The 144,179-nt window shown below is 36.0% G+C and overlaps 7 protein-coding genes across 7 annotated transcripts in view; 2 read left to right on the top strand and 5 right to left on the bottom strand.

Annotated features, from left to right (window-relative positions):
• The first annotated feature begins 16,153 nt into the window (after positions 1 to 16,153).
• On the top strand, positions 16,154 to 27,925 carry LOC123547352 (spermatogenesis-associated protein 24-like). Its single transcript, XM_045334377.2, has 6 exons — positions 16,154 to 16,289; positions 18,007 to 18,084; positions 22,348 to 22,410; positions 25,565 to 25,695; positions 26,707 to 26,777; positions 27,573 to 27,925. Exons 1-6 carry the CDS (start codon positions 16,167 to 16,169, stop codon positions 27,806 to 27,808), a joined length of 702 nt encoding a protein of 233 aa, XP_045190312.2. The 5' UTR covers positions 16,154 to 16,166; the 3' UTR covers positions 27,809 to 27,925.
• Positions 27,926 to 28,694: 769 nt separating this feature from the next.
• LOC123547351 (chitinase-3-like protein 1) lies at positions 28,695 to 39,748 on the bottom strand. The gene is made up of 10 exons (XM_045334376.2): positions 39,629 to 39,748; positions 38,303 to 38,390; positions 37,232 to 37,400; positions 35,688 to 35,943; positions 34,251 to 34,363; positions 33,693 to 33,816; positions 33,077 to 33,262; positions 32,349 to 32,465; positions 31,407 to 31,611; positions 28,695 to 29,345 (listed from the first exon to the last, which is right to left on the bottom strand). Exons 2-10 carry the CDS (start codon positions 38,358 to 38,360, stop codon positions 28,972 to 28,974), a joined length of 1,602 nt encoding a protein of 533 aa, XP_045190311.2. The 5' UTR covers positions 38,361 to 38,390; positions 39,629 to 39,748; the 3' UTR covers positions 28,695 to 28,971.
• A 21,704-nt stretch (positions 39,749 to 61,452) lies between these two features.
• Positions 61,453 to 113,037, top strand: LOC123547348 (ATP-dependent RNA helicase SUV3 homolog, mitochondrial-like). The gene is made up of 15 exons (XM_045334373.2): positions 61,453 to 61,960; positions 75,493 to 75,570; positions 78,803 to 78,910; positions 85,145 to 85,259; positions 87,532 to 87,700; positions 88,209 to 88,320; positions 88,816 to 88,985; positions 89,733 to 89,784; positions 92,351 to 92,479; positions 93,127 to 93,220; positions 95,640 to 95,859; positions 99,244 to 99,324; positions 100,326 to 100,502; positions 107,780 to 107,928; positions 109,546 to 113,037. The coding sequence occupies exons 1-15, from the start codon at positions 61,621 to 61,623 to the stop codon at positions 111,101 to 111,103; spliced, it is 3,552 nt and encodes a 1,183-aa protein (XP_045190308.2). The 5' UTR covers positions 61,453 to 61,620; the 3' UTR covers positions 111,104 to 113,037.
• Positions 113,038 to 113,231: 194 nt separating this feature from the next.
• On the bottom strand, positions 113,232 to 117,432 carry LOC123547347 (uncharacterized). The gene is made up of 2 exons (XM_045334372.2): positions 116,846 to 117,432; positions 113,232 to 114,761 (listed from the first exon to the last, which is right to left on the bottom strand). The coding sequence occupies exons 1-2, from the start codon at positions 117,189 to 117,191 to the stop codon at positions 113,728 to 113,730; spliced, it is 1,380 nt and encodes a 459-aa protein (XP_045190307.2). The 5' UTR covers positions 117,192 to 117,432; the 3' UTR covers positions 113,232 to 113,727.
• Positions 117,433 to 121,529: 4,097 nt separating this feature from the next.
• Positions 121,530 to 123,638, bottom strand: LOC123548082 (vitamin D 25-hydroxylase-like). The gene is made up of 3 exons (XM_045335317.2): positions 123,553 to 123,638; positions 122,691 to 122,900; positions 121,530 to 122,479 (listed from the first exon to the last, which is right to left on the bottom strand). Exons 1-3 carry the CDS (start codon positions 123,602 to 123,604, stop codon positions 122,403 to 122,405), a joined length of 339 nt encoding a protein of 112 aa, XP_045191252.2. The 5' UTR covers positions 123,605 to 123,638; the 3' UTR covers positions 121,530 to 122,402.
• An 8,781-nt stretch (positions 123,639 to 132,419) lies between these two features.
• LOC123547346 (microtubule-associated tumor suppressor 1 homolog) lies at positions 132,420 to 136,127 on the bottom strand. The gene is made up of 2 exons (XM_045334371.2): positions 135,370 to 136,127; positions 132,420 to 134,326 (listed from the first exon to the last, which is right to left on the bottom strand). Exons 1-2 carry the CDS (start codon positions 135,713 to 135,715, stop codon positions 133,239 to 133,241), a joined length of 1,434 nt encoding a protein of 477 aa, XP_045190306.1. The 5' UTR covers positions 135,716 to 136,127; the 3' UTR covers positions 132,420 to 133,238.
• A 3,396-nt stretch (positions 136,128 to 139,523) lies between these two features.
• Positions 139,524 to 144,179, bottom strand: part of LOC123547345 (cytochrome P450 2B1-like) — a 15,701-nt gene continuing 11,045 nt past the window's right edge. The window contains exons 8-11 of the mRNA XM_045334368.2: positions 143,595 to 143,731; positions 142,652 to 142,748; positions 142,100 to 142,309; positions 139,524 to 141,887 (exon numbers count right to left, since the gene is read on the bottom strand). Of these exons, the coding sequence (XP_045190303.1) occupies positions 141,700 to 141,887; positions 142,100 to 142,309; positions 142,652 to 142,748; positions 143,595 to 143,731 (632 nt within the window). The 3' untranslated portion in view covers positions 139,524 to 141,699. The remainder of the gene's footprint in view (positions 141,888 to 142,099; positions 142,310 to 142,651; positions 142,749 to 143,594; positions 143,732 to 144,179) is intronic.

Here is a 144,179-nt window from a genome sequence, read left to right as displayed (position 1 = left end):
GGTGCAACTATTTTTACAAACAAAAAATTGTGAAGTATACTTTCAAAAACAATTTTAAACCAACTGCCAAAAATTTGATTTTGCCGGGAGGAGCTAATGGGTTCATGAACCCAGGAGAGATAAAGAATGTAAACAGTTCCCACGTGGTAATGTTTATAAACAATCCTGAAACAGGAGAGAGGGTCATTTATCAATGAAATCAACACCAGTTAACTTTGCTGTGATTTATTTTTGAAGAAAAGTAATTAGTATTTAACTGATAAAATATAATAGATCATTATATTTTATTTCTCAGTGTATTTACATTAAATGTTTATTTGACAAAGTTTTAAATCCAGATATAAGTCTTAAAAGTATAATTATACTGTTTTACTGTCATACAGTGGTTCACCAATAATGTCCCATGTAAGGTACTCCTTTTGGATTTGGATACAGTGTCCGGACCAGGTTTAATACACAATCTGGCATCAACTCCCTTTGTGTCAGTTCAACATGAGCTTCTGTCATAGCACTATTTTTTCTTTCCAAATAAACAGTATTACTCCATAAACCTCTCCGATCTAACATTGTTCAAAACTTTCTGTACAATCTTTTCCTGATGATATTATTCCCGGGACGAGCTGCTAGACCATTCCCGAGCCATGACCGTGGACTTGCAGTCACACATGGAAAATTCAAGCAAAATACACATGGAATGTCATCCCTGGGTTGATCACTTTGGCTATCCTCTTGGTTAGATTTATCTTGATTTGCTGGTTGGCAAACGTTTGATTCTTGTTGCAAAACACAGTTACCGTCATTTTCTGTCGAAGTTGTGCATACATTTACAGACATCTGTTCTGGATCTGCATTATTAGGTTCATCAACATGCTGGCTTCTAACGGCACTAGGAGAGTATGTATCATCATGTTCTATAAGTATGTCCCATCCATTAAAATTAAAAAATCCTTCTGTGAATTCAATTTGTTCATTTGTCATGACCATTGTATATCTTTTTTTCTCACTTGCAACAGGATTAGAATCCATCCTTTCCTCACAAACATGCACACTTGCAGTGTTTACTTTTATCAAACTCTGATAATTTTGGCCACAGCAACATTTGTTAACGGGTGCTTATTGTTCTACATTCCAGACTTTAATAGTTTATTATTTCTACATCGATTGATACATTATCTCAATTAATGGACCAGTGTCATCAGTGTCAGAAAGGTCAAATGAGTATGCTGGATTTTAGGTTTCACTCATTTTCATCTAATAAGTTGTGAGGAATGCTGGTGCAATTTTTCTAGTTTTGTCATAACTGATATAAAATGAATGTACAAAATATGGATATTAACAATGAGCAGCCACCATTAAAAAGACTACGAGATGACCTCAGAAAAGAACGACAGGACTTTCCATCCCATTCAAAAGAAGCCAGAAAAGAATCTAACAGAAAGCAGAAATTAGCCAAAAACAGACTTCGAGGAAGACTAGAGTATTACTACAAGGAGGAAAATGACAAAATTGAATTACTGAACAAAATGGATAAACTGAAAATATTTCTTGGTGAAGGAAAATTAAATGTTGTGTCTACATTTGAATTATTACACAGAGTGTTTGATTATTTCATAAACCAAAACATTCAGAGTGAAAGAGATAGAAATCAAAATCCTACAGATGTTGAGGGTTCTATGTACATGTACCAAGAAATACAGAAAGAAGACGCCAAAAACTGATCAGCTGTATGTTGGAAGTACGACTTCTTTACGGACACTAATCTCCCAAGTTGAGTCACACTCGTCAAGGTGTCCTCAAAGTTTACGAGTTAGAGGGACTACAATGCTTCGGCATGTCATGTCAATGGATATGGAATCTGATGAATCTCAGCATTCATTTTCATGGACATCATCACCACACATGAAAAATGGCAAATTCCTAGTGAATGCCAGAATTGCTCATGGATACTTTTCATCTGGTATATTACCAAATCAATTTGGCAAATTTTGCGAGGCATCAAATATTGGAGACATGGGAGAAAAGTACCTGAAAGAATTTCAAAAATCTTATGAAGAAGTTGTTTCACAAGAAACCAAAAAATCTAAGGAAAACGCATTACAACAAGAAATTGCATCAACAGCTGCTATGTTGCCAGATGACGAAAATATTACTGGAATAAATATACTTACTGACGCACGCCATTGTTGGCGTAAAAATGCTGCATTTAGTGATATAGTGTGCCTAGGACAGGCAACAAGCAAAGTTTTGGACATACAAACTGTGTCAAAAAAGGATGATGACCCATGCTCTCAAAGACACGAGCTTATTGGAGTTAAAAGAATTTATCAAAATTTGGATGAACAATCTTGCCCTGTCAGTATTCACGCACATGATAACAATAATCAAATAAATAAGTACATTCAAGAGGAAAGGAGCCCAACTATAAAATGCCCTTGATTCATGGCACATGACAAAGTCAATTGCAAAAGCTGCCAAAAAAATAATATCCGGTCAAAAAGCAACCCACGGAAAAATTTGGCATGAAGAACTCTCGGATAAAGCTGCTTCTATTAGAGCTCATGTGTATCATTCAATGAAAAATTGTCAAAATAATGCGGATATTTTAAGAAAAATTCTTTTGAATTTGATAGATACTATAAGGGCGATCACGAAAACTGTCTTCTTACATCGAGGTGTAAGACTGACCAAAATTATGAATGTTCCAAATATTTGATCAAAAGTGAAACAGCTGAAAAAATCCTGACAGACTTCTTAAAAGGACTGCAAGTCTATAAAAATGCTGAAAAATACAAATTTTGCATGGATACACATTACGTGGAATCATTCAATAATGCACTGTTACAATATGTGGACAAAAGGATATCATTTGGATCAAGTACATATAAAATGAGGATTAATTTGGCATTGCTAGACTGGAATGAGAATGTGAACAGAGGTTCTACTTCTGAAAAGGTTGTCAGTTACAAAAGAAATCCAGAAAGAATATACAGTGTACCAATTAAAAAAAGAAAAACAAATAATTTCAAAGAAGAAATCTGGGTAATGTGGATTAATAGAACATATGACCTTTAAATGTAAGTTCATATTTTGATTTCGTCTGCTACAGCATGGCAATTGTTTACAAGGTGAGCTTTTGTGATCACCCTTCGTCCGTCGTCCGTCGTGTGTCCGTCCGTGCGTCCGTCCGTCAACAATTTCTTGTCTGCACGATAGTGGTTTCATTTATGATTTTATTTTAACCAAACATGCACACAACTTGTATCACCATAAGATCACGGTTCCTTTCTTGAACTGGCCAGATCCCGTTATGGGTTCCAGAGTTATGGCCCCTGAAAGGGCCAAAATTAGCTATTTTGACCTTGTCTGCACAATAGCAGCTTTATTTATGATTTGATTTTTACCAAACTTGCACACAACTTGTATCACCATAAAATCACGGTTCCTTTCTTGAACTGGCGAGATTCCATTATGGGTTCCAGAGTTACGGCCCCTGAAAGGGCCAAAATTAGCTATTTTGACCTTGTCTGCACAATAGCAGCTTTATTTATGATTTGATTTTTACCAAACTGGCACACAACTTGTATCACCATAAGATCTTAGTTCCTTTCTTGAACTGGCCAGATTCCATTATGGGTTCCAGAGTTATGGCCCCTGAAAGGGCCAAAATTAGCTATTTTGACCTTGTCTGCACAATAGCAGCTTCATTTATGATTTTATTTTAACCAAACTTGCACACAACTTGTATCACCATAAGATCTCGGTTCCTTTCTTGAACTGGCGAGATTCCATTATGGGTTCCAGAGTGATGGCCCCTGAAAGGGCCAGAATTAGCTATTTTGACCTTGTCTGCACAATAGCAGCTTCATTTATGATTTGAATTTAAGCAAATTTAATCAAACTTGCACAAAACTTGTGTCACCATAAGATCTCGGTTCCTTTCTTGAACTGGCCAGATCCCGTAATGGGTTCCAGAGTTATGGCCCCTGAAAGGGCCAAAATTAGCTATTTTGACCTTGTCTGCACAATAGCAGCTTCATTTATGATTTGATTTTAACCAAACTTGCACACAACTTGTATCACCACAAGATCTTGCTTCCTTTCTTCAACTGGCCAGATTCCTTCATGGGTTCCAGAGTTATGGCCCCTTGAAGGTCCAAAATTGGCTATTTTGGCTTTTGCAGCCATTTAGAGACTTCATTTATGGTTTTATTTGATACAAACTTCCAAAATACCTTCAACAACAAGAAATCTTGGATTCCATGACAAATCCGATCCAATCATAGGTTCCAGAGTTATTTTATATCTGATTACCTCCCCTGATTGTAATCAAAATGGATTTTTATCAGTAAGTACTTACAGGACTTTTTTGAAATTTCATTATTGTTATTAGTTGGACTGAGACAATCAGGGTAGATAACTATGGACTGATTTTATGTCAAATTACCTCCCTTTATTTCAAATTAAAATTGTTATATCTCCATAACTAATGAAGATACTGATCTGAAATTTCATTTATGTCAACAGAATTTTAGTAACTTTTTTTATTAATGGCCGTAGGGAAAACACGAGACCAGTTTTCTGTGGTACAACATGGATGGTACCTCCAATTTTTAGGTGTATTTTAACACATCTATACCTTGTAAGATTGTTTTTCTTTTTTGGTTAAATTTCTTCCCTTTGTTGTTCCTGTCCTTTGGACTTAGATATTTTTTCTGCGGACCTTCTTGCCCTCAAGTGCAGTGATAACAGGTGAGCGATATAGGGCCATCATGGCCCTCTTGTTAGTTAATTGACATCCCAGTGTAGTGTTGCTATTTGATAGGCTCCTCCTACAAAATTTACTACCAGGGCAGTAAAAGTTGGGGCTTTAAATCCGCTTATTAAGAAATCTGCCGTTTGATAATTTGATATATCTCTAAGTCATTTGCTCAAACACTGAATGAGTATTTCGTACCAATCTGAGTTGTATAAATGCCCGCCACACCCCACCTCGTTTTAATTTGATTTAAGCGAAATCTAATACGGTGACCTATCAATTTTCTTTTTGTTTTAGATTAAGTAGACATAACCAAAGGTATGTGCAGAGTTTGATTAAATTCTATTATATGAAGCTCGATAAAATAGCAGAAGTACCAACTTAAAATTGACAAAAATAGCCCTTGGGTCTGCTGAACAAGTATTCCTTTCTTTACAAAATCATTTTCTTTTGATTTTTCTCAGCATGTTTCAAATAGATATATTGTTTTCCGTTATAAAAATGCTTAGATATCATATTTATGCTGATTATTATACTTTACTGAAATATATTTTAGGATTATAGAAATTTTGAAAAATGTTAAAAATAGCACCATATCTAGGGGCAAATTAAATTGAAACAAAGCTGGTGACCTAGTATTTTTATTTCATTTTTCAATACGTCATAACATGATCTTTTAATACAAAATATTTCATCAAAATCTATTATTGAGAAAAAAATTACGAAACTGTAGCGAGCGTCCTAAAAGTCTTTCTTTGCTAACTGATTCTCTTTGTATTTTCCCCCTTGCAAGTGCTTTTCGTTTTTGGTGCATGTCATATCCCACTTTTAATTCTTCTGTGACTGTATGATCTGCCTTTGCTGATTCATATCTGTTGCAAAAATTACAATATTGGTCTTCTTTAGCTCACCTGAGCCAGAGGCTCACGGCGAGCTTTTGTGACCGCTTGATGTCCGTCGTGCGTCGTCAGCCGTCCGTCGTGCGTCCGTCAAGAATTTCTAAAAAAATCTTCTTGAAAACAACTGGGCAGATTTATACCAAACTCCACAATAGTGATCCTTGTGTGGCATCCTTTCAAACATTTTCAAGAATTGAATTCCATACAGAGATCTGGTTGCCATGGCAACCGAAATGAAAAACTTAAAAAATCTTCTTGTCCAAAACCGCAAAGCATAGAACCTCGATATTTGGCATGTGACATCATCTAATGGTCCTCTTTTCAAATTATGCCCCTGGGATGAAAAATTCCACAGTTTGGTAGCTAATAAACTATATATACTTTCCGCAGCCTTAACGTACTAAAACGTATTAGCGTCTGATGGCCCTTTCACGCTTCCGTAGAAACAACATTTATTACACGAAACTTATTTTGAAAATATTTCTGAAATGTCTAGGTCTGCAGCTCTCAAATACGGTTATATCTTGCATATGAGGCATATACTGACACTCTCAGACAACATCAAAAATGACATTTTGAGCGATTTGATGAAGTTTCAAAATTATCAATGTACCCTTGGTCCGTTACGGACCACTGTGGGATTTCTGTTTATCCAGAGCTCAAATGTTTTTCATAGATTAAAAGCTGACATGCTGTACTAAAGCCCAGGTAATTTCAATTCGTAATAAAGTGCTGAAAATTGGCTCCCCAATAGCAAAAAAAAAAAAAGAAGTCCACGCGCATACATTTAGACGGGGTGACCCCTGCGCGTGACCCCTGACTATCTACGAATCGAAATGCGGCTTTCGTTTTCAAGTTTAGCATTTCAACTTTCATTTTAATTTACTTCCGGAAATAGCTGAAGGTCGAGTGACGTCATTTTTTGTGTTGTCAAAAACATACATATGCCTGGCGAGATTGCATAAATATGTGCTGGCCGTCCTAAGGATATAAAGAAAAGGCACCTTGCAACATACGTTATATGTACCAGATTTGACTATACTGTTTATAGTGTAATAGTGTATGTGCATGTTTTTCTGTTATATTTACGAATAATTTCTATTTTTTCTTTCGGTGAAACAAACCCGATTGTATATAACTATTCTGTTAGTTAAACAAACACTATTCTATCGTATTAACCAACGTTATTGTGTTAGTTAAAGCTACATGTATAAAGTTATTCTTTTTAGTTAAAGAAACACTATTGAATATAACATATCTATTCTGTTAGTTAAGCAAACACTATACTTGTATAAAACATTTGTTCCATAACCATAGTGTATAGAACATTGTTCTGATAGTTAAAGAAACACTGTTGTATATTACTTTAATAATAATGTTAATTAAACAAAAAACTATTGTAATAGATATTTTTCTACTTTCCAATAATATTAATTAGACATCTTGTTTGTTTGTTTGTTTTGGGTTTAATGCCGTTTTTCAACAGTATTTCAGTCATGTAACGGCGGGCAGTTAACCTAACCAGTGTTCCTGGATTCTGTACCAGTACAAACCTGTTCTCCGCAAGTAACTGCCAATTTCCCCCACATGATTCAGATGTGGAGGACTAATGATTTCAGACACAATGTCGTTTATCAAATAGTCACGGAGAACATACGCCCCGCCCGAGGATCGAACTTGCGACCCCAAGATCCGTAGACCAATGCTCTTACCTACTGAGCTAAGCGGGCGGGCAATTAGACATCTTGGTAAATTTTTTCAAGATATCTTTATCACTTTTGAATTTATTTTTTATTTTCAGGTATTTCCGTTTGTTTGTTTTTTAAATTCAAAATAGTCTGACTTTTTATTTTAGAGGAATATATATTAAAGTTTCAAGAAATCTTCTTTGGCGTAAAAGCAAATTTTCCCTGTAAAAGTTTTATATTTTGAATACACACAATGTAGGTGATTTACAACATTCTTCTTATGTCAGTTTTTAAATATGGAAAATCAGTTTTGCGATAGTATTGCTAGATAAGATATCTTTGAAATACACATTGAAAGGTCTGTACTGCAAGATAAAGGGGGAAATTCAAGTACATCCCTGCTACTGAAAATGTGGAACGGAATAATTATCAACTCATAAACTGTACGAAAACGTATATGTTTAAGAACTATTGTATTGCATTCTTATTTCATATATGAGAAAAGTCTTTTACTTTAATGAATAGGCTTTACATTCAGTTTACTGTAAATTATGCTGTGTTTCATTTTTAAACTTTCAAAATAATTCCAAATCCATATATAATCCATTAATTTCATTTTCAGATATTTCCCTATATAACGTTAGCTTTTACATTTGAGCATTGTGGTTAATGTTTTACACCTTACCTATTTCAAGCCTTTTGATATGTCAGTTCATTTTCAACAGTTCAGTTCCTGACCCTTCTAACAGTATATTCTTCAAGTTCACATAGGACAATGTTCATTTTTGCCTTATATGGCCTACAAAACTAATTTTTTTCAAACTGTTAAGACTGAACAGTACCTTGTTTATATCAATGTTTATAATCTGTATTGAATTTAGTTTTTATTTTGTTCAAAACGTATCGTTGGGTATTGCTGAAATATCAGATTTTAAAGAAAATGGGCTTTTACTATATTTAGGCAACATAGGAATAATTAAATCGTGAGTACAGGCAAGGACCACAGAAAATTTTGACCAAAGACAGAGATTTTTCACAGGTTCTATGGTCAATTTTTGGTTGTTTTCGACGGCTTTTACTGTATTGAAAATTTCAGATTTGTTCAAACATTTGAATAAACACTAACTGAAGGTTTCCCATACCGGTAATGTTAAAAGAGTTTCCATTTACGTCAAGCATGTTCTTCGATAATGAATAAATAATGAAATACCGCATGCAGGTTAATAAAACAATACTTGTACATGAATTAAAACTCGGAATACTATCCATTTAGATACTTTACGTTTTAGGTCATTTTGGGACAAAAGTCAACCTTTAGCTGTTGAGCCGCGCCATGAGAAAACTATCAAAGTGCATTTACGACCAACATACATCCAGCCTGTGCATCCGGGCAGTCTGGTCAGGATGCATGCTGTTCGCTTTCAAAGCCTATTGCAAATAGAGAAACTGTTAGCGGACAGCATGGATCCTGACCAGACTGCGCGGATGTGCAGGCTGGTCTGGATCCATGCTGTTCGCAAACGCACTATGTTGGTTTTCTCATGGTGCGGCTCCTATATCTAATGAAAACAAAATAATACTGACGAAGAAAAATTAGAGACTGAAGTGTTGAAAAAAAGTTTTTTCCGACTCATACGCTTTATTTTTCCTTTTACATATTTTTGTTGTTTTATTTTCTATTTTGTTTTATTAGGTATTTCTATGTATATTTTTGAAAATTTTTGTCCAAGTGTATGTAAAATCCATGTGTTTTATGTAAGCATGTCTATAAAATATGAGAAACTTCGTTTAGTAATGATTTAAAGGCCTTCACTTTTTCGTCAACTATTTTACCTTTGTAACATTTGAATGAAAGTTTATATTGTTCTTCATATATACTTGTACATTCTATAATGTTTCTGTATGTGAATGAAAACAAATCTGTATATTAAATCTAAAAAAAAATGATGTACATTTACTTTTCACTCAGATCGTTTTGTGTTCCAACGTCCAAGGAGTACGTAACAATCCACGAAAATGTCTGAGACTACGAGTCAAAGTACTCTCACAAATTTGTTCCAACGGTTCAGCTTAACCCTTTTTCGGGGCCGTTAAAGCTAACAAGAGTAGAAGAAAAACACACATTTACACTACTTATTCTTATGAACCTCTTAATGGATCTTCATCAAACCTGGTCTATAGCATCATTGCAAGGTCCTTCCCCAATATTTTCAAATGGAAGCATTCGGCGCCTTTATAAGTGCCGCTTGTGCTAAAAACTAATATTTTAAACGACTTTCTCATGAACCACTTGATGGATTTTCATCAAATGTAGGTCGGTAGCATCATTAGGTCCGCTCCACTAGGGCTAAAAAGCTGAAAAATATTATAACAGTTTCTTCCAGTGAAGCAAATCAGGCCTGTTCCATTAATGTAAGGTCCTCTCTTGATTTTATACGCCCGTTTTGAAAACACGGGACGTATTATGTGATGGTGCGTGCCTCCGTCTGTCCTCAATAATTCGTGTCTGGAGCATAACTTTATAACAACAAGAGCTCGTAGAACACGAAATGCTCCCCCCCCCACCCCACCACCATTTGGTCACTGTAAACACAAAAGTTCTACTGTTCTGGGTCAATGTGACCTTGACTTTTGACCTATTGACTTCAAAATTCAAAATCAATAGGGTCATCTGCTGGTAATGATCAACCTCCCTTTTAAGTTTAATGATCCTAGGCCCAAGCGTTCTCAAGTTATTGTCAGGAAACGGTTTAACTGTTCCGGGTCAATGTGACCTTGACCTTTGGCCTACTGACCTCAAAATCAATAGGGGTCCTCTGCTAGTCATGACCAAGTTTGAAGACCAACCTCCCTATCAATTTTCATGATCCTAGACCCAAGAGTTCTTGAGTTATCTTTTGGAAACCGTTTAACTGTTCCGGGTCACTGTGACCTTGACCTTCAACCTACCGATCTCAAAATCAATAGTGGTCATCCTCTGGTTATGATCAACCTCCCTATCAACTTTCATGACTTGACCTTTGAACTACTGACCGCAAAATCAATAGGAATCATTTGAAGATCATGATCAACCTCCCTATCAAGTTTCGTGATCCTAGGTCCAAGCGTTCTCAAGTTACCATCCGGAAACGGTTTAACTGTTATCGGTCATTTTCACCTCGACTTTCGCCCTACTAATCTCAAAATCAATAGGGTCATCTGCTGGTAATGATCAATCTCCCTTTTAAGTTTAATGATCCTAGGCCCAAGCGTTCTCAAGTTATTGACAGGAAACGGTTTAACTGTTCCGGGTCAATGTGGCCTTGACCTTTGGCCTACTGACCTCAGAATCAATAGGGGTCATCTGCTAGTCATGACCAAGTTTGAAGACCAACCTCCCTATCAATTTTCATGATCCAAGTCCCAAGAGTTCTTGAGTTATCTTTTGGAAACCGTTTAACTGTTCCGGGTCACTGTGACCTTGACCTTCGACCTACTGATCTCAAAATCAATAGTGGTCATCCTCTGGTTATGATCAACCTCCCTATCAACTTTCATGACTTGACCTTTGAACTACTGACCGCAAAATCAATAGGAATCATTTGAAGATCATGATCAACCTCCCTATCAAGTTTCGTGATCCTAGGTCCAAGCGTTCTCAAGTTACCGTCCGGAAACGGTTTAACTGTTATCGGTCACTGTGACCTCGACTTTCGCCCTACTAATCTCAAAATCAATAGTGGTCATCCTCCGGTTATGATCAACCTCCCTATCAACTTTCATGATCCTAGGCCAAAGCATTCTTGAGTTATCATCCAGGAACCGTTTAACTGTTCCGGGTCTTTATGACCTTGATCTTTCACCTACTGACCTCACAATCAATAGGGGTCATCTGCTGATCATGTCCAACCATCCTAATAAATTTCATGATCCTAGGCCCAAGAGTTCTTGAGTTATCATCCTGAAAGCGTTGAACTGTTCCGGTTCACTGTGACCTTGACCTTTGACCTACTGATCTCAAAATTAATAAGGGTCATCTGCTGGTTATGACCAACTTCCCTATCAACTTTCATGATCCTAGGCCCAAGCATTCTTGAGTTATCTTCTGGAAACGGATTGGTCTACATACAGACCGACCGGCCGCCATCTGCAAAACAATATACCCTCTTTCTTCGAAAGGGGGTGCAGGGGGGCGGGTGCATATTTAAAGATATTGACTTTAAACTTGGCATATAGGTAGATGGCAATAAGACGATATGCAGAACACTTGAACCGGCTCTGTGGGTCAAAGGTCAAGGTTACAAATTGAGCTAAAAATCAAAATTGGTCATAATATATCGTGTCCAGAGCAAAACTAAATAGCCATGCAAGGCATTGACCAAAAACTTAACTTGGCTTGTAGGAAGGTGTCGACGAAACGATGTACAGAGCACATGAACTGAGTCTGAAGGACAAAAGTCAAGGTCACAAATTCAGCCCAAAGTTCTATTTCGTGTCCGGAGCATAATTTATAAACCATTCAAATATTGACTTCAAACTTGGAATGTTGGTAGATGGTGATGAGACGAAGTGCAGAGTGCATGAACCAGGGTGGTAGGTCAAAGGTCAAAATTATAGCAAGGTAAAATATGTCCATCACATTTCATGTCCAAAGCATAACTTAAACGCTATTAAAGATACTGACTTAAAACTTGGAGTATAGGCAGTTGTTGAGGCAGACTGCAAATATCTCCAGCCCCATGCCCCGCCCTCCCCCCCCCCCCCCCACCACCCGCCCACACACACTAAATTGTTTTGTTTTTTTAGCTTCTTGACCTTTAGTATTCTGTTACCCTCTCCCCCACTCTCCAATTTATATTGTAACCTGCCCCACCCCCCCACCATTCTTTTTCATTTAGCTTCTGGCCCTTTCTTATTCTGCCCCCCCCCCCCCCCCCCAACTCACACACACACCGATCTCCCGCGCATTAAATTTCTTGTTCATTAGTATCATGTCCTTTGTCAACAGCACCGCACACACACACACCCTTCTTCCACCCCCTCACATGCCCCAACAACAGAAAATCTTTAAATATGCTTTTTCTTTAAAATTCTGCCTTCCTCCTCCTCTGAAATAAGCCGTCGGGCGTATATTGCCCCGACTGGCGGAGCTCTTGTGTTCAAATGCGGTCAATGGTCCATTTTCAGGTCCGCTGGAGCTAAAATATGAAAAAAAAAATTAAAACGATTTCTTCTCCTGAACTGTTTGATGGATCTCTCAAATCTGTTCAAATAGGAACACTTTGCCCATTTTGAGATCGCAGGAGTTGAATACAGACGAGAGAGTCATATGGCCGTAGATCGCTCACCTGAGCTTAAGCTCAAAGCTTAAACAGGCTAGAGTGTGCAAGTTTGGACGAGGACTATATTACGGTAGAAGTTTGACAGATAAAGAGTTCCAACATAATATGCTTCTCAGGTCTTAAAACTGGGTACATGTAGAAAAAATACACACAGGCATAACGTTTAACTGCATCCAGCGGTGCAATGATATTACAGACCACGTTTTGCTGAAGATCATGAGAAAAAGTAGTTTTCAGATATTTCCTTTTTTAGCTCTAGAGTCCCCCAAAAGTGGCCAGTTGCCATTTAAAACAAAATATAATGATGCTACAGACCAAGTTATTGATGATCATCACTTAAAGAGCAGTTTCTATTTTAAGCTCTACGTCCCCACCCTTCCTCCTTCCCCCACCCCATTGCAATAAAAATAGGAGAATACCTTATTTTGTTGAAGATCCAGCTTATGAAAAATGTCGTTTAATGGCATTTCTAATTTCCGCTCTGGCGGTCCTAAAAGGGGTCTGGTGTCCCATTTAAACAAATTCGAGAGCGGATTTGTTAATGATGCAACAGATCAATTTTGATCAAGATCCATCAAACAGGTAAGGAGAAAGAATCGTTTAAAGCTGTATTTTTAGCACTAGCGACCCCTGAGAGGGTGTAAGCGCCCCCCCCCCCCCCCACCCCCCATTTTAACAAAATTGGGAGAGGACTGTACTATAATACTACAGACCAAGTTTGGTGAAAATCAATCAAGCGGTTAATGAGAAGAAGTCAGTTAATGGTAACGTCATTTTTAGCTCTAATAAATCTAACAAATTTGGGATGACCTTATAGTGATGCCACAAATCAAGTTTGATGAAGATCTATCAAACAGTTCATGAGAAGAAGTTGTTCAAAAGTATCTATTTTTTACTCCAGCGGCCCCTAAAATGGTCCAAGCGGCCAATTTGAAAACATTTGAAGGTAACCTAGTTATGATGCTAAAGACAAAAATTGATGATCCACCAAGCATTTGATGAGAAGAATGCGTTTAAATGTTATTAGCTCACCTGACGACGGAGCTATTGTAATCGCTCACCGTCCGTCGTCCGTCAACACCTATCTTCAGATATCATCTCCTCTGAAATTACTGGTTAGAATTATACCAAATTTGGTAAGTGGCATCGTGGCATAAACCTCTATCATTTTTTTCCTTCAAATATTTCACCTTTGCCCCCTTAGTGGCTGCCAGAGCTAAAAGGAGAGAAACAGTTAATGCTTTCTTTTTATGAACCGCTAATGGATCTTCATCAGACTTGGTCCAGAGCATCATTATCGAGTCCTCTTTCAAGACTGTTCAAATGGGGACACCTGGTCCATTTTAGGGGGCATAAGAGCTAAAACAAATAAAAATACCTATTTACGTTTACGACTTTTTCTCAACAGCTGCTTGACAGATCTTCATCAAACATGGACTATAGTATCATTTTAGGGTCTACTCCCAAGATTGTTCAAATAGAGGAGATTGGCTCCTTTTAGTGTCCAATAAAGCTAACAATAGAAGTACTTTTTAACGACCTCTTCTCATGGCCCACGGGATCTTCCTCAGACTTAATATTTAGCTTCATTGTAAAGTCCAATCCCATATTTCAAATGGGGGCAGTTAGCCCATTTTAGGTGTCACTTGCGCTAAAAGCAGAATGACTTCTACTTAAAAACTAGTTATAGATCTTCATCAAACTTCGTCTGCAACATCATTATACGTTCCTCTCCCAAGTTTGTTTAAATGGGGGACCTTGTTTTTTTCGTGGCCACTAGAGTTGAAAAAAAATAGAAACATATTTAAAGAACTACAATTGAACTGCTTGAAGGGTCGTTATCAAACTTGGTCTCCTAAACTTGGGAATGCTTATCCCATGCAGGTGACCACCAGAGTTAAGAAAAGAAATAACTTTAAATTACTTCTTCTCATGATTCGCTGTATGGATCTTTATCAAACTTGGTCTGTAGCTTCAAGGTAATGTTATCTCCCAAATGTGTTCAAATGGGGGCGCTTGGCCCCTTTTAGGGGTCAATAATATCAAAAAAAGAAATCCCTTTAAAGTAACTTCTCATGAACTAATTGATGGATGAACTATATATATATGTGTATGTCTTACAGTTCTGTATTTGTTGTTTGTCAAAAATCAAACAAACATGAAATCCACATTTCTATATTACCGGAAGGTCAAATCCACTACTTTCGGTGACGTTTGGAACACATCTACTCCCACCGTATTGTACTGGGCGTATTTTGGCCAGACTTTTACAATGGAAGTATTTTGTCAATATTTTGCAGGAATACTTTCTACTGTATAAGGACGTAGTTTTATAATGCTACCGAGTATGTAATTCATTTTCGATTTTTTTCTCAAGTAAAACGTGTTGTTCTCAACGATGTATGCGCAACGTTTGTTTCTTCTTTCTTCTTTTTAATACTCACCTGAACATAAAGTGCTCGGGGCGAGCCACTGTTATCACTCACTGTCCGTCGTCCGTCCGTCTGCAATTTTCTTCAAACGACATCTCCTCTAGAACCATTCGGTGGAAGTTAATTAGGATTGGTCTGTATGTTCCTTGGACGTTCCTCTTCAAGTCAAAGACCGCCAGAGCTTAAAATAGAAAAACTCCTAAATCCACTCGTCCGATTTTGAAATAATTTTACGCATATGTTCCTCGAGTGATCTTTTAACAAGTCTGCTCAAGTTATTCCGATTTGTAAAAGACATGGCCGCAATGGAGCGTGGTTACTTTTTCCCATCATGTATATGGCGGAAACTTTAAATCTCTTCCTGTCAGAAACTGTTTGCCCGATTAAGGAAAAAAATGCTCAATATCCCTGGGTTGACACTTTACGGAGTTTGTTTAAATCAGTCTGATTTATGAAAAAACATGGCCACAGTATGTGGTCACTTTTTCCTCTATAAATAATGTTGAACATTAAACACTCTTCTTTTCAGAAACTGCTGGTTTGATTCCAAAATAGTTTTCACTTGATGATCATTTATGAAGCTGATTATTCATTCTTTTCTGATTCTTTATAAACAAGGCAAACACAGTAATTATATGATTATAGTGGAAACTTGAAAAATCTTCTCGCCAGAAACTGCTTGTCTGGATTTAGAATATTGTATATATTAGTTGAAATTGTTTTTCTTGGGTGACCCTTTACTAAGTTTGCTGCAACTTTCATCACAGTCAGGAATAATGTATCTATTTATGTCCCTGTCACAGTCGAGTTAAAACGACTATTACGTTACATAATTTGTCTTTGCTACTCCACTCACTACTACTTGTGGTAGGCCCCTATTTTTAACTGATTTAACAGTGTGCTTGTATGAATGAAAATATCATTCTTCCTTCAAACATAACCAACATGTTCTTTCACTTTTTTATCAGCAAAAAAAGTGAAAGACAATTTCCGTACTAGTTATGACACGGCACGTAACGGAGAATAACGGTAAGTTTTGTCAAAGTTACTTCCCTTGGTAGTAAACAAATATGGCGGATTCCGAAGACGATTCTACAGAATATGAACAAATTCCATCTCATATTATTGTTCAGAAACAACTTCAAGACTTGATTGCAATTCAGAAGGCCCGAGTTGCAAGACTGGAACAAGATGTAATTAATTCACAATAATACGGCGTTCAAAAATAAGTATTTCAGCAGAATTGCTTGTCAAAACTTGCATAGCCGCCTGTTAACAAACACGATATACCTCTTTCTCACTCTTTCTCATAATTCCTAGCGTTCTGATTGATTCGAACCTTTGGAAAATATGCTCTTGCATCGATTTGCTCTTTCCAAGTTGTAAAGCAAGACACTGTAGAAGGGCAAGACCCCCCCTCCCACCCCAAACCCCTAGTCAAAATAATTGGATGTTCAGATTGTTTTATATTTGTGACTGGCAATCTAAACGTCAAAACTTTGAAGGACCAAAATAATGGAAGATAAATCACAATACACAGTCATTTAAAGTTATTGGTTTTATATGGCGTGTAAACACATGGTAAACATTGGTTGGCACAATGTGTACAGTACATACAAAGGTTTAAATCTCCAGAAAATTCGTAATTTTGGATATTATTTGATAATTTTTACATAGATTAATGTGAAATTGAATCCCATTCAATACATGTAAGTTTTATTTGAATTTTTATCCGATTCTTGAAATAATTGGCATTTAAAACCTATAGCATGTAAAGCGACGGCAGCGATGAAAATTTAAATTCATCGGAAATTGCTTCAACTATTTTGGTCTTTCGAGTGTTTGACGCGAGTGGGGATATTGTCCATATGAAAAAATTATCTCAATATTTCCTAGGATCGTGTCAAATTAGTTGGACTTTAGGAGAAAAATATGATCACTGTTGCAAAAGCAGCTCTTATTTTGAAGTTTTTTTATGAAAATAAAATCAGGCAAAGGCACCAGACCCCACCCACATTAAGACAACTAAAACATTAATTGATTAAAGAAATGTAGCGTTTTAACATAATTTAATTGTCCTAGGAATACAAGAATATATATCCCAGCTTGGTTGGGTGTGGCACAGTCAAATTACCAACAGAGCCAGGAACCAGATGATATCATAATATATGGGTATAAGAAAATACCCTGACACATTTGAAGCAGACTAACTTCCTGGACGGTTGAGAAGTCTAAGGTGCTGGTTTGAAATGCTACACTTTTTTGATAGGGCCACAAGTTCGCTCTCCACTGTGGGCAATTATTTTTCAAACTGGGGGTTATAGATCATTAAAAACAATAGGAACATGTTATGTTAAAAATACTATATTTGAAAATAAGGAGAAGAAAAAGACGACAGTAAACTCAGTTCTTTGATTATTACCAATATGGCATCCTGCACCAAGTCAAGAATTGGGAAAAAGAGTTTTATGCTGGTAAAGCAGAAAGCACTTCACATTGCTATATATCCACTGAGAAAAAACAGTGCAAAGTGAAAGAAGACATTGTGCTTCCAGCAATACACAGTTCTTGGTAATTAAAGCTTTTGGAAATACTCGAAACTACAGTACTTACAACTTCCTGCAGTTTGTGAACACTGCACTTAACTCACAAGGAGAGGAGTAATAAAACTCCTTGAAATTTGTGAATATATACTCTTTACTTTAACCCTATGAGTAATTAGTAAAATCTTCCTACCAGCTCAGCATTTGGATACATAGTTACAAAAGTCTTGATATAACAGTTTTTGAATTGTTAATTCAGGATCTTAACAACAGGTGTAAGCATTTCTTGAGAAGTACATTTTCTATATACATTTGTATTGAACAAGTGTTATTCCCCTTTGAAAGATAAAAATTCTGTTCTTTTCAGGTATCAGTGAACAATGAAACAATAAGAGATAACTATGTGCCTAAAGACCAATATGAAACAGAGCTGAGTTCACTGCAGGTAAATCTAGTTTGCTCTTTCCTTTTATCAGAATGATAAGGTATTATTATCACACATTATGATAAACTTGTAAAATCTTTGTTTAAGCATTTCTGTCATTTGATTGGGCCTGTACAAGTAAAAGTTACTGATTTTTGTACCCCCCGACAACAAAGTTTTAAGGGGGGTATACTGGTTTCAGGTTGTCTGTCTGTCTGTCTGTCCTTCTGTCTGTCCGTAGACACAATCTTGTGCTCACCATCTCTCCTCATCCCCTTGACACAATTTAATGAAACTTCACACAAGTGATCAGTAACAACAGTAGTTGTGCAAGGGGCATGTTAGGTTCTTTCAGAAAAAAAATTGCAGAGTTACGGGACTTTGTTTTTAGCTCACCTGTCACATAGTGACAAGGTGAGCTTTTGTGATCACCCTTCGTCCGTCGTCAGTCCGTCCGTCCGTCTCGTGCGTCAACAATTTCTTGTCTGCACGATAGTGGTTTCATTTATGATTTTATTTTAACCAAACTTGCACACAACTTGTATCACCATAAGATCTCGGTTGCTTTCTTGAACTGGCCAGATCCCATTACAGGTTCCAGAGTTACGGCCCCTGAAAGGGCCAAAATTAGCTATTTTGACCTTGTCTGCACAATAGCAGCTTTATTTATAATTTGATTTTTACCAAACTGGCACATAACTTGTATCACCATAAGATCTCGGTTCCTTTCTTGAACTGGTCAGATTCCGTCATGGGTTCCAGAGTTACGGCCCCTGAAAGGGCCAGAATTAGCTATTTTGACCTTGTCTGCACAATAGCAGCTTCATTTATGAATTTATTTTAGCCAAACTTGCACACAACTTGTGTCACCATAAGATCTCGATTCCTTTCTTGAACCGGCCAGATCCCCTAATGGATTCCAGAGTTTTGGCCCCTGAAAGGGCCAGAATTAGCTATTTTGACCTTGTCTGCGCAATAGCAGCTTCATTTATGATTTGAATTTTATCAAACTTGCACAAAACTTGTGTCACCATAAGATCTCGGTTCCTTTCTTGAACCGGCCAGATCACCTAATGGATTCCAGAGTTATGGCCCCTGAAAAGGCCAGAATTAGCTATTTTGACCTTGTCTGCACAATAACAGCTTCATTTATGATTTGATTTTAACCAAACTTGCACAAAACTTGTATCACCACAAGATCTTGGTTCCTTTCTTGAACTGGCCAGATTCCTTCATGGGTTCCAGAGTTATGGCCCCTTAAAGGTCCAAAATTGGCTATTTTGGTTTTTGCAGCCATATAGAGACTTCATTTATGGTTTTATTTGATACAAACTTCCAAAATACCTTCAACAACAATAAATCTTGGATTCCATGACAAATCAGATCCATTTGTAGGTTCCAGAGTTATTTTATATCTGATTACCTCCCCTGATTGTAATCAAAATGGATTTATATCAGTAAGTACTTATAGGCTAGGACTTATTTGAAATTTCATTATTGTGATTAGTTGGACTGAGCCAATGAGGGTAGATAACTATGGACTGATTTTATGTCAAATTACCTCCCTTTATTTCAAATTAAAATGGGTATATCTCCGTAACTAATGAAGATACTGATCTGAAATTTCATTTATGTTAACAGATTTATTTGGTAGATCCTTCTTTCGTTAACTTACAGTCATTTTTTTTAATTACTTCCCTTTTACATTACTATAAATAGCTTATTTTTAGTAACTTTTTTATTATTGGCCGTAGGGAAAAACCGAGACCACTTTTCTGTGGTACAACATGGATGGTACCACCAAGTTTAAGGTGTATTTTGACATAAATGTACCTTGTAAGAATTTTATTTTTTTGGTTTAATTTCTTCCCTTTGTTGTTCCTGTCCTTTGGATATTTTTTCTGAGGACCTTCTTGTCCTCAAGTGCAATGATAACAGGTGAGCGATATAGGGCCATCATGGCCCGCTTGTTTGTTACTATACTATATACATAGACACAATTTTGTTCGCACCATCTCTCCTCATCCCCTTGACACAATTTAATGAAACTTCACACAAGTGATCAGTAACAACAGCAGTTGTGCATGGGGCTTGTTAGGTTCTTTCAGAAAAAAAAATTGCAGTTACGGGACTTTGTTTTTTGTTACTATACTATATACATAGACACAATCTTGTGCGCACCATCTCTCCTCATCCCCTTGACACAATTTAATGAAACTTTACACAAGTGATCAGTAACAACAGTAGTTGTGCATTCTGACATGTTAGGTTCTTTCAACAACAAAAATTGCAGAGTTATGGGACTTTGTTTCTTGTTAACATACTATGTACATACAGTCTGCATATGCAATCTTGCGCGCACCTAATCTTCCGAACCCTTGCACAGAATTTAATGAAACTTCACACAAGTGATCAGTACCAACCCTAGTTGTGCATGGTGCATGTTACGTTCTTTTAGATAAATATTCTGCGTAGTTATGGGACTTTGTTTTTTGTTACTATACTTTATACATACAGTCTACATACATACAGTCCACATAATTATGCAATCTTGTGTGCGTCAAATTGCAATGTACTGTGTCAGTGCATGCGGGGGATACATTCATCACCTTTAGTGATAGCTCTAGTCTTTTGAGTTATTTTGATAGACTGTGCATGGGGGAAGTTTGACCTGCTTACACTATTTAAAGATAGAAACTTGTTTTAGAATAAGCAGTCTTTTACATACAGCCATTGGTGTTTGTTTTTTTTCCATATTGAAGCAGAACTTCTGTATGCTAGTAATTACACATGAGCAAGTATTAGGCAGTATTTATTAGAGGAAAACAATTGCATCATCTGATAAATGTGAGGCTGTAAATCCTACTTTTTCAAACAATCACATGCCAAATATTTTCACATATTTTCAAATTTTTCCAATTTTTACACATGTAGAGTATAAAACATGTATATATATATATATATATATATATATATATATATATATATATATATATATATATATATATATATATATCAATGTATCCTCGAGATCCAGTTAACTTTCAGAGAGAGAAAATATAGCTTCTCTGGTCCCAATCAGTTAAAAAGACTAAAATGTCATTACTGATTTGTGAGACATGAAAACAGAGATTTGAGTATATATATGCAAATATTGAACCAGTACGAATGTGTAGTACAATTCGGGCTCGTATATAAAGCTGCACCGAAACTAATCTTATTGGGTTAGTGCACTTGCTGTGGCATGTGCGAGTTCGTTTGTACTGCTAGGCGCTTTGTCGTAATTGGTCTGGTATATTGTGGTGGTGATTTAGTTCGTATAAATTCTCTCTACTATATATATATATATATATCAGCTTCATCACCTGGCATGAAGTGTTAAGAGTTTTATGAAGAGTATGACTAATTAGTGCATAGAAAAATGAGGAAAAGGGACAAGTCGGATAGAGGATAAGAAGGCTCCCTCCCTTAATGCTAAGGATTCCACTTAACCCTTCCTATGCTGTATTTCTGTAATGAACATGTCTGTCTTCCAGTTTTGACAGTACCACTAGCTGTGAAAAGGGGTGCTTACGAAAAAAATACTGACTGAATAGCGAACCGTGCAGATCATGATCAGACTGCACAAATGTGCAGGCTGATCATGATCTAAACTGGTCACAAAGGCAGAGTCAGTCAGTCAGGGTTAAATTACTAATATCATATTCATTCAACTAATCCTTCTAAAAAATTTATCGAGCAACTGTGAAAACATCAGCAAACACATACTGACATGCCAGAAATTATTAACTGTCTTTTTTTCCAAACATAATTTGTCACTGGATAAATAAGGCCTAAAAAAAAATTCTTTGTTTCCGGTAACATGCTCAAAAAAATTAGTGTTGGTAGGGCAGATTTTTTTTTTTTTATTTTTATTTAGGGAGACTTTTTGGAAATTATTTTTTAGTCAAAAAATGAATGCAAAAAAGGGGGTTATGTCTTTAGAGCATCAGTAAGTTGATTTCTGACATCACTGGCCATGTTTAAAGCAGAAAAAGTGCAGTTTTGCACCTTTTTATTATAAACTTGAAAAAAATATTCTCCAAGGCCATAAAAACATTTAGGGTCGGGCCAAAAATTTAGGGTAGGTCGGGATACCGGAAACAAACAATTTTTTTTGTACGCCTAATTGACATAAAAAAGCATTTTTTGTGCACAGATAACAATTTTTGCTGAAATTTAAATTGCACTTTTGACAAGTGATGCTTTCACTGAATTCATAAACAAGTTGTCTTTCTTTTTCAGGAGAGTTTGAGAAGTGATTATGTTCCTAGAGAGCATTATGAGCTTGCAGTTAAACAACTTGAGGTAAGTAACTAGACTAGTTACTTTGTATGATTCACATACATGCATGCATGAAATTTTCCCGAAGACATAGATTTGTATTCTGACAAATTTATATATACTTGTTAGTGTCCTGTGGTTTCTTTGAAGTGACATTGTATTGAAATAATTCAAATATTTTGAAAATATTGTCCAGTGTTCAGACTTTGGAAGTTCAGGTATTTAGTAGTATGGTCTATATACAAAACAGGAGAAAAATTGGGAACAAGAAAGTTGTCAGAGAATGTTTCTTGTTTTTGGAAGCTCTGGTATTTAGAAGTTCCACTGTACCGTCTATATTCGCGTATAAGACGCAGTTTTGGGGATCATATCTTCGTTTCCTAGAAGGGTATGCGTCTTATAAGCGCATACTACAAGAAAATTAAGTGAAAATTTAAAAAAAGTCCCGAGTTTACAGCTCAGGACATCTCATTTCCGCGTCTGCAGACATGTACTTTCGTTTTTCGGCAGCCATTGCGCATAGCAGTGCTAAAAACTACGGACACGTACCGTATTTCGGTCCGCTATAAAGATTTATTATTTACCTATTTTACGATTTGATAGATTAATATCAAAAGTATATTTTATTTATAAATGTATTTTTTTCCGAGTCTGCAACCCGCTACTTACGTTTTTCGTCAGCCATTGCATATCGGTATTAAAATCTAAACGGACAAGCGCCGTGTTTCGGTCCTCAATAACGATCTATTATTTACTTACTTTACAATTTGGTAGTTTAATATCTGAAGTATTTTTTATTTACAAATGTATTTTTTTTCTTTTAAAATCAAAAATTCTTTCAGAAAATCTGACGAATTAGCTTTACTTAAATTGGAAATGACTGATATAATTGAGCAAAGAAAATACTTTTTCACCGCCCGCAAACAGAGAGTTATTAAAAGTTAATTATCCCCAATTGCATATGATACGGTACCTATAATTGTTGCAAGTGTAAACTGTTAAAACGCACCCATTATAAATCATCTGAAGGTGCAAACTGTTAAATAAACACATGTATAGAAATAGATGTATCATAAACACTGATTGATGTTAATTGGCGGCTTCATAGAATAGTCGGCTGCAATTATTTTAATTCTGCCCTCTAGTCAAATGAAGGTACAGTAGGGATGTCTAGCTACTCGGAACTGGAATATGATTGGATAACATTTCAAAGTGGGCATATCCATATTTGATTGACAAATGTGTCAGATTTACTGCCATAAAAGTACATGTATCCTAATCTCGCCACCTTTTTTGCTATCTTATCAGTAATCAATCGATACGTTATTGTCAGGTTTTTTTTGTGTTTGAAATATGTGATAAATTAATGCATTATTAGTTACTGTATGTCACATAAAATTAAAATATGTAATATGCTTTGTTTGTTTGTTTGCTTTTTTGAACTTGCGTTAATTACTTTGGGAAAATTGGTGAGGATATTTTATCCTCATTAATTTTCTCATTGTATGCAGCGCATGCTTGAATGAAAAATCCTAAACATGTATTGGAGATCCTTTGAAAGCAATTTAAAAATTGCGTATCCTTGAATAATTGCAAGAAATACATTATTTTCCTAAACATTCTGTGTTACTGTTATGGAAACATGGCCAAACATTCAGCGTTTCTAAGCATTATGAGTAAAATGGGCGAATATCGTCACATTTCTAGACGTAATTTCTCCCGTTTCGGAGATATTTTGTGCATATTATTACCAATGAAAGTGGATTTTAGAATACTTTATTTTATTCTACATATTATGAAACAGATTTTCAAGTTTCTTCAAAAATAAAATCGGCGAAAATCGTCAACTTTCCGCTGTTTTCTAGACGCCGTTTTGAAGTTACTACATTGCATTTTTACACACGACATTGATTTTAAAATAATTTATTTTATTTAACATAATATAAAACAAGTCTGCAAGTTCTTTTAAAAATAAAATCGGCGAATATTGTCAAAATTTCGGCCTTTCTTTAACCTTTTTCCGCTGTTACTAATTCATTTAAATTCTGCATTTTTACAATAAAATTGTCCATTTTCTGCTATTTTCTATTGCAAATCATAGAATGTTGGGGAAAATAATGCATCTCTACAAATTTCTGATGTAGTTTGTATAAAAATATGACTGCGTCTTATACGAGGGTCAGTGCAAAACCTCCCCGATCGATAGTCCAATATCAGGATGCGTCTTATAAGCGAGGGCGCCTTATACGCGAGTATATACGGTATTTAATAACATGTTTATGCATCTATTTTTATACCACAATGAAACAGGATATATTATGGGATCAGTTGTGGTGGCAGAATTAGTCTCCTCTCTAACTTGAGGAGTTTTTTTCCGGTGTTCACCAAACTCAGTCACAGTGTTTATGGGCATAATATCTAGGCTGAGTTTGATAACCAACCGGATCCTTCCGAGTATGTCTGGAGTTTTGGTCCTTGATTACTCAAAATGGTAAAAATTGTGTGTCTTTTTTTTCTATCTTGAGCAGTTTATATCCCATGTTAACCAAAGTCACAATGGATATGAGCATATCTTTGGAACAGTCCATAACCAACCCGATTGTTCCAGTGGTTCTGGAGTTACAGCCCTTTAATTACTGAAATGGAAAAAATTGACAGTGTCCACTCACAAACTTGTGTAGTTCTTATCCAGTGTTCACCAAACTTGTATATAAAGCACAAACTTGGTCAATATGTTTATGGACTTAATATCTCAGACAAGTCCGATAACTAGCCAGATACTCGGAGACGTTTGGAACACATCTACTCCCACCGTATTGTACTGGGCGTATTTTGTCAATATTTTGCAGGAATATTTTCTACTGTATAAGGACTGAGAGTCTCCAAGCCACTGTGAAGTATTGGCCCTTGAAGTACGTAAAATTGCAAAATTTGACCATGTCTGTCCTAACTAACTTGAGCAGTTCTTATCCAATGTGCATTAAGAATGCTTAAGGCAATTTTTCTTGGCCAAGCAGGTGTTTGTTGCTCTAGTGTTTTGGCTCTTGAAATAGCCAAAATTGATAGTCTGCTCAATAAGTAGAGCCTTTTTAGTAAAAAATAATAATTTGCTGTGACTGGCATATTTTGTGACAGTTTGCCACTTTTGTTTAAGTTCATGTTTTATCTTTTTTGTCAGGAGGAGAAAGTTGAACATGCACAGACAAGGCTGAAGTTGAATGAAGTTGTGGACAAACTGGAGCAAGCTATGACAGAAATGAATAATCTGCAAGACCAATTACAGCAACAGAAGATTGAACATGAGAAAACGTAAGCCAAATTTTAATTGGTTTTTATTCAGACCCAATATTTTGTTGCTCTCGAACCATTCAAACATCTGCTGCTGTAAGCTATTGCCAAAGAATTGAAAAGTTAATTGAGCTATTATTTTGCAAGGAACCTAACTGTATGCTTACTTTTTGAATAGTCTCCTTTATGAATTTAATTGTCTTGGCCATAATTTTACAGTTATGAAGGGAATGTATTCAGACTGCGTACAAAGGTAATAGGCATTTAGGGAAAGTGTACAGGAACCATAACTCTGTCTTTCTTTTTTTAATGATCTCCCTTTATAAAGGTACTGAAGGAAATCTGTACAAACTGCATACACAGATAGTGGACATAAAGAACAATTAATTGAGCTGCGCCATGGGAAAACCAGCATAGTGCATTTGCGACCAGCATAGATCCAGACCAGCCTGATCATCCGCGCAGTCTGGTCAGGATCCATGCTGTTTGCTTTCAAAGCCAATTGCAATTAGAGAAACCATTAGCAAACAGCATGGATCCTGACCAGACTGCACGGATGCGCAGGCTGGTCTGGATCCATGCTGTTCGCAAATGCACTATGTTGGTTTTCTCATGGCACAGCTCAATTTACATTGTTAGGATGTGCATTGTACAAGAACCATAATTCTACTGTGCTTACTTTTTGAATTCTCTCCCATTATTAAATTAAGTTGTCCTGGCCATTTCTTTAAAAGTGCCAAAGAGAATTCTCTTGAACTGCATACAAACATAGAGGGCATTAGGGGAAACTATACGAACCACTTACTTTTTGAATTAACTCCCTGTCTTAAATCAGTTGTCAGGATATAATTCTAAAACTGATGTCGGGAATTTGTTTAAGCTGTATACAAAGACAGATGTCATTAAGAGGCAGTGAAGTGTACAGGAATGATAACACTTGTAGCAGTACCATTTGTTTATTTTACAAATTTACAGTATGTATTCTAATCAAGTTCTATATGTTTGCTTAAATTTAGTCATCCTGTTTTACAGGAAAGGTGCCCTGAAAAGTAAGACGATGCAAGAAACTGCAAAATCCATGAAATTACAGTCCAAGTGCTCAGGTAGGTTTGAACACTCCTACCTTTAAACAAAGGCCTACAAGGCCGAGTGGTCAAGATTGCTGACTTTGAAATGCTTGCCTTTCACCAATGTTAGTTTGAGCCTCACTCGGGGCATTGAATTCTTAGTGTAGGGAAGCCATCTAGCTGGCTTATGAAATAATACACTCAGGCACCTGGTGTCTTCATCCACCATCAAAGCTGGAAAGTGGCTTTTTGACCTATGATTATGTTGGTGCAACATTAAACCCAATAAAAAATACCTTTAAATAGTGTTTAAAATGAGTTATTCTGTCAGAGTTTGATAATACACATGTACTGTGAATTTGTCTTGGGTCATGACTTTGTCTCCTTATATGACCCAATAACTTCCTTTTTTCTAGGAAGCTGATTTGAAATGAGAGATTTTCAAATAAGCTGAAACAGTTCTCTTATAAGCCTACTGATCGATCCATGACAGGTTTTATTGTGAACTGCACCATTGTTATGCAATATTTAAGTATAAGCTACACAGCATTCTAGAGTTCTCCGAGGGATAGGATCTTCATGAATTTTAAAGATATTGTTTTAATGTCAATTTCATGGCTAAAATGTATTTCCCTGTGCAAAGGTATGACAAACAATTTTTTAAAAATGTTTTTGAAATTTCAAAAAAAGTCTTTTCCATGGAAATGTTGATTTTATAACAATCCATTCAAAAATAAGTCGAAATTATTTTTTTTACAGTATCTTTTAAAATATCTTTTATCTTACAAAGACTGAAATTTACTTAGAGAAAGAGTTTGCTTTTCTTTTCAGAAATTTCACGACAGTGTGAGCTACAAGAGGACATACTATCTTCCAAAAACTCTGAAATTAAAACTCTTGAAAAGAAGTTACAAGAACAGCAAAATTTATACAAGAAAGAATTAACTGAAGCAGAAATTGAAAAGAAACAACAGAGATACATTGCTAAAATGATGGAAGAACAGGAAAGGAAAAATTCACGTGGAACGCACCAGGCTGTGCCAAAAACAAAATCCTTCAAAAGATGACGTATGAGGGACTGAAAAAAATCCGATAAATCTAAGCAGTTGTGAAGATAACAAATTATATAGAAGTTAGTTTGGTTGAATCACAATGTGATAAGTAAAAAGACTGTGATAAGACTAGTATTACGTAGAGTTACCTCTGTTACCAAATGGTTTTTCTCTGTATGTCAGTAAACCATTCTATCACATAGTAATGCATGCTACATGCATGTGTGAGTGTGCTCATATTGTTTGGTATACTTTATATAGGACTGGGTCTCGATTCGTGGTCAGTATTATAAACAGATATTTTTCTTCAAGAAATGAAGTATTTAAACTCGTTCTGACAAAGAGTTCGGGCCCAGCCATTATGTTCTCTATAATATGTGTTGTTTGTACAGAATGATACAATAAAAGCATTCCAGTAGTGAACTGTGACTTTATTGCAAAAATATGATTCTAGAGTAAATAATTACATGAGCCGTGCCATGAGAAAACCAACTTAGTGGGTATGCGACCAGCAAGGATCCAGACCAGCCTGCGCATCCGCGCAGTCTGGTCAGAATCCATGCTGTTCGCTTTCAAAGCCTATTACAATTAGAGAAACCGTTAGCGAACAGCATGGATCCTGACCAGGCTGCGCGGATGCGCAGGCTGGTCTGGATACTTGCTGGTCGCAAAGCCACTATGTTGGTTTTCTCATGGCGCAGCTCATATATTGATATTATAATGATAACTAGCTTATTGGTGTTGTTTAACATTTTGATAGTTTTTTTCTTCTCTTGTGGGCAATATCAGTTTATTAGTACAGGTTCGTTGTTCAATATCCTGTATAGAATTTGCATCAACCAAGATATTATCCATTGTTTTTGCATGACAGTTTAAGGTTTTGAAACAATATGAGCTAAAGTATAAGTGGACCAATTTACCTCTGGGTTACATTTTATGTAAAACGTTATTTTTATTCACATATGACTGAATATTGTAATGTCTATTAAAATTTAAAACACACGGAATTTTCAAGCAATGCAGCATTCAAATGTGTTACAAGCCTGTTTCTGTTGTCTTTTCAATCAGCAGGCAAATTATTGTGGTTATCCAATCCAACTTTTTCATCAATATCAAATTCATTATGTTTACATTATACATGTGGAAAATTTATGTTGACAATAATCATAAATGTCTAGTTAAAAGATATAATCTTCTTCTGATGAATCCAAATCTCTACTGTCCAAGTCTTGTGGATCATAGTATGAACTGTCCATGTCGAGCAATTCTTGGCTGTCCCGATCCGACAAGTCTCTATCCGGGTTTTCCAAGTATTGATCGGTTTGTTCTAGGTCTAACATATCCCTTTCCGAGTTTTCAAAGTGCCACAAGTCTGTTTCGGAAGAGTCGGTGTCTGTATCGTATGGCAAATCTAATTCAGACATTCTAATCTTAAGTTTATCCAGAAGTGTGCGAACATTTGGCGTTTTCGAGTTTGACATTTCCCTTCTTTCAGCCGAACAGTTATTATTCTTCGCATATTCACAACGTTGACTTGAAGGATTGTTGATGCCTGAAGAGAGAAAAAACATTGCTTATATAGGCAAATATAAGTAGTCTGAATACAGGGAGAATATAGGTCCTTTATTTTTTCAGCTTATCTATGAAGAAGAGCTGTTAAACTCCACTAACTTGATGTGTTATTTTCAGTCCCAAGTATGTTATGGCATTAACCTTTACCCTGCAATATTTCTAAAATGGATTTGTCTATATATCATTCAATTTTGGCAGTACCTCTTATTATTTAAAGGGGTGTTCACTGAAAATTTACTGATTGAATAGCGAACAGTGCAGACATGATCAGACTGCACGGATGTGCAGGCAGATCTTGGTCTGCACTGGTCACAAAGGCAAAATTACTTGCCGCTAGCAGGCTAAAGGTTAAACTGTGACCAAATGACCCCTGACCAATAAGGTTATGAAATTTAATGGCCTAAGGCATAAACATTCTGTGTCAATTGACAAAAAATATTTTTTAGTTTCCATGTCGCCATTACCTTGACCTTAGAACTACTGATCCCACATTTAGTGACCACTCAGTCATCATGTGAAGTTTGACTGCTGCAGACCCAGCAGATCTCCAGTAAATAATTCAGTCTAAAGGTGACGTTGACCTTGACTTTTGACCTACTGGCGCTCAAAACCATAGGGATCATCTACTGATTTGACAGTCATGGTACGAAATTTGACAATCTTATGCCAAAGGATTTTACAGTTACTGAATGGAAACCGTTTTCACTCTCTGTGTCACTATGGACCTTTGACCTACTGACCCCTAAAATATGAAAAATCATTTACTGTTCACAGTCAACTTCCCATGAAATTTGACAATTCTAGATAGAAGTGTTCTGTATGTGTCCTTGGCCCACTGATCCCACAAGGGGCCTCCGTGGCCGAGTGGTTAAGGTAGCTGGCATCAAATCTCTTGATCCTCACCGATATGGGTTGGAGCCTCACTCGGGGCGTTGAATCCTTCATGTGAGGAAGCCATCCAGCTGGCTTACGGAGGGTCGGTGGTTATACACAGGTGCCAGCTCGTGATGAAATAATGCATGGAGGGTCACCTGGGGTCTTCCTCCACCATCAATGCTGGAAAGTGGCCATATGACCTATACTTATGTCGGTGCGGCGTTAAACCCAATGAAAAAAAACAACAACACTGATCCCTCGATACAAAAGCCGTCATCTACTGACCACACACAATCAACCTATGAAATTTGGCTTTTGTAGACCTACAATTTCTACAATCACTGATCTGAAAAGCGTTTTCAGTCTCCATATCATTTTGATCTTTGACCTACTGACCCCAAAAGCAACAAGTCTTTGGATCATCTGCTGATCACAGGCATTCATAACAGCATTCTTTAGTAATTGTTTGGAAACTATTTTCAGTCTGACCTTAACCTACTGCCACCTAAAGCAATAGGAAACTATTATGTGTCTGTTTCAAAATATTAATACATAGTTAAACACCTCATAATTTATGACTACACTGAATAGCATGTGGTATCTTGTCAAAATATCATGCTTTTGCTCTATCGATTCATTAAGATAGATAAGAGTAATAAATCATTTTCCTTACCGGTACATTAGTGTTTGTTTGACGATATTCCTGCGTGGAGGTTGCCAAAAACCTTAGACCGATTAATAGTGTAAACTTGATAGTTTTCTTATAATCATTGTCATACTTTGTTTTTTTTGTTTGGAGAGTATCATTGCAACAGTTAAAATTCCTAGATGCCTCTATATCTAAGTTGCACGGTCTCCGCGTCGAGTGCGGGGAAAGGGGGCGGGGTTGGGGCGTCGCGGGTTTGTTCCCATGCCCCGTCACGTGTGAAAAATGCCAAATTAGTAGTGGCTACCTCGCTTGATGCTTTATGCTCCTTATTAAAAGAAAAGATCTAGGACTGGTTAGTCCATATCAGTATAATATGACTGGGCTGGGTATCATGTTATGTGTCCACAAATGGAACGACGCACCGTCCACTTTAAATGACTCAAAAAAACGACGCTAAGCACGAATACAAGAACACAATAGATTGGATCATTTATATAATCAAATAGTAAAATATACCCCGTTGGTCTTCATTTCCGTCAGTATCTCCCCCATATTCTTCTGGCATATCATCTTGTGCATTCTCTCCTAACATGCCCGCCATTAGGCTTATCAAAGGGAACGCTGGTCGTTCTTTAGAACCTGGACAAAGTTGACCAAAGTCATCCATATCAATAGTCCACACCGCGGCTCCACCAAATCCTTTCTTTTTTATATATGTAAGCTATAAAACGGAAGAAAACAATACAACACTTAAAATCATGATTCAGGGGAGGTTAATGTTACAGGTACATGTATATGTGTAGGTTAAAACGAGTTCTGTATATTGTTTCATACCTGCTGTAATTTACATTAAATTTCAAGAGGACACAAAATTTACAATACATAGAAATGGGGCAAAAGATTTACATTGAAATTAAGGGGAAACAAGAATTTCATTGAATATAAAGGGAATACACGGTTTACATTGACGTTAAAGATGTTATAAGGTTACCTTGAATCTAAAGATGACAAAAGAGATGACAAACGATTGCCTTGAATCTAAAGATGACAAACATGACAAAAGATTGCCTTGAATCTAAAGATGACAAAAGATTGCCTGGAATCTAAAGATGACAAAAGAGATGACAAACGATTGCCTTGAATCTAAAGATGACAAAAGATTGCCTTGAATCTAAAGATGACAAAAGATTGCCTGGAATCTAAAGATGACAAAAGAGATGACAAACGATTGCCTTGAATCTAAAGATGACAAAGATGACAAAAGATTGCCTTGAATCTAAAGATGACAAAAGATTGCCTGGAATCTAAAGATGACAAAAGAGATGACAAACGATTAACTTGAATCTAAAGATGACAAAGATGACAAAAGATTGCCTTGAAACTAAAGATGACAAAAGATTGCCTGGAATCTAAAGATGACAAAAGATTACCTCGAATCTAAAGATGACAAAAGATTACCTTGAATTCAAAGCTCTCTTCATCGTCGTATCCTATCCAATGGTCCATGTGTATCAGATACGGGACTTTCTGCGTCGTTTCAAACACTCTCTTGCCGTCACCTAACAACTTGCACACCTAGTCGTTTATTATGAGTATCAGTTACTGTATAGTTACAGTTTCATAAGACTTTTAGGTTTTAAACACAGATGAAACAGCTGTGCAAATAGATGTTACGTATTATTACATAGTTAGAAAAGCTCTACTTTCAATAATGCACATGAACTTACACAATATGAGCATCAAAAACAAAAGATTCAGTGAAACTTCAAACGATGTTAAAATATCTAAACCTTAGACAAGTATTAGGGAAAACAATTATCGAAACTTGAATTTCACAAATAACTATTTTGTGTTTATAACAAAAAAAATAGCCACATTGTAAAAGAGGCATAATGGGCCTTTAAGTATGACACACACCACGAATTACACGTGAAAGAAAGCCCTTCAAGTGAAACATGTGTCGCAGTTGTTTTAGAAGTCAGAAAAATCTTTTTTCTTTTGTTAAACTGGAAAAAAAATATCTATGTTCTAAAACATCTACTCCATCTAAACATATGAGATGGAAGTATTGCAAACTTTTCGGGCTATTTTTGTATACTTTTCAGCTAAATGTTAAACAAATACGACTCGATTCCAGATTTATTATACAGAATATTCTAAGATACAAGAGTTGGTTAAAGGCACACCTCGTAAAAAGTCAGAAAGCCTGGTTCCTTTGTATAACGACCTTTCGTGCCAGCACGTTTGATAGGAGCGCTAATATTATAGTTGGACTTATCGGAGAGCTTATAGTGGCGGCCATAAGTAGGTAAACCTATTATTAACTTTTCTTTCGGAATCCCTTTCTCTATGAAATACGTAGCTGCCCAGTCCTGCAATGATAAGAGAAATATTATCACAGAGGATAAAGAGTTAAGAACTTTATACATAATGTATGTGGACAAACTGGAAACAACCTCAGAAACAATCTAGATGATAGGGTTAACTTTGCATCGCCATGTAACAATGCGGCTGATAAAATTTCAGTGTTTTATTTAGAGTTACACAAAAGTGTAACCACAGAAACGTTACCATATTAAGCCATAATGGTATGTTCTATACCACCAGTTTAAAAAAATGTCTGAGACAGTTAGCAGTTTACTGATCTTTACAGAGAATGTCTCAACAATTGAAAAGAAATAAACTGTATATTTTGTAGGCTTTTAAAAATGTAACTGACATTAGCCGAAATCACTGTCCCTAAATATTTGTTACAGAACAAGTAAACTTGGAGTTTATACAGTACTCTGCTTTTTTACTTACAACATTTTTCCTTCGGTCATCTCCCGTTTCAGAATCTCTCGGATATAAAGGACTATTATGACCCGCTACATCGTCCCAGTCTCCATTAAAGTCATAGGACATAAGACTGACAAAATCCAGATTTCTAAACGAAAAGTAAAAGGACAATGAATGATGAGTAAATCAACTCGTTTAATAAGTTTAGTTTGTGTCAGAATTATTGTTAGTTTTAGAATTCATTTCAAAATGTTAATACAGAGATTTCTCATTTTGAAATAATTTACTGTCAAAAGCATGTGTTATTTCATTTTTATTTAAAAAAAATGATAAATCTCCTAAGTATGATTTTTTTTTTATTTTAAATTTTCTGATATTAATTTAAAGCTGATGACAGGAGCGAGTTCGAATCACAGCAAGTTTCCAGATGCAGTTTCCTCCAACCTTACCTCGTAATTTTATACATGTATAAGCGAAACACTTAATCAGTTCATTTAGTGAAATCTCTGTCGTTACCTTTTGAAATTTCATGAAAGGGACAGAGATGCTGCCAGTGATAGAATATATAAAAGTTATACATACTTTGCCATTTTTGCTATGTCATAGCCGGTGTCGATTTGTACTTTCCCGGCAGGCAACGCAGCGGTAAGTAAAAGTTTGTTGTAGTTAGAGGAATCAAACACTTCTCTCAGCTCCTGTATATATAAAATATTGTAAATATTGCATTGAATGTAAATAGATGGCAAGGTAACCATGGTTTCGTGACTGAGACGTGATAAAAATGCAAATATTGCACATGCAGACATCAGAAAATACTTACTCTAACTTCCACTTTCTCTTTACCTAGCAGATCGAGCATATAAAGCAGTGAGCCGCGCCATGGGAAAACCAATATAGTGGGTTTGCGACCAGCATGGATCCAGACCAGCCTGCGCATCCGCGCAGTCTGGTCAGGATCCATGCTGTTCGCTTTCATAGCCTATAGTAATTAGAGAAACTGTTAGCGAACAGCATGGATCCTGACCAGACCGATGCGCAGGCTGGTCTGGATCCATGCTGGTCGCAAAGCCACTATGTTGGTTTTCTCATGGCGCGGCTGAATTCTAGAGACATTCCTCTTAAAAGTTAACCGTTAATAAAGCTTATATCTGACTTGAAAATGGACTTTACCAGGCGGGAGAATGGCACTATTTTATGATATGGACTGCGGGGGCACATCCGGCAAATTACTACCATCACACTTTTAACAAAGCCCGGTCTTTTTAAAAAGACTACTTATACCACATTACGAAATACACACGAACTTCCCTGTATCACATATTGTCCTAAATGCAAAGCTAACTGATTGACTTGTAACTATTTCATAGATAATTTGCGATGCTCCTTTAAGCTAAATCAATGTTCTTGCGCACACATCTAAATTACCTACTTAGTATTCATGTCACTATTATCTTGTTGATATTAGTTTTCTGACATTGTTTGGTAACTATTTAATTGAAAAGTAAGTGATAATAAATATAACTGTTCGGATCAAGATCATTTTACAAAGCGGAATTTGATTCAGCTCCAGTTTTGAATAAGCAAAATCTGAATATAGGAAACAAGAGCTGGCAGAGGACAGCAACGCTCGACTATTCAAAATCCTTGTCACCACAAATGTTGAAATAATGAACTCATAGACAAAAACATGTGCAGAGTGGGCAACAAGTTTTAGTCATAGAACTTGTTTATTGCAATGACAGATTACACAAAAAATATGTTACTTAACCAAACCGGGACGATGACGAGTCAGTGATGGGACTTTCACATACAGAAAAATGTCTGCAAATTAGATTTAAATGAACTTCCCACATCCATAAATTTACATATTTCCTATCATAGGGTCCTAAAATGTATTGGTCTGTGTGCTTACTGCCAATTTTTCATGAGTCCGTTTTGTTTTTTCTAGGTTATCCAGCTTGATAATGTTAAACGACGACTTACGCTGAAATATGTTTAAAGCAAACAGAACTGTCGTACCTTTATCAATGAAATAAAGTTTTTCTTATCTTTCCTCTTTCTTCCCCCTTTTCCGCCGGGGAATTCCCAGTTTAGATCGAGTCCATCAAAACCCCAAGTCTTCAAGAAATCAACAGCCGTACGAGCAAACTTGGATCGCTTATAACTACTGGCTGCCATGTCAGAGAACGGTGTACTGCCTTGATTGTATCCACCAACAGCAAGAAGCGTTTTAAGGTCAGGGTTCTTCGCCTTGAGACCACTAAATACCTTAACCCTATATATTAAAAACATTTATATAAACTGAAAACATACATTCAAGCAGTCATATTATCTTCGACATATATCGACGTAAGTGTTGGAATGAATATCAGCATTATATCTGGACAAGTATCAGCATATATTTGAACGAGTATCAACATATGTTGGATTGAGTGTCAACATATGTTTGAAAGAGTATCAACTTAGTGTTACATGTTGAATATTCAAGCGTTGCAGATTGCACAGGCTGTTGGGTTCTGATTGGGGAATTTTCAACAGGGTCAGTGTGGGAAGGGCTGTGGTGTGATATGTTTATTAATTTGAGGTTCCTGCGGTATTCTGTACCTTCAGGGCTTTGTATTATATATGACCTGTTATTACGTTATTATGTTTGGAAATAACCTTGGCTGGTTCCCATGTTTTTCCTCGCTGGCACTTCTCTGTTATATAGTAGCTTTAGTCTGATAATACATGCGGTACAAGTAACACGTGTTGTGTTTTATATATTCATAAATTGGGTATCTGTCAATACCAAAACACTTTTGTTGGAATGAGTGTCAACATATGTTGGAGCGAGTGTTGACATATGTTGGAATGAGTGTCAACATATGTTGGAATGGGTGTCAACATATACTGGAACGAGAATCAACATATGTTGGAATGAGTGTCAACATATGTTGGAATGAGTGTCAACATACGTTGGAACGTGTGTCAACATATGTTGGAGCGAGTGTTGACATATGTTGGAATGAGTGTCAACATAGGTTGGAATGGGTGTCAACATATGTTGGAACGAGTATCAACATATGTTGGAATGGGTGTCAACATATGTTGGAATATCAGTGTATATCAGAATGAGTATCAAAGTATCAACACATGTCCGAATGAGTACCAGCATATATCGGAATAAGTACCAACATATATCCGAATGAGTACCAAACTATCAACATATATCCGAATGAGTACCAAAGTATAAACATATATCCGAATGAGTACCAGCAGATGGGTATAATTATGTCGGAATGAATAATAACATATAGCCGAATGAATATCCAGATATGCTGGAATATGTATCAATGTATGTCGGAATGAGTATAAGAACACCGTGTAAATCGGAATGAGTATCAGCGTCTCAGGCAATTTAGTCTACAATATTTCTACAGTAAAATTACTTATTAAACTAATTTATCAGTGTCATAAAGTACATGAATAAGATAATATTGAAGTATGAACCTTAGACATTATCTTGTCATTTTTTTCCCTTTATATGGATATTAAATTATTTTAGCCTGTTATAAACTTACATGTCTCCATCATTCCATTCAGTGAAGCTAAGCTCAGAATTGGAATCTAGTTCGGCGAAAGCATAAATGAGATGGGTGCACAGTTTTGGGTCAATTTTGTCTGGCGTCATCTTTGCAGGCACGGGACGATATTGTGCCCAGTTGGAGTAATAACATACTCTTAGATAACCTGAAAAATCCATCTGCAGTCTACTATATCTAACGTGGTATTATTTGATATTTATGAGAAATATTTGATATTAAAGTAACATACGAGCGTAGGTTAGCAAGTCGGACAATAATAAAACAATGCTGTAGCTTCAAGATTAAATGTACATGCTGAATTTGATAAACCTCATTTCAACGTTTCCTTATTCCAGGCCGTCGATCAGTTAAAGTTTTTTAGTTTTGCAAATGTTTAAGCGAATATGACACAATCGAGACACTCTACAATTTTAAGTCAATGTAAGTCTCCCATGGTCGAGCGGTTAAGGTCGCTTACATCAAATCGCTTGCCACTCATTGCTGTAGGTTCAGAACCTCCATTGAGTTATAGAATTCTTCGTATGAGCCGCACCATGAGAAAACCAACATAGTGCATTTGCAACCAGCATGAATCCAGACCAGCCTGCGCATCCACGCAGTCTGGTCAGGAACCATGCTGTTCGCTAATTGTTTCTCTAATTGCAATAGGCTTTGAAAGCGAACAGCATGGATCTTGACCAGACTGCGTGGATGCGCAGGCTGGTCTGGATCCATGCTGGTCGCAAATGCACTATGCTGGTTTTATCACGGCGCAGCACAATTATGAGAAAGTTATTCAGCTGCCTCAAGGAAGGTCGGTGGTTCTACCAAGTACATGTCCGTGCATGAAATAAGGTCTAGGATGGAGGGACATCTGGGGTCGTCCTCCACCACCTAAAACTGAAAAGTCAGCACGTGACTTATGACGATCTATGCCGGTGTGACTTTCATCTCATAAAAAATGTCGACAATTTGTGGGAAATTCAAAATTTGTTTTTTAATGAGATTACTATGTTAAGATAATTGCTAGTGTATAATTGATAATATAAAAAAGAAATACTGTAGTACCTTTGGCAGTGACGGCACTAAAAAGTACGGCAACAACTGTTAATTTAAAAAGTGCCATTCCAACACACTTTCTACGGCTTTGAAGTCACTGAAATCATACAAGCATCAAATTTGCATAAGTTCTCATAATGACCGATTAAACCTTGAAGGTGGTTATCAGAGTTTGGCTATGTACCGGGGCGTGGGGGTGGGGGCGGATAAACATCTGATCATTTCTACTGAGCTCTTAATACATGGTAGATGGCGGTATTTCTTAAATTTGATGCCCTTACCATGGTTATTTCATCATAAGAATAGATTTTGATGCATAAACTTTACCTACGGAATGATATGTATGTACTAAGAAGTGTATTAGGTTTTTATTATAAATTCTAGAATACAGCTTGTTTACCTTTTGTATTGTATTTGCCGGACTACTTTCATTTAATATGCATAGCCAGACACAGTTCTATAGATATCACACACACATGCACGCACGCACGCACGCTCGCACGCACACACGCACACACACACACAACAAACAAAAAGGTTGAAGTATATAATAAAAGCTAGATATTCGGCTTTCGTGGATTTTGCAAGGTCGGATCACACTCGGCGCGACACTCGAGCCGAATACAGTATCCCAGATCGAGCTTCTATTAAAATAACCCTATTATATTGACAATTGTATGTATAGCTGAAATTCATATTGACAATTGTACATTTAGCTGAAATTCATATTGACAATTGTATGTTTAACTGAAATTCATTAGTAATGCAAGTTTGTAAAAAATTAGTATTACCTCCCTTTTGCCTATTTTAGTAGCGAAGCCGAGATAGATATGATTTATAAATAAATCATATTCAGGTGGGAGGGTAATTACAAAAAAAAAAAAAAATAATAAAAATCGCTTCTTACAGAGATCTTACGCTATATAGTGGACCTTTTAATTCCATTTTGCAAATACTAAATGTGATTGCCGCCGTTAAATAGTTCTACAATTAAGGCTTTATTTCGATGTAAATGAGACGTGAAACTAAAATTTGTAGTCCTGTTTGGCGCCATATAACCTATACTATGTTGGTGCGCCGTAAAACCCCAATAAATAAGTAAATAAATCTACAATTAAGGCACATTCTTGATAGCTAAAAGTCGGATTTTACATCTAATTTTTATATCCGCAAATTTAAATACTGATCAAACTAAACTAGTAGGTAAGTTTGTGATAAAAAGTTCTTCATTGCTCGAAATTATCGAAGAAGTTATGAATTAATATAGATTTTACTTTTTCTATAAGATTAAGAATAAGAATATAACAGAAAAGTAGGAAATAAACAGAAACTTACCAATTTTTATGTCCGTTATGCTTTACACTGATATTTGATTTTTCCCTTTTTCACATTTATTTGCAGCCAGTGTATAAGAAAGAATTCATCTACCTAGATGACAGTGCAAATTTAAAAGACGTTTTACATTTGCGAGGGCGTGAGAGGGCGTACACAATTCTCTTAGAGTAAATTTCATTTGCTCTGATGGGATGACCAATACCTTTTCAAGCCCGGATTGAATATAAAATTAGGTGAAATTGGATAAAAGTATCTTCTTCCTTTCGGAAGAAATTCGAAACTAATGTAGAAAGGATTTTGAAAATATTATCTCGTAAGAGATATATCCTGTGCGCCTTCGCACGGACAAACGTATGCGTGATTTGTGTCCGTTTTACGGTGTTGAAGTTCTCAAGTTCACTTATTTTGAATAAAATTGATATATCGTTAGAAATCGTAGCCTCAGCCCTGATATACAATGCCCACCATTGTTTGTGAAAATTACACAGTCCAAACCATTTACGCAGACTCCACTTGGTACTTTTATGTTAAATCACTCTCAATTAAGTAAATGACAATTATTGCCACGGATAAATGATAACATACTTTTAAACTATCTTGGCTTGTACCTAACACAAAATGAGCCGCACCATAAGAAAACTAACATAGTGCGTTTGCGACCAGCATGGATCCAGACCAGCCTGCGCATCCGCGCAGTCTGGTCAGGATCCATGCTGTTCGCTAACGGTTTCAATAGGCTTTTGAAAGCGAACTGCATGGATCTTGATCAGACTGCGCGAATGCGCAGGCTGGTCTGGATCCATGCTAGTCGCAAACGCACTATGTTGGTTTTATCATGGCGCGGCTCAAATGAAAATAAAACGCAGATTCATTTTTGTCAAAAAAAGAACGCATGTATGAACTGTAGTCTTAAACACACTAGATAATCGTAAATAATATGTCAAGTATATAAAAAGTATTTTTCAAATTTTACTTCTAAATATTCTCAGGTGCCGCATACCTTTTAAGTTTACTTCTTACATCTTCCTAAGTACTGTGCACTCTAAGTTTACTTCCTACATCTTTCGTGGCATTGCTTCAATTAGTTGCATTGTTCTCTCTGAGCTTGTTTCTTACATTTTTCGCTCTAAGCTTACTTCTTACATCTTGCCAGGTAAGTACGTTCTAAGCTTACTTCTTACATCTTGCCAGGTAAGTACGTTCTAAGCTTACTTCTTACATCTCCAAAATACCTTGTCCTCTAAGCTTAATCCATACTAATTCCAAGTTACTTTTTTTTATATTAAATTACTTCATACACCTTTCCATGTACACGCGCTCTAATTTTTTTCTTACACCTTTACAGGTACTTACGCTCTAAGTTTACTTCTTACATAGGTCCGTGTATATATGCTTTAGGGTTATTTCTTACATCTTTACAAATATTGTACGCTCTAAGCTTGCTACATCTTCTTAAATACTGTACACTCTAAGTATACCTCTTATATTTTCCAAGGCACTGTTCTCTTTACGCTAACTTCTTAGATATTACCTTGTAACCTTACCTCTCACACCTTCACGGGTACTTTATGATCTACGGCTCTGTACGCTCTATTCTTACCTTTTTAAATCTTCTCATTTCTCATGCTTTCAGCTTACTTCTTACCTTTGCACATGCGCACTAAGCTTACTTAAAGTACCGTATATTATACGCTCTTTTCTTATTACATTTTCCCAGGTACTGCACGTATCGAGCTTACTTCTGACAATCTCTAAGTAGCCTGTACTTTAGAACTTACCCAGTACCGTATGTACTAGGCTTACCTCATACATCTTCCCCAGGTACTGTACTTTCTAAGCTTATCTCTTAGATCTTCCCATGCACAGATTATGCGTTCTAGACTTACTTCTTATAGCTTTCTAGGTACTCGTGGTACGCTCTCAGCTTTCTTTTACCTTCTTGCAGATACTGTACTTTTTACACCTTTCTGGGTACTATACAATCTAAGCTCACTTATCACACCTTCCAGGGTAGCCTACTGTACAATCGAAGCTCGCGTCATGAAGCTTACAGAGTACTGTATGATCTAAACTCACTTCTCACACCTTTCAGGGTACTGTACGATCTAAGCTCACATCTTACACCTTTCAGGGTACTGTACGATCTAAGCTCACATCTTACACCTTTCAGGGCACTGTACGATCTAAGCTCACATCTTACACCTTTCAGGGTACTGTACGATCTAAGCTTACTTCTTACATCTTCTGGGACACTGTGCGCTCCGCAGTGCCACTTTTCTCCGGTGAATTATTGAATTACAACATACTAATATATCTTGTTATTTCACAGTGAAAAATATCACAGGCATTTTTCACTTGTTACCCGTGCCAGATTAGTTAAAAACTGATGAAACCCATTAAAAGCACGTGCAAGAGTCTGTTTTACTTGTAAAATCAATAATTCTTCCACCCGTGAACACCTGACAAATTGCATTGATGCGAGTGGCGTATTGTATCTGGTGTTCACTCAAATTTTTGATCTTACACAAAAAAAAAAGACAACAACAAATATCCTCTATTCCGTGAACATTACACAATTTTGCATATATTGCAACTTATTTCTTTAACGTTAAGTTTGGATGTCTAAAAGATACCTCTGGCTATAGTATCAATCTGACTAAAGTACATCTCCTATTACGCTACGCTTAGGATCTGAACACGAGATATTGATAGCCTCGTTCTGACGACCCTTCCGCTGGCCAATCAAAAGCTAACTTACAACATTCTGCAAGCTTAAAAAAGCCTTGTTTTTTGATATTTACAATTCTTATGTCGTTAGATGTCAGATGGCCGGCTAGCTCAGTCGTTAGGACCTCAGTCGTTAGGACACTTGCTCTGTAAACGAGGGGTCCCGGGTTCGAGCCCTGGACTGACTGCAAATTTTTCTATTTTTTTTAACATAAAAAGTGTTTAATTTAACTCGTTTAAGAAAAAAAAGAACTCCCGAGTTTTAGGATGGTGTGATCTTGTTGGACTATTTATTCGACACTAAAATAAGTCGGAATCATACTGCATTATATTGTTATGTGTCATATGTGTATATTACTTTTGTTTTACATTTTCAGACTCTATTGATGGAGTATGGGTGGGTCTGGTATATGGATAGCTCGGCGCGATTTACAACAGATGACCTCGATCGACCTTTAGAGTATAGTCTGAATAATTCTGTTCTGTTTTTTACATATGGAGCTTCTTTATCGGTTGCTCATCACACAGATAAACAGACAAGCGCTTTCCTGGGAGAGGACATGTGCAAATTTCGAAATATCGGTGAATTAGAAGCCGGGTTTGTACTGTATCATTTTGATCGCGTGACAAGTATTGTTGTAGATCAGTGGGTTACATGTGCTTTAGTAAAAGAATGTATGGCACCAGATGGCGCCAAGTTAGGATGCAGTATCAACAACAAAAATGACGGTCAATGTCACAGATATGACCAAGCTGTATTAAGTATAATTATAAGGAGGCTGTACCATGACATTAACGATTATCCAAAAGTTAAAACTCCATTTCGTATCCATGTAATTCGTCGAGGTGAGGGAGTTAATTATTTCTAAACTCTATAATTTTACATCTTAGGCTAACCGGTAATTTATTTTTCTTTGAAATTTTGTTGAGTTTCCTTTGTTTCATTTTTATATTAATTAAACACTACCTCTAATTGAAACATTTACTATTAACCACGCGAGCAAATATTTTCAGACTGAAGTTGTCTGCCCCTATAAGAATCGAAAAACTTTTTTAATGACATTGTTCGGATTTAGTATATCTTTCAAATCCTAACACAGGTAAAAGAAACTTATATATAGTGCAGGACCTCAAAAGGGGAATGACGTGCAGGAGACTTTCGGCCCCCACACCTAAAAACTTTTTTTTCGTATATCACAAATTCTGACGTTGATGTTATAGCATCAGAAAGTGTTTAACTAAAGTATTGTAAGACGGTCAATTAATAATTAATGCAACTGCTCATATTGTTTTTTTTTTATGTTTATTGAATAAATATGTGTATTTCATACAGCGTCTGTGCTGCTACCACCAATGTCCTCAGCTGGCAACCATCTGTCAACACTTGTTTCGCCCTTTGCATCCCAGGACTGGCTTGAGATTGTAGGGCAGCAATGTTGGTCAAACATTACCCATTGGTGGTTGGTTTCCAGCTACTGGCGTTCCTTCTGTACCACAGCCAGCTGGAGCTTCTTTCAGCAGCTAGAGCTATCTTCCTGATGACAGCTTTTCTTTCTTTTCCAACAACCCCAAATACATTCAACATTTCTGAGTGGGCAATGAAACCTCTGCAATCAACCTCAACAGGAAAGTTCATTGTCTGCCATACTCGATGCTGGTTCTGATCGAGGAGATCCACGTACTTATCCTCTAAATCTAATGCATTACGTTGCAGTGTGTCTCTAAAAAAGAAAAATGGAGCAAGTATGAACAAATTCCAGGAAAAAGTATCTTTAAGGATAATATATATGAGGTCCTTGGCCGCTATATTCTCACATCTAGTGAGATATTGGAAATGACCACTCAATATTTGATAACAATAGTTGCAAGTGACATCAAGTTTTCCATATTTGTCAAATAGCACTGTGTTAGCTTCAAAGATATCAGACCTTTTTCTTGCATATCAGACAGGGATTTCTGGTGATTTCACCGGTGCTGGAAAACTCCATGGTGTTAGATGACTCTCATGCTGTAAATGACGTATAACGAACTACATTTGTACAGAAGATGTGTGTAGCTCTAGTAATTATTTATAATAATGTTTTTCGTAAAACGGGATAAAAATTAAATACCTTGATAGTTCCACTTTGTTCCTTATAACATATTTCTCGATTCAGAAAACGTTATTTTGAGGAAATAACATAACGTTTCATTGCAGATGATAAAACCAAACCGGAACTCTTACGTTGTTTCGTCTCTGTAACGTCATGACGTACTTCCTGTTTACGGACGTAAAGTTCCCGCGCTTTGTTAATACGCTACTATAAAAAAAGTGCTATAAGAAAATCATCTGTTTGAATATAATTTTTTTTTCTCTTCTTTGTTGAATATGGTACGAAAGAAAAAGATTGCAGCTTGAGCCTCGTAACCGCCTAAACAGCTACCCTCGAGACCGGAAATTCCCATCTGCACCTACAATCAGTGAAAGAATCTTATATTATTATCAGTCTTGGACGGTTATTTTCTATTTCGTTGCTTAGCACCACAGTCGTATAAAAACATCAGGGTTTCATTTCTTCGACTTTTTTTCGTTCCAACATAACTATTTAATAGCGATATTATTTTGCAAATATAGCAGGTTTATGATATACCTATAAGTAAATAGTTTTGCGACAGAAGTACTATGCAAAATGATATCAATTATTTTGCAGTATGATACTTTGTAATGGAAAGCGTTATATATATATATATATAGGGCCATGAATAAGAAAAAAAATGCGCAGATGTCGGCATGAATTTTCAGATCCACATAATTTCTGATACACTTAACCAATGCCCCATATGGATTTGTCGTTCTTTCACATCCGCTTCAGAAGATTCACCTCTACCAACGTCTAGACTTCGAATCGCTTGCCCCTTATCTATATATAGATTCGAAATATCGCGTGGGATATAGACTTCTTCATGCGAAGAAGGCATCCAGATGGCTTACTATGTGCCCGCTCGTGTCGAAAACAATGTCTGGAAGGGCACCTAGGGTATTCCACCGGTTTAATTATAACTTAAAATGTTCCACGCTAATTGCGCGACACAGACATATGGGGCCCTTTCTAAAAAAATACAATCGTGTTTGAAAAAGGTCCCCAAATCGTTACATACTTCTTTTTAGTTTATCCCTTTAAAAAGTGTTGCCCTTTTGCACCACTTCGCATCGAAAAATCCAAAGGTAACCTACAGAAGGGTCTCCCTTGGTATGGTTTTTAAGTAATGAAAATGCCCTTTCCCAAATGCTTTATTCCAAGTTTTTGCGGCCAGCACATTTTTTCCCCCGGAAAGAGAAAAACGTCCGGCTTAGAAGGTGGTAGCGGGATGATTGATTTGTACCCTTTTTTTATCTCAAAAACTTCTGTAGCGGGGGGCACGCATTTTTTTTTCGATACTTTGTTCTTTTTTCCCAAAAAAACCCTTTCAAAAGACGACTGTTTTTTGGTGTTTGGTTTTTAAAGATTGATTTTAAAAAGGGTTTAAAGTTTCTCGAAAAGGATTTTTTTAAAAAGTTAAAGGGATCGGTGCAAAAAAATTTGAAAGTTTGCCTAAAGTGCTTTATCAGAAACAAGCATGATGTCGGCTTGTTTTTATTGTACTTTTTCGAAAAACATGCCCTAAAACTTGCTGGAAAATAAAAGGGGTTGATCTGTCTAGCGTCCGCCCTGATCAATTCTTTCAGACATTGTCTCTTTATCGTATGCACTTTTTAGACAAAAAACGGGGAAATATTTTTTTTGCAATCAATCACGTTTTTTTTTTTTTTTTTTTTTTTTTTTTTTTTTTTTAAAAAGTTTAGCTGGAAAAAAAAAATTTGCTTTGAATCGCCTGTAATATTTTGCGCTTTTTGCAAATTTTTGTTTTGATAGCATCTAAGTTATTTATGTTATAAATACATGCCCCTTTTTGTCTTTGTCTTGTTTAAAAGGTCGAACTACGAAGCCCGTTTTTTGATATGTTTTTCAAATTAGAAAAATATAAAAAAAAAAGAAACCCCCCAAAATTTTGTTGACATTCCCTTGAAACGTTTCACCGGAAAGGGCCGAAATTTCCCATCGAAGGGGAAAACCCCCGGGGTGCTGTATTGCGGATTGAGGGAGTGAAAATCGGGGAACCATATCAAAATGACTGAGTAGCTGAATTTACATGAAAAAATTTTCCTTTTTTAAAAGAAAGGTTTGGCGGGTTTTGGAAACACATAACGGGACAAGTGGGGGGCGGGGGTCATTAATAATTCTATGCAAAACATGTTTGCGATTTTCGCAAATTTGGGGGCCCTTAAAATAAAAAAAAAACCCCTCAAATTTGTTCCGAAGCACTTTTTTTCTGCCTTTCCCTTTTTTCTAAGGGTTTTGGTCTATTCCTTCAAAAGGGTCCCAGTACGAAAAAAAACCCAGATTTGCCGGGGCACCCCCCAGTATTACAATAAAACACGAAATAAAACATGATATACAAAAACGGTGGTATTTTGAAAAAAAAATTTTTTAAAAAACCCCAGAGCCTTTCCCTTCCCGTTTTAATAAAACCCCAAAAATAAACGAAACCAACCCTAAAAGTCCTGTCAAAAATTGCGGAAATTATTGAGAATTTTTTTTAGACACCTTTTGGGAGGTTAATACTTTCAGGGGGGGGGGGGGGGTTCCCCAAAAATTTTACAACTGCCCGTTAAATTTTTTAACAATTACTACAACGGAAAAATGAAACTCAATCATGTATAAAAGTAAAAGGGCAAAAATTAGAAGTTGTGTTTATCGTACAGACTTTAAAAGTTATAATTATTTGCTGAACCCCCCTTTTAATAATAAATAAACAAAAAAGGCAACGCAACGGAAAAATTCCAATATTTTCCATTGCCCTTACTCCCAAAGGCACTGTTGCTGCAAACCCAAACATAATTCGAAAATATTTTATCCGGTTTGTGGCAGCTCCCGGGTTTTCAATCATACAACACACACTGGGACCAAAAAAAACCCCCCAACCAAAAAAACCGGGAGCTCCCCGCCAAAAAGAACGATGGTTTTAATTGGTTATAAACCCAAAAGCTTGTCTGTAAAGGGTTATTCCCCTTTTAAAAAAGCAAAAAAAAAATATTTTTCCTCCTTTTTTTCGGACAGTAGAAACCCCCCACCAAGAAATTTGGGCTGATTTAAAGCCGAGCATTTCCGCTAAGCAATGCAGGAGGCGTGAAGGGTTGCATATTTCATTACCTCTCATAACAACTAAATCAGACCAGTCTGTTTTCTTTGTTTGGTTGCTTCTCTGCCCCAAGGATCTTTTTAAGATTTTATTATTTTCTTTTTTTTTAATTTTGTTTTTTTGTTGTAAGTTTTATTCAGTAGCTGAATACTTGTATTTTGCTTGGATGCGAATGAAAATAAGCCAAATTTATTTAATATTTTTTTTCGACTTTGTGAACGACCGGGGTTAAAATGCAATATCTCTGATTTGATTTCTTTCGTCAAGAAATTTGAAAGTCCTACAGCAACCGAAAACATTTTTCATGTACAAACTTCAAAATGAGTTGAATATAACGCATAATTTTTTAAAAAGGAGACTTTTAATCTGCGGAAATGTTGTGAAGGGATATCTACCCCGACACGGTTTCAATACACAAGGGAACGTCGATGACAGTAAATTGCAGAAAAAAAGCAAAAAACATAATTAAAAAAAAAGGGTGAGTGGCATATTTAAAACCTGGATTATGGGGGGCTTACCATTTTTGTCTTCTGTGGGGGGGGGGGGGGGGGGGGGGAGATTTTCTTTATGTTGCTAAAACGAAGACAGAATTTTCCCCGTGGTTTTGATCAATAAAAAGAACGTCAAACACCTCAAAACCCCCCCATGCTCTTTTAAAATCCAAAATTTTGTAACTTTTCCGCCGACTCTTTTATGTTAAATTCAAACTTTTCATCCTTTAACAGAGGTTTATTACGGGCCCTGCTAAAAATTTGTTCCAACTCAAATTTCTGTTTAAGATAAGTGTTTTCCCCTTTTTATTTGGGCTGTGATTTGCATATTTCATCATTATTCTCTCGAATTTTATTTTTTTTCCCAAAACGGGATTACTTTTTTTTGCATCATTCGGGGGTTTTTTTTACTTCCGTTCTAAAAAAATTTGATACGTTGAATCAAAACATTTTTAAAAGATTTAAAAAACCCGTCATGATAAGTTAACTAATGGTAAATTTTTTAGTTTTTTTAATCCACACCATTTAAATCGCCATTTTTATGATAGGGAGTATTCGCAAGTTTTACGTTTTGGGTCACCGGCCCTTGGGTCACGGCCCCTGGTCCAACATTTGGTCATTTACCCAAAGTAACCCATTTTACTGTTTTGGAAACCCTTTTTTTGGGTCACTTCTCTGGAAAATTTAAAAAGGGGCCCCGATTTTGGGTCATCTGCAATCACTTCAGCTAAGCTTTCAGCCAAAAACCCACGTTTGGGCTTTTTTCAAAGATTTTCTTTTAGAATAAAACACTATAAAAATATGTAAGAAAGTTGTCTCAATCGAATTATATAATTAAGGCTTGGTCTAAAAAAACCCCTTTTTGAACCTCTTTTAGTAACATTTTAAAATTTTTATCTCACAGATGTTTTTACATTTCATGCCTTTTTTTAAAAAAAGGAAATTAAAAGGATTTATATAAAGTACGAGAATATAAGTGACTATTTTTTATGAAGGAATTTCGTTGCTGAACATGCTTTGAATCTGCATAAATATTTACAGTTAGGAACGCCAATCACAAAAATAGATTTTTTTAAAAAGAGATGTTTTTTTAAACTTGCTTTTGAACCTGAAAAAGTGCTCATATTGATTTGTAAAACTTTTTTTAAATTTTCTTGAAACTGCCGCCCCGTAAACATGGAAAGCCGGGAAACAGTTTAATCTTTTGACAATTCACTGTACTGGCAAATTAACCATCAAAAAATAAAATACTTTATATAAAGAAAAATTTTGGGACTACTTTTGTTATCAGTTAGATGTGCTTGTTTAATGTAAAACTTACCTGTTTTTGGGGAAAAGATATATCAACATTAAAAAAATTTCATTAACTGTTAACCATTTATTGTCCCGGTTATTATTTTTAGGACATAAATCAAACGGGGGCATACCCTATTTCCCCTTTTTCCGACTCTGAGAAAAAGTTCCAAATTTTTCCCCAGTTTAGCATAGCCAACCCATCTCCGAAACCCCCCTGATTTGAACAATTTTTGGTGGAGCGGGGGTTAACCAAGGAAAACTTTCTGGATCCAGTGATACAACCCGAGTCATCAGCCTTTACGAAGTGACCACAGGCATGGACATCAAGGAAAATCTTTTTAGGCAAGCAAATGAAGAAAGGTAAAAGCATGACAGGTACGAGCTAGAGGAGACGGATCTGAGGCACATACCATACCGTCGACAGAACAGATGTACATTAACCATCGCGTTCGGGAAAACGAAGAAAAGAGGTATAGGCAAAAGCACATTTTAGAGGCGGGGGGGTTTAAAGAGATTTTTGGTAACAGATTTAAAAAAATCTAAACCAAGGCAAGGTCTACAACGATCGCAGAAAAGACAGGGATTGGGGGAAAGTCCTTTGGGGGCAGCGGCTGGGGTTTTGAAAAACCAAAGGGAAATGGTGTTTTTCGGGCACACCCTTTGATCAAATGTCAACAATGGCTCCCCAGAGCCCATCCCGAATAGACCTTTCAAAGCAAAAGGGCAAAAGGGCATGCATATATGTTGTACACTGAATGGGGGTTTTTTAACTAGACATGAACGGGGACGCCCGGAAAGCACGGGGGCATGTCCTAATACATGAAAAAATTTTCCCCATTCACGGGAAAGAAGACTGGTCTGTGTGGTCTAAAAATTGGGCAATGGCACACCGTTAGCTGGACTGAGGAAAAGCTGGAAAATTTTTACTCCCAAAATTTAAAGGGCGGGCCGGGGTTTCGTCTTTTCTCAGTTACCGGGGAAATTTTGGACAATTATACGAGCTAATGTCGAGTTGACAAGGCGATCCATTGTGAAATACGTGTACCTTGAAATGAATGCAAATTCAGGAAAAATCAAACAAAAATTTAATACCTGTTATTTTGCTGAAACACCTCGAAAATGAATTAAATGCCATTAACTATTCTTTATGATGTAAAACCGGTAACAAATGGCTGAAAACGCTTAAATTTCTGTGTTTTTGGAATTTAGGATCGAATTTTCGACCAGGTGGGTCTCTATTTTGGTTCGTTTTAGGACGTAAGTTAAATTGTCTTTTCTTTTCTCCCTTCCTCGTCATTTTTAGCAACTTCAGGTTGTCTAATTAATATTGAAATTAGCATGTTTTTCTGAATGAAAATGACAAACATCATAACGATATAATGGATGTTAAATGTAAATTCCACGAATAAGGTAAAATTAATTTGAAATATTTGCTTGCAACAGGCTAAGTTTGCATATTGTTGAGGGAGGGGTACCTGTAATGAATTTGTCATTTCTCTATATTTTCTCAATATTTTGCACCCAAAACAACGAGAATCATTGTGAAATAGGTGTACCTTGAGAATGACTGCAAATACATGGAAAAAATCAAACAAAAATTTAATACATGTTATTTTCCTGAAACCCCTCGAAAATGAAGGAAATGCCCTTAATCTAATATTCTTAATGATGTAAAACGGTAACAAATGGCTGAAAACCGCTTAAATTTCTTGTGTATTTTTGGAATTTAGATCGAATATTTCGACCAGGTGGCACTATTTTGGTTACGTTTTAGGACGTAGTAAATGTCTTTTACCCCCTCGCATTTTAGCACTTCAGTTACTAATTAATATTGAAATTAGCATTTTTTCTGAAATGAAAATGACAAACATCATACCGATAAAATGGAGTTTAAATGTAAAATTCCACGAATAAGGTAAAATTAATTGAAATATTGCTTGCAACAGGGGCTAAAGTTTTTTGCATATATTGGGATGGGGTGACCTGTACTGAATTGTCATTTCTCTATATTTTTCTCAATAATTGCACCAAAACAAAGCAGAATCAATGTGAAATAGGTGTACCATGAGAATGAATGAAATTCATGGAAAATCAACAAAAATTTATCCCTTATAAGGGGCAATACATGTTATTTCTGAAACCCCTCGTAAATGAAAAATGAAGAAGCCTTAATCAATTCTATTTATGAATGAAAACGGTAACAAATGGCTGAAAACGCATATATTTCTTGTGTTTTTGGAAATTTAGATCGAATTTTCGACCAGGTGGGGCAACTATTTTGGTTCGTTTTTAGGACGTATAAATGCTTCGTTCGCATTTTAGGCACCATCAGTTGCTAATTAAAATTGAAATTAGCATGTATCTGAATGAAAATGGACAAACATCATAACGATAAAATGGATGTTAAATGTAAATTCCACGAATAAGGTAAAATTAATTGAAATATTGCTTGCACAGGCTAAGTTTTGCATATTTTTGGGATGGGGGGGCCTGTTAATGAATTGTACATTTTCCTCTATATTTTCTCAATATTTTGCACCAAAACAAAGCAGAATCATTGGTGAAATAGGGTGTACCTTGAGAATGAATTGCAAATTCATGGAAAAATCAAACAAAAATTTTCTCTTATAGGCTGATCACTACCAAATAGAATGTAAGCCCTCCGCAGGTCTAGTCAACAAGTAGTCCAAATATAAATAGTATACTCTTTTTTTCTCTTTCCTAGTGCATTTTCTCGGCAGCAACGTTCTTACTTTTACACTACCGCGTTCAGTATGTATCACTTTGCAGTCTAATGAAATCGGCATGTTCCCTAATCGCATGCTAGAAAAAATGGCGGCGTAAGAATTTAATGTCCCGAAAAGAGAAATTGAAAGAAGCGAAAAGTAGTAAATTTCAGCGGGTTGTATTTAAAACAACTGGTAGTTTTCTTATATAAAAGTTAACCCCCCACCCCCCTTTCCCTTTTTGTTTTTTTTCCTAAAGTAGCGGATCTAGTTCTTTATGGAATATAAGTGCTGAAAACTGATATGCTAGAAAATGTCGAAATACACCGTTATGAAGTGAGTGGATTTTATATGAAATCAAGAACAGCTGGATTTAGTGTGTTCCCCTATAAGGGCAATACATGGTATTTTCTGAAACCCTCGAAAATGAATGGAAATGCCATAATATCTTTATCTTTATGATGTAACACGGTAACAAATGCTGAAAACTCTTAAATTTACTTGTGTTTTTTTGGAATTTAGGATCGAATTTTCGACCAGGTGGCACATTTTGGTTCGTTTTAGGACGTAGTAAATGTCGTTCACCTCGCATTTTAGCACTTCATTGTCTACTTAATATTGAAATTAGCATGTTCTGAATGAAAAATGACAAACATCATAACATAAAATGGATGTTTAAATGTAAACTTCCACGAATAAGGTAAAATTAATTGAAATATGCTTTGCACAGGGCTAAGTTTTGCCATATTTTTTGGGGATGGGGTGTGACCTGTAATGATTAGTCATTTCTCTATAATCTCAATATTTTGCAACAAAACAAACAGAATCATTGTGAAATAGGTGTACCTTGAGAATGAATGCAAATTCATGGAAAATCAAACAAAAATTTAATACATGTTGGTTTTTTATTTTCCTGAAACACCCGAAAATGAATGGAAATGCCATTAATCTAATCTTTATGATGTAAAACGGTAACAAATGGCTGAAAAACGCTTAAATTTCTTGTGTTTTTTGGAATTTAGATCGAATTTTCGACCAGGTGGACTATTTTGGTTCGTTTATAGGTCGTAAGTAAATGTCTTTTCTCGCATTTTAGCACATACAGTTGTCTAATTAATATTGAAATTAGCATGTTTCTGAATGAAAATGACAAACATCAAACGATAAAAATGGATGATGAATGTAAATTCCACGAATAAGGTAAAATAAAATTGAAATATTGCTTGCACAGGGCTAATTTGCATATTTAGGGGAGGGGAGACCTGTAATGATTGTCATTTCTCTATATTTCCTCATGTTTTGCACAAAACAAAGCAGAATCATTGTGAAATAGATGTACCTTGAGAAGAATGCAAATTCATGGAAAAATCAAACAAAAATTTAATACATTTATTTTCTTATGAACCCATCGAAAATGAATGAAATGCCATTAATCTATTCTTTATGATGTAAACGGTAACAAATGGCTGAAAACGCTTAAATTTCTGTGTTTTTGGAATTTAATCGAATTTCCGATCAGAGGATCGCACTATTTTGGGGTTCCGTTTTTAGGACGTAGTAAATGTCTTTCCTCGCATTTTAGCCACTTCAGTTATCTAATTAATAATTACATTAGCATGTTTCTGAATGAAACGGACAAACATCATAACGATAAAAATGGATGTTAAATGTAAATTCCACGAATAAGGTAAAATTAATTGAAATATTGCTTGCACGGGCTAAGTTTTGCATATTTTTTGGGATGGGGGTGACCTGAATGAATTGCATTTCTCTATATTTTCTCAATATTTTGCACCAATAACAAAGCAGATCATTGGTGAAAATAGGTGTACCTGAGAATGAATTGCAACAGTCATGAAAAATCAAACAAAATTTTCCGTTATACGGCACTACATGTTATTTTCTGAAACCCCTCGAATGAATGGACATGCCATTAATCTATTCTTTATCATGTAAAACGGGTAACAAATGGCTGAAAACGCTTAAATTTCTTGTGTTGTTTGGAATTTAGATCGGTTTTCGACCAGGTGGCACTAATTGGTTCGTATTTAGGACGTAGTAAATGTCCTTTTTCTCTCTCGCATTTTTAAGCACTTCATTGTCCTAATAAATAATTGAAATCACATGTTTCTGATGAAAATGACAAACATCATAACGATAAAATGGATGTAAAATGTAAATTCCACGAATAAGGTAAAATTAATTGAAATATTGCTATGCACAGGGCTAGAGTTTTTGCATATGTTTTGGGGATGGGGGGTGACCTGTAATGAATGGGTCATTTTTCTCTATATTTTCTCATATTTTGCACCAAAACAAAGCAGAATCATTGTGATATAGGTGTACCTTGAGAATGAATCAAATTCATGGAAAAATCAAACAAAAATTTCCTCTTATAGGGGCAATACATTTATTTCTGAAACCCCTCGAAAAACTGATTGAAATGGCCATTAATCTACTTCTTTATGATGTAAACGGTAACAAAATGCTGAAAAACCGCTTAAATTTTCTGTGTTTTTGAGGAATTAGAGATCGAATTTTCGACCAGGTTGGCACTATTTTGGTTCGTTTTAGGACGTAGTAAATGTTCTTTTCCACTCTGGCATTTTAGGCACTTCAGTTGTCCTAATAATATTGAAAGTAGCATGTTTCCTGAATGAAAGACAAACATCTAACGATAAAATGGAAGTATAAATGTAAATCCACGAATAAGTAAAATTAAATTTGAAATATTGCTTGCACAGGGTAAGTTTTGCATATTTTTGGGGATGGGGGTGAACCTGGAATGAATTTCATTCTCTACTTTAAAAAGTTTTCTCAATATTTTTGCACCAAAACAAAGCAGAATCATTGTGAAATAAGGTGTTACCTTGAGAATGAATGCAAAATTCGATGGAAAAATCAAACAAAAAATTTAATACAGTTATTTTCTGAAACCCCTCGAAAATGAATGTAAAAAGTCATTAATCTATTCTTTATGATGTAAAACGGTAACAAATGGCTGAAAAACGCTTAAATTTCTAGTGTTTTTTTTGAATTTAGATCGAATTTTCCGACCAGGAGGACACTATTTTGGTTCGTTTTAGGACGTATAAAGGTCTTTTCCTCCTCTCGCATTTTTAGCACTCATTTTGTCTAATTAATATTGAAATTAGCTTGTTTTTTTCTGAATGAAAATGACAACTCATAACGATAAAAAGGATGTTAAATGTAAATTCCATCGAATAAGGTAAAATTAATTGAAATATTGCTGCACAGGGCTAAGTTTTGCATATTTTTGGGGAATGGGGTGACCTGTAATGAAATTGTCATTTCTCTATATTTTCTCAATATTTTTGCACCGAAAACAAAGCAGAAATCATTGGAAATAGGTGTACCTTGAGAATGAATGCAAATTCAGTTCGGAAAAATCAAACAAAAATTTAAGACATTTATTTTCTGAAACCCCTCGAAAATGAATGGAAAATCCCATTAATCTATTCTTTATGATGTAAAACGGTACAAATGGCTGAAAAACGCTAAAAATTTTCTTGGTTTTTGGAATTTTAGATCGATTTTTCGACCAGGGTGGCACTAAATTTGGTTCGTTTTAAGGACCTAGTAAATGTCTTTTCTCGCATTTTGCACTTCAGTTGTTCTAATTAATATTGAAATTAGCATGTTTCTGAATGAAAATGACAAACCAGTCATTTAAAACGATAAAATGGGATGTTTATATGTAAATTCCACGATAAGGTAAAATTAATTGAAATATAGCTTGCACAGGGCTAAGTTTGCATATTTTGTGGGGATGGGGTGACCTGTAATGAATTGTCATTTCTCTATAATTTTCTCAATATTTTTGCACCAAAACAAAGCAGAAATCATGGTGAAATAGGTGTACCTTGAGAATGAATGCAAATCATGGAAAATCAAACAAAAATTTAATAACAACTTTATTTTCTACCCCTCGAAAATGAATGGAAATGCCATTAATCTATTCCTTTATGATGTAAAACGGTAACAAAATGGCTGAAAAACGCCTTAAATTTCTTGTGTTTTTGGAATTTAATCGAATTTTCGACCAGGTGGCACTATTTTGGTTTCGGTTTTAGGACGTAGTAAATGTCTTTTGCCTCGCCTTTTAGAGCACTTCAGTTGTCTAATTAATATTGAATTAAGCAGTGTTTCTGGAATGAAAATGACAAACATCATAACGATAAAATGATGTTAAAATGTAAATTCCACGATAAGGTAAAATTAATTGAAATATACTTTGCACAGGGCTAGTTTGCAATAATTTTTGGGGATGGGGTGACCTGTACTGAATTGTCCATTTCTCTATATTTCGTCAATATTTCACCAAAAAAAACAAAGCAACCATCATTTGTGAAATAGGTGTACCTTGAGAATGAAATGCATATTCATGAAAAATCAAACAAAAATTTAATAAGTTATTTTTCTGAAACTCCACGAAAAGAATGAAATGCCATTAATTCCATTCTTTATGAGTACAACGGTAACAAATGGCTAAAACGCTTAAATATTCTTGTGTTTTTTTGGAATTTAGATCGAATTTTCGACCAGGTGGACTATTTTGGTTCGTTTAAGGACGAGTAAATGTCTTTTTCTTCCCTTTCCCCTTTCCCCTCGCATTTTTAGCACTTCAGTTTATCAATAATATTGAAATTGCATGTTTTCGGAATGAAATGACAAACATCAAACGATAAAAGGGATGTAAATGTAAATTGCCACGAATAAGTAAAATGAAATTGAAATAATATTGCTTGCACAAGGGCTAAAGTTTAGCTATGTTTGGGGAATGGGGGTGACCTGTAAATAATTGTCATTTTCCTATTTTTTCTCAATATTTTGCACCAAAACAAAGCAGAATCATTGTGAAATAGGTTGTACCTTGAGAAGAATGCAAATTCATGGAAAAATTCAAACAAAAATTTCTCCCTTATAAGGGGCAATACATGTTAATTTCTGAAACCCCTCGAAAATGAATGGAAATGCCATTAATCTATTCTTATTGGATGTAAAACGGTAACAAATGGCGAAAACGCTTAAATTTTCTTGTGTTTTTTTGGGAATTTAGACGAATTTTCGACCAGGGCACTATTTTGGTTCGTTTTAGGACGTAGTAAATGTCTTTCACGCATTTTAGCACTTTCAGTTGTCTAATTCAATAGTGAAATTAGCAATGTTCTTCTGAATGAAAATGACAAACATCATAACGATAAAATGATGTTAAATGTAAATTTCCACGAAGAAGGTAAAATTTAATTGAAAAATGGCTTGCGGCAGGGCTAAGTTTGCCTATTTTTGGGATGGGGGTGACCTTGTACTGAATTGTCCCATTTCTCTATATTTCTCAATATTTTGCACCCAAAACAAAGCAGAATCATTGTGAACATAGGTTACCTTGAGAATGAATGCAAATTCATGGGAAAAATCAAACAAAATTTTCTCTTATAGGGCAATACATGTTATTTTTCTAAACCCCTCGAAAAGAATGGAAATGCCATTAATCTATTCTTATGATGTAAAAACGGTAACAAATGGCTGAAAACGCTTAAATTTCTTGTGTTTTTTTTTGGAATTTAGATCGAATTTTCGACCAGTGTCACATTTTGGTTCGTTTTAAGGGACTAGTAAATGTCTTTTCCAACTCGCATTTTAGCACTTTCAGTTGTCTAATTAATAATGAAAATTAGCATGTTTCCTGAATGGAAAATGACAACCATCATAACGATAAAATGGGATGTTAAATGTAAATTCCACGAATAAGGTAAAATTAATTGAAATATTGCTTGCACAGGGCTAAGATTTGCAATAATTTTTGGGGATGGGGGTGACCTGTATGAATTGTCATTTCTCTATATTTTCTCAATATTTTGCACACAAAACAAAGCAGATCCATTGGAAATAGGTGTACCTTGAGAATGTATGCAAATTCTTGGAAATCAAACAAAACTTTAAATACATGTTATTTTTCTGAACCCCTCGAAAATGAATGGAAATGCCATTTAATCTATTCTTATGATGTAAACCGGTAACAAAGGCTGAAAAACGCTTAAATTTCTTGTGTTTTTTGGAATTTAGATCGAATTTTCCGACTAGGTGGCACTATTTTGGTTCGTTTTACGGAGCGTAGTAAATGTCCTTTTCCCCCCTCTCGCAATTTTAGACTTCAATGTCTAATTAATATTGAAATTAGCATGTATTTTTTTTCCGATGAAAAGACAAACATCATAACGCAATAAAATTGGATGTTAAATGTAAATTTCCACGAATAAGGTAAAATTAATTGAAAATATTGCTTTGCACAGGGCTAAGTTTTGCATATTTTTGGGGATGGGGGTGACCTGTAAGAATTGTCATTTCTCTATATGTTTCTCAATATTTTGCACCAAAACCAAGCAGAATCATTGTGAAATAGGTGTACCTTGAGAATGAATGCAAATTCCATGAAAAATCAAACAAAAAATTTAATACATGTTATTTTCTGACACCCCTCGAAAATGATGGAAATGCCATAATCAATTCTTTATGCTGTAAAACGGTAACAAATGGCTGAAAAACGCTTAAATTTCTTGTGTTTTTGATTTAGATCGAAATTTTCCGACAGGTGGCACTATTTTGGTTCGTTTTAGAGGACGTAGTTAAATGTCTTTTTCTCTCTCCCCCTCGCATTTTAAGCACTTCATAGTCTAATTAATATTGAAATTAGCATGTTTCTGAATGAAAATGAAAAACATCATATCGATAAAATGGGATTTAAATGTACATTCCACGAATAAGGTAAAATTAATTGAAATATTGCTTGCACAGGGCTAAGTTTTGCATATTATTGGGATGGGGGTGACCAGTTAATGATTGTCCATTTCTCTATATTTTCTCAATATTTATTCACCAATAACAAAGCAAATCATTGTGAAAATAGGTGGTTAAACCCTTGAGAAATGAATGCAAATTCATGGAAAAATCAAAACAAAAATTTTCTCTTATAGGCTGATCACTACCAAATAGAATGTAAAAGCCTCCGCAGGTCTAGTCACAAGTAGTCCAAATATAAATAGTACTAATCTTTTTTCCTTTCCTAGTGCATTTTCTCGGCAGCAACGTTCTTACTTTTACCCTACCGCGTTTCAGTATGTATCACTTTGCATTCTAATGAAATCGGCATGTTCCTATCGCATGCTAGATAAAAATGGCGGCGTAAGAATTTAATGTCACGAAAAGAGAAATTGAAAGAAGCGAAAAGTAGTAAATTCAGCGGGTTGTATTTAACGAACTGTAGTTTTCTTATATAAAAGTTAACACCCCCTTTTCTTTTTGTTTTTCTAAAGTAGCGATCTAGTTCTTTATGGGAATATAAGTGTCTGAAAATCTGATATGCTAGAAAATGTCGAAACACCGTTATGAAGTGAGTGGATTTTATATGAAATAAAGAACAGCTGGATTTAGTGGTGTTCAGCCTATAGATATGCTATAGACTGGCACACAATAATATCAAATTATAATTACTATTAAATACACGGTACTAGACTTAACACATACATTTATACATTATGCAATGCAGTACCGGCGTTCCATAATTTACAACGAAATGTTTGACTTCAATAAAACCGAGTCTGCAATTTTCACTGTTTGCTTTGTTCTCGGGGCTTCCGAGGGATCTACTTTCCAGATTTTATACGATTTATGACAAAGATAATTTTCTAATAATTATAGATCTATTACCCAAATTTCAGTATAAAATTTACACCTTATAAAAACGAAAAATTTGAGATTCCTCTTTCGAAATAATTTACAAAAATCTGAAAAATTAATAAATTAACCTGACATACCGAAACTATCTTATCTCTTGCCGAAAAGTAAACGTTTACAAAATTCTATAGAATGAACCAAAATTTACTAAATAAAAATCGTAATTCAAAAATGATACAAAAATCTAACAAATAAATTTCTTACCTCGATCGAGCAAAATTTCTACCAAGAAAAATCAAAGTGATATAATTTCGTCTGTCAAAAATGGTGTGCCCTAAAGATATCTAGTCCAGTCTATTTGTAGGGTTATGTCCCGCCAAATATTGGATTTCACGGGACTCACTACATAGCCGTGAAATTTGACTATTTCGTTTTCCACGATATAGCCGGGAAATCCGAATACTTTGGCGCGGATTTAAATTGGTCAATTTAAGGCCCGTTATAGGGGTTTAGGTGATAAAAACATAAATTACAGAAGTTTGAAAAATATCAACTTTCTTATTACTGAACCGAATTTGATAAAATTTATATGGAAATTTATGTTATGAAATACAGAAAAACAAGAAAGGTATTGTATGCGTAAAATCTGACATTTACCTCAATAACTAAAAATTTACAAAAAGATGATGCAATATACCTGCATTTAAACTACAGAGACATTGAGGCCCGTTTGTCAGTTTGTGACATTCATAAGACTTTGTGCACAAAACAGTTGTCATTGAACTCTGTCTGTACACAAGAAAATGTTGACTGTATATTAACTTTGCATTCTATATATTAGTTTTGGCTGGATTTATCAAGGAACTACTAAAATTGGGGTTAACAACTGTGTTGCTGTGGAAACGATTTTTAGAGAAAATTTCATTAACTGCATGTTGTGTTTGTTTAATTATTTCATTATGTATTTTGTCTTCATATTTATTTTAAGAAAGAGTCTGCATTAAGATATTCTGCCTCTATTTTGGTACAGTTAGACGAAAATATGGTTTCCGAAAAGTTGTAATTTCTCCATAACAACGGCTGATTTCTGTTGTCAAATAGCAAATATTTACTTTGAAAATGACAAGCTGTCAGATTAGCTGAAAAACCCATTTTCGACCAAAATCGCATTTGGGCCAAAAATCTCATGTCCTGACATGTCTGGCATAAGTCATTTAAACAACACACGTTGAAGATGCGTTTCTCACTCTGTCATATGCAGTTTTTAACTGTCTCCAGTCGATGTCCACAGAGGCGTTGGAGAGTATGCTACTTCGTTGAAGCACAGGCACGAGTATCGGACCAGGGACAAAAATATGGCTAGACTGTTAAAAACATTTGTTTTCATCCTAAATGAATCCAAAATGAAAAATATGTAGTGAAATATGAGCCCTCTTTTCAAAAGATACATATGTATACTGTAGACATATATGTATGTACGTATTTTTTGAAGGGGGTCATATTTCACTTTATAATTTTTCATTTTGGACTCATGTAGGATCAAAACCATGGTTTTATCAGCCTGGCCATATTTTTGTCCCAGGTCCGATACTCGTGCCTGTGCGTTGAAGTTGACCGCCTGCATTGATGATAGCGATAATTGCGGGTGGTATTAGTCGCCATTGTTTTTTTCAAAACGTGATTGTCTGTGAATCTGAATGTCAAATGTGATTTTAATTAAATTTTGGAGAAAATGGCAATGTTTTTAAGCTCAGATTTCAAACAGACTAGTGATATAACATAAACATTATTATGGTGGATGATTTTATAAATGACAAGAAAGTATTAACACAATAAAATGTTACGAAACAGTTTTCGCGACCTCCGAGTTCGGATTCCAACAAAAGTTCTAAGAAGTAATGGAATGATTGATTGCCTGTGCAGTTTGAACACTATAAGAATATCAAGTTACAGCTCAAAAAGAAAAGACAGAAGTCCTCAAGGAAGAAAAGTAAAGGGAAGAGTAGTGCAAAAAGCTCCGAAATTAAAACGGGGTCCAAAGTTGCCCAAAGTAACAAGTCAGAAAGATGTGCCATCAGAACCAGATCAGTTATTCAAACCTGTATATCCTGACCCAGTGAAGAAAAGCAGTGATACACAGGATATAGGCGAAGAAATAGCAGGGAAATTGACCAAAGGTAGCGAAACAAACTCTGATCGGAGATGTTTATATGCTGTTATGGATCTCTGGGCTGAAACGACAGGCCGACCAGTCATAATCGGAAATCGATTGTTGGTTGTACCGATGTAGATGTAGATGTAGAATTAATCCCATACTGAAACTAGAGGTGCAACGATTCGCTCCGATGCATCGAAAAACTGGTTTTAAACTCGCCGATTCGATACAGACACCTCAAAGTTCGATTCGATCCGCATTTTAAATGGGTCACACATTAAACCGGAATCCACCTAAAAACCGGAATACACTTTGCATAACCGGAATACACCTGTATTTTTTAATTTAAAGGTATTTTTTTAGTGTTTTTTGATATAATTCAATCATATTTATCATAAATAATTAACATACGAAAGGAAAATAAAATTCGTTCATGCAAAATGATTTTATACGAGATTGAAATTCTGCGACCGCGCCAGAAATTTCCATAACCGAAATACATGCGTATTTTATTAATAAATGGTATTTTGTTGTGTTTTTTTTTTTTTTAGAAATCATTCGTGTTTATATAAAATATAGTTTACAAGAAAATGAAATACTTTAACGCAAACGATTTTATACGAGATTGAAATTCTGCGACTACGGAAATGTTGCACGCTATTCGCTAGACTAGATACCGAATGTATATGGAAATATTTATATTTCTTCACATTTCATTTAAAAATGAAAGAAAGAAAATAATTTATTATTTCCATATCAAAATACACCCAAATTTCAATAATAAATGGTATTTTTGTAGGGGCTATTGCAGAAAACATTCAAGTATAATATAAAATAATTAGTTTACAAAAGGAAAATAAAATACTTAACACAAAACGATTTACAGTGTACGAAATTCAGATTTGAATCCAATAGCCCGTTCGGGCTACCAGATTAAAAATTTTCCAAGCCCGACACCAATTTTCCTAAGCCCGAACTTTAACACCTTAAAATACATAATTTTTGCACAATATAACATTTTGTTATTTACAGACATCTCTATGCATGTTTGAAGTATAAAAAAGACATACAGTACATGTTTCTTTTTTGAAAGATTTTAACTCGAAATACTCCATGTCCAGATCAGCATCGTCAGAGTCCAAAAGCATCGGGACATGACATCCTTGCCAAAACGAATCTAAACTGTTATGCCGATTTTTTAGGTCCGCACTCGCCAATTTACTGCAAATCGGACTGTTGACATTTGTAATTGTAATACTGAGTGCTGAATACACATTACACACATGCTGATAGCATAATTTAAGCTCCACCTACTGCAGGTACTTGTGAGATTTTCGCGAGAAGTGTGAAAGCTAATTCAAATTATCTGTTTATGCTAGAGGTGATTGTATTCAGCCAATTAGAGCTGCGTTACGTCTTGGGACACTGTGTTTGATTGTCAACACGTGAGATGCAAAAACAATAATTCCATAAGTGTTCTCAGTCTGGAAAATCACGATGCAGTACTCGTTTAATACAATGTTTTTTTTTAAACAAAAACAAATGAAGAAAATTCGGTAGCCCAGTCGGGCTTGTACCTGTGGAAAATCGGTAGCCCGAGCTGAAATTTGGTAGCCACGGGCTGTCGGACTACCGTGAATTTCGAACACTGGATTTATACGAGATTGAAATTTGGCGACCGCTCTGGAAATTACCATAACCGAAATACACCCGTATTTCTTCAACAAATGGTATTTTTGAAGTGGTTTATGACTGAATTCAAACATATTTATCATAAATAATTAATTTTCGAAAGGATATTAAAATACTTTTGCGCATTACGTCTTGTTCACGATTGAAAACCGGCGTGCGCACTGAAAATTTGCGCATTGGTGAATGAATTTCCATGTCCTAAAATTCTGTAATATACACCCGTATTTCTTTAATCAATCATATTTTTAGGGTTTATGACAGAATTAAATCATATCTAAAATGAATAATTAATTTACAAAAGCAAATTAAAACGCACAAAACGTTTTTATACGAGGTTGAAAATTTGTTGAGTGCACGGGAAATTTGCGCACTATTGGATGAACCACAATCGCCATAATTTTGTTAGCTTTCAACTTAGGTAGGTAAATTTCTTTCAAGATTCAATTTTTTAGTTCAAATTATTTCAAAATACCTTTTTATGCTAATATGATATTCCTTTATGAGATATTTCAGGTAACAGAGGAATTATTTTACTGCCATGAATGAAGAAATAATGATACTTATATAAATTCTGAGTTGTTAAAATCATCGGGTTTTTTTTCTCTCTCTTTCAGACCAATCTTTATTTACTGAACTTTAATAATAATCAATATGAAATATACTTTTAAATCTTATTGCTTATCATTCTGTTAAAAGTACCTTATAATTGTTAATAAGGAACAGGCATGTTATTCGAATGTCACCTGTCAATCAACAAGTTGAGCATGTTGAGTGGACACTGATTGCTATAGTATCAATCAAAATATTTAAAGAAAGTTAAAGATGTTTTTACGGCTTTTCGTTGTCAAAATAATCTGCCGTCGAGTAAATATGCTTCATTCAATAATATGATATATTAACCATAGACAAAAATATTTGGTGACAGTTACGTTACACGCCTGGAAAATCATACCAAGGGCAGTATGCATTAATATATAAATGTGCCTTCTATGGTGTATCTGGAATGTCAACTTGTAAAAAATTTAGGCCAATGTATGATTAAATCTACAATTCATCGCTGTTTTAGTAAAACATTGAGTAAGTGTTGATACATTTAAGTATATATGTATATGGCTATATAAGCTTTTCGCTTGCAAAAATAAAAATTATACTGAATGTACCTGTTTTTCTTCAATTTTTCAATTTGCAATAATATCGATATTTAAATGAAACTAAATAAAAGCTTATCATATTTAACTGCACTTCCCTCGTTAGACATTATTTGTCACATGTCACTTGTGTGTGCTTTTAAATATACTGATTAATTGATTATCAATAGGTGTGATAATCCAATCAAACTCTATCGGGACTAATCAGAGACACGTGTTTGTTACGCCGCATATATTCAAAGGATATTAATTGTGCTATTGCAATGAACACAATAAACGTTTGTATATTTATATATTAAACATGATATAATTCTTTTGAAAACTGATTTTTCAAAATATATTTTCTTCTTAAACATGTTAGATTATCAGATTAATTCTGAAGAAATAATTCAATTAGTTCCAATAATAAACATAATTATATGGCCGGTCCTTTCCGATCAGCGCGGTTTATGCGCTGACATGTGTTTTGTGTATAATTCATTTAAAGATCGAATATTGATATTGTTTTCTCAATTTATTTTCTTTTTTATTTGTTATACGAAATCTGAAGAAATAATTAAATAATTTCCATTAATAAACATGTGACATGCCCCTTCCGATCATGTTATGTCCTTTCCGATCAGCGCGGTTTATGCCACTCGTATTTTGTCTAGAATTCATTTTAAAATTGAAAATTGTTATTTTTTTATAATTCCTAATTTATTTTCTCTTTTATTTGTTAAATGAAATATAAAGAAACAATTAATAATTTCAAATAATAAACATATGACAAGCCCTTTCCGATCAGCGCGGTTATGTCCTGACCCGTATTTTGTCTATAATTCATTTATAAATTGAATATCGATATTTTTTTATAATAAATTATTTTCTTTCTTTCATTTTTTAAATGAAATGTGAAGAAACTATTAAATAATTTCCAATAATCAACATTCCGGTATCTAGTCATAGCGACGTAAGCGTGCAACATTTCCGTAAGCTCGCCAAATTTCAATCTCGTATAAAATCGTTTTGCGTTAAAGTATTTCATTTTCCTTTTGTAAACTAATTATTTTATATTATACTCGAATGTTTTCTGCAATAGCCCCTACAAAAATACCATTTATTATTGAAATACGGGTGTATTTCGGTATGGAAATTTCCGGCGCAGTCGCCGAACTTCAATCTCGTATAAAATTATTTTGCGTGAACGTATTTTATTTTCCTTTCGTATATTAATTATTTATGATAAATATGATTGAATTATATCAAAAACACCTCAAAAATACCTTTAAATTAAAAAATACAGGTGTATTCCGGTTATGCAAAGTGTATTCCGGTGTATTCCGGTTTTTAGGTGGATTCCGGTTTAATGTGTGACCGTTTTAAATTAATACATGCCACAAATGCCCCGTTGTATCCGCATTCTACACATGTCGACTTTTGTTACGTGGCCTACAATTGGTCAGTAGTAAATCTGGCATCCAATCAATAATAGAATTGCATTCTTATTAAACTATACAAGTAACATGGCGTCTCCCATGCTGAAAGATGCTCCGAAGAAAATCAAATCAAGGGTATGGAAACATTTTGGTTTCCGCGGGGGATCAGAACTAAAAGCCACCAGTAAAATGCATTTACGCATATGTAAGTCTTGTTCTGTCATGTTTATTTGTTCCATGTGTTCCTGTTTCTGTTCCGTTATGTTGTCAACACTCCATCTATGTCCGAGTTATTTAAAATATGTCAACAGGAAGTTAAAATTAGAATTTGTTCTTGATGAATTACTATTCTAGTTTTTCATATATATTACATTGATGAAACATCCTTTACAGGGCTCGACACTAACGCTGGTCCAAGACCAGTGCTTTTCAGGTAGGACCACTAACTTCTCGAATCTGTGTGGTCCAACGGACAACCGAAAATTACAAGCAAGTCATTTTTAAAATAAATTAATAAACATTGAATTGTTCACGGTACTGCAGTTTAAAAATAGAATTTGGTTTTCCCCGTGTATTTTTTCTTGAAATTTGGAATGCCCAGATGTAACGCTGGTACTAAAACCCGGGAATGGAACACGGTAACTTATCTATCTGCTTGAACTATTCATTTACGTACTATTGAGGTATCAGTACAGTATGCAGCCTTTGGTAGACCCGAGGTTCCGGATTTTGACCCGCGAAAATCGAGAAAAACTCATATCTGACTCGCACAGAAAATGTCCCATGCGTCGGCGTGACCCGCGGAAATTTTCTTTCATGCGTCTCGAGTTCGAAAGTTCTGCCCCTGTGCCAGTCAAAATCCCAGTGAATTTAGATATTGTTTGCCGCCATAAGCTTAAGTATTGCAGTAGGCGGAGCTTCGTATATTAATTAGCTACTGACATATGTCACTTATGCCACGCGCCGACTGACACGTTGTCATCTCGCGGTTTGTATTTAGTACAATTATAATGCCCGTCATTATCAAAAGTGTTTATTGATCAAAAAGTTAAAAGTTAATTTATAACAAAGCAGCCTATTATCGTGTTTGTACAACTTGTTAATTAGCGGTATACAGCTTATGCTGTATTGTTATGTCTAGGCGATTATACCTGAACAACAAATTCATTGAAATCATTTATTTTATGTGCTCGACACGTTTATATAAGCCGATCGGCCGTTACGATCTATAGCATTTTATTTAATTTATTATCATTACCAAGGCTTTGTTTTGGCAAAAACAAATAAAAATGCTTTTAATAAGCAGAAATTATAAGTATTCAATAGGTATAATGAAAAAAAAATAAGAAATTTATGACATGTATTTTATCAAGATTTTAATGTACCTTCGTTTTCCAAATTTGTCACCCGTTTTCACGGCCGTGATTTCCGGACATTTTTAACGAGATTTTCTAGTGCAATCTTAATGAAAAGTCAATAAAAAGTCTGCATTTAAGAAAAAATGATAACTGTTGCAAAAAAAAAAAAGCTCTTATTTTGAAGCTAAACCCCACCCACTTAAAATATGAATTGCTGAAAAAATCTTCTTTATTGACATCTTTATTTTAAATTTGATTTTCAAAATTATTTAATAATTAAATGGCAGATGTTTATCAAAATAATAATATAAAAATCACATGTTTTGCAGTGTTTGTAAAAAGTACTCCATTGAAGAAGAGGGGGTCTCATATGTTACTGGTTCCGTTAACTTAAAAAAAAACAACATCCATCTTGGTAGGACCACCTGAAATTCTGTCGGACCATCAGTTTGCAAAAGCTGCTGGTCCTTCGGACCACCACTGTAAAAAAGTTAGTGTCTAGCCCTGCTTTAAATATCAAATAGCAGCTATAAGTAAAAAATGAACCGAATCTAAAATAATCAAATCGACATATTTGATATTGAAATCGAATCGAATCGAGCTTTAAGTGAATCGTTGCAGCTCTAACTGAAACCTAACCAGGAATCGTGCCAGAAGTCTGTCACGCAATAATTTCATAAAATGAAATGCAATGAACTCAGCTTTTACTTTAAAATGTTTTAAATCCATTTTTCTTTTGATCTGGCATAAAATTAATACATGCAACATAACTTGATCACAATTAAGATATACACGCAAATTTCAAATTAGCTAGTACCCCTGTCTGCAATATTTTGTCGTCCAGGGCCCTCTCTACATTTTGGGGGATTGGGGCCGGGGCCCGTGGAGGGGGGAATTTCACGTCGTTTTCAAGGGAGGGGGGAATTCATTCTGGAGATATGACATCTGATCATAACCCCTTAAATTAAGGTCAATTGAGTATTACAGATATCAAACTAATGCGAATATATAAGAAGTATTATACAGAACATAATCTATTGAAAACAGGCAACTTTTATTTCTTTTATTAAATCAGTTAGGTGACATCCAATTGAGGTTCACATGGCGTCATTAACAGAAGCACTAGCAGTATCCACGGACATTGTCTCAGCAGCAGCCGGAGCAGAGCTTCCCTTCATCGTATCTACCTGATTGTGCATGTCTGGCCCTGATGAAACAGCGGTGTCCGTGACAGTAGTTTATTTTTTGAGAGCATGCTGCTTAAAAAGCAAATCTATTTTTGCGCATTTCGCCCCAGGTGCATCCGTGATCTTTTTACTGTATGATGTGCATTATGCAACATTTTTTTTCGAAGGGAAGTAACTTTGCATACACGCATCTGGGGAACTGAAAAACGAGCATATTATACGGATCAGTAAAACCAGGAGTTCCACTAGACCTGAAAACCCAAGAGTCCTGGGACCCTTGGGTCCAAATTTTGAAGGGTCCTTTTTCAAAATACAAGAGTCCTGCCCCAACACATCGATACAATTGACTATATTTTCTTATAAAGTAATACTACGTAATTAATAGCTACTACAACCAAGAACATGTTACAGCATAATAACAATTTCTGTTTCAGGTCATATAATCTCATATTGTGAATAAATTTTTCTCAAAATTCATTTTAATTTGATGAGGTTTTTCTTCAATATTTTTGTTTGTTAGATCTAGCAGAAAAGTGCTAAAACACTCTGTAAAAATGTATCCAAAAACGTACTGTCCGGATACTGGTACACTTTTGGAATGTCGTTTGAAATGTTGTTTTTTGCCAGTTACTTGATCCACTTAGGTAAACCAGAGATAGTTCCTCAAATAATGATGCTACTTTTCATTAAAAATTGCATTGAAAGTCAAATTTCTTTAGCGAATTTTGGAAAAATTGCATATGTCATCGGGTGTAATTAGAATCGTGAATGGACATTCTAAACTTATTTTTACTTTCCCAATTCATTTAAATTTGTGGATTTTCACGTTGAAGTTAAGGTACAATCATTAAACAATGATCTAATTTAAAGTTTGCATGAAGAAATCTTGCAGGACACTTTTCACGTGCTCGGTATTCAGCTGGTCGCTTAATTACAATAATTTAATAATTGGCGCCTTTTTTTGACAGTATGCAGGCTCAATACGGGTAACGCTTTATCAATTAATGTTAACACTTCATTGATTCCCATTACCTATGTGCACTCGCCGTGACGCAACTTGCTGATAAAGAAAAATCAGCGTGGCATGTCCACAGGATAAAGGGCATTCATTGCAGTTGTCACCTGATCAGGGTATTCTTCATTTGTAAACCAATAGGCGGTATAGAAATGTTATTTATTGACCTTTTCTGAGAACTTAAACCTTCTAAGGTATGGTTTTTATGAATTTTATCGAAAATGGTTATGTTTATGATTAGATTAAATTCATAAATCTGGTGAAATTTTAATCTTGATTTTCAAAAAATAACAACATGTTCTGAACTGTTGCATTACGTCATCAGTTTCTCATGAGAGACTGCGAGATGTTGCGGTTAGATACTGGTTAGTAAACCAAATGGGATTTCGTCATAACTTAATGGACGCGACCATCAGAAAGTAAAAACAGCGTCACTAAAGTTAAGGTAGCCAGAACTAGACCAAAGGTTACTACTTTATATATCTATAATCATTCAAGTTAGCAGGTTAATTAGCTCTATTCCCAAACAACCTATTTCCGACCACAGCCTATTTTTGACTGCCTATAGCTAAGGCTTTGTATGATAAAACTCTTTAGAAGCCAAACTTATCAGCTATGATTGTTTTACTGTTTAGAGCAGAGACAGAACTTTTGTCTGCCATTTACTTTAGTATCCTACCCCCTGTAATCTTGCTGCCAATTTAGGCAAGTGTACCTACAGTATGTTGATCTGCCATGTTGGTATTGATGTTTGTTACCAGACTTGATTTGTGAGTGTTCTATGTTTGCCATGGTGTAATGAAACTACAGTAAAAGTTTAGTGCTGTTTCTTTTTTTTGGAAGGAAAATACCATCCATGGTCGTATTTAGGTTGTAAATTTTCAGAATGATAAATGGTATGCTTTTATAGCACTTATGCTGATAGAAAGTGTGAGACAATAAACCAAATATTTGGACTTGCATTTGTACAAAGCTTATAGGACAGAAAACTTGTTAAGCGGTCGGAAACTGGTTGTGCCAGGATACATATACCTAAATCTGAGAAATAGCTATAAAACCTAAGCAATTGTTCAGTATGTCAGTATCTAATAAAAATGATTATCATTCCCTCTAAATGGATTATAGAGACAAAGTACAATAGCAAAGAACAGATCTATGCAGTATCAGTACTTGTTGCGAATTTTAGCCGCAGTAAGTTAATTCTTAATTAGTCTGATGTAATAATGATTCTCACAAGTGACACATTCTTCTGTGAATACTGATTTATCACAAGATATTGATGCATTTATTAAATTGTGACTGCAAAGATCCTAGTTTTGTGTTATAGTCTTCCATCATATTCATATAAACCATTGGGATGCTACTACAACCAGTTTGCATTTGACACATTTTGCATCATTGTTATTGTTTTTGTAGCTAATACTAGCTATATATAGCTAGATTTCAATAAATAGCTAATTTGTGCCATTTCTGGGACCTGTATATAATTTTTTCATCATTTTGGAAATACCAGCAACACCAGTGGAATTGTGAAAATGCTCTAAGAGTCTTGCCTAAATTGGGAAAATTTGGAAATTGCCAAAATCTATGTACCGGTAAAGATCTTTTTTGTGTGAAATGGATTGCATTTCAGTATTTGTTCAATAGTATAAAATTTATGTTGTTTTAATAACGAAAATACGAAATTTATACATATAAATTTAAACATAAAAGTTAGCAAAACAATTTTATAACAGCAAAAACCCTTAAAGGTAACACTCATGTGGGAATTTCAAATTCAGAATTGGGAAAAAACTTTATGAAGTTTTTTTTGCTTTTGGGTGACCTCCTTTTACCATAGGTAGATTTACAGGGTGGGGAAACCCGTCAAAATCGGATAACGTCACCAAAAGTGCAAAAAAATACCCCGCTTCAGGTATTTTTTTTTCACTATAACTTTTTTGACCCAATTTTTTAAACAAGAAACGGCAAAACCCCGCATTAAAAAGGTCTTTCAGTGGATTATAAAATTTTAGAAACCCCCTCCCTTTTTGGGTAATCCTTGCCCAACCGTTTCCCGAAAGTGCAAATATTTTGGGAACGAACACGCTGTTTACAAGTTACGCATCTAGGACAATTCTGCAGAAATTTTCGCTGGGAAAGTAGGTTTTAAAATAAGTTTTCATTGCCAAAGTCCTGTACCAAATATTTTACATGACATTCAAAAATTTAAGATATCGTAAGACAAAAGGGGGGGGTAAAGTACCGTTTCGGTTTTTAGGAGGTAACGTAAAACGTCATTTTTCCCCAAGGGGAACGTACACGTCAAAGCATTTAAACAGGCAGAGAACATCTTTGTCTTTAAATGACTGAAATGAAAACATTTTTATATTGTTAAAAAAGATGCAGATCTGGGAAAGGGTGTTTTTCCCCTTTTATAGGCTAATATACAGAAATGCTACAGTGAAAATGGCACTGTTGGAATTTTATGGGCTAAACGTATGTTATTTTGACAAGTAGACATGTTAGAAGTTTTTCCATTTAAATGTCAACTTTTTTCTTTTCCAAATATCAAAAGTCGATTAGGTTTCTGGAATAAACCATAAGTTTGTCTGCAGCGGGTTTAATCGAACCATGTGTTCAAAACTTTTTTATGACCCCTTGAACTGAAAAAATTTTTTTTTATTTTTAAAAGATGCGGAATTTGTATAAAACCCCACCGATAACCAACGAATAACTTGTTTGATAACCATGATTTTCTTCATTAAAAAAAATTTTTAATACGAAAAAACTGTTTGTATAATATGACAGCATGCACTTTTTTTTGTATCATTGACAACATTTTTCAGTTCAGTTATGCATGGGACCATAACAATCAACCAATAATATAAACACGTTGTCGTTTAAACTATCGTGCAGGAGTAATATGTTATTCTTTCTGAAGGTCAGTGACATATCATTTTGCTGGTCAGCTAGATATTCATTTAGACCTCCTTACTGAAACAACATATCAGTATTGACCTAAATTTTGTATATCTAAGGACTATAGCCATTCCATGATTGATTAAGTTATAAATGCTGACATATTCTGATAATATAGATCTATAAATGCGTCAATTACATTCAAAGCTTTAAAATAACAGACTCGGTTAAGTCACAAAATCAAATACCTTAATATGTTTTGATAATGATTTCATTTTTTTTTATAATTTATTGTACATGTATAAACATTAAAGAGATTATAATTAACTATTAAACTAAACTAAGCCATATTGGTTTGCGTTTTTATAAAAAATGTGAGTATTTTTTAAACAAGTACGAAAACTAAACATTTTTTTCTGCCCTTGCTAAAAAGTAGCTGCGACATATAGGGATCACTTTTCCGTCGCTGCTGCCGTCTGCCGACCGACGGGCGTCCGTCACCTTCTTGCCGGAACATAACTCAAGAAGTATTAATGGTCTAATTTGTTACTTCCACAATGAAAAACCAATGGGAGGATGTGCAGTATCAAAAAACCCAAACTCTAGGTATCCCATTTTTAAATTATAAAAATCCCATACAATAATTAATACAATGAGACGATTTCATAAATACCCAAATGGAAAATTTTTGACCTTTCGGGGAAACACAAAGTTACCTTCTTCGAAAGGCCACTCATATCAACCACGCATGTGTACATTTTTTAACAAAAAAGTACCAGATCATCATTGCATAATTTTCAGTTCTTTAAGCCTTTAAAAGATTTTTGGGGAACTTTTTAAAAGTGTTTAATGTTATAAAATACAGTACATAGGCGATCCTAATTAGGACCGGGCCAAAAGTTGTTGGAAATTTTTACGGACTGGAAAACCCACCACGAAAAAGTTTCCCCTTGAAATTTAGTTTAAAAAAGGAAAACCTTTATTTTTTTCAAAGTTTTATTTTACCTGAACAATGTTCCATATACTTTTATATCCGTCTTCGTTGTGAAAGGGTTTAAAGGTCGTTTATCCAATCGCTGTAACCTTTTATTGAAGACGTCATGAATTCGACCCCCTCGCAAACGATATGCACCTGCCCGGGGACTCAAACCCGGGGGTTTTTTGCTTAAAGGAAAAAGCTCAAACCGCTGAGTTTACGACCACTTACATTTTTCCCCCAATTTTAGTAATTGTTTCGATCAGCGCAGACACCCTGCAACCAAATTTCAGACCCCAAACGCTAAGGATAAATCAAACATTACAAGCACTGAAGATTTCCATGCAGTTCCACTTTTCAAACGTTATGTGGGAAAGTTACAGTTCTTAAGAAAGGAGCCTAGTACTTGCGTGGCATCATTTTAGTCGTTCTTGATAAAAAAAAAAAACTAAAGTGTAAGGTTCTTTAAAATTTATGATTTAGATCGATTGTAGAAAAATTTTCCATACACATTATATCGTCCCCCCCCATGACTTTTTTCCGGAGTTTCGCCCAGATCCGGGAAACAATGCTTTGGGTTTGGGTAGCAGTCAAATACTGCGGACAAACGAATCCGGGGGCCTCCGGGCTACAAGCCCAAACCCAACCCTACATTAGGATTTTAATTTTAAATGAAAATTAAAAACAGATTTATGAATTGAATAAACCCGGGCTTACCGATTCGGTTAATGGGGTTTTGAAGGATTTTTCCCACAACAGTGGGGAAGGACACGCTCCACGTGCCTTCTCGTGCCTTTAAATTACTTTTTTCTCCAAAAGACTTTCTGCACTCCTGGGACATTTTTATTTTCCATGCTATAAATGATAATAATTATGATGTTTTAAAAAAAAACCTACTCCCAGATCTGCATCTTTTTTAACAATATCAAAATGTTTACATTCAGTCTTTAAAACAAAATGTTTTACGCATATAAAAGTCTTTTACTGACGTTACCCTCGGGGGGAAAAAAACGGTTTCGTTACCTCCCGAAAACCGCAACGTGTGTTACCGCACCCTTTCTTAAGATGTCTTCAATTTCATGAAAATTTATTTAAATATTTGGTACAGGGCTTTGGACAATGACAAGCTTTTTCCAAACTACATTCCACGAAAATTTTCCCGCAGAAACTGTCCCGATGCGTAATGTGAAAAACTGTTCGTTACCAAAAATTTTTCATCTTTTTTAACGTTGGGGAAGGATTACCTAAAAACGGGAGGGGGTTTCATCAAGTTTAATACATCCCTGAAAGAGCTTTTTTTTGCGGGGTTTAGCACTTTTCTCATTTAAAACAATTGCGGATCAAAAAAGTTACGTGAAAAAACATACCGAAGCGGCCTATTTTTAGCACTTTTGCATGCACGTTATCCGATTTAGTCACGTGGTTTCCCCACCGTGGATTTATATAAATAGGGAAAAAAGCACTGATAAATGTATACATTATTCCCCATTTTCAGGTTCTCTTCTGTGGAATTTATGGAGCACATAACTGCCCCAGTAAAGGACCATGTGGTTTTCTCTGGCCCATTTTCTCTTCTCATTTTTTTTTGTAAAAATGCCAAAAAAGGACATGACAGAATTACATTGTTTACAATTGTTTTCAATTTATAAATACACAATACCTAACTATTAAACAGTTGGTTAATATTATTTGTTGAAAAATATGTATTACAGATTTTATCAATGGAAGATATTTTAGAATATTTTTATTTATTTCAAAATGTAAATGTTAATAATATTGTTAGGAAGGAGACAAACATTTTTATAATAAACAAATCTTAAATTGAGGTACAATGTACTATAGTAAATTGAATTTTTCAGCGGAGAAAGCCAAAGTTTTGAGACAGTTTATTATTGACCAGTCAACACAGATGTTGGCAGCTCAGCATGGATTAGAGGGTAAGTGAATATACAATAAATTCCAGATACCTTCCAGGGCTCCAGATAATTTTTCATGCAATTAGTTTTTCACTTCTTGACTTTTTTCAAAATTAGTTTTTTCACTATCAAATTTTAAATTCAATTAGTTCCTTTTTAGCTCACCTGAGCCAAAGGCTCATGGTGAGCTTTTGTGACCGCTCAATGTCCGTCATCTGGCGTGCGTCTGTCAACAATTTCTAAAAAAATCTTCTTCTTGAAAACCACTGGACAGAATTACACCAAACTTCACAGGAATGATCCTTGGGTGCCCCCCTCCCAAAGTTATTCAAAGAATTAAATTCCATGCAGAACTCTGGTTGCCATGGCAACCGAAAGGGAAAACTTTAAAAATCTTCTTGTCCAAAACCGCAAGGCATAGAGCCTTGATATTTGGCAAGTAACATCATCTAATGGCCCTCTATAAAGATTGTTCAAATTGTGCCCCTGGGGTGAAAAGAGGCCCCGCTCTGTGGGTCACAAGTTTTACTTAGGAAAAAACTTTAAAAATCTTCTTGTCTAAAACCACAAGACCTAGGCCTTTGATATTTTGTATGTAACATTGCCTTGTGGTCCTTTAGCAAAATTGTTCAAATTATAACCCTGGGGTGAAAAATGCCCCTGCCGCGGGGGTGGTGGGGTGGGGGGGTCTCAAGTTTTACATAGACTTATATAAGAAAAAACTTTAAAAATCTTCTCCTTTGAAACTGGAAGGCCTAGGCTTTTGATATTTGGTATGTTGCATTGCCTTGTGGTCCTCTAATAAAATTGTTTAAATTATGCCCCTGGGATGAATAGAGGCCCTGCCCAGGGGGTCCCAAATTTAACATAGAATTATAGGAAAAATACAAATGTTCTTGCCTTTAAGTTCGAGGCCTAGACCTTTGATATTTGGTATGTAGCATTGCATAGTGGATCTCTAACAAGATTGTTCAAATTTTGCCTATCGGGTGGAAAGAGGCCCTGCCCCAGGAGACTAGGAATATATACTTAAAAAATTATCAGATCATATTTCCTAGACGGTTGAATTATAACTACCTGATGACCCCAATCGATTAGGGGTCACTTGACTGTGACCATGACCTATTGACCTACTTTCTTGTTTTTTATGATACAGCCTTGAAATTTGGATGACATGTACAGTTTTGCACACCGATCTTGCAACTGACTTTCAGTGACCATGAATGTGACCTACTGACCTACTTTCTAATTTTTTAGCATCAGTGTGCAGTTTTTAACATGTGGCTCGTATTACTTAGGTGAGCGATTCAGGGTCATCATGACCCTCTTGTTTAAATTTTAAATTAGTTTTTCATCACAAAAGTTTAACCTTTAAGTTTTTTTTTGTCAGAGGGAGCATATTTATCATTCATTTTATAACGAGCGTTTTACAATAGTTCAACTTCGTGGGGGTACAACTTGAACATGTATTTTATATGGCAACAGATGAGCATTCCAAGTCTTAGATACTGTCCACTATGTTTATGGGCTTTTTCCGACCAGAATCGATGACATCCATTACCATCTCTGTCTCAATTCCACGTATGATTTCTTAATTATTTTTCCATTCTTGTCACAAAATCAGTCATAGAAGGAAATGCGCTTTGAGTTTGTTTTGTTTTTTTGCTCGATCTCGCTTTCTTACTGCCGATGCTATATTTACAATTTCCTAGGAGGGGAGATTACTCTAGCACACTTGTAACGGTTTGGTGTTCGGATTTTTTCGCTGCATTGCATTAGCGGTGAAATCGTAATTCAACACCCGGAAAAATGTATCAGTGTAACAGATGGTTTCTGGTGTCGTTTTCGGCGGTTTTAAGCGTTTTTGAAAGGATTGAAATTGAAAATCAATTCGTTTTTGAACGACAGATTTTGGAATTTAATTCGTTTTTGAAGAAAATAATTTCATTTTAACGATAAAACGATGCTTATCTGGAGCCCTGCCTTTGCAAGACTAAAATTTTGCTATATTTATGTCTCCCACACCACTTTGGTGGGAGATATATTGATTTACTCCTGTCCGTGTTTGTCAGTCAGTCTGTCACAAATCTTGTCCACATTCTAAGTTGACCAATTCTCATCCGATCTTCACCAAACTTGAACAAAATGTGATTGCCAATAAGTCCTTGGGCATGTTCGTTAACTAGCCAAATCGGCCCAGGCACTTTGGAATTATGGCCCTTGAATTACCGAAAATACTGATGCGAGTGATACAGTTCTTGGTGCATGGTTTACTCAGATACATAATGGAGAAGAAATGCCATTCAAGATGATTAGGCAGTTGTAGGAGACATGTGCTTTAAATTGTCAAAAGCAGCTGAAATTCATGTACATAATGGTATAAAAAAAAAACTCTTGAGAGAATGATTTTCATGAAAAATGGACAACTGGAGAAAGTAGAGAACTCTGGGGAAATTTATGATTTTGCAGTATTGATAAACATGATATTATAAAACAGGTAAAATAATACTTTGAATGTCTACTTAAGTCTTTATTGAAAGCTATGTAGTAATATGGTAATTTCAAAGAGTGCATGAGAATGGTTTTAGTCAAAATTTGACTGACCAATGATATGATACAAAGCTGATAATGGTAATATCATCTGTCCGAGATACAAAGTGGACACAATACTGGAAAATGTGACAAGTTAAAAATGAAGAGGCCATCCTGGTAAGCCTAGTATGTTGCATGTAGCTCTAACATGAAATCTACTGTAAGGTTGATTTAACCCTTTCCCTGCTAAATTTCTAAAATGGATTGGTCCATCATTCAATTTGGGCAGTACCACTTATTATTCAAAGGGGTGTTCACTGAAAATTTATTGACTGAAAAGCAACAAGTGTGGATCATGAAAAGCATGCACGGATGTGCAGGCTGATCTTGGTTTGCACTGGATGCAAAGGCTGAATGCTAAAGGTTAAGAAAAAAATAGAAATTTATTTTGAACCTTCTTTAAAATAACTTCTATTCTTTTTAAAAATTGCATGGAATCCCAACCTCATGCTCATCACTTCTTGTGGGGATGGGTGTGGGGAAGTAATGAATCCTTAAAATATCTGTAAATCTACAATTATGAACACTATGTTGTGTGGGAAGCAGACTAAAATTTTTATGCTCCTGACCTTGTCACTTTTATAAACATACAACTTATTTAAGCCCAAACATATTATGTTCATATCTATTTCAGTGGCCATATTTTGTGTTTTTATTTCAGGGACAGTCTATGAAACTGCTTTACAGTCATTCAGGAAATATTGCATTGGTTCATCTCAGCTACCGGTTGAGCTGCATATAGTGTTCAAAGACCTGGTACAAGATGTAGGTAAGTACACACTAAAAGTAAGGAAAATGTAGTACCAACATGAAAGTCTTTTTCTATTTCAAGTTTTCTGCTGTGGTAGCGTAGCGCACCATCTGGTGTCCGTCCACACTTTTGGCCTGGATGTTCCTTGGGTGGTCCTCTTCCAAAGATGTTTAGACAGTTTTGCTTGGTTGCCAGAGCTAAAACTAGAAAAATCTTCAAATGATATTTTCTTCCTAAAACACTGGTCCGATATTGATTTTTAGCTCATGGTGAGCTTTTGTGACAGCTCAATGTCCGTTGTCAGTCGTCCGTTGTGTGTCGTGTGTCCATCAACATTTTCTAAAAAAAAATCTTATTGAAAACCACAGGGCAGAATTACACCAAACTTCACAGGAATGATCCTTGGGTGTTTTACATAGACTTATATAGGAATTTTTTTTTAAAATCTTCTTGTCTGAAAGTTCAAGGCCTAGGCCTTTGATATTTGGTATGTAACATTATGTAGTGGAACTCTAACAAGATTGTTCAGATCATGCCCCTGGGGTGAAAAGAGGCCCAGCCCCGGGGGGTCACTTGTTATATGAGTTATATAGGAATAAATACTTAAAAAATTATCAGATCATATTACCTGGACTGCTTAATTATAATTACAGATGACCCCAAGTGATTAGGGGTCACTTGACTATGACCTTGACCTACTGACCTACTTTCTTGTTTACGAAGTGACATGGTGAGCTATTGTGACCGCTTGATGTCCGTCGTGCGTAGTGCGTCAACAATTTCTAAAAAAATCTTCTTGAAAACCACTGGGCAGAATTACACCAAACTTCACAGGAATGATCCTTGGGTGCCCCCCTTTCAAAATTGTTCAAAGAATTGAATTCCGTGCAGAACTGGTTGCGATGGCAACTGAAAGGAAAAACTTTAAAAATCTTCTTGTCTTCTTGTCCAAAACCACAGGGCCTAGGGCTTTGATATCTGGTGTGTAGCATCATCTAATGATCCTCTACCAAATTGTTCAAATTATCCCCCTAGGGTCAAAAATGGCCCCACCTCGGGGTCACATGGTTTATATAGACTTATATAGGGAAAACTTTGAAAATCTTCTTGTACAAAACCACATGGCCTAAGGCTTTGATATTTGGTATGTAGCATCATCTAGTGGTCCTCTACCAAGATTTTTCAAATTATACCCCTAGGGTCAAATGTGGCCCCGCCCCGGGGGTCCCAAGTTTTACATAGACTTATATAGGAAAAAAAGTTTAAAAATCTTCTTGTCTGAAACCACAACACTTAGACCTTTGATATTTGGTTTGTAGCATTGTCTTATGGTCCTCAACCAGAATTGTTCAAATTGTACCCCTTGGGTGACAAGAGGCCCTGCCCTGGGGGTCCCAAGTTTTATATAGATTTATATAGGAAAAAGCTTTCAAAATCTTCTTGTCTGAAACCAAACGACCTAGGCTTTTGATATTTGGTATGATGCATTTTCTAGTAGTCCTCTACAAAAAAAGGTTCAAATTATGCCCCTGGGATTAAAAGAGGCCCTGTCCTGGGGTCACTTAGTTATTATGTGAGTTATATAAGAAAAATACTTAAAAAACATCTTATCCTATTTCCAAGACTGTTTAATTATAATTACCTGATGACCCCAAGTAATATGATGTCACTTGACTGTGACCTTGACCTACTGACCTACTTTCTTGTTTTTAGCTCACCTGTCACATAGTGACAAGGTGAGCTTTTGTGATCACGCAGCGTCCGTCGTCCATCCGTGCGTCAGTCCGTCCGTCCGTCCGTAAACTTTTGCTTGTGACCACTCTAGAGGTCACATTTTTTGTGGGATCTTTATGAAAGTTGGTCAGAATGTTCATCTTGATGATATCTAGGTCAAGTTCGAAACTGGGTCACATGCCTTCAAAAACTAGGTCAGTAGGTCTAAAAATAGAAAAACCTTGTGACCTCTCTAGAGGCCATATATTTCATAAGATCTTCATGAAAATTGGTCAGAATGTTCACCTTGATGATATCTAGGTCAAGTTCGAAACTGGGTCACGTGCCTTCAAAAACTAGGTCAGTAGGTCTAAAAATTGAAAAACCTTGTGACCTCTCTAGAGGCCATATATTTCACAGGATCTTCATGAAAATTGGTCAGAACGTTCACCTTGATGATATCTAGGTCAAGTTCGAAACTGGGTCACGTGCCTTCAAAAACTAGGCCAGTAGGTCAAATAATAGAAAAACCTTGTGACCTCTCTAAAGGCCATATTTTTCATGGGATCTGTATGAAAGTTGGTCTGAATGTTCATCTTGATGATATCTAGGTCAAGTTCGAAACTGGGTCACATGTGTTTAAAAACTAGGTCAGTAGGTCATAAAATAGAAAAACCTTGTGACCTCTCTAGAGGCCACATATTTCATGAGGTCTTCATGAAAATTGGTCAGAATGTTCACCTTGATGATATCTAGGTCAAGTTCGAAAGTGGGTCACGTGCCATCAAAAACTAGGTCAGTAGGTCAAATAATAGAAAAACCTTGTGACCTTTCTAGAGGCCATATTTTTCATGGGATCTGTATGAAAGTTGGTGTGAATGTTCATCTTGATAATATCTAGGTTAAGTTCGAAACTGGGTCACGTGCCTTTAAAAACTAGGTCAGTAGGTCAAATAATAGAAAAACCTTGTGACCACTCTAAAGGCCATATTTTTCATGGGATCTGTATGAAAGTTGGTCTGAATGTTCATCTTGATGATATCTGGGTCAAGTTCAAAACAGGGTCGTGTGCGGTCAAAAACTAGGTAGGTCTAAAAATAGAAAAACCTTGTGACCTCTCTAGAAGCCATACTTGTTAATGGATCTCCATAAAGATTGGTCAGAATGTTCACCTTGATGATATCTAGATCAAGATCGAAAGTGGGTCACGTGCCGTCAAAAAATAGGTCAGTAGGTCAAATAATGAAAAACGTTGTGACCTCTCTAGAGGCCATATTTTTCATGGGATATGTATGAAAGTTGGTGTGAATGTTTATCTTGATGATATATAGGTCAAGTTTGAAACTGGGTCAACTGCAATCAAAAACTAGGTCAGTAGGTCTTGAAATAGAAAAACCTTGTGACCTCTCTAGAGGCCATACCCTTGAATGGACCTTCATGAAAATTGGTCAGAATGTTCACCTTGATGATATCTAGGTCAAGTTTGAAACTGGGTCACGTGCCTTAAAAAAACTGGGTCAGTAGGTCAAATAATAAATAAACGTTGTGACCTCTCTAGAGGCCATACTTTTCATGGGATCTGTATGAAAGTTGGTCTGAACGTTCATCTTGATGATATCTAGTTTAAATTTGATACTGGGTCAACTGCGGTCAAAAACTAGGTCAGTAGGTCAAAAATTATTAAAACCTTGTGACCTCTCTAGAGGCCATATTTTTCAAGGATCTGAATGTTCACCTTGATGACATCTAGGTCAGTTTCGAAACTGGGTCACGTGCGGTCAAAAACTAGGCCAGTAGGTATAAAAATAGAAAAACCTTGTAACCTCTCTAGAGGCCATATTTTTCATGAGATCTTCATGAAAATCAGTGAGAATGTTCACCTTGATGATTTCTAGGTAAAGTTCAAAACAGGGTCACGTACCTTCGAAAACTAGAACAATAGGTCAAATAATAGAAAAACCTTGTGACCTCTCTAGAGACCATATTTTTCAATGGATCTTCATGAAAATTGGTCAGAATTTTTATCTTGATAATATCTAGGTCAAGTTCAAAACTGGGTCACATGAGCTCAAAAACTAGGTCACTATGTCAAATAATAGAAAAACGACATCATACTCAAAACTGGGTCATGTGGGAAGAGGTGAGCGATTCAGGACCATCATGGTCCTCTTGTTTAAGATACAGCCTTGAAATTTTGATGACATACACAGTTTTGCACACAAATCGTAAAACTGAATTTCATTGACCATGAATGTGACCTACTGACTTTCTTAATATTTTATCATCAGTTTGACATGTGAAACATGTAGCTCATATTACTCAGGTGAGCGATCCAGGGTCATCATGACCCTCTTGTTTAAGATACAGCCTTGAAATTTGGATGACATGTACAGTTTTGCACACCGATCTTAAAACTGACTTTCAGTGACCATGAATGTGACCTACTGACCTACTTTCTAATATTTTATCATCAGTTTGCCATTTTAAACATGTGGCTCATATAACTCAGGTAAGCGATTCAGGGACATCATGACCCTCTTGTTTTTAGCTCGACTATTCATAGAATAGTGAGCTATTGCACTCGCCCATGCGTCGGCGTCCGCGTCCGCGTCCCGATTTTGGTTAAGGTTTTGTATGTAAGCTGGTATCTCAGTAACCACTTGTGGGAATGGATTGAAACTTCACACACTTATTCACTGTGACAAACTGACTTACATTGCACAGGTTCCATAACTCTATTTTGCTTTTTTACAAAATTATGCCCCTTTTTTCGACTTAGAAATTTTTGGTTAAGGTTTTGTATGTAAGCTGGTAACTCAGTAACCACTTGTGGGAATGGATTGAAACTTCACACACTTATTCACTGTGATGAACTGATCTACATTGCACAGGTTCCATAACTCTATTTTGCTTTTTTACAAAATTATGCCCCTTTTTCGACTTAGAAATTTTTGGTTAAGGTTTTGTATGTAAGCTGGTATCTCAGTACTTACTAATGGGAATGGATTGAAACTTCACATACTTGTTCACTATCATGATCTGACATGCACTAAGCAAGTCCAAAACTCTACTCTGTTTTTTTTTCAAAATTATGCCCCTTTTTCGACTTAGCAGTTTTTGGTTAAATTTTTGTATGTAATCTGATATCTCAGTATCCACTAATTGGAATGGATTGAAACTTCACACACTTGTTCACTGTCATGATCTAACATGCACTGTGAAGGTCCCATAACTCTACTTGGCATTTTTACAAAATTATGCCCCTTTGACTTAGCAGTTTTTTGTTAAGTTTTTGTATGTAAGCTGGTATCTCAGTATCCACAAATTTGAAAGGATTGAAACTTCACACACTTGTTCACTGTCATGATATGACATGCTGTACAGAGGTTCAATACCTCTACTTTGCATTTTACAAAATTATGCCCCTTTTTCAACTTTTGTATTCATTCAATTGACAAGGCTGTTGAATAGTCGAGCGTTGCTGTCCTCCGACAGCTCTTGTTTCTTCACACAATTGGTCCTTATATAACCATCTACCAAGATTATTCAAATTATCCCGATTCTTAAAAAAAAACATGGCCGCCTGGGGGGTGGGGGAGGGGGCTTGGTCACTTGCTCCAATGCTGTCCACAGACATGATAGACTTTCACACAAGTGCAAGACTCAGTAGAAAATCAGTGATTTTATTCAAAAATTAGTCATTTTGTTTCCCCCCGTCCCCCAAAGGGAGAGTCGAAGTGTTTTTGTCCAGTACCTCTGTCACACTTCATTTCCAAGCAATAACTGGAGAACCATTTGACCTAGAAACTTCAAACTTCATAGGATGGTAGGGCTTATGGTGTAGACAACCCCTGTTGTTTTTGTGGTCACTTCATCAAAGGTCAAGGTCACAGGGGCCTGAACATGGAAAAATATTTCCAATCAATAACTTGAGAACCACTTGGTCCGGAATGTTGAAACTTTATAGGATGATTGGATATGCAGAGTAGATGACCTGTATTGATTTTTGGGTCACTCAATCAAAGGTTAAGGTCTTAGGGACCAGAACATGGAAAACCATGTCCAATCCATAACTTGAGATCCACTAGGCCCAGAATGTTGAAACTTCTTAGGATGATTGGACATGCCGAGTAAATGATCCCTATTGCAGCCAACCATTGGTGTCTCTTGACCCCTATTTCCCTCTTACATATTACTACTATGACTTGGGGGAGACATGCGCTTTTTTACAAAAGCATCTTCTAGTTTAATCTGGAAATGAAAATAGGAAACAGAACTCATTTAACACATTTTTGGTAATTGAATTTAAAAACATGTGAACTGTGCAAGTCCGGTGGGTCAGGTGGAAGTGGCAAACAAACAAAATTTTAATTGGTTGTTTAGCAATGAAATCTCTTGCCAGTATGCTAGTTAGAACTACTTTCAGTGGAGGATTCCTTTATTACAGACTATACAGATCAGCAGATCAACGGTATTGAATGATATTCTTCAGTTTTTATATCGATGTACAAGTATCCAAACAATTTTTTTTACTTATAGGTCATGTGTCAGATTTGTTTCCATTTTTCCTGAATCACTCGAAAATTGTTTACCCTCATCTGGATTGTATGGAGGATTTACAGAAGATCAGTGATCTCACAGATCCTAGTCGATGGTAAATATATTGTAATATCAGAAATTTTCACCAGATTTTTATTTTTGCAATATTTGTATTACTGTCTTTTTTCATGAAAATAATTAGTAGAGAACATACATGCCATAATTTTTCAGAACATTTCCGGGATTCCGAGTTAAAATTTCCGGGATTATTACCTTTTGTCCGGGACATACACCGTGACATTGGTATTCGTTTGTTTCATGCAAAAATATCATAATATTACATGTAGTTTCCCGAAATTGGCGAGATAAACAATGTTCACTCGCTTGTATTTATGTGCTGCAAATGTTGTCTAGCTTTCTAAGGGAGGTAAATACATGTACCGGTAATACACATCTATAGTTCGGCATGTGAATTTATTGCGTTCCCGAGGTGAACAGAATTAGGAGGCTTACTACAGTCCAACTTCGATGGCTCGAACTCGAGGGTCCCGTTGAAATAAGTTCGAGTTTTCCGTTGTTCGAGCCATCCAAATGGCGGCCATTTTGAATTTAGGAATTCGAGGGCATGATGTGTTACAAACCTTATATCGTAATATATTGTCATATTGTACCTACATGTGTGTATGATACGATGATTTGTAAAAACAAACGCTGAAATAGTCTTTATTATTTATTTTCAAACATGACATAGATACGAAAAACAAGTTATTCAGCCATGCTAAAGCAGTATGAAAATTAACATCGAATCTCCCGTTTTTATGCAGAAAAAAAATAGACAGACATTGCTCAATTATTTTAAATAATTTTATTCGTATTAATCAAAGCCCATTAAAGCATTGCATTGAACGAAAGTCACTTTGTTTAATTTGTTTGTCGTATACCGACGCTAATTACATAAGCGTGTGAAAATTACGCACGCGTCGGTTAAAGGGGAAGCTTGGCGAATGTCAGGCAGAGGTGTGAAAAACTTTGTAAACACAAGCCATTCCGGCGACAAATTGGCTGTTCGACTGAATAGGTGTAATTATCACTGTAATTGAGCCGAAGGGACCACCAAATGAGTTCGAATTTTCGAAGTTCGAGCGATCCGAGGTAGAACTATATAGAATAAAGAAGGAATAAATTCGGGACCGGGCGAAGAGTTCGAGCGATCCAGGGTGTTCGAAAGATCCGAGTTCGAGCCATTGAAGTTCAACTGTATATACGAAGAATCAACCTGGTCATCGCGATTTAGATTCTAGCTAATTTGGTATCATTCTAAAGCTTAAACATTTATCTAATAATTGAATTGAATCCTTAAAGGAATAAAATAAATATTGTAGATAAAATCGACAATATAAAATATTTGGAGTCGGGTCAATTTTCATGGGTCAGTCGGCAAAGGCATTCAACATTTTTATTGAGAATATGTGTGACAATCGATCTAGATCTTAAATGATTACAACCTTTTAAAATAATTATCGTTTAATTGACCGTTTTCAATAATCTCTTCCATAAAGGCTACATGTAGCTTTACCGCCAACGTGCTAAAAACAAAGAGATTTATGACTTTGTTCTTAATTTAAGTATCATAAAACATTTATTGATTGCATAATCCTGTCAGTTCTTAATCTGGGTCATCATGTTAACTGACTGTAACTTAATCAGTGTCATCAAAAGATCGTCGCGTGATCAAAGCGGGCTTAATCAACACGTGTCCCGCTCGAGGGCATGAAACTGATTAGGAATAAACAATGTGACACCGCGGACTGTTTATTGTGTAAAATTCAACAGTTTATAGACAAAAAACAAGTTTTTGGGGGGATTATTTTTATTTGTTCCTGTATTTTTATTTTTCCGGGACATTTCAACCCTGTCCGGGACATCGGGACGAGGATGTAATTTCCAGGACAATCCCGGTCAATCCGGGACGTATCACATGTATGGTAGAGAATGTGCTGTTATTTTCATAATTCGTCCTGTATTTTTCACACGAAGGACAAATATTTGTTCAGTAATGATTTAGGTTAGCCCATAGCCTTGTGTTTCGTATATTAAAGTGGAAATGCTACTGTGCGTCTTTTTTCTTAGATTTTTGGAATTATTTTTCACAGCTTGTGAAAAATATGCTGAAATTTGGGTTTGGACGTCATCAAATTTCAGCCCAAGGTATTTAAAGAGAAGAGAATGTCAAGAATCTATAAAGACAAAACTAAAAAGAGGGTCTTTAATTGTATAAAGTTCAAGTATTTAATTTTTGAATTGAAACTGATGTTCTATAGAAGTCACTAATCTTCACATATGGCAGTTAAGCACAGGTTTGAATGTATTTTGTAACTTTGTTTCAGGTACCCTCTTGCCAGAACCATGCAGAGGAAGATTATATATCATTCAGGCCCCACCAATAGCGGAAAGACGTACCACGCTCTGAAACGGTTTATGGAATCTGAGTCAGGCGTTTACTGTGGTCCACTTCGATTGCTGGCAATGGAAGTCTTTGACAAATGTAACAATGCTGTAAGTCAAAGTTGATAAAATGAATCAAACTTGTGAGTGTAAAAAATAAAAGGTAAGGATAGATTTCCCAGAAAGCACAGAGCACCCCAACACAGCCAGAGAGCTCTAGCAACAAGTACATTGTATTTATGTCCAGAAGACAAAAACTGGAAAGTGGTAGATAAAAGGGTGGGTGAAAAGTAGAAGAAAGCAATTATGAATATTCAGCACGGAAACCCAAGCTCCAAAAACGCAGTCTTGAGCACAAACAGGCACTTGCTTGAGACAAACACACATGCACGCAGGCACCATACACAAACACACATGGAAGTAACCAGATGACATTAATAAATTTGTAAAAAGTTTCAGTGTTTGGCTGCAAGTTTCACTTTTTACGGTTTGATCTATTAGACTATTTGAATGGTTCACCTGCCCTCTGATATATGACATACTGTATATATAAAATGAACACCTGTTCACTCTTTGAAAGATGTGTATGTGAAATAATTTTTTTTTTCACTATTTCAAGGATGTTCCTTGTGATTTGATTACTGGTGAGACGAGACGTTTTGCCAACGAGGATGAGACACCAGCCGAGCATGTAGCTTGCACTGTGGAGATGGCAAACCTCAGTCAAGAGTGTAAGTATTTCGATATTGTATACTGAATATTTCAATTTGATAAGTAATTTTAAAAGTTTTATAAAATTTTGAAAAGTTGGTTCTTACGTACGAGGGTGTAAGGTCTCTAATTTCAGATCATTTGCAACTCACCTTTGTAGGTTAAAGGCCTCTGTGGCTCATCATGTTAGGAAGCCATCCAGCAGGCAGGTCTGTGGTTCTACCCAGGTTCCTGTTTTTGCAAATTATGACCACAGTTGTATCAGTGCTCTAGGTGAACTAATGTGATCACCCTATGTTCATTGTTGTACCTTAGGTACACTACATTTTGTACTTACAGTAAAATGTTCATCTCAAATAATTATATTATATGATTTCACAGATCTTACTGTTGCAAAGGTTGATTGAAGTGTTGTATTTGAAAGCATTTTGTATTCTGCAAGCTTCATGTATTGTGAAAGCCTTTTGTATTCTGAAAGCTTTGTGTCACATGAAAACCTTGATCTAAAATTTCAGATGAAGTTGCTGTGATAGATGAGATTCAGATGATTGGGGATTTACAGAGGGGATGGTCCTGGACTCGGTCTTTACTTGGCATTGCAGCTAAGGAAGTACATGTATGCGGGGAGGAAACTGCCATCGATCTTGTGGAGAATTTAATGTATTCTACCGGTGATTCTTTTGAGGTGATAGTAATAGTTTTTTTCTTTAAAAGTATGAGTGTTTTGTTAAATGGTTTGATTTTTTTGTCAACAGATTGTTAGAAAATATTGAAAGCGTTTTCCTTATATCAGGCCTTCAGAAGAAGTTTAAGGGAATATAATAGTTTGCCAGCCTTTGCTATATTCTTGATTTGTTCTGTTCAGATGTCATGTGTAAGAATTTTTTTCTTTTACTGCAAGATTTACCAGTGTATATTGATAAATCATTTCATTTCATTGGTGTTAAATTAAGCCGTTTCAGCCAAAGCAGTTCTTTCATGGGATATGAATTTGTGAATTTCAAAGTTCAAAGAAATAAGTTTGTGTGCTCAGTGGGATTTGACTTGGGAAATCCCTTAAATTTGTCCCCACAAATGACAGTTTTGCAGTGTATGAAGGAAGAATGTATGCTGTTAGAAAACCAAGACTGACTTCAATTGGTGCAAGAATTGTTAGCTGATTAACAGTTTTAGCAGAAGAATTGTGTGTTGTCTTACACTGGTTCGACAATGCCCCAAGGCCACTCAGACCAATGTCTGTTTGTCTCCAGTCGATGTGTATGAAGAGCAGAAACAGAACTAGAAATTTGTATCAGTGGAATTCATTGGCAGGCTGATTACAAACAGGAGGATGATAATTTCCTCAACAGCAACGATGGTTGCCGTGGTCAGACAATCGAAGTAGGCACTGGTGTTTATATACACATCTAAGTGTTGAGGTTTATATTTCCAGGTTAGAAAATATGAGAGATTGACAAGTTTGACATATCTGGAAGAGGCTGTTGGTAAGTACAAAATTCATAAAGGAACTGGCCTTAAAATTAATGCCTGATATATCACTTGATGGTCGACGTTTTTTGTTTGTGTCCACTTTATCAAGAAGTATAAGAGCTACAGCTTTGAAACTTTGCACATTTGTTTATCATAATTATTTGACTATCTAGGCCAAGGAGCATATCTCTGATGTGCGTCTTGTCAGAATTATGGCCCTTTTTGTACTTTGAAAATTAGAGTTTCTTGTTAAAATTTTTGTTTAGGTCCACTTTTTCCCAAAAACTATGAGAGCTACAGCTTTGAAATTTTGCACATTTTGTTTATCATCATTAGATGAGTAAGTGGACCAGAACTATAACTTTAACCTGCATTTTGTTGGAATTATGGCCTTTTTGTACTTAGAAAATCAGAAATGTAACTCTTTTAATGTAACTCTTTTCTTGCATATTGTCCAGCACTTACAGGCAAGCAATGGCAACCGTAGGCGGTTCTTTTGTTTAAGTCAGTTTATTATATAATTTTAGCTTATTTAATTACAAGGTGCAATAAACTACCTCTGGCCTATACAATTTGGAAAATTTTCATATTGTTGATAACTGAAAAAAATATACATTCTTTCATATCAGAGCATTAATCTTCTCTGCTGAATTTAACCGTAGTTTCTGATGAATGAAAATTTGGTGTTGAAGTTTTAAGGCCATTTCTGGGTAAAGTTTCTTTCTCCTTTCCTACGTAACATCAGTTGTTGCTGCATGACCAAATGTTTTGAGAATTTTTCATATGCTTTACAAAATCCCAAATATATATTTTAGACACAAGTACATAGATAGAACTAAGTTACTCCGTTTTTGTGTGCCCATGAAATATTAGGGGAGTGGGGGGTATTTAAATTTACCTTTGTCTATCCATCTATCTGTCTGACTTTGTGTCACATTTATCTTAAAAAGTGTTTGACATAGGCACATGAAATATATTAGGGTTTTTGATCAGCATGTTAAGTTGTGCACTTAGAGATTTGTATGGATTTCACTCTGTCGAACCAGAATTATGGCCTTTGAATTAGTCAAATGTATGTGTTAAGGGCAAAAAAAGTTTTTTGCCACATGTTTATGAAAAAGTATTTGACCAGGAGTCACGAAATTTTATAGGAATACTGTTCAGCAACTTGTGAACCTTTGGTTTTATTTGTGATTTACCATGCCAACACACCTTACTCCACATAGCTAAATAATTATTTGACCCAGAGTCATCAAACCTTACAGGTTTGTCATTCAGCACATTTCACACAGCTTGACCAGAGTTCTGGCCCATGACTTAGTAAAAAATATGCATAAAAGGGCCTAAAAGTTTGACAGTGTTACATGTCTCTTAAAACTCATTTGACCTAGGATTATGAAACATCATAGAAATATTATTCATGGCAATGAGATGATGTGCAGAGCTCATGAACTGGATACATAGGTCAAAGGTCAAGGTAACAAATTGACTTCAAATGTCAAATATGTCCATCATTTCCTGTCCTGAGCACAACTTAAAAACCATTCATGATATTGTCTTTAGAATTGGAATATAGATGGGTGGAGATGAGACGATTTGCAGAGTGCAACAATTCTTATAATTACTCCCCTCCCCCCCCCCCCCCCCCCACCCCCACCCCCACAACCCACTCATCTTAATAAAATGCTCTCTTTCCCCTTTCCCATTCAGTTGACTAACAGGAGGTTGGTGGATCTGCCAAGGTGCCCACCTGTAATTGGGAAAGGCACTTGGGGTCTTCCTCCATCATCAAAAGCTGGAAAGTCACCATATGACCTATGATTTTGAAGGTATGGCGTTAAACCCAACAACAACAACAAAAAAATGAAAGTTCATTTAGTCTTATGTAGTCAACAAATATTTACATTCGTCCTATTCTTTGCCATTAAAAATTATGACGTTCATTTCATATGAACAGCAAAAGGAAAGGCGCAAAGTTACGTCATTGCTGCTTAGTGATAAGGGGCCGATGCCTTGACGACGGGGTATTTCAATAAAATGCTCATAATATTTAATCCTTATAAGTTGATAAAAAATAATATAATAATTGGCCAGAAAACTTTTAGATAATTATGGTATTGACAAATGATTTCACAGTTAATTAACTCTGAAACATGTGAATGATTTAAGTTTTATTTCTGTGTTTGGTAAATACTTTGAAATCAGATTTGTGGAGGACTAATTTTCGTTTCTATCAATCCACAAGATTTAGTCCCTATGAACAAATAAGCTTCTCTACCTTGTAATCTTTTTATTTACTTTTAGTCTGCTGGCAACAAGTAAATTTGCCTTTGCGACCAGTGCAGACGAAAATCAGTCTGCACTGTTCGCTATTCAGTCAGTAAAATTTCATTGAACACCCATTTGAATAATAGATAGTACTGCCCAATTTCAATGATATACCAGTCCATTTAAGAAATTTAGCAGGGTAAGGGTTAAAAGTTTAAACCACAAGTTCATAACCCCACAAAACAGCAATTTTGGTGAAAACTGGGAAATGAAACAATTTCACTGTAAAGGTCTAACTTTTATATGTTTCAGGCAATTTTGATAATTTGAAGAAAGGCGATTGTATAGTGTGCTTTTCAAAGAAGGATATTTTCAAAGTGTTCAATATTCTAGTTGCCAAGGGACATAAATGTGCTGTGATATATGGGGATTTACCTCCTGGTAAGACAATATCATGTCATTTGAAAAATCTTTCTGAGATAAATTTAGAAGAAAATTGAATTAATGACATAATATGCAATGAAGGTGAAACTTTGTTTCTTAGCAATTCCAGGTATGATTATTATTGAGATTGGTACTCCAGATCAGTCATTGAAGCGAAAAGTAAATTTGCAATTATTATAGTAATTACATTATAAGATGGAAGGGCTTCAAATAGTTGAGGGTGCTGTTGTTTGACAGCACTTTTATTACAAGTATTTATTCTAGTAATATAGAAAACTCTTAGATTTACAAACCTTAAACATGTGATGTCTCAGAAATGTTAAGACAGGAGTTACCAGTACTTGTTACAAAGCTTATGAATATTCCAGTGACTGTCTGTTTTGGAGAAGTAACTTGTAAAAGAGCCACGCCATGAGAAAACCCAACATAGTGCGTTTGCGAACAGCATGGATCCGCACAGTCTGGTCAGGATCCATGCTGTTCACTAATGGTTTTTCTAATGGCAATAGGCTTTGAAAGCGAACAGCATGGATCCTGACCAGACTGCGCGGGTGCGCAGGCTGGTCTGGATCCATGCTGGTCGCAAACGCACTATGTTGGTTTTCTGATGGCGCGGCTCAAATATTCTAAATATATTCTTTAAGGAACAAAAATAATGCAATCAAGGAAGTTCAATGATCCAAATGACCCATGCAGTGTACTTGTAGCTACTGATGCTGTTGGCATGGGACTAAATCTGTAAGTATTTTTGCTATCTGTAAGTATTTTTGCTACTGTGTTTGGAGACCAGTCTGAAACCTGCAGCATCTGATTGGTTATTTCTGATTTCACTTTTGAAATTGACCAATGGCAAGGATGCATTACGAGACTGGTCCCCAGTCTCAGTTTTATAACCTTGTGACCTGGATGAGGTAGCTATAATAGTGTAAATAATAGTGTTATGAATGCATTACTGTTTTATCATCTTAAAGGAGTTGGAAGAAAATTGCAGAAAAGAAAATTACTTAGGGAGACTTATTCTGATTCATGAATTAGTAAGAAAATTCTGAGTTCTCTGTGGCTATTTGATAAAAGACATTGTGTCTGAAATCATTCAACCTACATCTCTGATCGGAGAAGTTGGTACTTACTTGCAGGGAACAGACTAGTACAGTTACAGGATCAATGAACACTGGTTAGGTTAACCACCTGATACAAAACTGAAATACTGCTAAAAAGAGATGGTGACAAACCCAAAACAAACAAACAGAGAAACATATTTTGAAACTTTAAAGTAATACAACTGGTACACATGTGAAATATTTTAGAATGAAAAATTAAAATTCTTTAATTTATTGAAGGAACAATATTTCTCACATTTCTGACATGCTCCTTAATACGGATAGACAATTTCCTAGTTTGACATTGAGGGTGCACAATTTTCATGAATTTACTAACCTGATCTGCATATGTCAGATCTCTAAGAATTACTTGTGAAAATTGTTGTAAAATATCATACTGAACTTTTCATGTTTTAATAATATTTTCTTGCTACCATTGAAAAAGTAAGATTATTAGAAATTGATGGTCAGATTCCTGATTGGACGATTTTGTCACATTTTGGCGCTTTTACATATAGTCATACATTGATAATAGTAGAAAAAATTTAATTGGATAAAACTGCATCCGTCTGTCACCTTTATTTGACTGAGTCAGATTGTGTAAATAATGATATATCCATTTCTTCAAAAAATATCAGGATGTCTGTTCATACAGATTTTGGGTTTTTAATCCCCCGCCGTGGCGGAGGTATTATAGGATGGTCTGCGTCGTCTGTCCTTCCGTCCGTTTCGTCTTCCGTCAGTCCTTCTTTCGTCTTCCGTCGTAACAAATCGTGTCCGGTCCTATCTCCTAAACCCTGAAGGATTTTCATGAAACTTGGTCAAATGATCACCTCATCAAGACGATGTGCAGAACCCATGAGTCAGCCTTGTCGGTTCAGGTCAAGGTCACAATCAAGGTCAAAGGTTTGAGCCTGCCATTTTCTGTCCGCTCTATATCTCCTAACCCTGAAGGATTTTAAAAACTTGGGTCAAATGATCACCTTATCAAGACGATGTGCAGAAACCATGAGTCAGCCATGCGGTCAAGGTCAAGGTCACAAAGCAAGATCAAGGTTTGAGCCTTCAATTTGTGTCCACTCTATATCTCTAAACCCCTGAAGAATTTTATAAAACTTGGGTCAAGTGATCACTCTCAAGACGATTGTGCAGAGCATGAGTCAGTCATGCGGCTCAAGGTCAAGGTCACAACTTAGGGTCAAAGTTTTGACCTTCCATTGTGCCCGCTCTATATCTCCTAAAACCCTGAGGATTTTCATCAAATTGGGTCAATTGATCAATCATCAAGGCGATGTGCAGAACTTTGAGCAGCCATGTTGCTCAAGGTCAAGGTCAAATGAAGGTCAAAGTTTGAGCCTTCCATTTCGTGTCCGTCATATCTCTAAACCCGTGAAGGATTTATATAAAACTTGGGTCAATGATTACATCATCAGAACGATGTGCAGAAATTAGATGTCAACCATGCAGCTAAGGTCACGGTAAACTAAGGGTCGAAGGTTGAGCCTTCCATTTCGTGTCACTCTGTATCTCTTAAACCCTTGAAGGATTTTCATCAAACTTGGGTCAAATGATCACCTCATCAGAACTCATGAGTCAGCCATGTCAACTCAAGGTCAAGGTCACAACTGAAGGTCAAAGGTTTCAGCTCTGTATCTCCTAAACCCCTTGAAGGATTTTCATGAAACTTTGGTCAAATGATCACCTCATCAAGACGTTGTGCAGAATTCATGAGTCAGCCATGTCAGTTCAAGGTCAAGGTCACAGCTAAAATCAAAGGTTTTACCCTTTCACTATCCATAGCAGTGGCGGGGGATTTAGCTGTCTTTCAGACTGCCTTGTCAAGTTTATTTTAAACATGTATGGCTAAATTTTTGTAAAACTTGAAAAGAAAAAAACATTGTTTGTTCTTTAAGATGATGTTTCAGAAGCTTATTGAAGTTTAGAAATGAAATATTACACTCGCCATTCTTGATATGTCGTATTAACGTCCCTTTTATCTGAATTTTTTGTTTCATTTGCCTTAACTTACCTCAAGTTTGCATTTCTTTGTTCCACAGTGCCATAAAAAGGGTGGTATTCTATTCATTAATCAAGCGTACACTAAGAGAGGATCATACTTTGTCCATGGACTACCTGTCCACCTCCCAAGCCCAGCAAATAGGGGGGAGAGCGGGTCGATTTCGGACACAATTTGAAGATGGTGAAGTGACAACTTTCTGGCCGAAAGATTTGGGACACTTGCATAATATCGTGAATGTAGAGAAAAGTCCCCTTAAAGTAAGTTTATAATCTCTTGAATCCCCTTTAACTTAAAAGTTTGACTGAGATTTAGCTGATCAGGTCTGTTTGAAGTGATTGTTATTCTGTGTATCTTTTCTGCTGATATATCAGAATTTTTTTTTATTGAGCCTGCTTGCAGATGCGAAGACATAGTTGTCCAAATGGCTGTTTGGCATAATAACATCTCAACAGAATATCTCTTTTTAGAGACTTCTGACTAGAATAAGAGTTATTAAAGGTTTTGATAAATGGTGTTTTTAAAAATTGTCATTTCTGAAGAAATGGTGGTTCACAAATCAACTTCAGTATTTAACTACATTTAGTTTTTGAAAATACATGCTATGGATTTTGTATAACATGAATTAAGACACTTGTTCCACATACACAGGTGACAGTGTTCACCTGTCAGGTAATAGAAATGAAACAACAATTTCAGATAGGATGTAATAAGTAATGAAAAATTATTATGGTATGTGCATACGCTTCACAAAAATGAATTATTTGCCATAAATGGATGGTTTTTTTATAGCTCACCTGAGCACAAAGTGCTCAAAGGTGAGCTTTTGTGATTGCCCTGTGTCCGTCGTCTGTCATCAACAATTTGACTGTTGACATTCTAGAGGTCACAGTTTTGGCCCAATCTTAATGAAACATGGTCAGAATGTTACCCTTAATAAAATCTTGGACGAGTTCGATATTGGGTCATCTGGGGTCAAAAACTAGGTCACCAGGTCAAATCAAAGGAAAAGCTTGTTAACACTCTAGAGGTCACAATTTTTGCCTAGTTTTAATGAAACTTGGTCAGAATGTTACTCACAATTCAATCTTGGATGAGTTTGATTTTGGGTCATCTGGGGTCATAAACTAGGTCACCAGGTCAAACCAAAGGAAAAGCTTGTTAACACTCTAGAGGTCACAATTTTGGCCCAATCATATTGAAACTTGGTCAGAATGTTACCCTCAATAAAATCTTGGACAGTTCGATATTGGGTTATCTGGGGTCAAAAACTAGGTCACCAGGTCAAATCAAAGGAAAAGCTTCTTAACACTGTAAAGGCCACATTTATGACTGTATCTTCATGAATCTTGGTCAGAATGTTTATCTTGATGGTCTCAAGGTACAGTTTGAATCTGGGTCATGTAGGATCAAAAACTAGGTCACCAGGTCAAATCAAAGGAAAAGCTAGTTAAAACTGTAGAGGCCACATTTATGACCATATCTTAATGAAACTGGGTCAGAATGTTAATCTTGATGTTCTTTAGGTCAATAGGTCAGGTGAGCGATACAGGGCCTTCATGGCCCTCTCGTTTGTTGATTTTCCCAGCTTTCCCAATTTTAATCTGAGTCAGGTGAGGTCAAAAAGTAGGTTACTAGGTCAAATCAAAGGAAAAGCTTGTTAACACTCTAGAGGCCACATTTATAACTTTATCTTCATGAAACTTAGTCAGAATGTTAATCTTGATGATCTTTAGGTCAAGTTTGAATCTGGGTCATGTGGGGTCAAAAACTAGGTCACCGGGTCAAATCAGAGGAAAAGCTATTTAACACTTTAGAGACAACATTTATGACCATACCTTAATGAAACTTGGTCAGAATGTTAATTTTGATGATCTTTAGGTCAAAAGGTCAGGTGAGCGATACAGGGCCTTCATGGCCTTCTTGATTGTTGATTTTCCCAGCTGTATATGTATAAATACAAAAAATTGCCATTGGATTGGAAGACAGTTGATTGATAATGCATTCCCTTGTCCAAAAGGGGACATTGAATTGCCTGGCACTACTTTCTTCACTTGTTACAAAAAATTTAAACATGTCCAAAACATTACAGACTTATACTAATTTTACTGGGATACGTACATTTTACTCGGACTTTATCATAGACTCTCTGTGTAAAATCTTAAAATTAAAATTAGAGCTAAAGTGTTAAATTCATATTTTATCTAAATGATACTTTGCAGTTTTGTAGTTTAGGCATGTGTGGTTTTTTTAGCTCACCTGAGCACCAAGTGCTCAAAGGTGAGCTTTTGTGATCGCCCTGTGTCCGTCATCGTCCATCCGTCCGTCGTCAACAATTTGACTGTTAACACTCTAGAGGTCACAATTTTGGCCCAATCTTATTGAAACTTGGTCAGAATGTTACCCTCAATAAAATCTTGGACGAGTTCGATATTGGGTCATCTGGGGTCAAAAACTAGGTCACCAGGTCAAATCAAAGGAAAAGCTTGTTAACACACTAGAGGTCACAATTTTGGCCCAATCTTAATGAAACTTGGTCAGATTGTTACCCTCAATAAAAGCTTGGACGAGTTCGAAATTGGGTCATCTGGGGTCAAAAACTAGGTCACCAGGTCAAATCAAAGGAAAAGCTAGTTAACACTCTAGAGGTCACAATTTTGGCCCAATCTTAATGAAACTTGGTCAGAATGTTACCCTCAATAAAATCTTGGACGAATTTGATATTGGGACATCTGGGATCAAAAACTAGGTCACTAGGTCAAATCAAAGGAAAAGCTTGTTAACGCTCCAGAGGTCACAATTTTGGTCCAATCTTAATGAAACTTGGTCAGAATGTTACCTTTAATAAAGTCTTGGACGATTTAGATATTGGGTCATCTGGGTTCAAAAACTAGGTCACCGGGTAAAATCAAAGGAAAAGCTTGTTAAAACTGTAGCGGCCACATTTATGACTGTATCTTCATGAATCTTGGTCAGAATATTAATCTTGATAGTCTCAAGGTCCAGTTTGAATCTGGGTCATGTAGGATCAAAAACTAGGTCACCAGGTCAAATCAAAGGAAAAGCTAGTTAACACTGTAGAGGCCACATTTATGACCATATCTAAATAAAACTTGGTCAGATTGTGATCTTGATGATCTATAGGTCAAGTACAAATCTGGGTCAGGTAGGGTCAAAAAGTAGGTTACTAGGTCAAATCAAAGCTTGTCAATACTCTAGAGGCCACATTTATGACTGTATCTTCATGAAACTTAGTCAGAATGTTAATCTTGACGATCTTTAGGTCAAGTTCGAATCTGGGTCATGTGGGGTCAGAAACTAGGTCACCGGGTCAAAGCAAAGGAAAAGCTAGTTAACACTTTAGAGACCACATTTATGACCATATCTTAATGAAACTTGGTCAGAATGTTACCGTAATTTTGATGATCTTTAGGTCAATAGGTCAGGTGAGCAATACAGGGCCTTCATGGCCCTCTTGTTCTGAAATAGGGTGATATTAAATTCTAAAGTCACTATATATGTTACTTGTAAAAATGCTTAATTTTACCCAAGTGGAGACTGGCAGATATTTGAAAATGCAGCTCTCTGATTGGTCAGTTAACACTCCTGATGTCATGTCAGCATTATGAATTGTATAATTTCAGAAAGCGGGTATGAATCCCACAGCCGAGATGATAGAGATGTTTTCATATCATCTTCCTAAAGCGTCCCTTTCAAATCTTATAGTAAGTATGATAGTTCTGCCAAAGAAAAGCCGCAGTACGTTTGTGTTTGTTGATTGATAATTCTATCTTGACATTTTTAGTTCATCAGAGCAAGGCTCAAGTAAAGGTTTTAGTATTGTCTTTAGTCTATTGTCATTTAGTCCACATTTAAGTTTACTTGTGTTCATAATAACACATTCAGTATAGTGTTATATCATAGTTTTATTCCTGCCTGCAGCTTAAATGAATTCAAAATTATATATTATATTGTCATCATAGCCTAATTCCAGGCTCAAGCTTTAGGTAAATGAATTTGAAATAATATATAGTCATCATAGCCTAATTCCAGGCTCAAGCTTTAGTTAAATGAATTTGAAATAAAATATAGTCATCATGGCCTAATTCCAGGTTCAAGCTTTAGCTTAAATGAATTTGAAGTAATATATAGTCATCGTTAGCCTAATTCCCAGCTTTAGCTTAAATGAATTTGAAATAATATATAGTCATCATAGCCTGATTCCCAGCTTGAGCTTAAATGAATTCAAAATTATGTATTTTGTCATATATATATTATCATATATATATTGTCATCACAGCCAGCTCCTGGCTTCAGCTTAAATATATTGTCATCATAGTCTGATTCCTGGCTCCAGCATGGGGGCCTCCGTCGACGAGTGGTTAAGGTCACTGACTTCAAATCACTTGCCCCTCATCGATGTGGGTTCGAGCCTCACTCAGGGCATTGAATTCTTCATGTGAGGAAGCCTTCCAGCTGGCTTACGGAAGGTCAGTGGTTCTACCCAGGTGCCTGCTCGTGATGAAATAATGCGTGCAGGGGCACCTGGGGTCTTCCTCCACCATCAAAGTTGGAAAGTCGCCATATGACCTATAATTGTGTGGGTGCATCATTAAAACCAACAAAATGAATAAATAAATAGCTCCAGCATGAATTCAAAATTGCACACTTGATTGTCCAGGTTTTATAGAACGATATTCTTCATCTCAGGTTCTTTCATTTCCAGGATATATTTGTACATGTGTGCAAGCTAGATGACATGTACTTCATGTGTAACTTGATGCAGTTTAAGGAACTGTCCGAGTTAATAGAAGATATTCCGCTACCTCTCCGAACACGATATACTCTCTGTTCATCTCCACTGAAAGTGAGAAAAGGATTTGCCCAAGTTGCGTTTGTTAAGGTGAGATTTGATTAACTTTTGTTTAAGGTATAAAACAAGACGATCTTGTTACTATGTGAAATCATTAATGTTTATGGGGGACTAGTTTTCATGGATTTCACAGTTTGATCAATTTACAAACTTCAATCTAAATGAACATGTACAATTCCTTTTTATTTTATCTTCAAAGTTTAAAAAACCATGAATTCAGGTCCCTACTTAAATGTATCATGGACAAAACCATGAAATTTTATGCCCACAAAATTAATGGATTTCACAGTAATTTTTTACAAGTCTATATTTTGCACTTTTAAGGTCTTTATCTGCTTGAATGATTACTTGTACAGTTGTGTTAACCTTTACCTTGCTAAATTTCTGTAATAGACTTGTCCATCATTCAGTTTGGACAGCACCATTTATTATTAGCTCATCTGATTAAAAAAAAAATGAGTTTTTTAAATCAATTGATCGGCGTCAGCATTGCCTTGTTAAGTTTTATGTTTAGGTCAGCTTTTTTCCTAAACTATCAAAGCTATTGCTTTAAAACTTGCAACACTTGTTCACCATCAATAGCTGACTTTGTACAGCAAGAAACATAACTCCATCCTGCTTTTTGGAAGAATTATGGCCCCTTTTGGAATTAGAAAATATCAGATTTCTTGGTTAAGTTTTGCATTTAGGTCAGCTTTTCTCAACGGTCAGAGCTATTGCTTTAAAACTTGGAGCAGTTATTTGCCATTAAAAGCTGACTCTGCACAGCAAGTACCCTAACTACTGTATTGCTTTTTGCAAGAATTATGGTCCCTTTAGGACTTAGAAAATCAGATTTCTTGGTTAAGTTTTGTGTTTAGGTCAGCTTTCCTCCTAAACTATCAAAGCTATTGCTTTTAAACTTGCAACACTTGTTCACCATCTAAAGCTGACTCTGTACAGCAAGAAACATAACTCAGTCCTGCTTTTTGCAAGAATTATGGCCCCTTTTGGACTTAGAAAATATCATAAAGACACACGGGTAGGACAGTATTTCTATTATACAGAGACAAAAAAATCAGATGAGTGCCTGCACCTGCCAGGCGGTGCTCTTGTTTGAAGGGGTGTTCACTTAAAATTTACAGACTGAATAACGACCAGTGCAGACCATGATCAGCCTGAACGTATGATGTGCACGGATGTACAGCTGATCTTGGTCTACACAGGTCGCAAAGGCAAAATCACTTGCCGGCAGCAGGGTAAAGGTTGATGACCATCACCAGATAAAGACCACTACTTCTTATTCCCATTAATGTGTAAATTTACCTGTGGTGAGAGATGACCTGTGAATTAAGATAAATGTTTTCATTTTCATACAGAATTTGCATAACAGGGTCTAAAGTTCACTATTCTAGCTACAACAACAACAACTCTGTTCTGTATGATAACTACTATTTAATATTTTACTAAGTTCTAAGATAATATATACAACAATGTCTTTCTTCATAATTCTCTAACATAGTTCACTAACATTTCCTCAGTTATTAACAGAACTTCTATTCTTCGACATAATTACTTCAACGTTAATTGCCTCGGTCTTTATCTAACTAATTCATTTTGCTAGTATCGAACATACGCATCTAACCTAACTGAGTACCAGAATGATACTGAAGTTTTGTCTCAAAACTTCTGCTTATGAAAGAAATGATTCGTGACTTGAGTCATGCGGCGTGATCAAAAGACCGAGTGTTTATAATTACCCTGTCATTTATCCAGTTAGTCAGATGTCAAAACAATCCGTAATTTTGAAACATGCATTGCTGGACAATGCATTAACTGGGCGATATAATGTAACCTGTCATTCTTAATGCACATGACTAATTCCTAGACCGTAAAGCTAAGTGTGAAAAGGAATGCGAAATATATTCTTAAAGTACATGACTTATTATTGACCGAAAAGCTATCTGAAAAGAATGCCTAAGAAGTATTTGGTATAATGGATTCTTTAAACCATTATATCACACTCGCCCCTTTCTTGTGAGTTTTTCTTTTAATTATCTATAAGAGAATAAAAATAAAAACAAAAACAAAAATTTACATGAGGCAATCAACAAATTAAACATGAGGCAATACATAAAACCGGCTGATTATTAATACGTAATTTTATTTTTAAAGTTTTAGCTGTAATACTGAAGATTAATGCCCTTAAGTAGAATAGAACACAATTGAATACATAAAATCAAGAATATATAAGATCAATGCATGATATAATATACCAATCAATGAATAAGATAAAACACAGATTTTTGATTCAGTCCTTGAATATTCAATTTGTTTTTGTCCTAGATTGTTTTTCTTGCGTTTTGAAGTCAAAACCCCATTTAATTTAAATAAAACACTGCATTACTAGCGAAACACAACTTTATAATATTGTTCACAATACTTAAAAAAAAACAAAGCTAGCATACACTTATGCACTTTTTCCTCCCTTGCCCACAGGGGTTTTGCCTTCAAGACTGTAACTGAAATAAAAAATGATATTTGTTTGTACACAATATAACTGTCAGAAATATACCTGTCAAAAAGAATATTATCATTAAGAAATACTCCATGAAATAGTTAGACCTGCGTAAAATGTTAATTACTGATACAAAGAAATATATTAGGCCACAAATCTCTAGAAAATACGATTAAATATGCAAAAGTAATATAAGAAAAATCCCGTAACCTGTTTTTATATTATAATGAAATAATAAAAATCTACAACTTAGTATATACTAAAAATGAAACAATGTTCTAGAATCATATTTAACAATCGGAACGATACTTGTTTTTCGGAACGATACTTGTTTTTACGTGAAAAGTGACATCATTCATTTCCCGTTCCATGGTTGACATCTCTACACCGCAGTTGCTATAGTCGAATTAGTAAGAGTGGTGACCCATCAACTTGTCAGTTTTCTCCAAAAAGCCATGAAATATGTTCGTATGTCGCCTCACTTTATTATAGCCTTATTTGTTGAGTAATAGTTTGCCCATCTTCAGGAAGGTCCTTTTGATAGAAGGTTTGAAGTGTAGCTCCAGGAAGTCTTGTTGTTGAGCATTCCCTCGGTTTAATGAAGATACAAGCAATCATTTAACATTGTCAAAAGATTCGTTTGTCTATATATGAACGTTACATAAGGATGCCTTTTTAGAATCTCTAAATAGAATGTTTATAAATTTGTCTTTTGTATGCCAATCTGGTTTCCTGTTTTCTGTTTTTCTATAGTTTTCATTTTAGTAACAAAGCATCGTCGTCTTAACTCAGGACTGTTAAAAACACCGTAAACCTCTAATAACTATTCGGGATACATTTATTGTAAAATACAAAATGTTAGTTTCTTCATAAATGTTCAAAATAATTCTAATAACAGTTATCTTTACGCTGAAAAAAATATGTATTTATCACGCACTAATTTGTCATTAAATCTTATTCTTAGATTTATAAAAACATGTAAATATACCCGTGTGGTGTAACAGGGTCTAAAGTTCACTATTCTAACTACAACAACAACAACAATTCTCTATAATAACTACTATTTAATATTGTACTAAATTCTAAGATAATATATACATCAATGTCTTTCTTCATAATTCACTAACATAGTTCACTAACATTTCCTCAGTTATTAACAGAACTTCTATTCTTCGACATAATTACTTCAACATTAATTGCCTCGGTCTTTATCTAACTAATTCATTTTGCTAGTATCGAACATACGCATCTAACCTAACTGAGTACCAGAATGATACTGAAGTTTTGTCCCAAAACTTCTGCTTATGAAAGAAATGATTCGTGACTTGAGTCATGCGGCGTGATCAAAAGACCGGGTGTTTATAATTACCCTGTCATTTATCCAGTTAGTCAGTTGTCAAAACAATTAGTAATTTTGAAGCATTTGCTGGACAATGCATTAACTGGGCGATATAATGTAACCTGTCATTTTTAATGCACATGACTAATTTCTAGACCGTAAAGCTAAGTGTGAAAAGGAATGCGAAATATATTCTTAAAGTACATGACTTATTATTGACCGTAAAACCATCTGAAAAGAATGCCTAAGAAGTATTTGGTATAATGGATTCTTGAAACCATTATATCACACTTACTGAAAACAAAAAGTTTAGTTTGTAAAAGAACATGTACAGTTGTGTACATTGAACACTGGATATGGAAACAATGTTTGGATGATGGAAATTATGTTTTGAAGATCCAGTCCAAATTGAATTTTTAACAGAAGCAGACAGAATTGATAATTAAGTATTTCAACTTTTATTCTAACGGAATCCAAAATTGTTCTTATTTTAATGTAAAGGGAGGTAATTTACCAAGTTTTTAGCTCACCTGAGCACAAAGTGCTCAAGGTGAGCTTTTGTGATCGCCCTGTGTCTGTCGTCGGTGTCGGCGCCGTTAACAATTTGACTGTTAACACTCTAGAGGTCACAATTTTGGCCCAACCTTAATGAAACTTGGTCAGAATGTTACCCTCAATAAAATCTTGGACGAGTTTGATATTGGGTCATCTGGGGTCAAAAACTAGGTCACCAGGTCAAATCAAAGGAAAAGCTTGTAAACACTCTAGAGGTCACAATTTTGGCCCAATCGTAATGAAACTTGGTCAGAATGTTACCCTCTATAAAATTTTGGACAAATTCGATATTGGGTCATCTGGGATCAAAAACTAGGTCACCAGGTCAAATCAAAGAAAAAGCTTGTTAACACTGTAGAGGCCACATTTATGACTGCATCTTCATGAAACTTGGTCAGAATTTTAATTTAGATGATCTCAAGGTCCAGTTTGAATCTAGGTCATGTAGGTCACCAGGTCAAATCAAAGGAAAAGCTAGTTAACACTGTAGAGGCCACATTTATGACCATATCTTAATGAAATTTGATCAGAATGTTAATCTTAATGATCTATAGGTCAAGTTCAAATCCGGGTCAGGCGGGGTCAAAAACTAGGTCATTAGGTCAAATAAAGGAAAAGCTTGTTAACACTGTAGAAGCCACATTTATGACTGTATCTTCATGAAACTTAGTCAGAATGTTAATCTTGATGATCTTTGGGTCAGTTTGGAATCTGGGTCATGTGGGGTCAAAAACTAGGTCACCGGATCAAATCAAAGGAAAAGCTAGTTAACACTTTAGAGGCCACATTTATGACCATATCTTACTGAAACTTGGTCAGAATGTTAATGTTGATGATCTTTAGGTCAATAGGTCAGGTGAGCGATACAGGGCCTTCATGGCCCTCTTGTTTCTACTCAGAGAGGGAATTATGTCTCCCACCACACAGTGGTGTGGGAGACATATTAATTTACTCCAGTCTGTCTGTCTGTGTGTGTGTCTGTCACAAAGCTTGTCCGCACTCTTTAAGTCGAACATTTCTCATCTGATTTTCACCAAACTTAAACAAAATGTGTTTGACCATAAGACCTCAGTCAAGTTCGATAACTAGCTAAATCGGCCAAGACACTTCGGAATTATGGCCCTTGACAACAATTTATGAATCACCTAGATGCATAAAAATGCTGAAGTCTTCATTCTCAAACATGCACCAAAAACCATTCATCTTGTCTGCACTCTAAGTCAAACATTTCGTATCCGATCTTCACCAAACTCGAACAAAATGTGTTTGAAAATAAGACCTTGGCCAAGTTCGATAACTAGCCAAATCAGTTAAGACACTTCGGAATTATGGCCCTTGACAATAACTAATGAATCACCTAGACTCATAAAAATGCTGAAGTCTTCATTCTCAAACATGCACCAAAAACCATTCATCTTGTCCGCACTTCAAGTCAAACATTTTTTATCCGATATTCACCAAACTTAAACAAAATGTGTATGACCATAATTCCTCTCCCAGGTACGATAACTAGCAAAATTGGCATAGGCACTTCAGAATTATGGCCCTTGAATTACTGAAAATCAACCATTTTACTCTTCAAAGGTATATTTGTTGTGACTAAACAGTATAAAAACACTGACTTAGTGTTTAGATGATTAGGCAGTTGTGGGAGACATGCGCTTTTCTCAAAAGTAGCTCTAGTTCAGGTATGATTTCCCACAATGAGATGATGTGTCTTGCACAAGACCACCGGAGCCCTACCTCAAAGTTCAAGGTCACTGTTAGAGGTCAGAGGTCAGCAGGGTTTTTTTTCCTGTTCGGTCCATTACACAACCGTCTATCGAGGGATATGTCATGCACAACACCCAAACCAATAGCTCTAAGGTCAAAGTCACACTTGGAGGTCAAAGATCAATAGTGTTTTTTCCTGTCCCATCCACACTGTCGTCCTTGAAGGGATTTTGATACTACTTGGCACAACCGTATCCCTTAATAATACGACATGTCATTCGCAACACTGTAAAGGTTTTATAAGAGGTATTAAACATAGCTTTGATACGTAGGTTGATTTAATATAATGTAGAAATTTGGTGACTCCTTCATTAACTGTCTTTAGAGAATTCCTTAGAATAAAGAAATACGCTATATGTCAAAAACATGGAAGTCCTTTTGGGGTAAAAATGTTACCATCAAACCCTGGTGTTGTTATTTGACAGAAAGCTGTTGAACATGAAGGGCCAATAAATTTTCAGCCTGTAAAAGTGAAACTACCAGCTTTGACAAAAATAGATAAATCTGTAAAAACATTGAAATCTTATCATGAAAGCAGTGACTAAACTTTCTGTTTTGAGTATATATTATACACAGAGAAATATAGACAGAAAAAAGGACAAATGAAATGGTTTCACAACTCATGATTCATGGAATGAATAGGCTAACTTCAAAGAATTTAAAGATTTTTTTAATCATGTGAACTTGGTTAAATGTCTCACAATCTTAACTATAGATTATTCTGCAAGTACTACTTGCAGGGACATTTTTCGAACAACATAGGGCCTCTGTAGTCAAGTGGGTAAGGTTGCTGGCTTTGATTCACTTGCCCCTCATCAGTGTGTTTGAAACCTCATGTAGACTGTAGAATGATTTCTTTTAAGAAGCCATCCAGCTGGCTTGTAAAAGGTTGGCGGTTCTACCCATGTGCCTGCTCAAGCCTGAAACAGTGCCAGGAAGGGCACCTGGGGTCTTCCTCCACCATTAAAACTGGAAAGGTTGCCATATAACCTAAATTGTGTCTGTGTGACACTAAACCAAACACAAAAAAGAAAAATCAAAGAACAAGGTAAGTTCTATGTTTGTGTCATTGATGAGATATTTTTAGACTGTGCACTGTGAGGAATTAGATTTCATTTACTGTTGTGTATTTTATTTTGACAGATTGCAGCTCAGATGAGCAAAGGATTTCCCTTGACATATGACTGGTTATGTCAGAAACTGGGTGCACCTTTCAATATTCCCAGGTCAGTGTCAGAGCTTGAACAGCTGGAGGGAGCATTTGATGTTGTTGACATTTATTTGTGGCTGAGGTAATTTCTTTTGGTGATATGTTTGTTGGGGCATCTCTTCTGGCACTTTTAGGTTAACCTATTTGACAGATAGGTAGAGCTATTGAACCCACCATTTTGGCAGCATCTATAAATTTTTTGCTCCCTGAAGGGGAAGCATAAAAATGTCGCTGGTCTCTCCATCCCAAATTCTTGCCCGGCATATTTCTAAGCAACCACTGGTTGGAATTAAGTGAAACTTCATATGAAGCTTCATTATTAAGAGTGCGCATGTATGACGTTGTCTTTTTGTTCTAGTTGGATGATTTTTAAAAAGAGTTACTGCCTTTTGATTATTCAAGATTAGTATACTGTAGTACAATTCTTGTCCGAAGTATTTCTCAGCAACCAGTGGTTGGAATTTAGTGAAACTTCATAGAAGCCAGAAGGCTTCATTATCAAGAGGAAATTTGCACTTTATCATTATGTTCTGGTTGGATGATTTTTCACTCAGTTATTGCCATTTGATTATTTAATATTAGTATACTATAGTTGAATTCTTATGCAGAGTATTTCTCAGCAATCATTGGTTGGAATTTAGCCAAACCGCATAGGAAGCTTTACTGTCAAGAGGAAATGGGCATGTTATCTTCGTGTTCCCGTTTGATTATTTTTCACGGGGTTATTATGTCTCCCCCACTAGGGAAGATATATTGTTTTTGCCCTGTCCGTCCATCACACTTCATTCCTGTTCAATAACTTGAGAACCACTTGACATAGAACCTTTCAAACTTCATAGGGTGGCAGGGCTTCTGGAGTAGACGACCCCTATTGTTTTTGGGGTCACTCCATCGAAGGTCAAGGTCACAGGGGCCTGAACATGGAAAACCATTTCAGATCCATAACTCGAGAACCACATGACCCAGAATGTTGAAACTTCATTGGATGATTGGACATGCAGAGTAGATGACCCCTATTGATTTTGGGGTCAATCTTTTAAAGGTCAAGGACACAGGGGCTTGAACATGGAAAACCATTTCCAATCATTAACTTGAGAACCAGTTGACCCAGAATGTTGAAACTTAATCGGAGGGTTGGACATGCAGAGTAGATGACCCCTACTGATTATGGAGTCATTCAATCAAAGGTCAAGGTCACAGGGGCCTGAACATGGAAAACCATTTCCAATTCATTAGTTGAGAACCACTAGGCCCAGAGTGTTGAAATTTAGTGGGATGATTGGACATGCCAAGTAGATGATCCCTATTGCAGCCAACCATCAGTGTCTCTTTGACTTTTGCTCCAGTCCCCCATTGACTTCTTGCCTATACGACTATGCATTGGGGGAGACATGCGCTTTTCTACAAAAGCATCTTCTAGTTTATTTATGAAATATATACTGTTTAACTGATAGTATTAATAGAAACCATGAATGTTTTGTATTTTCTCTGACAAAGCTGTTTTGTTGGGGAGGCTTGGGTAGGAATGAATCTCTTGTAGTGATAGCTCTAGTTCGAGTTTCTGTCAGTTGCAAGAAAAGAACAAGCTTGTACCAGAAATATGAGCAGGTGAACTGAAGTTCGTAATGATTTATCTGCAATACTATCGGAAAATGGCTACCCGGCAGATCAGTAAAAGAAACCATTTTATATATTTCAGCTACAGATATCCAGACTTGTTTGTTGATGCAGATGAGGTTCGGCAACTTCGTTTGAAACTGGATGCTATCATCCAATCTTTCCTAAACAGAGGGAGACTGTCAGAGAAAAAGAGACGAAAACTTGACTTAAGTACTGTTATGAATGATCAGCAAGCTGCAGGGACTGGTTTGGAGAAACTAGAGCCAGACCTGATTCAGAACAATCCTCTACAAGCATATACACCAAAACCGAAGCCGAAAAAGGATAGTGAGAAATATAAAGTACTTACTGATGTTTTTAAAGAATTGGAAGATGTGGAAAGAGGAATTGTGGAGCCTGAAGATAAAGCTATCAAAAGCCTTTTTTCGAATGTGGAAGATTCTTCAAATGAAAGTGTAAATGTAGAAAAAGATATTGGAAAACACGAAGAGAAAATTGTGAACGATGGTGCAACAGACATTGAAAAACACGAAGAGAAAATTGTGATTGCTGCTGCTGCAACAGACATTGAAAAACACGAAGAGAAAAATGTGATGATTGATACTGCAACAGACAAGTCAGCATTTTTAAAGAAAGAAGGATTTTTGTCAAAGAATAATGAAATGTATAATGAAATTGCAGGCAGTTATAAAATCGAAGCAATGTTTCAGAAGAAAGATAAGGAAAGCACAAAATCAGGACAAGCACACTCAGATGAAAGTCAAAGCGCTAATATGAGTGACTCTGGTGAGATTAATAAACAAGAGGTGACAAAGTTTGGAATGGACATAGAGGAAATAAACGAGTTTAAAGATATGTTTACATCTAATCAGAATAAGAAAGTACGGACACCAGAAAGATCAGGAATGGGTGAGGAAGATCTGAACAAGTTGAAAGATATGCTAACTTCTATGAAAAAGTTAACTGGAAAGAGAAAGAAAAAGCCTTCCAAAGCAAATGACAAAAATGAAGAAGAACTTGTGACAAAGTTTGTTCATGTATATCCTAGGAAACAAATTAAAAAAATGAATTATGATTTTCAAATGAGTGAAAATGAAGGATTACATGATACTGGCAATAGTGACAAAATATCAAATTTCTCAGAGAGGTTTTCAATTCTCAGCAATAAAAATAGGCCTCAAAATGTACAGGAGAGAAATTCAGATCTTAACACAGAGTTGTATAAAGAATCGCATGGGGAAAAACATGATAAAAGCAGTTCCATGAAAAATAAAAGTTTAGCTGCCTCAAGAGCCAACAAATTAAATAAATCATCATCACCAAAAGTAAATGGAACTGGAAATGTGGAACAGGCAGAAAATAATTTTGAAGATAGAACTTTCGAACCAGAAAAAGAAACACCTAGCCTCACACATACATTTTTTGTTGAAGGAGAAGAAAGTCTGTCGGACAAAAGTTTAAATGGAAAAACTGAGATTAGCACAGAACGAGGAGAGGGTAGTTTGGAAGAAAAGTTGGTAGAAGAGGGTGTTCTGACTGCAGAGATGTTAGAAAAGTTAAAAGCAGAATGGGAAAAGAAACAGATTAAAGGACAAAAGAATGAAAATGATGGAAATAAAAATAGTATAGAAAGATGATAAAACTTAATCTAGATGTTTGTTTCAAAACCATTGGAAGATTTGTAATAGACCAGTATGAGAATAATGGTCATGGGTAAATCAATAAGATTGAGCATTTTTGAGTGGAGTTGATGTAAGGTAGAAGAATGATAGATTAGAACAGTGAGTGGACTGTAGTCCCAAAATACACGCTTGAAGAAGTCATACTTGAAATATGTAAATATATATTAGTTTTCTGTGTTATCAGTGATATATGAAGTCCCATATTTCAAGATGAGTGATCTGTACATTTTGTTTTGGATCTTTTATCAGTACCATTTCTTTTCATCCAAGATACTGTGATTTTGTTTAAAATGTTTTAAGTCATGGAATTATTTGTGTCATAAGTTCCTAGACACTGGACCTATTTACATGTTTAAAAATTATAGACAATGGAGTATTTTTAAGCAAACCATAGAGTATTTCTCTAAACATTTTATAGCCCTCCAGGCTAGCCATCGAGGTAGAGCACAAGCTTATAGGTTGTGAGTTCAGGCCTAGTCTTGGCATTTGTTAAAAACTGAGGACTTGGTGGGGGAGCAGCAAAGCATCTATCTGATACCATTTGTCTGCTACATCTGATTTGGGGGTTGTTGACGGTTACAAGCAGAGAGGGGCCTTAACGGTTGAATGGCTACAGTTACTGACTTAAAATCATTTACCCCTGACAACTGGCAAAGGTTGTCATGTGAGGAGTCTAATCCAGCTGGTTTATGGCAGATTGGTGGTTCTTCCCATGTATCTACTGTATCTGAATTACTGTTCACAAGGGTAGTTGGTGTTTTCACAACACTTATATCTGGAATAAGTAGCCATATGAACTACATTGTATCTTAAAGCTTCATGCCTGCAAGTTGGATATAATTTTTGTCGAGCCCGCTTGCGGTGAGCTCGGTATAGTCGCCACTTCTGGTGTATGTGCGTGCGTCTGTCCGATTTTGTCCGGACCATAACTTTGACATGCATGGACCAATCTTGTTTATATTTGGCATGAATGTTTACCTCAAAGAGAAGGCGTGTCATGCACAAACCCTATGTTCCTATCTCAAAGGTCAAGGTCACAGCTGGAGGTCAAGCTGAAGTTTGTCCGGAGCATTTCTTCTTCATGCATGGTGGGATTTTGATGTAATTTGGCTTGAATGTTCACCATTATGAGACGGAGTGTCATGCGCAAGAACCAGGTCCCTAGGTCCAAGGTCAAGGTCACACTTGACAGCTGGCAGGCTCGACATTCTGCCAGTGGGCATACTTGTCTACATGTTCTATTCTAAAGTTTGGCATGGAATGTAAAATTAACACTGAAGAATGGTGAACTGAATCAAAATAAGTGTTAGATATTGAAAAAAAGCAGGAAAAATGTTAATTTTCTCCAATTTTCAGAAGCATGCAACAGTTAATTTCGTTATGCACAGTATTTTTGTTCTTCATTAGAATATCTTGTGAATTCCATGTTTCAATAAATTTGTACGACTGGTTATTTTGCACAGTACACACATTTTTTGGATTTTTGAGAGAGAATTTTCACCTAAAATATGTGAACAAGTTGCTTTAATACACAGCAAAACAAGCTAACTTGTAAAAAAAAGCACTAGAGTGGAATGTAGGAACAATATGTCAGGATAAGTGACAGCTGTTTCAAGAAATGAGTTGACCGAATTAAACGAAGATTCTCTTGAAAGAATTTAAAGTTTTTCTGTATCTCCATTTTACTCCTTTCAAAATATCATTACTCTGTTTTTTATAGAGTTAATCAAGATTACTTAAATTTCTCTCTGTTTCCTGGAATTTAATAGTAACAATCCTTTTACTTGAAAAATATATAATATATGAAAAGATTATACTTGTAGTCCTTTTGTGATCTGGATTTACTTAAACTAGAACTGAAGAATAAAAAATGAAATTTATACATATAACACCAGTTGCTTTCAGTTACTTCAGTGCAATGACTAGACTGTAAAATAGTACTTGCATTTATTTGCTTAATATTAACATATTGGAGGTCTGCTTCAGATGCTAGCTGCTCTGAGTAATCTGTCACATCAGTCTGGTCAAATATATAGTTGCATGCCTATTCCGATCGATGTCATTTAAAGACCAACACAGAATATTAACTGTATTCTTTTGTATTTCGATGATGGTAATTACACATGATTTGCATAATTGCATGAAAATAAAATGTACAAGTATCTAGTCACAAACTGACTATGGCAATCTGGTATATAAGGGTAAGACAATTTGTTTAATGTTTAAACATGTTATTAAAGAAATGTAGCAGTGTGCATGGTACTTGATGTATTTAGTTAAGTTTAGACCACACTTTGTTTCACTAGGGTAAGATAGTTTTATATCTGTTTTAAAACTACTGAAAAAAGACTAACCGAATAAATTAGCAAATGAAGTTGCGAAAACACATTAATTCAGGACAGGCCTAAATTGTCCAGCTGTCGTGGTTTAGTATATACCTGTTTTATACCTGTATTATTGAAATGATGCGAGGGGAGAGTAATGGGTCTATAGTACATCACATAGTGTTTTTGATATATCAGCACTAGTGTCAAAAAGCACCTTTTAGTTCATGTAAATGCTCACTACTTGGAGTTACTTTATTTTCGCGCTGGGGTATGCCTGAAGCATTGACACTTCTCTTCATCGTTCGCCACTGGTTTAGCCCACTTCATCCAAGTATTTAGCTGGTGGTCCTTCATTTGCATTTTCAGCAGTTCCGCTTTTGTCTTCTCATGTGCTGTCATTTCCTCTTCGTATTTTATCTGATTTCTCGCTAACGTTTGTATTTTGTCCTCCAGTTCTTTAATATTTCCGCTAACAGTTTCTTCTAGATTGTTTGCGGATGAAAATTCTCTTACACTTGCTGCACTTAAAGAGCAAATGTTCAGCTTTTGTTCAATCTTTGCTTTAAATCCATCTGCAATTCGTTCAATGTTTCTTTGGTTTTTATCCATTGCTTCTGTGAGAACTTCTTTCAAATCTGTTGTCTCCTTGTCGTCAGCAATTTCATTTGTTTCCATTGTTTGAACTACAAAGTTCATGTCATCTTTGAGTTTCTCCATCTCATTGAAAAGACTTTCTTTTGTTTCTTTCAATGTTTCATCAATTCGGTCTACTATTTTCTTCTGATGCAGGTCATTGATCAGTTGCAAGTGCGCGTCTTTATTGCTTTCGACCATGTCATCTACTTCCTGTCTAAGTTCATTCTTCCACGTCTCTAGCTGCTCCATAAATTGGTCTCTCCTCTGTTCAATTAAGCGGCATCTTTCGTCCATGTCAAACCTGACTTGTCTCAGTTTGTCTTCATATTCCTTATCCATGTTATCACACATTTTGTCAAGAACTTTCAGCTTTGTTTTTTCGCCGATATGTTTGTCTCGTAGTACCAGTTTTCTGTTTGTTGCAGTCACGTTAACGGAGAGTTCATCTACGCATAATTTTCTTAGTTTATCAAAGTTATACAAATCTGATGCTGCTAGGTAGTTGAGGACGTCACGTGATGAGAGACTACCAGGTCCAGTATCCTTTCTCATGGCGACCAGGGAGTCATACAAAACGTTTCCGCAGATCTTTTTAAGACGCTTCATGTGGAAATGTTCTACCAGCGGCAGAATGCGCAGTGCTCTTAATGCTGAAAAAAAGACGCAGAAATATTTTTTTTTCAATATCCATCCTGTGTACATACAAGTAAATGAAGCAGGTATGTTGATACACAAACGGATAACAATATTCACTTTTTGTTTGTAAAGAAAAACAAGGCAGTATGGAAGATAGCCAAGAACATCAATCCCTCCTCACCACAAGCTATACACTGTTGGACTCCGAAGTAAATATATCGTCAATCGGGTTTATTGTTTAAAGCAGGAAAAATGCCAATAACGGAAAACGCTGTTAATTAACATTACATTGTACTCTTAACATTGTATTGTACCAGCATGCTCTGATTTCGATAGAAATTACATGCATGTGAAATTAAAAAGAAAGTACGTTCTAATGCATCGTTAGATGTATAAAGTAAAATGACCTGTTAATATGTCATTGTGGACAGACGAAAATATCTTTTATTACAAATAATAGTCTGAGCTAAGCCATTGCGTGTCATTGAATATATACCTCCATATAGTTTGTCAACTGTTTCGAAATTTCAACAGACAAATATTTTTTACGATTTTATTTTATTTATTTATAGAAAGTTAATGCTTTTCCCTGATGATGGTTGGCTGTTCAGATCAGTCTGCGTCCGTGGTCCGTCCGTTAACAATTTCTCGTTATCGCATCTCCTCAGAAACTACCGGGGGATTTTGACCAAACTTTGTCAGAATGATGTATTGGTACCCTAGTTGTGTCCCCCTGAAAATCAGACTGGTTCAACAATTTTGAGTGAGTTATGGCCCTTTGTTTATTTTTTATAATTTACAGAGATTTATATAGGGAAATACTTTAAAAATCTTCTTGTCCAAAAGCACAGGGCTTTGATATTTGGTACGTAGCATCATCTAGCGGTCCTCTACCAAGATTATCCAAATTATTTCCCTAGGGTCAAATATGGCCCCGCCCTGGGGGTCACATGGTTTATATAGACATATAGGGAAACACTTTGAAAAAAATATTCTTGTCCGAAGCCACAAGGTTTTGATATTTTGTATGTGACATCATCTAGTGGTCCTCTACTAAGCTTATTCAAATTTGTTCAAATTATTCCCCTAGGGTCAAATGTGGCCCCACCCCGGGGGTCACATGGTTTATATAGACTTGTATAGATAAAAAAATTAAAAATGTAAGTTTTGAGTGGCTAGATCTTTGATCTTGACCTAGTGACCTACTTTCATTTCTGTAGCTACAGCCTTCTAATTTGGACCGCATCGAGGGCTCAGAGCGAAACTAGTCTAAATGTATATAGAAATAGAAGCAGATAGACTAGATTTGCTCTGAGCCCTCGACATGCATAGCTTTGTGTACCGGAATAAACTTTGACCTTGACATTGACCTAGTGACCTACTTTCACATTTTTGAAGGTATAGCCTTCAAATTTGGACCACATGCATAGTTTTGTTCCGAAATGAAATTTGACCTTGATTTTTACCTAGTACCTATTTTCACATTTCTCAAGCTACAGCCTTCAAATTTGAAGCACATGCATAGTTTTGCGTACAGAAATGAACTTTGACCTTGAAATTGATATAGTGACCTATTTTCACATTTCTCAAGCTACAGCTTTCAAATTTGGACCACATGCACAGTATTGTGTACCGAAATGAACTTTGACCTTGATTTTGAACCTGACTTACTCTTGAAATTTGGAACATCAAAAATGGCTCAATGGTTGGCGCCAGGATCGCCAAGATCACTCTGTAATCTCTTGTTTATTGTCAAACTACTGTAGAGTCATGTCCCTTTAGTTTGTTTTGTTTGTTTTTGGGTTTAACGCCATTTTTCAACAGTATTTCAGTTATATAACGGCGGGCAGTTAACCTAACCAGTGTTCCTGGATTCTGTACCAGTACAAACCTGTTATCCGCAAGTAACTGCCAACTTCTCCACATGCATCAGAGGTGGAGGACGAATGATTTCAGACATAATGTCTTTTATCAAATCGTCGCGGAGAACATACGCCTCGCCCAGGGCTCGAACTCACGACCCCGAGTTCCGTAGATCTGCGCTCTCCCTATTGAGCTAAGTGTGCGGGCTCATGTCCCTTTAAAAAGATCTACTAACCTGTAATATCTTCTTTGGCAAAACCAGATGATTGTAGACACGCGACCATTAGTTTCACATCTTTGTATTTTAGGTTGGGCATCTCTAACTTCAGGTTCTCCTGTGATTCACTTCTGCTGCGATATGTCATCATATCCATGACGTCATTCTCGTCTGCTATCCTTGTTGCACGTGCGTTCGAAATAAGCGTAGCGAAAACGTTTGAATTGTAACTCAGTAGACCGCTGTTTGTCTTCACTACTTTTCCTTCAACAATTAACTCCATGTCCTCCATACCACTTTGTCTTTTGTCGTCTGCAGTCGAGTTGTTGTCGTCCATTCCACTATATTTATGTTTTCCAGACATGTTTTTCTAACACTAAATTGAAATATTGCTCACTGCTGTGATTTTAAAGTGTGTCGTTTCCTGTCTCCAATACACAAATAATGCATTAACTATTTTATAAATTCACGCTTGAGCTTTTGTAAGGCAGAACAGTTTATTTTGATTATGTTCAATGATTTCCAGCCTTTTCAATTCTTTTGAAAATAAAAACTGTTTACATAAGCTTAACTTCAGAAAAATGTAAAAGGAAGTCCCATTATAATGCCAATGTTCTTTATATTTATAGATCTATATCCATATTTAAATACTTGTTATTATAATAGTGACACGCAAATTCGGTTATACAAACTACAACCTTCATTGGATATATGGGGTATCATAAAGAGATTTACTATATTTCTTTAAATCCATACATTTTACAACTGATCCGAGTTTGGTATTTAACAATTTATTGATCATAAATCTCATAAGCAGAAGTTCTTAACCGTTATTAATAAATGCTTTGCAAGGGTATTTTATTAGTTTAATATCCGAGCATATGTTGATAATACAGTGCTATTGATTTTTATGCGGGTACAGCGAACTTGCCCTTTCCGAACCAGTTTTTAATTTTTTATCGTTTTTCTTCGTCAAGTTTATATTTTAAATATAAATTTCATTTTAAATGCTGGACAAATATGTCACGATTAAAATAATATGTGAAAAGAAATTCGAAACAAAACATTGTTTGTAACAGATTTCTGTAATTGATCAGACTGGTACTGTGCGTAATCCGGGTCATACTCGCCTATTCCGAATCACCACAAATGACCTGAAATGGTTTTCTTACTACTATCCACAACAACATAAAACTACCATCTTGAATCGAAAACTGAAATTATTTTATGTCAGGAATAGAAATAATCGCATTTAAGGCCAATTAAATGACTAAAACGATAGGCATGACATCCTTCTTTTGCATTATTGAAATATTCTGTTTTAAAACAGTCATGTGGGCGGTCTTGTCCTTTATGTGAATTAAATAGTCACATTGTATAATAATACCTCCGCCTTTTTCTTTAACATCTGGCCATGGGTAAAAACAATAACATAAATTAATATTTTGGATACATTGAATCGATATTTTTTCTGCAATCTTTAAACAACGTGCAGCAGAACAGAACTGAAAATGTGTGATTCGGAATAGGCACAATGTATGCCATCTATATTTCTTCTTTAGGCATCTCAATGGTCAAATTGTTTTTACTGTGGGATATATGACTGGAAAGAGCATAAAATTTCCTTCTTTTTAATCTCCCTTCCGTTTCATTTCATTAAAATGCTAGAACGCAAGCGCTCTTTGAATCTGACATTTTTGTTTACATTCGTCAAATTTCCACATAAGAAAAAATATAGCATTTGGACAATGTTGCAAATATGTATTATGTAAGAATAACTTGAACATTTACCAGCAATTAATTATTAGTTTAATGTATTATATATAAAACCAAAACATAGCTTACGGTTTTTCTTGACGTATGAGCGACGTCTGCTTAAAAACTTTGAAATGAGTCAATTTACAGACTGGTTCGGAATAGGCAAGTTCACTGTATAAATACTTGGTATATATACGGCTTCCAGTATTAAACATGATTGGTGTTCCTGAATGCAGCACTAATTCAAGTAAGTTCTCCGCAAGTACATGACATTTTTTCTCACGAATTGGAGGCGTGCGACTTATGACATGGACATTACAGGGAATTAAGCTCAGCCAGGGGATTCCCACTTACTCCCCCGATTCACTCTTCTACCTGGCCGTATTGATTTTGTATTGTTTCAATATGGCTCAGTCTACATGAATACGAAAGAAACTGTTCAACTTTTTATACACCCACGAAACGGGTCATAGTGGGAACACGAGCTGCTGCCGACGTTCAGAAAGTTGTCCTCTCTAACTTTAGTACTTCACAAAATCCAGTCAAAATTGGCATAACTCGGCTAGCTGGATCCTCCGAAGTTTATGGAGTTATTTTAAGTGAATTACTCAATGCATCAATGAATGTCTGCTCTCTAACTTACACGGTTCTTAGGCAGTATTCACCAAACTTTGTCACTGTTTTGTTGGCATCGTATCTCGGCCAAATCTGATAACTAATGAACTGGATCCTTCTAAGTCTCACATTGGTTACGACCCTTGAATTACACAAAATGTTTAAACTAAAAATGTTCTCTAACTTGAAACTTGGCCACAATGTTTGTGGGCATCATGCAAGCCCGGAACTAGAAATATTTGACTGGGGGCACAACTGAGAACAAAGGTGAATAGAGGTGCATAGCACCGAGAGGGGGCAGGTATGTGAGGGAGACCTCTGCCGTGTTTGGGGGAAGAGTGGGGGTCTTAAAGTTTGTGATATACATGGATGAATTGGTAGCCTCTTATTTTTAGATTTTGAGGTACTGGAGGGGTACTTCCCCTGGAAAATTTTAAAGCACAGGTATGAAATGCTGGGCTCTAGTGCATTTTTGTCGAGCCCGCTTGCGGTGAGCTCGATATAGTCGTCACTTGGCGTGTCGGTGTATGTGCGTGCGTTCGTCCGATTTTGTTCGGACCATAACTTTGACATGCATGGACCTGTCTTGTTTATATTTGGCATGAATGTTAACTCAATAAGAAGGAGTGTCATGCGCAAACCCCATATTTCTATCTCAAAGGTCAAGGTCATAGTTGGAGGTCAAAGGTCAAATTGAAGTTTGTCCGGAGCATTTCTTCTTCATGCATGGTGGGATTTTGATGTAACTTGGCGTGAATATTCACCATTTTGAGACGGAGCGTCATGCGCAAGAACCAGTTCCCTAGGTCTAAGGTCAAGGTCACACTTAGAGGCCAAAGGTGCTGGCGGGCTCTACATTCTGCCGGTGGGCATGCAGAATGTATTTCTAGTACTGTCAAATCGCCGAATAGTGGAGGTCATTTCTCAGCCAACTTGGGGAGGGGGGATGTGCACGGGTCCCCCTCGGACCGGCCCTGGATCCGGACATGTCATATCTCGGTTAAATTCGATAACCAGCTGGATCCTTTAAGTCTCTCTGGTGTTATGGCTTTTGAGTTGCTTAACATTGCGAAAACTGATAGTGTCTGCTCTTGGCAGTTCTTATCTAGTGTTCATTACACTGGGTTGTCTTAAACTTTCCTTACTGTAGTGTAGCTGTAGGGAAATATTGGTGTGGGTCTTCACAAGCTGCATCGAAATAGACGGAGACTACGTCTAGTGTTTCTCTTATTTGAACAGAATACACATCACGGGGCAAATAAAATATATCTTTAAAGCTACAAAGTGCTATAAATATCTACATTTATGTATGTGAGTACGCGAGCTCTACTAAAGCAGTATAAATTAACAATGAATTTAAAAATATAGACTTACAACGCTTTTTAAGTAAATGACGGAAGACATTTAGAAAAGTGATATAAAGAATGTCACGAGAGCAGTCTGGACGTGTGTTTTTCATGTCATTTGTGTGACATTAATATACGTGTCCGTGACTAATTAAAATCATACATTTTAATATTTAGACACTGTTAAACATGATTTTACTGAAAAATAACTTAACCGTGTGTTTTTTTTTTATGCCCCCGAAGGGAGGCATATAGTTTTTGAACCGTCTGTCGGTATGTCCGCAATTTTCGTGACCGGTCCACATCTTTGTCATCGATGGATGGATTTTCAAATAACTTGGCATGAATGTGTACCACAGTAAGACGACGTGCAGTGCGCAAGACCCAGGTCCGTAGCTCAAAGGTCAAGGTCACACTTAGACGTTAAAGGATATTGCATTCATGGGCGTGTCCGGTCCATATCTTTGTCATCGATGGATGGATTTTCAAATAAATTGGCATGAATGTGTACCACAGTAAGACGACGTGCAGTGCGCAAGACCCAGGTCCGTAGCTCAAAGTTCAAGGTCACACTTAGACGTTAAAGGATAGTGCATTGATGGGCGTGTCCGGTCCATATCTTTGTCATCGATGGATGGATTTTCAAATAACTTGGCATGAATGTGTATCACAGTAAGACGACGTGCAGTGCGCAAGACCCAGGTCCGTAGCTCAAAGGTCAAGGTCACACTTAGACGTTAAAGATCATTTTTCATGATAGTGCATTGATGGGCATGTCCAGTCCATATCTTTGTCATTCATGCATGGATTTTAAAATAACTATGCATGAATGTGTGACACAGTAAGATGATGTGTCGCGCGCAAGACCCAGCTCCGTAGGTCAAAGGTCCTAAACTCGAACATCGGCCATAACTATTCATTCAAAGTGCCACCGGGGGCATGTGTCATCCTACGGAGACAGCTCTTGTTTGTTTCATCAAAGGTTTGTAAAAATATGTTAGAATTTGAGATAACTGAAGTACAATATTCCTGCATAAACACAAGAAAAACAATGATTGACATATGTACACACACGTACTCCAAAGAGAAAGGTTGAAATGTAACAACCTTTTAGGTATAAAAGGCCTATAGTATACTCGAGTACATTACAATATTAATTATCTCCCTTGATTATAAGCACCGTTAGACTGTCTTTTTACAAAGAACAATTCCAAACTGTATCTAAACTCTTTCTTTTCCCTTTTATCACTCGATTTAGTATTCCTGTTTTTCTCTCTCTTTTACTTGGTGACATTGTAAGATATACTCTATATAAGTCTATACACACTACCAAATTTTTGAAAACTCACTGACTTTCAAAATGTTCTAACCTATTACCTGACCACATCATATCTGTGGTGATTTCCATTGGATCTATCAAGGAAATCTATCAGAAATCTGACTGATTTATAATGTACATTGTAATAAGTGCGTTCAGCTGTTTTTTGTTTTACAGTCTAGCTGAGCTCGACGTACTACTTTATTAGGCATGTCGCCGGACTTAACGAGTAGGTAAAATTTTCATGTATGATTAAAAGTTGTTTTTTTTTTCAATATTTTTACATGTGCAAGGAGCCTACTTTTTGATATTTAGTTATTGCACTGAATAAACAGGAATATCTATCTTCCTCGAAGAATACAAAAACTAGATCCTGTCCTAATATAATTATAGCAAAGTAAATGCTAACACAAACTCCTTTGTGGTAAATTATTTGTTTAGTGGTACGGCACAAATGTCGTATCTTTCTGGTTGGCTAGTTATCCCAGTCTGAATTCTTCGAGTAGACGGAGGGGGACTCCCTGGCGGAGACTTGAACTCAAACCGCTGTATCAAAGTTCCAAGAAATATAGAGTTCCTGTTTTGCTAAATGCTTGCCAACGCACGACCTGCCACCTATAGAATAAAAAGATATTTTTGCGGACATGATAGAAAGAAAAAACTTTAAACAGTTTGGCGCACTGTACTTTACAGAATCTGTATGGAATTAACTCGAAGACATGAAATAATTTGTAAAAAAAAATAGCGGTACCTGTTTAACGTATTCTAATGGTATAGGAGTATCCTAATTGCAAAAACAGCTGAATATTCGTGAATAAATTCATACCCAAACTGAATGGTGCAAAATGTGCCTTGTCTACTGCTAATTGGCCTGTTTCAGAAAGGAACCTTTCGGGTCTAAAATTCTCCGGATCGCCCCACTTTTCTTTATCCATCAGTAAAGTATAGATGATGAACAATACAATGCTGTTCTTTGGTATGGTATAGCCCTCAAATTCGGTGTCTTCCATCACGGTATGTGGTACTGATTGTGGGGCTAGAGAAGCAGAAATGGCAAGATAAATCAGTAACAGTACAGAAGAAAGCATATCTGAGCCGCGCCATGAGAAAACCAACATATAGTGCGTTTGCAACCAGCATGGATTGGTCTGGATCCATGCTGGTCACAGATGCACTATGTTGGTTTTCTCGTGGTGCGGCTCAATTGTCTAAGGGACGCACTTGTGTTTTAAGTATGAAACTCATCTTTTTGGCATTCCCGACGCGGCGTGAAAATGCTTAAAATATGAACTGTTACAGATCAACTGGAGTGTGACATACTAAGTTTACAAAACAAATAATGCCAGTTATTTTATTTACTTGTATTATACATCCTCTTCTCTATTTTTCTCCGAAACCACATAGAGTATAATTATCATATACCGTATAACGGGTTATTTTTACTGCTGTAAAAGTTTACGGATTTGAGGTATATTCCACATGATTTTATTACATATGATTTCAAAATTTACGAAATCACTAGGTCTACCAGTTTGCTTGATATTGCACGGCGAATTTATACGAGGCTAATATTTACGAATCTGTTTTGGTCGTAAAAAATAGCAGCAAGTAAAAGATACCCGTTATACCTATTTAAAATTGTACGCGAAAACGTCTTGTATGGTTGATAACAATAAGTATTTACACACCAATCGAACAATATCGTAGAACTTCATGAATAAATGCCTGTAAATATGGCATATTCTTCTTGTCTTCAAGACTGATATATCTTCCTGTTCCATCGTCGTTAACTTTAACGTTTTCCGTACTTCGATTGTTTATATCTAGTAACATCAAGTCTAAAAAATTACTCCACTTTTGCATAATATTATTAAGAAATTCTAGATCTAAATAGATCTATCATTTTGTGTTTATGTATATTATTTTGTTTTATTTTTTTATTTTTTTTTTTTTTTTTTGAAAAAAAAATACGTTTATTTGAATAATAAAAACGAATGTATCTCACTCTGTTTCCATTGACAAAAGTTCTGCACAAAACCGGTTGTAGTGCCCGCTTTCAGTTCTTGGCCCGGGTTGCCGGATTTACACGAGGGTCTTACCTGAGTGCCAATATACGTTTAGGAGTAAGGAAAAATTAGGGCTCGATTTACGCTCATTGAACTATTTTGATTAAAATTATGTTTGACTTCATTTAACCGAGTATAAATAAAGTAGACGTCGTGCGACATAACGACGTCGTAATTGATGACATAATGCCCTCTAACCAGTCCGCGCATTGAAACGAGTTCTGTTGTTGTTTTTCAGAATATATGCAGCTAACCGGCAAACCGAGCCATATAAGAATCTGTTTATCTGACAGTATAACATATGTATTACATATAATAAAAATAATGTAGTTTGACAGTCATGGATGTGTGACGTCATTTTTTGACGTCACTTCACTCTGTATCCCATAAAAAATTCGATAACGTTGATATTTTATGTGTTTAAATGATTTAAATGATCGGTGACTCGTTGTTATGTTAAGGTGATAGTAAATACTCGTAACACGGCAATGGTGTGCCTTGCGTGTAGCACTTATATGCCGTGATCATGCCGTCGTGCAAATACAGATTTAGTCGTGCTAATTAACTTTAATGTGTAGATAGGCACTAAGTTTTATGTTACCTCCGTGAACTCTTTCCTACATTTGTCCTGTATGCCAGGCTTTTTAATAAGATGAATAATTGCCCAGGTAACGGTGGTAGCCGTTGTGTCAGTACCAGCATTGAAAAGATCAACGATTACTTTGAACAAGTTATCCTCTGAAATTTGTAAAGTATATAAACGTTTAGTGTATGTCGACAAAAATAATACGCCGTTAACAGCGCCACCTCAGCGCGAAATCCTTTACTACTAAGTGCATTGAGGAGAGCATTAGGTGCTTACAGAACAATATTTGAGCCAACATAGTGCGTTTGCGACCAGCATGGATCCAGACCAGCCTGGTCAGGATCCATGATGTTCGCTTTCAAATCCTATTTGAATTAGAGAAACTGTTAGCGAACAGCATGGATCCTGACCAGACTGCGCGGATACGCAGGCTGGTCTGGATCCATGCTGGTAGTAAACGCACTGTGTTGGTTTTCTTACAGCGCGGCACATTTCATCTCAGGATTGACTCCATGGTAGTATCCATGCTGGGTTCCTTCTACACAAACCCAAAGCGTGGTTTCGAAACCACAGCATTGAAGAACAAATAATTCGAAGTCTGTCTCTTTAACCTTTTGGCTTTGATTCTTGATATTACAGGGACCTTTATACGGTATAACGTACAGTCCACCTCAATATCTAATAACGAAGCAATCTGTCTTTTTATTCCGCATACTCCAATGTCGGATAAATCAGGATCACGCTGAAATGCATATATTCTTTTTGCAAAACAAACATAATTTTGCTTGTTATTTTGAAATTTGGTCATCTGATAATTTTAGAGGAAAAGTTTTTTTTTTTTTTTTTGAATGATTTGAAGAATTTGGTAGTATGTCACCCAGGGAACATTCCTCTGAATAATGAGTGAGTGAGTTGGGTTTTACGGCGAATGAATGTGGTTAATCAGACGACAACCCAGAAGAAGTAGGTATTGTTTATTTTCATTCAGACATGCTCGTGATGATACAAAATATGCTTTACTTCTCTTGCAAGTAGTAAAAACAGGGTTTATGAGGGTATTTGACGTCAATCAGTTCTATCACCTGTCCGTGCATCAACCGTTGTTTATTGCAGAATATACCATGTCTGACTTCTTTTATGTTTTTAATTGACAAAAAAGCCGAACCATGATATAACGCATTAAATAACTGGTATATGCGTCAAATAGCAACTTCGCCGGTAGAAAAATATTGTGCATAAGAATAACAACTACCATTGATAGCGTCATCTCCAGAACTTTCTCCTTCATGCTTCAAAAATATATCAACAAAATCTCGGATGTTATCTGGGTCAAATGTGGCACGATGTTCTTCAATGCGACTTTTGGCATATTTTTCAAGATCTTTGAAAATTGTGAACACTTTGCTTAGCTGGAATTACAAACAGATAGATATCTTTACGTAATGCATGCATTTATTCATTTACTTTCACTGGTTTACTAAAACATAATAGCTTTCACGGTCGCATTCTAAGTTACAAATGAATTAATTTAAAAAAGCTTGTGTGCATTTTCTTCTAAAACTGGCCCTTAAGGTATTCGTATATCAGGGGAAGACCCAGAATTTTGGTTTGGGGAATTTCTAGGAGCTTCCGGGTCATGCCATCTGGGAAGAAAATGACATTTGTACCTCAAATAGTGCAAAATGACCTACATGTGTATATTCAAAAGTAAATATCAGACATAATGTCATTTAAGAAATTGTAAATTTTTACAACGAGACATTTCAAGCTTTAAATTGTGACCTGTCCTACGGTCCCTCCAGCAGGCGCAGATGGAAACAATGTCTGGCGAGAAGATTTTTTTTTCTGAAATGAACTGATGTTTCAAGTTTTGCCTGTTAAAATATATGCTCGACGTTGTTGTTGTTGTTTTTTTCTTTAAATTAATTCATTATTATTATTATTATTATTTAAACAATTTCTTCATCCGCCAGTGCAAAGTTATTTAAAGCTCATCTTTTAATTGTACAAGGATATAACGTGGAAGCAAGAAATCGGTCTAACAATCGGAAATAAAGAGTGCCGTGATGGCCCTAGATCGCCCACCTAAGTTTGAAATCAATTTTGGTAGAGGGTTCCGCAAGATAAATAATTTGAAATTGAACAAGTGCTTTCCACTATGTATACATAAACATATTGGAAATGCTATATAAAGAACTTGAATTATTTTAACTAACTTTGTATAAGTCACCGAAAGAATATTCTGTGACATTATTTGAAAAAGCAGCTCATCTGTCTAAGAGACGATGACCTTTGGAGATTTTTGTATTCTTAGGTCCGATGGCTATGCATTTTGACGGATCAAAATAGTTCGAATAATCTTGGAAGAGGGTCACACAATAAAGAACATCATTCATTTCAATAACGAACCAGCAATTTTAGGAGAGATATATCCCTCGATGCCATGCTTTTTGGCAAATCAGAACACAATAATTTGTCTTGGTGTGGATCCTCCAAGAAAAAAATCTTCTAAAATTATTCAACAGGTACCAGGGATAAAAGGAAGAGATCTTAAAGATCTTTTCTTGGCAGGCTTTGGTGGCCATATTTTTTTCAATAAAATTGAACGATTTGAACAATTTTGGCGGCGGTCAATCAAGGAATACATAATTGCGTGAAGTTATTTCAAAATCAGATAAGCTGCTTCTGACAAGAAGATTCTAATTGTTTTCAATAAAGCCACGAGAAGAAAACCTACCCCGCCCATTGGCGACCATGTGTTTTGACAAAGAGAAATCACCTAAAGGATTCCTTGAATGCGGTAAAGGGTCTGGCAACTTATACAGAAAATGTATCCGACAAAGTTGCAGTTAGTGGATTGCCTTAACTTAAAGATATACAAGTTAAAGCATAACAAAAGTTCCTTCTAGGGCACATCTATAATAAATACTAGTATATAATGATCATCTTGTAAAATTTTGGTTGCAATGTCTGTTTTAAATATTGTTCATCAGTGTGTGGAACCCCAGGATTTGACTCAAGGACAAGACCATTCTACCTTATTGACATATATCCGCTTTATATTTTTTCTGGTCAACATCCTAATGTAGTGGACAGTTGCTCAGTCAAGCGTGACTTACCAGTTTTAAGTGATTCTTCTCAAAAGAAGGAACAATTTTGTAGGCTGACCTTTGCTTTAAAAGTAAGACCAGTTTTTTTATGATAAGGGAAACAAAAGTCAAAATACGAGGAGTGTTCGATATGAATTGCTTATTGTCCTCTAGCTCGATATCCGCGTGGGGCACGATAAAAACCAATATCTACCTGTATAGGGTTATTCAATACCTACACAACGGTGTATAAATGTACATGTTAGACTAAGTGTAAGACATAAAATTTGCCATTTGAATACACGCAATCATTGACCACTGTAGTAAAAATGGTTGGTAGAAGCGTCGACAAGAAAGATGAAATACGGGCTTACATCAAAGCTCGCTCAAAACTTGGTTGTTCTTTGAAGCAGCTGATGACTGAACTTTCTACTGCTTATGGACCTTCTTGTGTGTCTTATGACACAGTTCGGCGGTGGAAAAAGAAATTTGAGTCTGGTGTAGAGTCCATCAAAAATGCACCGAAATCAGGTAGGCCAAAATCTGCATCTCGTAAAGAAATCTTTTCCAAAATAAAGGAAATCATTGAAAGAGATGCCAGATTAACAGTTCGTGATATTGCACGAAAGGTAGGCATATCACTATCAACGGTTCACCTTATTTTGAAGAAGCATTTGAAAGTCAGAAAGATTTCTGCTAGATGGGTGCCACATCTGTTGACTGATGAGAAAAAGAGGCAACGGGGTTAAAGTGGCCAAAAAGCTGCTTCAAATGTTTCCAAAATATGACAAAAAGCAGTTTGCCAATGTCGTCACAGGTGATGAAACCTGGGTCCATTATTTTGAGCCCGTCAGAAAGGTTAGCAATAAGATCTGGGCCACTAAACACAGCAAACGCCCAATAATTGCCAAACGTTCTTTGAGTGCAAAGAAGGTTTTGTATGCAATCTTCTTCTCTGGTGAAGGAGTCGCAATAAAAGTGCCGGTGAAAAAGGGCAAAAGCATCACCGGAAAGTATTACAAAGACGTAGAACTGAAGAAACTGAAAAAGTATTATCAGAAACGACGCCCTGCCACTGGTTTTAAACATGTCCGTCTTCTACATGACAATGCCCCCGCTCATACCTCCGCAATAGTTACGGCGTTTTTGAAGAAAGAAAAAGTAACTGTTTTGCCTCACCCCCGTATTCCCTAGACCTTGCCCCATGTGATTTCTTTTTGTTTCCGAAATTGAAATCATTCTTTGCTGGGCGGAAATACCAGTCCCGACAGGCACTTGGATCTGCCATTCATCAGTACCTTATTACTGTGCCCAAATCAGCGTACCGTGACGCCTTCAAGAAGTGGATACATCGGCTGAAACTTTGCATTTCTAGCCACGGTGAGTAGGCCTACTTCGAGGGCATGAAATGAGCCCTTTTGGGCTAACTTGAAATTTGAAGTCTCCAGATAGAAATAAGCAATTCATTTCGAACATCCCTCGTAAATCTCAGTACCAAAATGATATTTGGAAGAAGAATAACTTTTAGAGCAAATTGAAGTTGTTACATTGTATCTCAATAATCCCCACACTATCTGTAAGACTTTATCCCAAACCAACTCTATTCATGCATGTAAGATTGACGTGAGAATCACCGGGTTGATTTTGAAACTTTACAATGCCAACACACCAAAATGTTGCATCAGTCTAATAACATATTTAGACATTAAACACATTGTCTTGGTCTTACATATTTCGCTGTCAGTTTGTACCTAGAAACTTGTATTTCTTTTCTTTTTTTCATGCAAATCATTTAAAATTACCGTCATGGAAAAACAAAAGAAAACAGTAGTTATTCTGTAAGCGTTTTAAAGTTCTTTACCTTAGATCCAGGCAGAAATCTTAATGCGGGAAAGGAATTTTCAGGCAGAAATATACTTAGGTCTTTAAAGATTGTATCAGTCTTTGATATCAGACCGTGGAACACTGGATCGTCGTACTCGAACCTGGAAGAGAGATAAGGACAAAGACGTTAGTGCTGTGAATAACAATAGTTTCCTTCTTACTTTTTTCATCATTTGAGCCACGTCATGACAAAACCAACATAGTGCGATTGCGACCCTCTAACCTTACCCTTTGACTTACTGACCCCAAAAACAACAGGGGCATCTACTTCATAAAACTCAATCATGCTATCAAGTTTGAAGGTTCTGGGTCAAGTGATTCTCAAGTTACTGTGTTGAAATAGTTTTCAGTGTTCAGTTTCTTGTCACCTTGGCGTATTGACCCAAAAACAATAGTGTTATCCACTTCATAAGCCTAGTCATGTTATCAAGTTTGCAGGTTCTTGGTCAAGCGGTTCCCGTGTTATCGAGCAGAAACCGTTTTCATGCTTCTGGTCCGTGACATTTGATTAACTCATCTCAAAACGATAAGGGATCATCTGTATCATAATAAGCACAATTATTGAATTAGTTTGCAGGTTCTTGGTCATGTGATTCTCACGTTATTGAGCAGAAACAGTTTCCAAGGTATATGTCACTTTGGATCCCAAAACAATAGGCTTCATTCGTCTCATAAGCCCAATCATGCTATCAATTTTGAAGGTTCTGGCTTAAGTGGTTCTCAAGTTATCGAGCTGGAACCATTTTCAAGGTTCATTGACCTTTTACATATTAACCCCAAAAACACTAGGGACCATCTACTTCATAAGCCAATCATGCTTCCATGTATGAATGTTCTGGGTCAAGTGGTTCTCGAGTTATTGAATGGAAAATGTTTTCAATGGTCAGGCTTCATTGGCATTGACCATTGACCTCCAAAACATTAGGGGTCATCTACAATGTTCAGTCCCTTGACCTTTGACATACTGACCCCTAAAACCAAGGGTCATCTATTTCATAAGCCCAATCAAGGTATCAAGATTGAAGGTTCTAGGCTAAGTGGTTCTCAGGTTATCTGGCAGACACCGTTTTCAAGGTTCAGGCCCCTGAGATATTAACCATTTACCTATTGACTTCCGAAACAATAAATACCATCTAGAATAAAACTTCAATCATGCTACCAAGTTTGAACATTTTGGGTCAAGTGGTTCTCGAGTTATTGAGCCGGAAACATTTTCAGTGTTCAGACCCCTATGACATTGACCTTTGATATACAATGTACTTGTTAGCTCACCTGAGCAAAAGGCTCATGGTGAGCTTTTGTGACCACTAAATGTCCGTCGTGTGTCGTCCGTCGTCCGTTTAAAAAATCTTCTTCTTGAAAACCACCAGACAGAATTACATCAAACTTCACAGGAATGATCCTTAGGTAGTCCCCTTTAAAAAGTGTTCAAAGAATTGAATTCCATGCAGAACTCAAGTTAAAGACATTGGAGTATTTCTAAGCAAACCGTAGAGTATTTCTCTAAACATTTTATAGCCCTCCAGGCTAGCCCTAGAAGTAGAGCGCAAGCTCATAGGTTGTGAGTTCAGGCCAGGTCTTGGCATTTGTTAAAAACTGAGGACTTGGTGGAGGAGCAGCAGAGCATCTATCTGATATCATGTGTCTGCTACATCTGATTTATTTGGGGTTGTTATCAGTTACAAGCAGAGAGGGGCCTCAGTGGTTGAATGGTTACAGTTACTGATTTTGAATCACTTGCCCCTCACCTCTGTGAGTTTAATACTGGCCAAGGTTCTCATGTGAGGAGTCCCCAGCTGGTTTATGGCAGATTGGTGGTTCTTCCCATGTATCTAATGTATCTGAATTACGGTTCACAAGGGGAGTTGGTGTCTTCCGCAACAATTACATCTGGAATAAATAGCCATATGAACTACATTGTATCTTAAAACTACTTGCCTGCAATTTGGATATAATTTTCTACATGTTCTTTTCCAAAAGTGTTGCATGAAAGGTATAACTGACACTGAAGAATGGTTAAGTGAATGAAAATAAGTGTTAGATATTGGAAAACAGCAGGAAGAAAGTTAATTTTCTCCAGTTTTTCAGAAGCATTCCGTTATGCACAGTAGTTTGGTTCTTCGTTAGAATATCTTGTGAATATTTTGTGTCAATAAGTTTGTACCACTGGTCATTTTGCACAGTACACACATTTTATGGATTTTTGAGAGAGATAATTTTCACCTAAAATATGTGAGTGAGTCGCTTTAAAACACAACAAAGGAATCAAATTTGCAAAGAACAGTACAAGACCAGAATCTAGGAACAATGGGTAAGAATAAGTGACTTCTGTTTCAAAAAATGAGTTGACCGAATTAAACAAAGATTCTCTTGAAAGAGTTTCAAGTGTTTCTGTATCTCCATTTTACTCCTTTCAAATATCGTTACTTTATTTTCACTCAAGTTAATCAAGATTACTGAAATTTCTCTCTCTGTTTCCTGGAATTTAATGGTTACGATCCTTTTACTTGAAAAAAAATATATATGAAAAGTTTATACTTTTTCTTGTAGTCCTTTTGTGATCTGGATTTACTTTAATTAGAACTGAAGAATAAAAGAGTGCCAGAATGTCACAATATACGCCCGTCATAGCAAATTTCTTTGCACTAGCACCTGTATTTGCAAATGGAATTTTAAATTAATTCTGTGGTTGTGTAGTAATTATTGTAATTCTTTTGTTTTTCTAAATCCACAAAAAAGCTCCTTACCAGGTAGAGATACCTTAAAAAAAAACACCTAAAATTTGAAAAAAACATCTATGTTGTACCGCAGAAATGTGATCTTGGTTTTTCCCTAAGGTCAGTTATAAAAAAGTTACAATATAAGTTATTTATAGTAACAACTAATGGAGTAAATCTTAAACAAAAAACAAAAAAAATCAACAACAAAAATATATATATAATAATTATTCTATACACACACATACAACAAGCATACATAACTACATCGATGTAAATATACAAAAGGGTTGGACCAGAAGTTATAACAACATTATCGGTGGCCCTCAAATGTTTTCAAATGTTTTGAGACGAGTTGAAACCCGCCCGCTACATAACTGAAATACTGTTGAAAAACGGCGTTAAACCCAAAACAAACAAGAGATGAGTTGAAGTTCAGGCAGTGCCTTATTTCATATGCTTTTGATGCTGTTATGATTCAGCTGTGAAACCAGGCTTGTGATAGTTACATGCCCTTTCTAGTCTGTGTCATTTAAAGACCCATCACAGAATAGCTATATTCTTTTGTGTTTCCATGATGGTATCTAGTTATAAACTGACAATAGTGTATATATGGCTAACACAATTTGTTTAATGTCTTGTTTAAACATTTCATTAAATTCATCTAGCAACGTGCACAGCGCTCGATGTATTGGGTTAAGTTCAGACCACACTTTGTTTCACTAGGGTAAAATAGTTACGTATCTTTTTAAAACATTATTAAAGAGACTGTCCGAATACTAGTAAGTTAGCAAATGAAGTTTTGAAAACACATTAATTCAGGAAGGGCTTAAATTGTCCAGCTGTCATCTTGTAGACTATACCTGTTTTATACCTGTATTATTGAAATGATGCGATGGGAGAGTAGTGGGTCTATAATACATCATTGTCATGGTCAAACATATAGCGTTGTTGTTTTTTTTCTCGATATATCAGCACTAGTGTCAAAAAGCACTTTATAGTTCCTGTAAATGCTCACTATTTGGAGTTACTTTATTTTCGCGCTGGGATATGCCTGAAGCATTGACACTTCTCTTCATCGTCCGCCACTGGTTTAGACCACTTCATCCAAGTATTTAGCTGGTGGTCCTTCATTTGCATTTTCAGCAGTTCCGCTTTTGTCTTCTCATGTGCTATCATTTCCTCTTCGTATTTTATCTGATTTCTGGCTAACGTTTGTATTTTGTCCTCAAGTTCTTCAATATTTCCGCTAACGTTTTCTTCTAGATTGTTTGCAGACGAAAATTCCCTTACACTTGCTGCACTTAAAGAGCAAATATTCAGCTTTTTTTCTTTAAATCCATCTGCAATTCGTTCCATATTTCGTTGGGTTTTTTCCGTAGCTTTAAGTTCATCTGCAATTCGTTCAATATTTCGTTGGTTTTTTTCCATAGCTTTTGTGAGAATTTCTTTCAAATCTGTTGTCTCCTTGTCATTAGCAATTTCATTTGTTTTATTTGTTTCCTTCGTTTGAAATACAGAATTCATGACATCTTTGAGTTTCTTCATCTCATTGTAAAGGCTTTCTTTTTTCTTCATCTCACTGAAAAGGCTTTCTTTTGTTTCTTTCAAAGTTTCATCAATTCGGTTGATCAGTTGCAAGTGTGCGTCTTTACTGCTTTCGACCATGTCATCTACTTCCTGTCTAAGTTCGTTCTTCCACGTCTCTAGCTGCTCCATAAATTGGTCTCTCTTCTGTTCAATAAAGCAACATCTTTCGTCCATGTCAGACCTGACTTGTCTCAGTTTGTCTTCATATTCCTTATCCATATTATCACAAATTTTGTCAAGAATTTTCAGCTTTGTTTTCTCGCTGATATGTTTGTCTCGTAGTACCAGTTTTCTGTTTGTTGCAGTCACGTTAACGGAGAGTTCATCTACGCACAGTTTTCTTAGTTTATCAAAGCTATACAAGTCTGATGCTGCTAAGTAGTTGAGGACGTCACGTGATGAGAGACATCCAGGTCCATTATCCTTTCTCATGGCGACTAGGGAGTCGTACAAAGCGTTTCCGCAGATCTTTTTAAGACGCTTCATGTGGAAATGTTCTACCAGCGGCAGAATGCGCAATGCTTTTAATCCTGAAAAAGACGAAGAAATGATCTTTTAGTAGATAAACTTTCAGTATCCATCTTGTGCACATACGTAAATATGTTTTGCGTATAGTCGATCGAAATACAAGTAAATGAAGCAGTTCGACAAGTTCGGGTACTGTACGGATACACAAAGATAACAATATTTACTTTTTGTTTGTAAAGAAAAACAAGGCAGTATGGGAGACAGCCCTCTTTATTTTTGAAAGCAGGAAAAATGCCAACAACGGAAAACGCTGTCGCTGTTAATTAACATAACATTGTACTGTTAACATTACATTGTACCAGCATGCCCTGATTTCGATAGAATGAAATTATGTGAAATTAAAAGTACGCAAAGTACGTTCTAATGCATCAATAGATGTGTAAAGTGAAATGTGAAAAGTTAGTATGTCATCAAAATAAGACATTGACCTTAAATGGCCATTTTTTACAAAAAAAGTTGAGTACCCCAAGTGGGGTTAGAGGTTACAGGAACTAATACGACATTTCTTACAGAGTGAAAGGGAGGCTGGACAGACGAAAATATCTTTTATTACAAATAGTAGTCTTGAGCTAAGTCATTGCGTTGCATTGAATATATACCTCCATATAGTTTGTCAAACGTTTCGAAATTTCTACAAATATTTTTTACGATTTTATTTCATTTATTTATAGAAAGAGCTTTTATGGTCAAACTTTGTTTTACCTCCCACCAGAGTCTAGCCCTTTCATTGGTTGAGTAGTGTCACGTGGTTGCCCTCTATATTTCTATAGAGGGTCAGTGGGTGACCCTACATGAGAATTGCAAGTCAAAATGGCGGAAATTTGCATTTTCGATATAAAAATGACGATAAAGTAAAATGGGAGGTAAAACAAATCAATTATTGGATTTGTTACTGACCCTCTACGGAAATATGTAGGGTCAGTATGCTTTATAGAGAGTTCGGCTTCGCCTCTCCCACTATAAAGCATCTATATTTCCGTAGAGGGTCAGTAACAAACCCAATAATTAATAGTTGAGTCATGTCCCTTTAAGAATATCTACTAACCTGTTATATCTTCTTTGGCAAAAGCAGATGATTGTAGACACGCGACCATTAGTTTCATATCTTTGTATTTTAGGTTGGGCATCTCTAACTTCAGGTTCTCCTGAGATTCACTTCTGCTGCGATATGTCATCATATCCATGACGTCATTCTCGTCTGCTACCCTTGTTGCACGTGCGTTCGAAATAAGCGTAGCCAAAACGTTTGAATTGTAACTCAGCAGACCGCTATTGGTCTTCACTACTTTTCCTTCTACAATTAACTCTATGTCCTCCATACCACTTATTCTCTTGTCGTCTGCAGCTGAGTTCTTGTCGTCCATTCCTCTATACTTGTGTTTTCCAAACATGTTTTCCTAACACGAAGTTGAAAATATATTGCTCACTGCGGATAATTTTAAAACGTGTCTTTCACTAACATTTCCTGTCTCAAATACACAAAACAATGCATTTAATATTTTATAAATTCACGCTTGAGCTTTTGTATGAAAGAAAAGTTTATATTGATTATGTTCAATGAACTCCAGCTTTTTCAATTCTGTTGAAAAAAAAACTGTTTACATAGCTTTACTTCAGCAAAATACAAAAGGAAGTCCCATTATAAGCCAGTGTCCTTTGTATTTTTATAAATCCATATTCTGGTAATTATAATAGTAACACGCAATGTCGGTATTACAATCTACAACCTTCATGTCATTGGATATATGGGGTATACGATAGTTTTAAATCCATACATTTTACAATTGATCCTAGTTTGGTATTTGAAAATTTATTGATCATAAATGTCATAAGCAGAAGTTCTTAACCATTATTAATAAATGTTTTGCCAGGGTATTTTATTAGTTTAATATCGGAGCATATGTTGACAATACAGTGCTATTGATTTTTATATGGGTATAAATGCTTGTTATATAAACGACTTCCAGTATTAAACATAAACGGTGTTCCTGGATCAAATAGGTTCTCCACAAGTCCATGACATTTTTTTCTCATGAATTGGAGGCGTACGACTTATGTCATGGACATTACGGAGAATTAAACTCAGCCAGGGGAGTCCCACTTACTCTCTCGATTCACTCTTCTACAATATATTCACCTGGCCGCATTGATGAAATGCTTGGCTCAACTGCATTTTAGGTCTTTACTTTGATGTATCATTTTTGGGGGAAATTTGAAATATAGGTATGAAATGGTGGCCTCTGGTGCAGTTTTGGGTCTAAATTTTGAGAAAATATTATTCCTCTGCCAAAAAAGTTGGGTGCAACTTTGATGGGTATAGGTCGTATCTCAGCCAACTGGGGGGGGGGGAGCACGGGCCCACTCGGCCAGGCCCTGGATCAGTGTCTGTCATATCTCGGTTAAATTCAATAACCAGCTGGATCCTTTAGGTCTCTCTACTGTTAAGACTTTTGAGTTACTTAACATTGCAAAAATTTATAGTGTTGTCTTAAACTTTCCTTACTGTACGAGCTGTAGTGAAATCTTGGTGTGGGTCTTCACGAGCTGCATCGAAATGCACGGATCTCTTTAGTTTACAAAATTGTGTCCAGTGTTTCTCTTTAAATATTTGAACAGAATACACATCAAAGAGCAAATAAAATAGATCTTTAAAACTACAATGAATTTAATAAATAATATAAGACTTGCAACGCTTTAAAGTAAGTCGCCAAAGGCATTTAGAAACGTGATATAAAGAATTAGAATGTCATGAAAGTAGTCTGACGTCGTGCAAGACGTGTATTTTTCATGTCATCTGTGTGACATTAATATAGGGTTCACTAACTAAACATCATACATTTGAATATTTATGAACAGTTACTAGTAAACATGATTTTACTGAAAAATAACTTAACCGTGTGTTTTTGGTTTCATCAAGGGTCTTTTATCTATACACCTCTGTATTCTCATGGTGCATGGGTGCTTTGGAATATCGATTGCGAGGAGAACACAAGCAACATTTATTTTGTAAAATATGTTAGAATTTGAGATAACTGAATTACAATATACTAGTTTATAATTCCTGCAAAAACACAAGAAATAGAATATAACAGGTTACTGTCTTTTGAGAAAGGGTTTCTCAGACGAGGCTAGATATGGTCCTGGATATGGTTATTCTATTTATCATGCCATAATTTATTAACAACATAAATCCTACTATTTTGCGAAATAAAGTGCAAAAAGTAGGGGTGGACCAAATTATGCTGTTTTGCCGGACTTCTTTTTTTTTCTTCAAAACGACGCCATCTTGTTTTTTAAAAAAAACTATTAAGACATATTTACGCGATTATTTTTAAAAACGCGCTCTTATAAGTTACATTCTACCAATTCAATTCCTTATTTATTTCATATTAATAACAAAACATTCAGACCTCATTTTCAGCACTTCAGAGCATTTCAATGATATGAAAACCATATATGGGCATTTAGCATAACATGTCTTCTTATCAAAAATAGAAAAATATTGACATGTTGTGTTGAATATAAGAAAAATAATCCGATCTGAAAAACATCACCCTCTAAAAATGCCCCTATGAAAACAGTCGTTTAGCAGTTACGCGTAGGTAGACATTTTTCGCAAAGAATAAAACTTATTCCAAGAAATTTACAATGAAAATGGTCTAGATCTATTCTCAATACTATAAGCAATAAACATAAGCCAAAAATTTAACTGTCACCTCCTCATGTCACTCATTATACCAGATTCCATCCATAGCATGGAACTACATTTTGGACTACTTCAAATGTAACACTGAGTAGTCACTTCCGGTTTGGTGTAATCCGTCCTAATAGGTACGTGAGACCATGTCACTAATGTATAGCGTTTGCCTACCAATTTGCAATTACTACAAAAAAAGTTTTTATAACGGAAACGCTCGTAGAAAACGGAAAATGACTCATGCAAAGTTTGCACTCTGCTCTTATATCATGGAATATTGCATCTGGAAGAATCAAATCAACGGTAGATGAAACGGAACTGCCTATGATTTTTTCTGCCAAGCGGCGTTATGGCGTGTGTATTTAATTCACTTCAAACGTTTGCTTGGTGAGAATGGGTATCCGTCTAGCGACTGAACTTCGGATAAAATTTCACTTGGCAACAAATTGAAATTATTCTTTCTTGTCCAGCAGAACAGAGATGTCGGTTACAAAACACAAGGTTAGAATTTGGGTTTTTTGCCGCTTTTTGATATTTTTGGGGATTTTAAAGACCTACTTCAGTATCGTATGAGGGCGTAATAATTTTTAAATGCAAAATGGACACAATCTGATGTCCTTGGATTTAATCATAGGTTTAAACAGTGCAAAGTGTTCTCAAGTCACTGACCTGAGAAAGCCTGCTTTTCTCAGACAGGCTTTATCAGGCAGTTGCTATAGTAATGGCATGATAAAAACAATGATTGACATATGTACACACACATACTACAAAGAAAAAGTTTGAAGTGTAACACCCTTTTAGTATAAAATGCCTCTAGTATACTGAAGTACATTACAATATTAATTGTTATCTCCCTTATAAGGACCGTTGGACATTCTTTTTAACTCACCTGAACACGAAGTGCTCAAAGGTGAGCTTTTGTGATCGCCCTGTGTTCGTCCGTCTGTCGTCAACAATTGGCTGTTAACACTCTAGAGGTCACAATTTTCGCCCAATCTTAATGAAACTTCGTCAGAATGTTGCCCTTAATAAAATCTTGGACGAGTTCGATATTGGGTCATCTGGAGTCAAAAACTAGGTCAGCAGGTCAAATCAAAGGAAAAGCTTTTTAACACTCTAGAGGTCACAATTTTGCCCTAATCTTAATGAAACTTCATCAGAATGTTACTCACAATTTAATCTTGGACGACTTTGATGTTGGGTCATCTGGTTTAAAAACTAGGTCACCCAGGTCAAATCAAAGGATAAGCTTGTTAACACTCTAGAGGTCACAATTTTGGCCCAATCTTATTGAAACTTGGTCAGAATGTTACCCTCAATAAAATCTTGGACGAGTTAGGTATTGGGTCATCTGGGATCAAAAACTAGGTCACCAGGTCAAATCAAAGGAAAAGCTTGTTAACACTGTAGAGGCCACATTTATGACTATATCTTCATGAATCTTGGTCAGAATGTTTATCTTGATGGTCTCAAGGTCCAGTTTGAATCTGGGTCATGTAGAATCGAAAACTAGGTCACCAGGTCAAATCAAAGGAAAAGCTAGTTAAAACAGTAGAAACCACATTTATGACCATATCTTAATGAATCTTGGTCAGATTGTTAATCTTGATGATCTATAGGTCAAGTTTTAATCTGAGTCAGGTGAGGTTAAAAACTAGGTTACTAGGTCAAATCAAAGGAAAAGTTTGTTAACACTCTAGAGGCCACATTTATAATTTTATCTTCATGAAACTTAGTCAGATTGTTAATCTTGATGATCTTTAGGTCAAGTTCGAATTTGGGTCATGTAGGGTCAAAAACTAGGTCACCGGGTCAAATCAGAGGAAAAGCTAGTTAACACTTTAGAGACAACATTTATGACCATATCTTAATGAAACTTGGTCAGAATGTTAATCTTGATGATCTTTAGGTCAATAGGTCAGGTGAGCGATACAGGGCCTTCATGGCCCTCTTGTTTACAAAAAAAAAAACAATTCTAAACTGTATATTAACTCTTTCTTTTCCCTCTGTATTCCTGTTTTTCTCACGGTTTTTACTTGGTGACATTGTAAGTTATAATCGTTTCTATATACATTACCAAATTTTTGATAACTCACTGATTTTCAATATGTTCTAACCTATTACCTGACCACATCATATTTGTGGGGATTTCCATTGGATCTATCAAAGAATGTCAAAAATTCTTATCTATCAGAAACCTGACTGATTTATAATGTACGTTCAGCTGTTTTTGTTTTATAGTCTGGCTGAGCTCGATGTACTACTTCATTTGCATGTCGCCGGACTTTAACGAGGACTTCCATGTATGATTAAAAGTTCTTTTTTTTTCTCAATATTTTTACATGTGCAAGGAACCTACATTTTAGCTCACCTGAGCCAAAGGCTCATGGTGAGCTTTTGTGACCGCTCAATGTCCATCGTGTGTCGTGCGTCGTCCGTCCGTCAACATTTTCTAAAAAAATCTTCTTGAAAACCACTGGACAGAATTACATCAAACTTCATAGGAACGATCCTTGTGTGGTCACCTTTCAAAACTGTTCAAAGAATTGAATTCCATGCGGAACTCTGGTTGCCATGGCAACCAAAAGGAAAATTTTTAAAAATCTTCTTGTCCAACCCCACAAGGCGTAGAGCCTTGATATTTGGCATGTGACATCATCTAATGGTCCTCTATGAAGATTGTTCAAATTATGCCCCTTGGGTGAAAAGGGGCCCCGCCCCGGGAGTCCCAAATTTTACATAGACATATAGGAAAAAACCTTCTTGTCTAAAACCACAAGACCTAGGCCTTTGATATTTGGTATGTAGGATTGCCTTGAGGTCCTCTACCAAAATCTTTCAATTTATAACCCTGGGATGAAAAGAGGCCCTGCCCTGGGGGTCTCAAGTTTTACATAGACTTGTATAGGAAAAAGCTTTAAAAATCTTCTTGCCTGAAACTGCAAGGCCTAGGCTTTTGATATTTGGTATGTTGCATTGCCTTGTGATCCTCTACCAAAATTGTTCAAATTATGCCCCTGGGATGAAAAGAGGCCCTGCCCTGGGGTCCCAAATTTAACATAGACTAACATAGGGGGAAAAATCTTCTTGTCTGAAAGTGCAAGGCCTTGGCCTTTGATATTTGTTATGTAGCATTGCCTAGTGGATGTCTTACAAGATTGTTCAAATTATTCCCCTGGGGTGAAAAGAGGCCCCGCCCTGGGGGTCACTTGCTGTATGAGTTATATAGGAATAAATACTTCAAAAATTATCAGATCATATTTCCTAGACTGTTTTAATATAATTACCTGATGACCCCAAGTAATTAGGGGTCACCTGACTGTGACCTTAACCTACTGACCTACTTCTTGTTTTTTAAGATACAGCCTTGAAAGTTGGATGACATGTACAGTTTTGCATTCCGGTCTTAAAACTGACTTTCAGTGACAATGAATATGACCTACTGACCTACTTTGTAATATTTTAGCATCAGTTTGACATTTTAAACATGTGGCTCATATTACTCAGGTGAGCGATTCAGGGTCATCATGACCCTCTTGTTGAAATTCAGTTACTGTATAAATGCAACTGTACTGAATAAACAGAAATTTCTAACTGCCTCAAAGAATACAAAAACTAGATCCTCTGCTAATATATAGCAACGTAAATGCTAACACAAATTCCTTAATTTGTGGTAAATTATTTGTTGAGTGGTACGGCACAAATGTCGTATCTTTCCGGTTGGCTAGTTATCCCAGTCTGAATTCTTCGTGTAGACGGAGGGGGACTCCCTGGCGGAGACTTGAACTTAAACCGCTGTATCAAAGTTCCCAGAAATATAAAGAGTTCCTGTTTTGCTAAATGCTTGCCAACGCACGACCTGCCACCTATAGAATAAAAAGATATTTTTGTGGACATGATAGAAAGAAAAACTTCAAGCAGTTTTGACGCACTGTACTTGACAGAATCTTTTTGGATAGAATTAACTCGAAGACTAACGAAATAATTTGTAAAAAACAACGGTACCTGTTAAACGCATTCTAATGTTATAGGAGTATTCTAATTCCAAAAATAGCTGAATGTATGACTTAATTCATACCCAAACCGAATGGTGCAAAATGTGCCTTGTCTTCTGCTAATTGGCCTGTTTCAGAAAGGAACCTTTCGGGTCTGAAATTTTCTGGGTCACCCCATTTTTCTTTATCCATCAGTAGAGTATAGATGATGAACAATACAATGCTGTTCTTTGGTATGGTATAGCCCTCAAATTCCGTGTCTTCCATCACGGTATGTGGTACTGTTTGTGGGGCTAGAGAAGTAGAAATGGTAAGATAAATCGGTAACAGTAAAAAGGCTAGCATATCTTAGGGACGCACTTATGTTCTAAGTATGAAACTCATCTTTTTGGCATTCCCAACGCGGCTTGTAAAGGCTTGAAATATGAACTCTTACAAATAAGCTTGAGTGTGACATACTAAGTTTACAAAGCATAAAATGTCAGTTATTTTTATTACTTGTATTATACATCCTGTTCTCCTTTTTCTCCGAAACCACAAAGAGTATATCATAAAGGTAAACAATTTGAAATTGTTCGCGAATACGTACAGCATGTACGAGCTTGAATGGTTGAAAACTATAAGTATTTACACACCAATCGTACAATATCGTAGAACTTCGTGAATAAATGCCTGTAAATATGGCATATTTTTCTTGTCTTCAAGACTTATATATCTTCCTGTTCCAACAACCTGAAATACATCGTCGTTAACTTGAAGTTTTTCCGTTCTTTGATTGTTTATCTCTAGTAACATTATAAAAGAAAGTTTAACAATTTACTCTACTTTTGCATATCAAGAAATTCTAAATATCATTTTATGCTTGATAATATATATATAATTTTAAAATACGTTATTTGAAGAATAAAAACGAATGTATCTCAATGTGTTTTCATTCACAAAGTTATAGAGCCCGCTTCCAGTTCTTGGCCCGGGCCTATGTAATTTTGTTACTTTCATATTAAGGTATATGATAATAATACATTGAATGGCAATAGTGGGCTTACAGTGGTTATTTACACAACTATACCTGTATTTGCACGAGGGCGTAACCTGAATTCCAGTATACGTTTAGGAGTAAGGAAAAATTAGGTCTTGATTGTTTCCATTCTTACATGCTCATTGAACTATTTTGATTAAAATTATGTTTGACTGTATATATCCGAGTAGAAACGAAGTAGACGTCATGCAACATATTGACGTCGTAATTGATGTCACAATGCCCTCTAACCAGTCCGCGCATTGAAACGTTTTTGGCGCATTTTTTAGTATATATACAGCTTATCGACAACCAAACCCAGCCATATTAGAATCTGTTTATCTGACAGTACAACATAATAAAATTAATGTAGTTGGTCAGTCATGGATGTGTAACGTCATTTTTGACGTCACCATAAAACGGCAATGGTGTGCCTGGCGTGTAGCACTTACATGTCGGGACCATGGGACCATCCCCTCGTGCAAATACAGATTAGATTAGTCGTGCTAATTAATTTTAATGTGTAGATAGGTGGCTATTAGGTGCTAAAATTCTGTTACCTCCATGATCTCTTTCCTACATTTGTCCTGTATGTCAGGCTGTTTAATAAGATGAATAATTGCCCAGGTAACGGTGGTAGCCGTTGTGTCAGTACCAGCATTGAAAAGATCAACGATTACTCTGAACAAGTTATCCTCTGAAAATTGTAAAGTATATTCATGTTTAGTGTAAGTCGACAAAAATAATACGCAGTTAACAGCGCCATCTGAGCGCGAAATCCTTTACTACTAAATGTATTGAGGATAGCATTAGGTGCTTACAGGTTAATATTTGAGCCGCGCCATAAGAAAACCAACATAGTGCGTTTACGGCCAGCATGGATCCAGACCGGCCTATGCATCCGCGCAGTCTGGTCAGGATCCATGCTGTTCGCTAATGGTTTCTGTAATTGCAATAGGCTTTGAAAGCGAACAGAATGGATCATTTCAGGATTGGCTCCTTGGTAGTTCCCATGCTGGGTTCCTTCTACACAAACTCAAAGCGTTGTTTCGAAACCACAGCATTGATGAACAAATCATTCGAAGGGTGTCTCTTTGATACTTGATATTACACGAAGGGAACTTTATACGATGTAACGTGTACAG

Source organism: Mercenaria mercenaria, chromosome 9 (assembly GCF_021730395.1).
Source record: "Mercenaria mercenaria strain notata chromosome 9, MADL_Memer_1, whole genome shotgun sequence".
Lineage (NCBI taxonomy): Eukaryota > Metazoa > Mollusca > Bivalvia > Venerida > Veneridae > Mercenaria > Mercenaria mercenaria.
This window is presented reverse-complemented; position numbering and strand designations above follow the sequence as displayed.

Coding starts and splice junctions, on each gene's coding strand:
- LOC123547348 (XM_045334373.2), top strand. CDS start 61,621: ATGTTACGAAACAGTTTTCGCGACCTCCGAGTTCGGATTCCAACAAAA. Junction 89,785..92,350: donor ATATCTGGAAGAGGCTGTTG/GTAAGTACAAAA, acceptor TATATGTTTCAG/GCAATTTTGATAATTTGAAG. Junction 100,503..107,779: donor CCCAAGTTGCGTTTGTTAAG/GTGAGATTTGAT, acceptor TTATTTTGACAG/ATTGCAGCTCAGATGAGCAA.
- LOC123548082 (XM_045335317.2), bottom strand. CDS start 123,604: ATGCCATATTTACAGGCATTTATTCATGAAGTTCTACGATATTGTTCG. Junction 122,901..123,552: donor TCTACGATATTGTTCGATTG/GTGTGTAAATAC, acceptor CTGCTTCTCTAG/CCCCACAATCAGTACCACAT. Junction 122,480..122,690: donor TTTTGCACCATTCAGTTTGG/GTATGAATTTAT, acceptor TTTATTCTATAG/GTGGCAGGTCGTGCGTTGGC.
- LOC123547351 (XM_045334376.2), bottom strand. CDS start 38,360: ATGGCACTTTTTAAATTAACAGTTGTTGCCGTACTTTTTAGTGCCGTC. Junction 33,263..33,692: donor ATGACCGAAGGAAAAATGTT/GTAAGTAAAAAA, acceptor TTATCATTGCAG/GACTGGGCAGCTACGTATTT. Junction 29,346..31,406: donor CGGAAATGAAGACCAACGGG/GTATATTTTACT, acceptor TTCTCTCTTCAG/GCATCAACAATCCTTCAAGT.
- LOC123547352 (XM_045334377.2), top strand. CDS start 16,167: ATGGCGGATTCCGAAGACGATTCTACAGAATATGAACAAATTCCATCT. Junction 18,085..22,347: donor CAGAGCTGAGTTCACTGCAG/GTAAATCTAGTT, acceptor TTTCTTTTTCAG/GAGAGTTTGAGAAGTGATTA. Junction 22,411..25,564: donor TTGCAGTTAAACAACTTGAG/GTAAGTAACTAG, acceptor CTTTTTTGTCAG/GAGGAGAAAGTTGAACATGC.
- LOC123547347 (XM_045334372.2), bottom strand. CDS start 117,191: ATGTCTGGAAAACATAAATATAGTGGAATGGACGACAACAACTCGACT. Junction 114,762..116,845: donor TGCCAAAGAAGATATTACAG/GTTAGTAGATCT, acceptor TCTTTTTTTCAG/CATTAAGAGCACTGCGCATT.
- LOC123547346 (XM_045334371.2), bottom strand. CDS start 135,715: ATGTTTGGAAAACACAAGTATAGAGGAATGGACGACAAGAACTCAGCT. Junction 134,327..135,369: donor TGCCAAAGAAGATATAACAG/GTTAGTAGATAT, acceptor CGTCTTTTTCAG/GATTAAAAGCATTGCGCATT.